Raw genomic sequence first — 136,465 nt, 5'->3', positions numbered from 1 at the left:
ATGCGGCAATGACATGTGAGCATGGTAGGTGTAACGCTCTAAATCGTCCACAGTCACACCATTTATTTTGCAGGTCCACCTTGCAAGGTATTTAAAAAAAAAAACCAGCACCAAAACCTAAAACGCAAAAATTTAAAAAACCAAAACCATTACATAATAATTTTAATTATTAAAAAAAAAAACCAAATAAAAAAAAAACGCAAGTTGTATTAAAAAGGAGAAAAAAAAATTAAAAAAAAAAAAAAGAAAAGGTAAACCGCAAGTCCCACTTGCGGGGTAGTTTAAAAAATAGAAAAAAAAATATAGGAAAGTACCCCGCAAGTGCAAGTAGCGGGGTACTGATTTTTAAGGGTACCCCGCAACTCCAAATGGAGTGGTACCAGAAATTCTGAAAAAGTAGGGCATTTTTGCAATTTTTCGAAAAAGTGGAGCATTTTTGTATTTTTTTGCACAAACTAGGGCAGAAAAAAAAAATTCAAGATATATAAGTTCTGCTATACTTTTTATCCCTTTAACATTACTTTCTAAATCGAACAACTTTTGTACATGTAAGGGTTACGAAGGGGAAAGACAAAAGCAAGAAAAGATGTCATGAAGGACCAATTTAGTGTCCCTGTGTTGTTGCAAAGGGCTGTCCAATGTAATTTTAAATACCAATGACATATTTAGTCCACATTTTTTGGATTATTTGACATTGTTTTTTCTATGTGAATTGTGAACTGATGTTGAATAACTTTCGGCATTGCTAATTTATTTTTCTTGAATGTTTACTCATTTTCTTCAATAGTCACAATTTGCTATCAATTCTATTTTGACCATTTCCTCCTCTACTATTTTGTGTTTGGTATCTTCTTGCTGGTTTGTATTCCATCCTGCATGCTCCTAGGAATATTGATGACAAACATTTGTAAAACCAACCAAGAATGACCTTAAATGGTAAGTACTAGCCACATATTTTGAATTGTCGAAAGGGTGATAACACCGTGTCTCTTTTAGCTTCAAGAAGAATGGATGTAAGTTGGCATAAAAAAAGAAAATGAAGAATAGGTGTAAGTTGTTGTGTTTCATTGAGACATAAAGGCTAGCAATATGCAAATAAATATTTGATGTTTTGGAAGGCAAACCATTTATTTGAAATGGGCAATATGCAAAGAAATTTTTAGAAGTTGTAGCTGAGCTATTAAACTTTTGCTTTGGCCTACTACATTTATAATGTATATGACCTCGGGTGGAAATAGAGATGGTTTTCATAATTTCTAATAAACAACGTTGAAAGTACCTTTACAAAATATTGACTATTTGAACAAAAAAATGATGACATTAAAATTATAAGTTGTAATTGAGCTATTAAACTTTTGCTTTGGCCTACTACATCTACAATGTATATGACCTGTGTAGCAGTACAGGTGAAAAGTCTAGTATATATATGAGGTTGAGGTCTCAAAAAACCTAATTTAGTCCATTGCACGACAACTTTTCTCTTATATCACAACTTTCTCTCCCTCTTCCCTTTTGGTGCACCCAATTTTCATTTCTCATTCTTTTTTTCTTCTTTTTCTTAGCATGATTATTTGTTTTTTATTTTAGGTGTTAGAGCTTTCTAATTTTAGATGAATACATGAATATTTCAATTTGTTTTTAATTTCTATGTGGGAATTGATTTAATCTTTTTGTGTGAAACTGAGAATTTTTCTTGAAAAATTCATCACTTCTCTATTCAGTAATTTCTTAATACGTGTCTTGTTAACTTTTCTTTTATGTCATGTATTTCGTTCCTTCGTAAATTGAAACGCACGATATAAGAATCATGAAATTTGTATGAATTATATATGATTTATGAAATTTGAATGAATTATGTATGAATGTTTAAAAGTTGAAGATTTTGGGTAAGTTAAAAAAGTTATTTTATCTACCAAAAAATATATAAATTCAAAATTCATGGGTATCCAGGATACCTCAATACCCACATGTTACCTGTATAGCAAGTACCTACGCGGGTACGTGACAGGCACGAATATTATTTTTATTGAATAGGACGGGGACGTGTATCATACTATCTGTACGCATGGATATCCATTAACATCCCTAACCTCCTTCAATATTGGATCAATATGGTATGTTGAAAAGGATACTGGTGGACACACAAATGTAAATTTAGTCGAGGTTAGAATTTTTTCTTTTATTAAGGAATTAAAGTTGTTCTTGTTTCATAATTTGTTATTTCTTTGATCTTTATGTGTGTTCTCCCTCCATTCTAAATTATAAGCAAAAAAAACTCATTTTCTTTGTCTTAAATTATAAGCAAAAAAGACCAACTTTTATCATATTTAATTATGTTATTTCAAAAAATCATCTTTCCCAAAGAGAAATTAAATGCAAATTGCATTCATTATGTTCTCCCTTTCATTTTCTCTCTAACTAATAACCAATAAAAATTATTTTTTCATCTTTCTATAAAACTTATTTCAAGAATAACACGAGAAACTATATCACAAACTACAATATTTTAATTTTCTTAATAAATATGAAAATATTTGTTTTCTTATAATTTAGGACGGAGGGAGTATGTGTGAATATGTCCCTTTGATTTGTTGAGCATGTAAACATATAGCAAAACATGCTAGTGATACAAGAGAGTACTATGTACTAATCATATCTATCTTGTTAGTCTCGACATATCAATTTTAGAGTATCTGGTTGAGGAAAAATGGAGGGAGGGGGACTCGGTAGAAAAACTCTTCCTGATTCAATGGGACAAAAGTGAGATATAAATTGGTCCATTTTAAAATCATGAATGTATCATGTATGTTATTTCAATGAAATTGAAACTGCCTTTTGTTATGAAATTTGAATGTAATTAGAGTTTTTTTTTGGTAAGGTAATGTTATTAGAGTTGATGTAACATTGAAACTATGTATTGTTATTTGATTTTTACCTTTCCCTATATTTGATTTTTGTTGATTTTGAAACTGTTTCAACAGAAAAAGTTACGATGAAAAGTTAAGAAATCGATTATTATTTTTTTTGATTTTTTTAATGAAAATATTATTTAAATATAAAATTATTAATAATAATCTTGCAAGATACATCGGCGTTTTTTAATAAAAAAATACTAACATGTATATATTTTAAAAAGATAAAGAATTTGAACGGAAGGAAAAAAAGAATTTAAATGTTACAAATAAATTTATTTAACTTATATTTTTAAAATAATTTTTTTTTATCAGTTTCTTAAACGATATATTTAAAACACTTATTAGAAAGAAAAAAAAATGTACTCCCTCCGTTTCAAATTGAGTGTCGTTTTAGCTAAAAAAATTGTTTCAAAATGAATGTCACTTTCAGTTTCCAACAATAATAACTTTTTCTTTTCCTTAATCTGTGTGTAATTAGCTAAACCGACACTCACTTTGAAACGCAAGAATACTAATAATAACGATGGATTGGTTTGTACTTTGTGTATAAGTTAGATAGAGGAGAATGTTAACCGGTGCCCCCGGGACATTGGTTAAATACCAAATAAAATACGTTTTTATTAAAAAGTAATGTAATTACTTAATAAAAAGTGACAGTTTATATTTTCAAGACAGAAAATTCTATTTATAGATTTCTTAACCGGTTAACAAGACCCTTGGATAAATTAAATTGATCCGAGAGTCTAGTAAGTGTCTGTTTGGTTCCGCGTTGGGAACCCATAAACGTACCTTTGAGAGTGTTCACCGTGGCTTTTCCATTTTGAAGTGTGTTTGGTTGTCTCTTTTCAAAAGCGATTCGGCCTTGCAAACGACATTCTGGGAGAAGCCGCAAACCCTAGCTTTTACGGTGAGCCCCAAAATCAATTCACCATTTATTGCAGCTGTCAATGAGATAACCATGTTTCTTCCTTTATTACCCTTTTTGTTATTACTTTTAACTTTCATGATTTTGTGCTCAAGAGAAGAAGACAGAAATATATGATTTTAGGATATTCAACATTCATTCAGTCTCCTTGGTTTTTATTTTTCCTGGTTATTTTTTTCCTCAGCCGCCATGCCTATCATCAGTTGGAGAATTGCAGTCACTAGGTTAGGGAAGGAGTAATTGGGCTCCAAAGCCCATTTATTTTCTTTTCTTAATAAACCCATTAATTTAAATAAACTAAAAAGCTAAAGAAGTCTGTTTCGACAAAAAAATAATATCAACATAATATATATTTGAAATTAAATTCTCTATATTTGTAAAAAAAAATCTATATATATTTTTTGACAGGTATATTTAAAAGTTTTAAAAATCTATAATTAAGGCTTAAAAAACATCTATAATTATGTATTAAGAAACTATATATATTTTTCTTTACAATGGATTAATTTATAATTTTTTTTACATATTTTGATAATTATATTCTCTTAAAAATGACCCAGTTGATAAAAGAATTATTAAAAATAACTATTATAAATTAATATTATTTTAAAATGAATTTTTGAAGCAATAAAAATCCATTTATATGTTGAAATAATTATCTAATGAGAATAAGATATTTACTTTTAAATACAATTAAAAGGATGGTTTGGTCATTACAAGTTCAAAATTAATTTTGATTCAAACTATCAAACAACATCAACTCATAAAATCACTTGTAAAAAAGTGTATCCAAACATAAATCAATTCACATCAAACTCATTTTTAACCAAAATCAATTATAACAAAATCAATTATATCAAAATCAATTTTCGCCACCGCTAGGGCTGAAAATGAGTCGAGTCGAACCGAACCTGTCTGAGCTCGGCTCTAGTTCGACACGAACTATTATTTGAGCTCGAGTTCGGCTCGTTTAAAGTTCACGAACAGTTCGGTTCGACTCGTTAGGTTCAGTTCGGTTGCTCAACTCGTCCAAAAAAAATTATAAAAAAAAGAGTTAATTTATAGATCTTTGATATTATATATATATATATATATATATATATATATATATATATATATATATATATATATTTTAAAAATAAATATTGAATTAAAATAAAAGTTCCCACAAGTATGCATATAATAGACATAAATTATATAAAGTTAAAGGTTGCATAAATACGAAGAAAAATATCTGATACAAGTAACAGAGACAAAAAAATCCAACAAAATTTAATTAGCTGTGAACAAAATTCATAATATTCTTTTACTTTTAAACTCCAACTGTTTTTTCCTTCAAGACAAAATTGTATTAAGCGACATTTGCCACATTTGAATTAATTTTTTTTAAAAACTAACTCAAATTGATTTATATATATAATCGATAATTGAGTCATCTCATGAACCTAATAAGTCGAACTATATGTAGCTTAAGTTCAGCTCATTTAATTAAGAACTTAATTTTCAGCTCAAGTCCAGCTCGTTAGGTTCATGAACAAAGTTCAACAGATTAAATATCAAGTCGAATGTCGAACTATAATCGAGTTGGTTCGGTTCATTGCCAGCCCCAACCACCGCCATACCATATGCACAGTAAGTCAAAAAGATAGAGACCTGTTGGGTTGACGGGGTTGCCGTAAATGTTTCATGTTTTGATTCTGCGGTGTTTAATTTGAGTGGGAGGAGAGACATTGAGAGTCTCGCTAGCATGCATGCCTGTTACGTGGCATTGAAAAGTTAACTCAAATCACACCAAAACCCCTCTCTCTCTCTCTTTAAAGACAGAACCACTCTCACTCTTTCTTGCATGTGCTTTATCAATGGAGTCACACCACCAAAACCAGAGGAAGAAAATGAATCAACAGCACCCTTCAGCTACTCCATTGATGGCACCAGACTGGTCTAAACTTCCAAAGGATCTCTTACAACTCATTTCCGAAAAGCTCGACAGCGAATTATACCAACTCCGCTTTCGTTCCGTTTGTTCATCATGGCACTCTTCCATTCCCAAAAAACCTCTCCTTGATTTACCTTCCAATTTCCCATTTCCTTCCAACAACACTTCCAACACTAACACCTTCCCTCTCTCCAAACGATCTATCTTACTAATCACACCACCCAATCAAACCCTACACCCCCCTTGGTTAATCAAAATCGGACCAGACTCACGTGATAAAACTCGTCTCTGGTACCCTCTCTCACTTGACTACCAACTCTATCTTCAACTCCCTCAACTCATCGATTTCAAAGAATATCACATCATTCATCTCGGCGATGAGTTCGTCATTGGTAACTTCCCTTCCGACTACTTTTCTGTCGACTTCATGAAGAAGGTTCTTGTTTACCGCACTTTACATAGTTATGCTCTTCTCACTATTAATGTTTCCGGGAAACTCGCCATTTTCCGATCCGGGGATGAGCACTGGACGATAATAATGCCTGAGGAGCTGTCGTCGCCTTACAGCGACGTCTGTCTTTTCAAAGGACGGCCTATTGCGGTTGATTTCAGCGGTCGGACTGTTGCGGTAGGACCGGATTTAGGTTTGGATTTGGTTGCAGAGTCTGTGGGTGTGTTTGGGGGAGATAAGAAATTATTAGTAGATAGTAATGGGGAGTTGTTGCTAGTTCATAAATATGTGAATAGTGTTGAAAATTGTTTTTTTAATGTTTTTGCCTTTTATGAGATTGGAGATGTGAGATTTCAAGTGTTTAACCTTGATGAGAAAGAGAAGAAGTGGGTTGAGGTGAGAAATTTGGGGGATAGGGTTTTGTTTTGGGGGGAAGATGGTGTTTTTTCTGCTTCCGCTTCGGAGTTGGGTGTGGGAAATGGGAATTGTGTGATATTTAGGGATGATCCTTGTCCTTATTCTAATAACAGGCTTGCGGATTCTGTTTATTGCTTGCAGACAGATAAGATTTCGCCTTTGTCTGATTTTCCTGGTTATTCCAAGTTGTTCTGGCCACTTCCAGAATGGGTCGGGTTGCATTGATTCATAACAACAAAGTATGTGTTTTGGATTGAAAGGTTTGTAATTTAAAACTGTTTAACTGGGCTGGAAATAATCAACTTTGTTTCTGTTGCTCGATTGAATAAGTTTTTCAACATTGAAATGTTCTTGCAATGTTTCTTGGTCTTTTGATTGATTACTTTTTGTATACATTGAAATTGTCTTATACCTAACTTGTACGTAACCATCTTTAACTTATGAGTTTTTTCATTAGGAACTAAATGCTTAACTCACTTGAGAAGTTCCTATAATATAGAAACTAACCCAATATGAGTCATGCTACCTAAAAGTAAAGAATATTTTTGTATGGAAAGACAATGTTAGTTAATTACTTGGATTTTGTAATATGTTAGTGGAGAGTAGGATTTAAACACTAGCTCATTTATTCTACTTAAATTGTATCCACTATGATTTTGTACCAAAATGTGATGTTTTGGTATCCATACATGATATGTCTGTATACTGGGTTGAATCCCCTCCTTCAAGTTTGCCCTTAAAAAATATAAAAGATATTTCCTTGTGTTGAATCATGCCATGATATCTCACAAGTACTTAAGTGTAAGGAAAATAGGTTAAGGTGATTTTTTTTTGAAGAAGAATAGGTTAAGATGATTAGTAGTGGTCAAAAGGCAATGATTGATTTGCCTCAGCCCTCAGCTATATACATTTTGTTGAGATTGATCACGCTGCTACTACATATTTACTGCTAAGTTTAAGCTCATGATTAGAGTGGGTTCTTTGTCTCTTGAAGGGGATGTGTTGCCCTTCATCAATGGTGGGAGGCCTGTGTTTTGAATTCTGGTTGAGTTACCATAAAGAACACCCTTCTGAAGTGTTTTCAGCCCACTATAATGTAGAATCTGTATAAATTTGTTCTAAATTTGAGTCAATAACGTAGCTTAAATACAAAAAGTAGTTCGAGGTATTGGATGGAACATTGAATATCATGGATCAAAAGCACCTTACTAGAATCATTCTGAATGGGTTTAAGGTTGAAGGATGAGGTAAAGGTTGAACTTAAGAATTGGGCCACTTTCCATTCTTCTCGATGCTTGTTGAAACAATTAGAGCCCGAGATTTTTATGCTCTAAACCTGATTTAGGTATCAGCTGACACTGATAATATTGCATTTTTTGTGCCTATAGTGTAGCCTATGTAGGCAAATGCCTAGGGTTTTGTTTTGTTATGGCTCACTTCCAAATCCGTTTATAGTTGAATATGCTGAAATTTGGTTGTCAGTGGCCTAATTTTCTTGACATTCACAGGCAGTTCCGTAGTTTTCTATGATTGTATAGATAATAATATGATAACGTTCAGGTTAGATATAAAATAGTAACATATTGATATGTATAAGATGTTTAATTTGAGGGCTGATGCACTTAAATCTGAATTGTTTAAGAGGGAGTCTATGTTTCTTCTTTTCTTATAGTTCAATATTTATTTGATAATTTCTAGAGTTCATAAAAATTCTGCTGATGGGATATTGGCTTTTAACTTTTATCCTTATCACAAGATATTGGAGTTTAGCTTTTATGCTTATCACAAGGTAGTATGATTGTGTCTCAGGCAGATAAAAGTTTTGCTAATAATCTCCTTCATTTAACTTTTTCATATTAGTAAAGGATTGACAAGTGCAACATAGGCTTTAATGTACGGAATATAGGTTTTTGGAGATAGTTCATTCATTAGAATTTATTAGGATATAGATTCTGCTATCCAAAGTTGAAGTTTTATAATCTCCACATATTGTAGTCCGTTCTCCAAGTATTCATTGAGTTACCTCAAGTATATTTCTATCTATGCAACCCTAAGTATTCCCACATTCATCTACCTCACATGTCTTGTTTTGTTATGCCACCAGGCTTCTTCTTTCTCTCTGATATTTAACCATTGTACGTGTTTCTACATTACCCGTCATCATAGGTTATATATATTGAGAGTCCATGTTTATTCCTTTTATTAAAATAATTTCTTCTAGTTCATAAAAGATCTGTTTATCTTCTATGCTTATCACAACAATTTATTAATATTGCATTTGAATTTATTTTAATTGTAGGTTGTGAACGAGCCCTTTGGTGCAACTTTTGGCAATACTGAAGATGATTGTGCCCATAGACATTGAAAAATGCTTCTTTTATTGTTTTCTAGGAACATTATTAACCAAGTAAGGATATTGTGTCCATCGTACTTGTTAGTTTATCTGGTGCCATCACTGTAATTCCTACAAAGGAAGTTATCTTGCTATTCTTACCTGAAGCATAAATTGTGAGTTTATAAACTGTTTTTCAAAACGGGTTTTTGTAGCTCAGGATTAATTTCTGTAGTTTAGGTTCAGTTTTTTTTATTTTTAAACTATTTAGGAAAGTAGCAGTTTATGAAGCTGGTTTTGAAAAATCAGTTCAAAACTAGGAGTTTGCATAATTGGAGCTTCCCCGCTACCTCATTTCTTTTGAGCCTCACTTCCCAAAATGACAAGCGAGTGAATGGGGAAGTGTAAAACATAGAAGATGGAAGATGTGATGAGAATGAAGAAGGAAACAAAGGTTTATTAAACAATCCATTTGCAACTTTCCGTGTTAGTCACTTTCTTGACCTTTGTTTAAAAATCGCTAAAACAGATCAAAGTCATCAAATATAAAAGACAACTAAAACAACTTAAACTCTTGAACAATCGTTAGACTTTACTTAACTCATGATTGAACTTTTGGTTATTAGAGCTCTTTCCTTGAAACCGAAGAGTTGAGATTTTACTTAAGTCTTGACTGAACTTTCGATTATTAGAGCTCTTTCCTTAAAACCAAAGAGTTAAGACTTTACTTAACTCTTGATTGAACTTTCGATTATTAGAGCACTTTCCTTAAAACCAAAGAGTTAAGATAGAAAAAAAAAAAAAAAAAAAAAACTTAAAAAGTATTAGACTCTAACTTCATGGTCCAGCAAAAACTAGATAGACAACAAAATTTAGCAGTTTACATTACAGGGATTTTTTGTTAAGTTTCCTCCGCCTAGCTCTTTATGACTACTGGATTTTTAGATTCAATTGCTGAAAAATGTGACATTAACATGTGGTGATTATAGGATCTTCTATTTCAGTTTATAACCAATGATTTATGTAAGATAATTGCAGTTGATCTCAAAAAATAAGACAACATTGATGCTTAATAAGACAACATTTAACTGAACTAGAAAAAACAGAATGTGGTAAAAAAATCCTGACACAAAAAATAATAATTATAGCGAGTAATATGAAGCAAAGATGCTTAATTTTGTTCTTGTTTAAGAACATAGGAAGTAGGCAAATTATATTGCAATTGATTAAATTTCAATAAACAAAAAAATTCCAAGCTCACAAATTGAAGTCGGTGGCTTATACTGTACTAATTATATATCCCCAGCCCACAAACAGTAGATGTATATATCAATGAAACAACATTCCAATCATCCATCGTTAACATTCTTGTCCCCTGAAACAATGAGGACCAAGTTGTCACACAAATGAATCACTATGTGCTCTCACATCCTAGAGAGCAATCCATTTGCAACTTTCCATGTCATTTTAGTCACTATTTACTCTATTTAAAAATCGCACAAATAGATCGAAGATATAAGACAACTAAAACAACTTAAACTCTCAAACAATCGTTAAGTATTTACCTCTTGACTAAACTTTGGATTACCGAGATCCTTTCCTTGGAACTGAAGAGTTAAAGACAAAAATAAACCATAAATACATTAAAAAAAAAGTAATAGACTCTAACTTCATAAACATTGGATAGACAACATAATGTAGCAGTTTACATTACAGGGACGAAGCTTGTCTTTTAAAATGAAAATACAAGAACCCTGTGAACTACTCTTACAACAAATTTTTGTTAAATTTACAGTCATTTACACCTATTGAATACAAATATTATGTTGACTAATTTAGGAAACAATTCAATCCTTGAGAAAGGCAACAAAGAGTAGGGGTAAATCATTACAAGATCTTCTATTTCAGCTTAAAATACATAAGTGAATAGGATGAAATGGAGAGAGAAAAAAAGATCATATAAAATGTTGAGAAACTAAAGGGGAGGTAGCAATTAAAATAGCAAAAAAGCAAGACTCAAACTCAAGTGGTTCGTTAGAGACTTCAATAAATGTTGAGATTTGGCTTCAAATTTGTGGTCTGGAAGAACAGAGAAATCGTGACACGAATTTGGCATCGTGACACGATTTTGTGATGCTGTGAGCTGGTTTGCAGGGTGCCAAATCGTGACACGATTTGGAGGAATCGTGACACGATTTGCAAACTTGCTCGTTAAGTTTCCAGGATAAGGACTGGTCGTACCTTGTGACATACGTACCAATCGTGACACGATTTGGAAATCGTGACACGATTTTATCAGTGGAAGACTGGTATTTAAGTGTTTTTGTGCAGATTTTGAAGAGAGTTGGAAGAGAGAGAAACTTGGGAAATCAAAGGGAGCAACTCTAGGGTTTAGGGTCTTTGATTAGAGTTTCTCTTGGGTTGGGAAACATTGTAAACACCTTGGTGAGTGAAAATCATTGAGTGTCTTGTTCTTGGTGAGATTGGGAAAAATGGTAGAAATTAGAGTTGTTCTTTGTGAACTTGTCAAAGCTAATTTCTTGTAACCCTTTTGTATCTTTTTGTAAGAACTCATTGATAGTGAATTGGAGAGTTCAATCTCTCCTCCAGAGTAGGTCAAGTTTGGACCGAACTGGGTGAACAATCTTTGGTGTCTTTGTTTTCTTCTTCCCTCTCCTTTTATCTTATGCTTGTGGTTTGTGTTTTTCATTTTGTTTCCTAGATTAGATCTAGGTGTTTTATTGTTGATTATTGCTTGCACTCACTTTGTTATTGGTTACTACTTTCCTTTGCTCCACATATCATACTTTGTATTGGTGTGGTTTTGTACGGAATTCACAACAATTGGCGCCCACCGTGGGGAATAGGAGTGATTTGGTTTAGTGAGTACCATGGGTTCAAAGTGAGATATCGAGAAGTTCACCGGGATTAACGATTTTGGGTTATGGAAGGTGAAGATGCAAGCGGTGTTGATACAACAAAAGTGTGAGAAAGCTTTGAAGGGTGAAGGTGCGTTACCGGTCACCATGTCACAAGAGGAGAAGACCAAGATGGTGGACAAGGCTAGGAGTGCCATTGTCTTGTGCCTCGGGGACAAAGTTTTGAGGGATGTTGCGAAGGAACCAACCGCGACATCGATATGGTCAAAGTTGGAATCGTTGTATATGACCAAGTCTTTGGCTCATAGGCAATTCCTTAAGCAACAACTCTAATCATTCAAGATGGTGGAGTCAAAGACCATGATGGAGCAATTGGCGGAGTTCAACAAAATCCTTGATGATTTAGAGAACATTGAGGTGCAACTTGAGGACGAAGACAAAGTTATACTCTTGTTGTGTGTGCTACCGAGATCATTTGAATCCTTTAAAGATACCATGCTCTATGGCAAAGAAGGCACTGTCACCTTGGAAGAAGTTCAAGCGGCTTTAAGAACCAAGGAGTTGACCAAGTCCAAGGACTTGAGAGCGGATGAAAACAGTGAAGGCCTTAGTGTTTCAAAAGGAAATGGTGGAGGTAGAGGTAACTGAGGAAGCTCAAAGAGCGGAAACAAGGATAAGTATAAGTGCTTTAAGTGTCACAAGTTGGGTCACTTCAAGAGGGATTGTCCGGAGGACAATGAGAGCTCCGCGCAAGTTGTGTCCGAGGAGTATGGAGATGCGGGTGCTTTGGTGGTGAGTTGTTGGGAGGAAGATGAAGGTGAGGGTTCTCACCTTGGTATTGATGCCTTGTAGAGTGGTGATCGTCTGGAGAGACGTTAAACACTCAACATCAGCCTGGAGAGGCGGTGGTGAGAATACTCATGGTTAGTCTGGAGAGGTGGTGGTAACAATACTCATGATCAACCTTTGAGGTGGAGTGGTAAGGTGGAAGCATAGTGGAAGTACTCATTTGGAAGTTGAGGTAGAGAAAGCTCAACTTAAGGTGGAGTTGATGACATCGGGAATGGTATGACTATGGAGGCTTTGGGTGTTTATGCTCTAGTTGTGAGCATGTGAATTCTTCATGAGGACGGAAGGCATTCCGGGGTTTGAAGAATGTATGGTGTGGCTTGTGTGATTACCTAAAAGACCAAGGGTGATCGGATACAAGGTGATCTTCGAGGAAGCAGAAGACGTTCCGTGGTTGAAGATGGTTTGGTGTAGACTTGTGGAACAACTTGGTATAGTTGAATGCAAGGGAAAAGCAAAGGGAGATTGGTGGTTGATGGTTAAATTGACATCACCAACAAATTAGAAGTCAAGGTGGAGAAATGTTGAGATTTGGCTTCAAATTTGTGGTCTGGAAGAACAGAGAAATCGTGACACGAATTTGACATCGTGACACGATTTTGTGATGCCGTGAGCTGGTTTGCAGGGTGCCAAATCGTGACACGATTTGGAGGAATCGTGACACGATTTGCAAACTTGCTCGTTAAGTTTCCAGGATAAGGACTGGTCGTACCTTGTGACGTACGTACCAATCGTGACACGATTTGGAAATCGTGACACGATTTTATCAGTGGAAGACTAGTATTTAAGTGTTCTTGTGCAGATTTTGAAGAGAGTTGGAAGAGAGAGAAACTTGGAAAATCAAAGGGAGCAACTCTAGGGTTTAGGGTCTTTGATTAGAGTTTCTCTTGGGTTGGGAAACATTGTAAACACCTTGGTGAGTGAAAATCATTGAGTGTCTTGTTCTTGGTGAGATTGGGAAAAATGGTAGAAATTAGAGTTGTTTTTTGTGAACTTGTCAAAGCTAATTTCTTGTAACCCTTTTGTATCTTTTTGTAAGAACTCATTGATAGTGAATTGGAGAGTTCAATCTCTCCTCCAGAGTAGGTCAAGTTTGGACCGAACTGGGTGAACAATCTTTGGTGTCTTTGTTTTCCTCTTCTCTCTCCTTTTATCTTGTGCTTGTGGTTTGTGTTTTTCATTTTGTTTCCTAGATTAGATCTATGTGTTTTATTGTTGATTATTGCTTGCTTTATTATTGGTTACTACTTTCCTTTGCTCCACATATCATACTTTGTATTGGTGTGGTTTTGTACGGAATTCACAACAATAAGTTTAGAAATTTTTATACACTATTCGTGACCACCGATAGCTATCATAATTTTCCTAACCATTCGCCAATAACCAAGTTCATAATGAATGGGACAAAATTTGAAGAAAACATTGTGAAATTTGTACATCAGTTAGCAGACACTTTAACAAACATGCTAGTTCTTTGGTTTACTACCTAAATTTTAATTCTAATTTTAGAAAATCAAATCATAAACCATCCAAAGCAACTCATAGTTGTCAACTATATATAAACGGTAATGCATGAATGGAGAGTCAAGGAATCTAACATTGCGATTTCTCAAAGCTACATATTCAATACAACATTAATTAACAATGATAAATAAAGTCACTCGTAATTAGAATAAGTATAAAATAAATAACATCAAAGGAAATTAGCATATAAGTTGCAATTGAGTCTAAAGTACAGGCGATATAGCACCACATTGGTATCACATTAGAAACAAGGTGATATCAAACTCTCAACACAAACTTCAGAGGTAATCCAACACTTGATGTCTTGCATCAAGAGTTTTTTAAAAGTACCGTTTTTGAAATCATAAACGGCCAAATTTATTCTCTCGAATGATGTATAATCGATTAGCACTTGGTCATCCTCAGAAATCCATAGTGGCTTGGTATATGGATTATGGAAAGGACCTTTTATGTAAGGAATACGAAACAATTTAGTCCAAGATTCTTCATTTCCATATTCCTTCATCAGCCAAACACTAGAAAACGTGGGACTACGCGCAAAGATACACAAACAATCCCTCGAGCACCTAAGATAACATTATGCACATCTTCCCCTCCATAATTAGGAGGCAAAAATTTTCCGTAAGACTCAATCCCCAAATTAAAAGAAACAACACTGTGGTTATTATCCCTATATGCAATCCAATGAAGAGCACCACTCACAAATTTCAGTGATTCATAACGATTATCTGGAAGAGGTAACTCCCCGTTAATCATTCTCCAAGAATTAGTACCTAAAGTATGAACCATTCCTTGAGCTTTGAAAACCATATTACCAAAATCACAGGAAAAAACGGCAAGGACTTTGTAAACATTAGTTACATGATCATAGCCAAAACCATATAAAGTAGGACGAGAGTTTGGTGGACTTTTGAAAGAAGGCAATATTTTGAATTTTCTAATCGAAAGGTTCCACAAAAGAACATTATTTCGTTTATCATGCATGCTTTGTTTCCTAGTCAAACAAAGGATACCATGGCAAGAGCCAACGATATTATTGTATTGTTTGTTAAAAGGATAGCGTATTTGGGTAGGTTTAACGGTTACAGAGTTAAAAATGGAATCACATTGGTGAAAAGTGGAGTGAAGTGGGTAAGAGATTAACCTCGAATGATCATGAATATCGGCGTAGGATAAGATCAAGTGGCGCGTGGTTGATAAGCGAAGGTGTTTCTTAGCGAACTTTGGATCAGAAATAAGGGTATTGAAGAACTTACTGAGGCATCGTAGTTGTAGGAGGAACATGACAGGGAGCCTGCATAGAATCTCTGCCACTAGTTCGAACGGGAGTTCAGACAACAACGGTGGGTCGGAAGACATGAAAAGTGAACATAAGAGTGATAGTGTGGTTCCGATCAATTTGGTGGTGGTGGTGGTTGTTGTTTTCTCCATTAGACAATGACAAGAAACAGTATCTGTTAGGTCACTACGATATGATGATGATCAAATAGAACGAACACAAGAAAAGAGGGAATGAGTGAAAATGAAGGACAATAGATAACCAATAGTGCTGAGCTGAATTATTGGAAGAGGACGATTAGATTGATAAAGCTAGGTGATAAAGTACACATTGGATTCAATTATTTTCAATATCATGTCTGTACTTCACCAAACCAAATATAGGACCACCATCAACAAAGAAGATACCACTGTTTCTTTGTCTTAGGTAACAGTGACTTTAATCTATGTAACGAGTAGCTACAATAGTCTTTCAATGTATTAAAATTTTAAAATAATTTCTGATTGTGCATTTCATTAGTTCAAATAGTCTATGACATTAAAGTATTTCGTTAATATTGTCATATTAGTCTTTCAATATACTTAATTATTGTCATATCAGTCCTTTTAAATATTTACTTATTGTCACCCTATATGAAAATGTTATTGTGAGTATTGAGAGATTATTTTAGCGCTAAAGACTATTTTGACTAAGTGAACAATTAGTGAGTATTTTAAATTTTAAGACTATTGTGACTACTTATTACACGTTGAGGGATCAAAATAACTGTTACCCTTCTTTATTTTTGTTTTTGTTGGCGAGATGCGATATTTGAAGACATAACTTTTAGAACAAGAGGAAAAAATATTATTACTACCGTGAGGAAATGTTAATATTCTTCTATCTTTTTTTTTTACTGTGTTAATTATTTATAATATCATTTAAGGCAATGAATATCCAAATTTTGTTTGGTGGTGTTGTTAATATTTTATTGAGATTTAACTTTTTTTTTTAATAAATAACTTTTTTTTTCTCAAGTTTTAAAATAAGTTATATAGCTATATATTAAATTGTAAATATAATTTTAATCACTACTTTCTATGATTTATTAGTTACAAACCCATGTTTCGCACGGGTTTAATAGCGTATTCGATAAAAAAATTCTTCGAAAGAAGAGATTTTAAAACGACAGAACATTGTGATTCATCATAAAATATGTATGGACTGATTAAGAGAGCATATAATCAGTTTATGAGATTAGAAATTGACATAATATTTAGGATGAAAACAATTGGAGCTAATAAAGAAATCAATGATGTGTGAATTATGATTACATATTATCCAAAATTACAAATAAAAAAAAGTGTTTTTGTTATAGAGTTACCAAAAAAGGATTGATACCCATATTTACATCAAATGAAATTAAGCAAAGAAGTAACATCGATGAGTGAAGATAATCTAATCTAGGATTAGAGATAAGGTGATCTGTTGAAAGTGCGGATCATGAACACCAAATATTTATTTGGGAACGACTTGATCGTACATATTTTTAGGTGGCTGATGTAGTATTTTTCTATCAATCAAAAGTAAGTATTTTTGTGTATATCGTCTCCACAGGGACTAGCGCGATATTCAAGTCATTCGACAATCAATATTGTTCTAAGTGTATAGATTTAAAATGTGTGTTTGTGTAAACCTATAAACTATTTGACATAAAATAAAGTAGAGAAGAGATATGACCATTTCGCTTGGGGTCAGAGATATCAACCAAGCGTAACAGCTGCAATCTCTCGATCAAATAACGGATTCTAGCTTTTTAAACGATATTATCACAATCACTCGACAACATCATTCGTGTCCAAATGATGTCGTGATTTCTAATGGACTATTCAAAAGTTGATTTCCCAAACTATTAAACAATTGCAAAGTCGATCGGATCGTTTAATCGACGATTTCCTAACCGATTAAATTACCCAAAAGCATTAAGTCCTAGATTAAAAGTGTTTATCAAATATTAACATCCATGTCTAGAGTGATAACTTAAGATAGATTGTTATTCTATTTCTAGATTCAAAAGTATGTGTCCATATTATTTTGAATCTCAATAAAACATTAAATGCAAGAATAACAATATTGAATAAATAGATAGAACCATATATTAAATGATCAAAAGATTACGTAATGGCTTGTTTGAATACCTCAAAACCCACAAGGGTAGATGTAGCTACATATGTCTCTGATAGTTTGCAAAGGATGAAGAAAAGATGAAGATTCCATGACAAGATTCATGATGTCTCAATGAATCTTGGGTTGAATCTACTCTTAACTACCTTGCCTTGTGTTTCTCTCTAAAAATGCCATCTCTCCAAAAATATGATGTTGCTTCTCTCCCAAAGGTGCTCCTGTTATTCCAAAACGTGAAATCCCACCCTTTGTGATGTGGCTGCCTTCTAGTTATATAGCATGAGTTCATGTAACCTAAGTTCCCTTTCTTGCTCCAAATGCCGTTCCTTTTCCAATACGGGCCAGCCCAATTATTTTCTCATTTTTTTTTATATTCACACCTCCTAAGACATGCACACTTGCTCTTCATTCGTGTGACCTCTTATATATTTATGTGATAGTTCACACTCATAATAATAATAATTGAAACCAATGAAAGAACCAACAATGTGCAGATTAACGTTACATAATAGTTAGGTTTATAAAAGAGACTCCAAGTGTCATAGACTAACCAAAAAGGGATTTTTGCCAATATTTACATCAGACAAAATGAAAAGAAAAAAAACAAATGGCATCCCAAAGTCAAGATAGTTTACGACTACAGTCTAAAGCGATACGTCAAAATAGTAGAAGGTCAAATTGTTCAACATCAAAGATCTACTTTGGAACAACTCGAACGTGCAAGTTCTTCTGTGACTTTTCGAGATCAAAGATGAGCTTACCACCTTCTTCCATCGCTCGTTCTCTATAGAAATTGAACCACTGCCCACCCAAGTATTTTTCATAACTTGCTCGATCGGCTGTAATGAGGCGACATTTATACTGTCTTTGTGTCTAGTCATCAATGAGAGTGATTGTTTTGCGCTTTTCTTTCAGAATTGTTCTTGACACCTCGATTGGGAAATGCTAAACAGGGAAATAACTGCAATATTAGTCTAATGCATATTAACATGGATAAGATGTATGCGAATATAGTTACATATAATTTATATAATAAAGGTAGCATAACTGATTTTAAGTTAAAGAAAATGTACCATGACTTCTAATTTATCTTCCTATTATCTTCATATAAAGTCTAGATAAATGCATGCATGTACATTATATGTATCCCGTTGACCAATTAACATTGTTGAAACAAATGGAAATTAAGCATCACTTTCGCATGGGCATATATAGCTAGCACAATTTGACATTGATGTCTTCGAACATTTGGTGCAACTCTCAAAATACAATCCAAACTGGTTAGGATTGAATTTAGTTGTTTTCCAAATAGTGATGCAGTATGTATCCTAACACAAATTATGCTCATGAAATAAAGAATAATGCAATATGTATTATTGCATTATTAGCCTAACCTGAGACAGTTTGGAAAAATAGTTGTACGAAATACGTTGAGAAGAAGTCGAACTCTGACTTAAGTTCTAACTGAAGCTTTGACTCTGAGCTTGAGAAGTGTTAAGGTCACGACAACAATTAAATAAACATGGTCTAAAAACAATCAAATCGGATTGTGAAATAATAGGTTACTCTAATACTGTACTATGAAATCATAATGCAAACTTACTAAGTCTTAAACTTCTCAACAACCGGATGATGTAGGTTGATGAGCAGCCTCGAACTTGATCAATTGTTACATATATTTGGGTTTCCATTGACTACAAAATGGAAGCAAAGAACTCAAGGTAAATAGATGGTAAATGATAAAGCTACGGAGTACTTTTCCCATAATGTTACATCAACTATATTCCCACTACATAAGGAAAAACATATTTCGGGTCATTACTAAACTTATATAAAATCATATCATCTGATGCTGACAAAATAGAAAATAATACATTTTCTATTTAGCAATGTTTAGTTTTTTTGAATAAGAAAAAGATATGCATAATTTGTTAGAATATAAAGGTGCAATATATATATAAGATAAGCATAATTTTTTTAGGCATCTGTACCTTTTTTTGAAGAAAATACATCTACAATTTTACTTTTAATTAAAATCAAAATTTTGCCAAAAAATTTATACGCATTAGCGTAACAAAAAACAGACACACATAAAATATTACTCTAAATGCTAATATGTGTGTGTGTGTATTTGCGAGGTTGAAGAAAGAAAATAAAAATATTTGGTATCATTAAATGATAACGTGAATAAAAATATTTGTGAGGTTGTTATGATTAAACGATATTTAAATTAAATATATAAGTGATAAAAAGATAATAAAATTCCTTTGAAAAAAAGGTAATAAAATTAAATAGAACCTCCTTAAAAAAAATTAAATGGAACGGTTAAAAAAAAATTAAATGGAAGAAAAAAATATATTGAAATATAATATTAGAAAATAAAATAAAAGATTCCCAACGTGAATTGAAGAGAGATGCTTGTCAAATAAATTGTCGAGAAGTAGTTTTTTGAAGGAGCATTCAACAACTTTTGGCAAAAGCTCATTCCATTCAATTTTATGCATTAAAAAAATTACTTTTTTTAGTAAGTTCTTAATTGATATTGTATTTGACCTAACTTCTCCTTAAAAACGTAGAGAAGTTGAAAAAAACAGGGTCAAACAGTATCTTAATCTTCCACAACGGCAGTGTAGAACCAACTGAATTTGGGAGAAAAAAAGTTAGAAAATAGTTAAAAATAAAAAAATTTGAAAATAGTCAAAACTTTTTAAAAATATAAAAATTGACAAATAGTTAAAAAAAATCGGTGAGGTAGCACTCAACCAAGCAATACTAAAAAAAATTATATGTATTAGCGTAACAAAAAACAGACAGACAGACATAAAATATTACTTTAAACGTTAATATGTGTGTATATATTCGCGAGGTTGAAGAAAGGAAATAAAAATATTTGGTATCATTAAATGACAGCGTGAATAAAAATATTACTGAGGTTGTAATGATTAACAATATTGAAATTAAATATATAAGTGATAAAATGATAATACAATTCCTTTGAAAAAAGATAATAAAATTAAATGGAACCTCCTTAAAAAATTAAATATAACGGTTCAAAAAAAAAAAAGTTAAATGGAAAAAAAAACATATTGAAATATAATATTAAAAAATAAAAGAAAAGGTTCCCAGCGTGAGTTCAAAAGAGGTGCTTGTGAAATATATTGTCCAGAAGTAGTTTTTTAAAGTAGCATTCAACAACTTTTGCCCAAAGCTCATTCCATTCAATTTTATGCATTAAAAAAAGTTCCCTTTCTAGTAAGTACTTAATTGATATTTTGTTTGACCTAACTTCTCCTGAAAAATGTAGAGAAGTAGGAAAAAAAAAATCCGGGTCAAACGGTATCTTAATCTCCCACAAATGGCAGTGTAGAAACAACTGAATTTGGGAGAAAAAATTGGAAAATAGTTAAAAAAAACATCATTGAGGTAGCACTCAACCAAGCAACACTAAAAAATTATATGCATCAGCGTAACAAAAACACAGACAGACGGACATAAAATATTACTCTAAACATTAATGTGTGTGTAAATATTTGCGAGGTTGAAGAAAGGAAATAAAAATATTTGGTATCATTAAATGACAGTGTGAACAAAAATATTAATGAGGTTATGATGATTAAACAATATTGAAATTAAAATAATTGATACTGTGTTTGACCTAACTTCTCCTTAAAAATGTAGAGAAGTTGGAAAAAGTCGGGTCAAACGATATATTAATCTCTCACAACGGCAATGTAGAAACAACTGAATTTGGGTGAAAAAATTGAAAAATAGTTAAAAAAATAAAAATTGGAAAATAGTTAAAAGTTATTAAAAATTAAAAAAAAAATTGATGGGGAAAAATGGGAAATATGCCATAAAAATGATGAGGTGGCACCAACAAAATCCCACCAATTAGTAAATTACAAAAATGCCCTTCATTGGAGCAAAATGGTAAAATCATAGGGATTAATATTTAATATATATAGTAAATAGATGAACTTTAGTTTTCATTATGCTTTTTTTATTTATAAGTTAAAAATAAAATAAAATAAAATAAATAGAAGTGCTAAATATATGGTTTAAGGTAGGCTTGTTTTGATGTTCTCCTTGGAATTACGTTCACACGATTGGTGTAGTCTCATGAGCTATTTTTAGATAGGTTTGTTTTCTTGTTCTCCTTGTTACATTTAGTTATTTATTTAAGTTATAAATGGTAAACGTTTTCATCTCATGTTTTTTTTTACTCCTTTACCATACAAAGTATTTCTAACTGTAGTCGTAGAAGTTTAGAAATATTGACATTTTGTTTCTTTAATTTATAAATATTAGACATGAAAGGATCAAATGTCTACTATTGCAAATTAAGGACGCAAAATAAAACCAAAAACAATAAAAATAAATTAAGAGATCAAGGTGTTTAACATTTGCAATTTAAAAGATAAAAAAAATTAATTACGATTGTAATTTAAAAGATTAGAGAGAGAGAGAGTCTTGAGCATGTAGCAGAGTTTAAACTTTTAGGGTGAGTTTGCCGCTCATTTGAGTCTCACAAGGTTCGAGAGATTAGTCTCTATAGTTGTGCGCGAAGGATACTTAGTTAACACCCAAAAAAAGAAGGAGAGAGATAATATGTTTGAATGTGAAATACTCACAGTGTGATGGTATTCCATTATCAAATCTCACTTTGTACCGTACTTTGGTTGACAGTCTGGTGTATCTTACGATTACTAGACCTAATATTGCTTATGTTATTCATGTTGTCGATTAATTTGTTGTCTCTTCCACTACAATTTATTGAGTAGTAGTTCTCTGTTTTCGTCGTTATCTCTAAGGATCTCAATTTTAGAGTCTTCTCTTTCCCTCATTGTCTTTCATTGGAGTTATGTGCTTATTATGCAGACTAGGCTAGTGATCCTACAGATTGTAAGTCCACTACATTGTTTTGCATCTTTCTTAAAGGTTCTCTTATCTCTTGGGAAAGTAAGAAATAATACATTGTCTCTCGCTGTTCTATAGAAGTTGAGTATCGTGATATGCCAAATGTCATCCACTACTAAGGAAATTATTTGGATGTGTTGACTCTTGTCTAATATGGGTATCTCTCTTTCTAAACCAACTCCAATGTATTGTGATAACAATAGTGTTATTCAAATTGCTCATAACTCGGTCTTCCATGAACGCACCAAGCATATTAAGATTGATTGTCATCTTACTCGTCACCATCTTCATCATGGAACAATCACTCTATCATTTACCTCCTCATCTTTGAATATTGTTGATTTGTTCACAAAGATGCACTCCTTAAAATGTTTCCTTTTTTAGTTGACAAACTATTGATGCTCTAACTAATGCATCGTGAGTTTGAGGGGAGATGTTCGATAATAGTTATTATTTATTAGTAAGAGTATTTTAGACTTTTATATTAGCTAGTATATATTCCAATTGTAAGACTATGCATTCAATCTTTGCTCATTATGTTTATGAAACTCTAGCCTCCATAAGTTTTTCTTTTCTACCTATTCAAATATTAATGTCAGATAATCTATGTTAACGTATAGTTCAGTGAAAGCAAATAATTAGTATATAGTTTTGCTTCTTCTAGACAAATTTTATAAGTCCATCACTAATCTCACTTGTGCACCGTAAAATTGATTTCAAATAGATTGTTGGAGTGTGTGTACTAAACCGAGGGGTGGAGGTAGCATTTCCAAAATGCCTTGAGGTTCAAAGCCTATAAACAAAATAAAATAGTAACAACCAAAAAAATAAAATAGAAAAAGGAAAATAAAACAACGGATAATTCTTAATCTTCTTATTCACAACACAATCTTTCTTTCTTTCTTTCGCTTCAGAGAGTTTGTTTCAATGGCAGTTTCTTCTCTCTCAGCAACATTCATTCCTTCTCTTTCTCTCTCCTCAAATTCTTCACCATTGTTATCTTCAAAGCTAAAGCTTCAATCTCTATGCTTTGTTTCTGGTAATACGTTGAGGATTACAAATGCAAAACCTCTTCAATTGTCTACTGTTGTTCATGCTGCTCCTGAAGTTTTGAATTCTGAGGTAACCCTTTTCTTCATGTTTGTATTGTGTTTGGTTTTGTAGTGATGAATATTGATTTTGTTTAATTGGTTGGTTCTGTAGTAACGAAAATTGATTATGAATAATTTGATTCATATGCTTGAATGCATTATGAACAACAAATTTGAGTGTAAAATTCAATTCTAGAATTAAAAGCTCCAATTTTTAGTTTGCAAAATCAATTTCATCTAGAATCAATTTTGGCTTATTTAAAAGTGGAATGAAACATAAATTAAAAGTGATTTGAATGCAATCTGATTTATGTTTGGATAGATTCAAATAAATGCGATGAATTTGAGGCTAAAAATCAATTGTAGAGGTAAAACCTTAAAATTCTAGGTTCTAGTTAGTATAATTATTTTTGGAGGCAAAATCAATTTAACTTTCTTGTAACAACAATTATAATTGAAAACTTTCAAACTTGTAAAAATCAATTTTACACCTTTAGAATCAGTTTTAGCTCATGTAAAAGTGGAACCAAACATTTACTCAGAACACGAAGAAAATTTAGTTGATTGACATTTTCAATCTATTGTTAAATAGGTAATGAGTATCTAGGAATTTTCTCAATGCTTGGTTAATTAGTTTTATAAAACGTATTAGTTGAACATGTGAAAAACAATGGGGGTTTAATTTGCAAAATTTAAGGTTTTTGGAGACAGTGAAAAGGGGGAGTGAAAATTATTTATGGCAATGTTATGTCAATTATATGTAGTTTAATGTGTTGGTTAGTGAATATGAATTTCACTGGCTTCAGCAATGTTACGGTTTAGATTGGCCTACATTTTTCTGAATGTTTTAACTCAATTCAGTTGGTCTCTTTGTGATGATTATGTCTTGGTGTTTTTAGGTTGATGACTTAGAGACTCCGAGCACGTCAGAAATTAGCATTGGGGATAATGCAGACATGGTACGTTGATTGACTTGCTATTTTCAATAGTTGGCTTATATTTGTTTGCTTTTGGAGGCTTCTTATATGTGGTGCTCAAATTCCATTTTCAGTCATTTAATATGTAATAGCAATGAAATTATGAGACATTTTAGTGCATCTTTGGATTAGTGGTGAATTTAGCAAAATCACAGTGGCTCATTGCAATTTTGCCAAAAGTTACACTTTAGAGCTTCAACAAAATCACGGTGCCAGTGTGATTTTGCCTAACTCACTACCAATCCAAAATATACACTCAATTTGTAAATTGTTTTTGATAAGTCAAGTAATAGGTTATTGATGTTAGCCAGTTACTCAGCAGTGAAACATATGCTCCCTTGTCAAAAGTATGGCATAGTTTCAGAACAAGGTTACATTGGTCTCAGTATTATTAATGACATATGATGCATGTATGTGATAATTTTGCTGTAGTTTTGAATCATGCAACACATGCCCGAATTAATGTGATATATTTTTTGTTCACTTTTATGCATGACATGATTTAGTGTTTGTTGTTTATTTTTTCTGGTCGCTTATGTTTTCCATCACTTTTCATCCAAGAAACTGAAGCAGAAGCTTACATTGTTAATGAAAAGGAACTGAAGGAGTTATACTTAATGCACCTTATTTTATTATTTCACTGTTTGGTTATCAGTATTCTAAAACAAGAGCTTCCCAAACTCTTTCACTTACCCTTTAGGCCTTTTCATTTACACCCTATTTAGCTGTTCCATTGTTTTGTTTTCATTCTTCTGAGGGTTCACACAGTCCTTACTCACTCTATAAGCACCTTATTTGGTTTGCCCTTATCAGCACTCCGATTCATTCTTCTGAAACATGGATTTGGATTTGGTGCATTCAGCAATCCACACACAATCACACAGTCCAGGTCCAGGATATCGGTGAGCATTGGATCGAGATTGGACGGTCCAGATTTTAATGCATTTTTTTTTTTATTTTTCAAAAAATCTGAAAGACTGAGCTTAAAGTGTACTGTCTGATTTCAATACAATGGTTACCTACGTCCCTGACTGCATGAATGTGTGGGTGCTGACAGCATCAAATCCAAATCCCTGAAACACAGGCCTCGTGCAATCACACTATGTGATTCCTGAGGGTAATAAAAAAGGGGGAAAAGGATGTTACATGAAAATATTTCATTGTTCTTGACAATAGATTACACAAATCAAATATAGCAATCCACCAATTTCCATTGAAAAGTGAGGAGGAGAAGACGAGTTAATTGATGATATTTATGTAGAATTTACTGTTTTGACCTATAACTTATCATATTCCATGGCCTCTAATAAAATCATATCACCTGATAATTTTGTTTTTTCCCAATTTTAGTTGGCACCAAAGCACAAAATCAGAATCAAGCTTAGATCTTACTTGGTCCCCTTGATAGAGGATTCCTGCAAGCAGATATTGGATGCAGCGAGAACCACCAATGCAAAAACAATGGGTCCTGTTCCTTTACCAACCAAGAAGCGAATTCACTGTGTCCTTAAATCTCCCCACGTACACAAGGATGCTCGGTTCCATTTCGAGGTCAGAACTCATCAGCGTGTCATTGATATTCTCTTTCCTACAGCACAAACAATAGATTCTCTCATGCTGCTTCAGCTTCCTGCTGGCGTTGATGTCGAAGTCAAGCTCTAAATTTATTTGCTTCAGGTTTATAAGAATCTTGAGTATGAGTGAACTTCAACTTCCTACTAAAAGCAAATGAGTCGAAACTCAGCATGTCATATATTCCTCTCTCTGAATGTATTTCTTTGAACAATCCAAATGATCCTTTTGTTAACTTTGTCATTATGTTGTCATCTAGGCTCTTAGAATGTTTATTCCTATTGTTACGTAGATATTTGCATATCCTATTCAATGTAATGTAAGTCTGATATTATGAACACAATTATGTTATTCTTCCAAATTATGCACATGGATTTATTTTTACTGATTTGAAAAGTTACTCATCCACAACATATTTTCTGTCTCAACCTTTTTTCCCTTATGATTCATTAATTAGTATTTCTATTTAGCTACTAAGATAATAAGTCTATATTAGTTCAATGACAGAGATGTTATATGAGATGGTGGGAGTATGTATACTGGAATTCTTTAAATACAATTTATTCAAATCCACAGTCCAACCTAATTGGTGATATGATTTCCAGTTTCTGGCATTTTTTATGTTCCTTTAGTTTCAAACTGGAATTGTTATATTTTTTAAAAGATAAAAAAAAAAACCTTTTCCAACAGTGTTGATTCACCATTTTGTTCAATCTAACCAAATTAAGTGTTAAATATGTTCATGTCACTACAAAATGGAAACCTTTTAAGTGTAATCTTTACTTAATTTTAATTATTTTATTAGTTCTTAATAAATTTTCATGCATGCAGCTATAGTCCCTATGAAAATCAGATTTGGTTAAAGTCTCAGTTTTTGTCTTTGAACTGTGATCTTGGGTCAACTACGTCCTTGAATTTTTTGAAATAGCAAAAGGGTCTCTCAATATACTTCATCTCTATCAAATGAGTCTCTCATCTCAAGTCGCCAGATAGTGATGTGGTCCCAAACACTATTTATTTATGCTCGTGATCATCGTAGTATTTCTCCCGATAGTGATGTGGTAACAATGTTATTATCTTTCTTTCATTTATAACTTCTCTTTAGTTATGTAAAATGACATAATTTGACAATTTTTGCGAGATGGAGAATATTACCATAGAAATTAACTTCAGTTTAAATACAAGTTTCTTAATTTCTTCAAGAAAACGATTGAGAGCATCTTGAACAGAACCAACCCCTGCGTCCCGTGAGTTTAATTTCTTAAAGTTGTATTTGTCAAGTTTTGCAGTATAGTTGTATTTCTCCAACGTTAAAAGCCGCATGAATACTGCACATGACACGTCCTATGAAGTACGGATACACACTGTCATTGGACACGATACAAACACTGACACGTCAATATTGATAATAATTTGACAAAATCATATAATTCTATGTAATTATATGTGTTGGTATTGTGTCGGTGTCAGACACCAATGTATATCCGAGACCGAGACATGCCTAATACGAATAGTATCCGTGCTTCATAGCGTGTACCACGTGTTGTTTATAGTGCTTATTTTATGGCATGTAAGTAATAATAAGAAGTGTTAGAGAATCTCTGCATTTGAGCATCATCACAAAAGATTCTTTGCTTGAAATTAACTCCATAGCATGCGTGAGAATCTATGTGAAAGTTTCACGGAGCAATAGTGGGCATATACAAGTCATGCCTTTAATTATGCGTGAGAAATTTAGTTGCGGTGTCTCCTTCTAAAGTAGAGGAGACTTGGGGTTCAAAAAACACTAACAAATGTATTTACAATTACTTTCTAGCGTGATTTAAATCCGAGACCTCTTCAATATTTTTGACCAATAAAACTAGAGAAATTTAAAATTGTCACCAAAGTTATCATTAAATGGATGTACAAATATCATTTCTCTAAAACATAAGAGGAGTGTTATTTGAACAACCATTTGATTGACAACTTATTATACAACCATAATTTGTAAAGAAAAAGTTGGTATTTAAACGAAAACCAAAGCAATGTGAGTATTAAAGTGAAAGTTGTCATAAAATGGATGTTTAAATATTCTCAAAACATAATAGTTGAACTTCATGATAACTTTATGAAAAATGTTCAGAAATGTTTTAGGACATTGTTTAAACAATTAAAATGAGTAAATTTCATAAAGAAAACCGTGTAATTATTATTTTTTCATATGCTTGACTTTTCAAAGACAAAATTTCTTATTATGAGATCCTTGAACAATATTTTCGGTACAATTGTTAACATGACCCTAACTTTATTTATTTAGCTTTTAAAAATTTAAGTTTGTTTTTCTTCAAAAAAAATAAAAATATATAAGTTTGTTTATTCAACATATAGAATCATATCATATCACTATTTGGTAATTGCAATAAATGTGAGCCTCCTAAACAAATCTATTCAGAATTTGTAGCAAAAACACAGTTATGTGTAATATGTTCAGATTTTACAAAAAAAAAAATCACAACTCTAACAACTACCTTTCATAAATCCTAACTATTGATTCTTTCTTCACTTCACCATTCAACCAATTACTAGTTTTACAAACAAATTCTCCAAACAATGGATCCGTACCACATGTTTGGGAAGAAAGACATTCCTACAAGAAAAGAGTGCAAAGAAACTACTGCATTCCTGCAACAAAGAAGTCCAAAGAAACAAAAGACAGTGCATCAAAAAAGCAGTCAAAATCAAAAGGAGACTCAGCCAAAGTTATTTCACACTCAAAAGACTTCACGGTTTGAAAAATATTTTCAAATGCTGAATCAGAAGATTCATCTCAATCAGAATTCTTACTGGAACACCAACTCTAATTCTCAAATGTATACTCCACCATATACTAGCCAACAACCATATCAGAGGATAAAAACTGTGGCTGGTATTAATACTGTAAGTGTAAATCTAATGAGCAAGTTTGGAGATATGAATACAAATGTTGCATCATCTTCATCAAACCTTAATCTGCCAACTGCTACAAGTTTGAATACTTCAAGTATAGATACACATGTCAACTATGATTCATCTGAAGGTAATAATAACAATAGCATGTAACATTATTAATAAAATAGGTGCATGATCTAATCTAAAAATATAATAATACCTTCAGGTTCAAGTGATGATAGTTACTCAAGTCTTGATGAAGAAGAAACACATACAAATAACAAAGTTATGGGTTATGACATTCTTACTGAAGGTAGTTTAATTTAAAACCATTAATATAAAGTGCACAACAATACAATTGTATAGTTGATATTATTTTGGTGTTATTCGTTATAGGTTATTATGATCATGGTGATCCACTCATTGAATGTCAGTATTGTGGAGCAAAAATGTGGTACCAAGAGAGAATGAAAAAAAATACACATTCTGCAAATCCTAAGTACCAACTATGTTGTGGAAATGGAAAGGTTCAACTTCCACTCTTGAAGTCACCACCTCCATTGCTTCAGCATCTGTTATTTGATCGTGATTCATCAGATAGCAAGAACTTTCAGCAACAGATCAGAGTTTATAATATGATGTTCGCATTCACTTCACCAGGAGCAAAGTTGGATAACAAAATCAATAATGGCAGAGGGCCACCAATAATCAAAATACAAGGTCAACCATGTCATAGAATAGGAAGTTTATTGCCTATGCCAGGACAATCACCAAAATTTGCACAACTATACATTTATGATACAGAAAATGAAATACAAAACAGACTTCAAGGGTTTAGGTATGTACATTCATGTTTATGAAAGTTTTTATTTCATATAACTAGACAGATAAGTTTATTCATAAGCTTTATATTTTAATCATTCTTTACAGTTAATCTCTTTTCCTGATTTGATCTACAGGAACAATAACAACATTGATCCAGATATTGTTTACAAGTTGTCCGAAATGCTTTATCAGCATAATACACATACAAAGTCTTTTCGGATGGTCAGAGAAAGATTGAATCAAGGTAATGCGAACAACTTGAAGCTAAGGTTGATTTCTGAGAGGTTTACGGATGGTAGAATTAACAATCAACCCACTGTGTCTGAGGTAGCTGCTCTTATTGTTGGTGATGTTGACACTGCTTCAAAAAGAGATATAATAATAGAGACTCAACGTGGCAAACTTCAAAGAATAGATGAATTTCATGCAAGCTACCTGGCTTACCAATATCCCTTAATATTTCCTTATGGCGAGGATGGCTATCGACGTGGTGTGGCTCATAGAGATAGAGAAAGTTCTAAGAGCAATAAAAGAAATTGGCTGACTATAAGAGAATGGTTAGCTTTTAGAATTCAATCCAGAACAGAGGAAGGCCAAACTTTATTATGTTCAAGAAAACTATACCAACAGTTTTTAGTTGATGGATTCGCCATGTTGGAGTCTGAAAGACTCGAATGGCTGAGGAAAAATCAATCAAAACTACGAGTCTCTAAGTATCGTAGTCTGAATGAAACTGATCACCAAATTCAAACTCAAGGGTCAAACAAAGGAAAAAGAGTAATATTACCTGCAACACATGTGGGAAGTCGTAGATACATGGATCAATTATATTTTGACGGAATGGCAATTTGTAGCTATGTTGGTTTTCCGGACCTTTTCATTACATTTACTTGCAATCCCAACTGGCCAGAAATACAAAGAGTGCTAGGATCAATGAATTTGAAAGCACATGATCGTCCTGATATAATATCAAGGGTATTTAAAATGAAGTTGGATGAGCTCCTTTCAGATTTGACCAAGAAAAACATGCTTGGGAAAGTTCTTGCATGTAAGTTTATTATTAATGCACGCAACATACATATATTACTTTATCTACAAGCATTGCAAATTTATATAAATTAACAAACTTTACTTTCAGATATATACACCATTGAGTTTCAAAAGAGGGGATTGCCACATGCACACATACTTATATTTCTACATCCATCTAATAAGCTCCCCACTCCTGGTGTTATTGACAAGATCATTTCAGCAGAGATACCCAATCAGGAACATGAGAAAGAGTTGTATAATTTGGTTAAAAATCATATGATCCATGGTCCATGTGGTTTATCTCATAAATCATCACCTTGCATGAAAGATGGAAAATGCACAAAGTACTACCCTAAGAAGTATCAGAACTCAACAATTGTTGACAAAGAAGGTTATCCGGTGTACAGACGAAGAGACAATGGTAACACAATTGTCAAGAACGGTGTTTCACTCAATAACAAACATATTGTACCATATAACCCTACGTTGCTAATGAAGTACCAAGCACATATCAATGTGGAATGGTGTAGCAAAAGTGCATCGATTAAGTACTTATTCAAGCACATAAATAAAGGTTATGGTAGGATAACAGCCGTTGTTGATCCAACACAAGACAGAGATTCAACTCAAAGTGGTAACATTGATGAGATCAAACAATACTTTGATTGTAGGTATGTATCACCAGGTGAAGCATGTTGGAGAATTTTTTCATTTCCAATACATGGTCGGAAGCCAGCAGTTGAAAGGTTGTTCTTTCATATTCCAGGCGAACAACCGGTTTACTTTAACGATTATGAGCATATTGATGATGTCCTGTTGAAGCCAAGTGTCACTGAATCAATGTTTACATCTTGGATGCAAGCAAACAAGATTTATCCTCAAGCCAAGAATTTGACGTATGCTCAGTTTGTTTCTAAATTTGCATATGATAAGAGGAAAAGGTCATGGAAACCGCGTATGAAAGGTTATACTATTGGGAGGCTAATTTGGGTTCCTCCAAGTACTGGAGAACTTTTTTACTTAAGAATGATGCTTACTGCTGTAAAAGGACCTGTCAGCTATGAAGATATTAAAACTGTTGCCCATATCCAATATAAAACTTTCAGAGAAGCATGTTTTGCAATGGGTTTCCTTGAAGATGATAGAAAACATATAGAGACCATAAAAGAGGCAAATGTGTGGGGTTCTGGAAAGTACTTAAGGAAGTTATTTAGCACGATGCTCCTATCGTGTACCATTAATAGACCAGACCATGTGTGGAATCAAACTTGGAAATTGTTGTCTGATGGGATACTTTATGATCAGAGAAAATTGACAGCTAATCAAGGTATGGTTCGGTAACCTTATTTCATAGATCAAACAATTTATGTACTTCATAACCAATACTTATTGAATAAGGGTTTATCTTATATTTAGACTTGCAACTTACTTCTGAAGAGATACAAAGTTTATCTTTGCTTGAGATTGAGAAACATTTGCAAACAAATAGAAGAAGTTTGAAGGAATATCCATCAATGCCATATCCAAAAGGATATGTTGCAAGTCAATTAGGGAATAGACTAATATATGAAGAATGTGGTTATGATCAATCTATTCAACAACAACAATTCCAACAATTATTCAGTTCTCTTACAGGTTATCAAATTTACGTTTACTGTACAAACAAACATTCACTATACGAATTGTCTAATCTTGATGTGCCAAGTTTTAAAAATTGAATCTAATTTCTTTATAGATGAGCAAAGAGGAATATTTGAAACAATTATGCAAGCAGTCAACAACCAAAAGGGAAGAGTATTTTTCCTACATGGTCATGGTGGAACTGGAAAAACTTTCATGTGGAGAACTTTAGCATCAGCCATACGTTCTCAACGTCATATTGTGTTGACTGTGGCATCAAGTGGAATAGCATCACTTTTATTACCAGGAGGAAGAACAGCACATTCAGAGTTTAAAATTCCTGTTCCTGCATTTGATTGCTCGACATGCAATATAGAAAAAGGAAGTGAAATCGCGGAGCTACTGAAACTAACAAAACTCATAATATGGGATGAAGCTCCAATGACCCATAAATTTTGCTTTGAGGCACTAGACAAAACTCTTAAAGACATAATGAGTTCAAGCACTTCAATATTTGGAGGAAAAATAGTAGTTTTTGGGGGAGACTTTAGACAAATTCTACCTGTCATTCCAAGAGGAAGTCGTTCTGACGTCGTCCATGCAACAATTAATGCATCATATATTTGGGATCATTGTCATGTGCTAACTCTAACAAAAAATATGCGTTTGCAATCTTGCGCACAAAGTTCTGATGCAGCGGAACTCAACCAGTTCTCACAATGGATATTAAACATTGGCGATGGCAAGATTTCTGAGCCAAATGATGGTAATGCTGAGATAGAGATTCCAAGTGAATTATTGATTACCAATTTTGACGATCCTATTCATGCAATTGTGAGAAGTACATATCCAAATTTAATGGAAAATTATAAGAATGAAGATTTTTGGCAATCTAGGGCAATTTTAGCATCAACAATTGAAGTTATCGATCAAATAAATGAATATGTCCTAGGATTGATTCCAGGTACTACTTGATTCACAAAGTTTACTTATTTTCCATCCTTCTTTTGTTCAATATTTATTATGTTCTTTGAAATATACCATGCTACAATATAGGTGAGGAAATGGTGTATTTGAGTTCAGATTCTATAGATCAGTTAGAAGCCAATGCCAATGAAGCATTTGAAGAATTTACCCCAGAGTTTTTGAGCTCACTAACAGCATCGGGTCTTCCTAATCACAAAATCAAACTCAAGGTTGGTACTCCAATAATGCTCTTGAGAAATTTAGACCAATTAGAAGGATTGTGTAATGGAACCAGATTAATTGTTACGAGGCTAGCAAATCATGTGCTAGAAGCAAAGGTCGTCTATGGGAAGAATATTGGAAGCATTATCTACATTCCACAAATTTCTATCTCTCTGTCTCAATCACCATGGCCGTTCAAGCTTATTAGGAGACAATATCCTATAATTGTCTCATATGCTATGACAATTAATAAATCACAAGGCCAATCTCTCGACTATGTTGGGCTATACTTGCCTAGACCAGTGTTTAGCCATGGCCAGCTATACGTGGCAGTTTCCAGAGTTAAGAGCAAGCAGGGTCTCAAGATCTTAATACATGATGATGAAAGACAGCCACTAAACACTACCACTAATGTTGTCTTCAAAGAGGTCTTTCAAAATCTTTAATTAGTAAGTTATTCAACATTCATATTCAATTTATATATAGTACCATCATATGCAATCATAACTACATACAATAAATTTTCTGTGTTAGAATAGACATGCTATCAGGTTGATTGTATCAAAGTGCATTTTCTTAACAGTATGACATATGGTTCAAGGTTTTATTAGAAAACCAGCTATCTGTTTGTTTTGTATCCTGCAATTTTCAGATTAATACAATCTATCTGTTAAACTATTATCTGTGGCATGAAAACCATAAATGTTAGTTATGGTCCACATTGCAGTTACATTTTCTAACTTTCCATCTTCAGTTTAACTCTTTCTTTCATGTTACGACTTAACTATTGGTTTACTCTATTATATTGATAGTAGATTACATTAAAACAAGCTAATGTTTCTCTTATACACAATTTATTTTATTGCATGTTTGGTGGGTTATACTTTAATTACTTACTAAACAGTACACATACAATTAACTTAGTCGGTACAATGTTAGTTTATTTTTACATGATTCACCAATAGGGGAAATCCCACACTAACATAATATACGGTTGATAGCATTATTATTTTGTTTTTTCATGACTCATGTTCTAAAATCAACTATGCTCATAATGTAAGACTAAATAACAGCATAGAATTGATTTGAATTTTCCGTCAACGAAAGTGAGTTTAATTTCTGTTCTAGCTTCAAGGTGTGGAAGGAGGTGCAGAGGAGACGAAGAGACACAACAGAAGGATATCAAGCACGGAAGCAAGGGCGTATGGTCGTTGCAAGAGGGTTGTTATATCATGGGAGAACAACAGAAGTACATTAAGCAATGAGCAAAACATGAGGTGGCACCTTAATCCATTGCTCCTAGAAACACTACAGGAATTTTGTGTGCTTCGAAGCCAGAAGCAAATTAGAATCATCTACGAAGCTGTTGCAACATTTTTCGTGCGCCAAATCAAAACCGGGGCAATTTAGTGTCAGCCAAGCCTATGCTATGTAGAGTTGATGTAACCTATGTTTCTTTAAATTATGAATCTGAATATATATTTTAGTATCCACTTGAAGTGTTGATGTAACTATGTTTCTTTAAATTCTGAATCTGAAATCTGAATATATATATATATATATATATATATATATATATATATATATATATATGTTATAATTTGTTTTTTTAAAAAGAATATACGTTCTGATTTTCTTTTTCATCCTAAGTTCCAAATGAAAGATGTTCACAATCAAAACATCAACCGATTGATGAAAAATATATATCAAAATAATAAATGGAAAGTGTCATACTATTAAAAAGATGAAATTTTAATGTAAGTAATAACTGTCTATACCAAGTGAACACATAACAAAAAAGAGACGTCGAAGTAAGTAAGTAAGAAACTAAGCTAAGCAAACACAATCAGTGATGTTCTAGAGATTCTTCATCCTCATCCAGTGAAGAGTCTTTCAATCTTTTCACACATTGCATACAAATAAAAATCTCTTTTAAAGAATAAAATTAAGCAATGAATACCTATTTCCATACACTTGAGGATCCACTCATGATGAGTTGAAGCTGTCTTATGCATATTTCTTTTTTCAACTTAACGATTTTTCACTTAAGCAATGAGCCATACATGAGACACCTTTTGTCAAAACAAGAAAAAATATATGAGACACTCAGAAGTCACAATAAAAGGTCAGATCGCTTTATTTACAAAGACAAGGAAACTACATGAAAGCTAGAATGTAGAATCTATTGAAATGAAACCGAGAGGAGACGAGGGACTATTACCAGGAAAGTGAAGTGATTGTTGACCATCTTGATCCTGATACCAATCTTATTAGAAGTTTCCTCCAAAGTAACATGTTGTCCCTCAACTTATCAATCTTACTCTGAACAAAATATCTCATAATCCAACATGAATTTATCAGCATACAATCTCTACTACTTTTTTAATAACAACATTCTAACTACATATTATGAATGCCATGGAAATGCAGTTTCAGAAGCATAATGCACTTCTTAGTACAATTTGATACAAATATTAGTAATAAGAGAATAAAAAGGGGTTCATGAAGAAAACACATATATGTATGTATCATTCTGCTAAGCCTCACATGAAAAACACATATAGCCTTTTGGTTTAGAAGCAAGATGCATATAAGCCATTGCTTGAAACCCTTGTCATGCATAGGAAGAATATGGCTTATTTCTGAAAACTACACAATTATTACAAGATTTCCCCTAAAAAATAATAGCTGGTAGTGCAAAAGAGTGCAAAACTAAAAGAATAATCACCTGATTTTTGTGAAGGCATCAAGGCAAACCACTAGCAAAGTAATGCAAACTCTAATTGGATGTACATGAGTCAGGGATACGTCACACCTCTCTGAACCTGTCAAAAAAAGAGGCCATAAGCAACAATTAGACTATAAAAAAGAGACGAGAGACATAAATCAAGTACAAAAACACAGGGAAATGTTTTGATATTTGATCTTACTAGTAAATCAAATACCGATAGGAAGTGAACTAAGCAGTACACAGAGAGGCAAAGACTCGAGGGTCCAAATCCATAACAAGAACGGGTGTGTTTAACTGTTTATCACATTGTAGAAAGAAAAAATCAGTAACTGGATTACCCAATTAAAATTGTACTGATTGGTTTCCTAGAGTTTTATTTGATTTTGGTTTTGAAAATGAAAGATTCTTGTAAAATGTTAAAAGAGACGAACATTGATGAAAATATCCTTTTAAGTCAATCACCTTGTAAATCCTTCATATTTAGTTTTAAATGACTATATGGAAGTATTTAATTGATAGATGAGTGTTGAATGTGATGTTTATCTTAAGGTGATGTATTTTCCTCTTGATTTGGAAAGTGGGCAAAATCATATATCTGATGTGAAATTATGTAAAGGTGATGATATTGGTGAATCCATATACGTTGTTTATTATGATATGGTGGGTGAATATATATGTTGTTGTGAATGTGTTGATGAATCTTGCTATTAAGAGTCGTTGTGTCATAGTTGACTAAGAGGTGGAGTATGTCGTAATTAATTATGTACATTTGTTGTTGTTGTTGTCGTCGTTGTTGTTGAGTTGTATGTAGATATACACAGGTGGAGTCATAAGTCATATATACATATATGCATTGTCGAGTTGTATGTAGATATACACAAGTGGGTCAGTTGCAAAAGCATAAAAGTGGGAGAGCTTCGGCTCTTGAACGCCTTGTCGTTCAAAGCGGTGGAACACTAGTTGTTCAAAGCGGTGTTAGCGGTGAGGACTTATGTCCTGAAAAAATGCTTTAACCATTCGACAGCGGTGTGGGCTACGGTCTTGAACATGGTACCACATGCATAGTTGCATTTGTCGAGGAGTCTTAGAGGTGTTGTCATGTCATTACATGAGTTGCTGTTGTTGATTGAACTGCTATATCTGGATTGATTATGATGATTTGTTGTTGACTGTGATGTATGCTTAGTTAATTAAATCATACATGTTGTTTGGATGGCGGAGTTGTAAGTCATATATACATATATGCATTAGTTAAGTTGTATGTAGATATACACAAGTGGGTCAGTTGCATAAGCATAAAAGTGAGAGAGCTTCGGCTCTGGAACGCCTTGTCGTTCAAAGCGGTGTTTAGCGGTGAGGACTTATGTCCTGAAAAAGAATGCTTTAACCATTCGACAGAGGTGAGGGTTACACCCTGAATATGGTACCACATGCATGCGCATTGTTGAGGAGTCTTAGTGGAGTCGTTGAGTAGTTGCATGAGTAGATGTTGTTGGTTTTAATTACCATTTGTTGTTGATGTTGTTAATGATGATATACTTATATATTGATGAATTATTACTATGATGATTTGTTGTTGTTTACATTATTATAAGATGAGGATTATGTTGTGTCGACTATGTTATTATGAGGTGATGATTATGTTGTGTTGTCTATATTATTATGAGGAGTTGTTTACGATATGATGAATTATGTTGTTATACAATGAGATTTATGATATGATGAATTATGTTGTTATGATGTTGTTTACGATATTTATTATAATGTTATGATGATTGTTTATGGTGTTAAATATGAGGTTATTATGATGTTACATGATGATGATTATGAATGTTGTGATGATGATTACATGATGTTAAGCTATGAGTTGTTAAATATACTTGATGATAGTTATGTTAAGTTGATAAGTTGTCTTCTATTCATGAGTTGTTAATGAGATGCTTGGTGGAGAATGTTAATACGAATTAATGATGTTGTTATGTTGTATATGATTATGATTAAGATGTTGATTATGATGTTAAATGATGTTGTTTATGATATCGAGTTATGACTGTTGATATGATGAGTACATGATATGGTTTAGGAGTCGTTAAAAGAATTATTATTTCTAATTGATGGAGTTTAAGTTGTTAGATGCATTTAATGAATTATATGCTTATCATTATTGTTTGTGAAATCTCACCCCTTCTGTTTGAAAATGTTGCCCTTCGTATGAGTAATTTGCAGGTATTAAAGATTAGTAGGAGTGGTGGCTCAAGTGTCTTAGGACTCTGATACGTAACGGGATGGGAAATTGTTGCTAAGTTTATCATTCATTTATGTATCAACTTTGGAACATGTTGTTGAAGCTTTTATTGTCGTTGAATTAATTCCGCTGCAAAGTTTTAATTATTACGTTGTTGAAATTTGAAGGATAATTATTTAATTATTCCATTTGTGATTTTTAAGAAAAGAAGTGTAACGTTCCGTTTAAGGTGTTTTACTCGGATTAATTTATGAAATTTTTATGTTGGGAAAACGGGGTGTTAAAATTTCCGATGCTTTGTTTTGTGTATCAGTGTTTTTAGATGTTTAAGATAATGAGAATTATGAAATTAGGTTATTATATGAGTATTAAAACAATGTTTGTAAATCACGGTGTTATTATAAATAGTTTGAATGTTGTCGAAATCGCTAAGGGTATATTCCTCAAATAGTTTAATTAAAATTAGGTTAGATTCATTAATTAATTGACTTGTTAGTGTTTAATTGAAATTATGTTAGTAATTTGGGAATTTCTGATGCTTTGTTTTGTGTATCAGTGTTTTTAATGTTTAAGATAATGAGAATTATGAAATTAGGTTATTATATGAGTATTAAAACAATGTTTGTAAATCACGGTGTTATTATAAATAGTTTGAATGTTGTCGAAATCGCTAAGGGTATATTCCTCAAATAGTTTAATTAAAATTAGGTTAGATTCATTCATTATTTGACTTGTTAGTGTTTAATTGAAATTATGTTAGGAATTTGAGAATTTATAATGCTTTGTTTTGTGTATCAGTGTTTTTAGATGTTTAAGATAATGAGAAATATGAATTTAGGTTATTGTATGAGTATTAAAACAAAGTTTGTAAATCACGGTGTTATTATAAATAGTTTGAATGTTGTAGAAATTGCTAAGGGTATATTCTTTAAATGGTTTAATTAAAATTAGGTTAGATTCATTAATTAATTGACTTGTTAGTGTTTAATTGAAATTAGGTTAGTAATTTGGGAATTTTTTATGCTTTGTTTTGTGTATCAGTGTTTTTAGATGTTTAAGATAATGAGAATTATGAAATTAGATTATTGTATGAGTATTAAAACAATGTTTGTAAATCACGGTGTTATTATAAATAGTTTGAATGTTGTCGAAATCGCTAAGGGTATATTCCTCAAAGAGTTTAATTAAAATTAGGTTAGATTCATTAATTAATTGACTTGTTAGTGTTTAATTGAAATTATGTTAGTAATTTGGGAATTTTTGATGTTTTGTTTTGTGTATCAGTGTTTTTAGATGTTTAAGATAATGAGAATTATGAAATTAGGTTATTGTATGAGTATTAAAACAAGGTTTGAAAATCACGGTGTTATTATAAATAGTTTGAATGTTGTCGTAATCGCTAAGGGTATATTCCTCAAATAGTTTAATTAAAATTAGGTTAGATTCATTAATTAATTGACTTGTTAGTGTTTAATTGAAATTATGTTAGTAATTTGGGAATTTCTGATGCTTTGTTTTGTGTATCAGTGTTTTTAATGTTTAAGATAATGAGAATTATGAAATTAGGTTATTATATGAGTATTAAAACAATGTTTGTAAATCACGGTGTTATTATAAATAGTTTGAATGTTGTCGAAATCGCTAAGGGTATATTCCTCAAATAGTTTAATTAAAATTAGGTTAGATTCATTCATTATTTGACTTGTTAGTGTTTAATTGAAATTATGTTAGGAATTTGAGAATTTATAATGCTTTGTTTTGTGTATCAGTGTTTTTAGATGTTTAAGATAATGAGAAATATGAATTTAGGTTATTGTATGAGTATTAAAACAAAGTTTGTAAATCACGGTGTTATTATAAATAGTTTGAATGTTGTAGAAATTGCTAAGGGTATATTCTTTAAATGGTTTAATTAAAATTAGGTTAGATTCATTAATTAATTGACTTGTTAGTGTTTAATTGAAATTAGGTTAGTAATTTGGGAATTTTTTATGCTTTGTTTTGTGTATCAGTGTTTTTAGATGTTTAAGATAATGAGAATTATGAAATTAGATTATTGTATGAGTATTAAAACAATGTTTGTAAATCACGGTGTTATTATAAATAGTTTGAATGTTGTCGAAATCGCTAAGGGTATATTCCTCAAATAGTTTAATTAAAATTAGGTTAGATTCATTAATTAATTGACTTGTTAGTGTTTAATTGAAATTATGTTAGTAATTTGGGAATTTTTGATGTTTTGTTTTGTGTATCAGTGTTTTTAGATGTTTAAGATAATGAGAATTATGAAATTAGGTTATTGTATGAGTATTAAAACAAGGTTTGAAAATCACGGTGTTATTATAAATAGTTTGAATGTTGTCGTAATCGCTAAGGGTATATTCCTCAAATAGTTTAATTAAAATTAGGTTAGATTCATTAATTAATTGACTTGTTAGTGTTTAATTGAAATTATGTTAGTAATTTGGGAATTTCTGATGCTTTGTTTTGTGTATCAGTGTTTTTAATGTTTAAGATAATGAGAATTATGAAATTAGGTTATTATATGAGTATTAAAACAATGTTTGTAAATCACGGTGTTATTATAAATAGTTTGAATGTTGTCGAAATCGCTAAGGGTATATTCCTCAAATAGTTTAATTAAAATTAGGTTAGATTCATTCATTATTTGACTTGTTAGTGTTTAATTGAAATTATGTTAGGAATTTGAGAATTTATAATGCTTTGTTTTGTGTATCAGTGTTTTTAGATGTTTAAGATAATGAGAAATATGAATTTAGGTTATTGTATGAGTATTAAAACAAAGTTTGTAAATCACGGTGTTATTATAAATAGTTTGAATGTTGTAGAAATTGCTAAGGGTATATTCTTTAAATGGTTTAATTAAAATTAGGTTAGATTCATTAATTAATTGACTTGTTAGTGTTTAATTGAAATTAGGTTAGTAATTTGGGAATTTTTTATGCTTTGTTTTGTGTATCAGTGTTTTTAGATGTTTAAGATAATGAGAATTATGAAATTAGATTATTGTATGAGTATTAAAACAATGTTTGTAAATCACGGTGTTATTATAAATAGTTTGAATGTTGTCGAAATCGCTAAGGGTATATTCCTCAAATAGTTTAATTAAAATTAGGTTAGATTCATTAATTAATTGACTTGTTAGTGTTTAATTGAAATTATGTTAGTAATTTGGGAATTTTTGATGTTTTGTTTTGTGTATCAGTGTTTTTAGATGTTTAAGATAATGAGAATTATGAAATTAGGTTATTGTATGAGTATTAAAACAAGGTTTGAAAATCACGGTGTTATTATAAATAGTTTGAATGTTGTCGTAATCGCTAAGGGTATATTCCTCAAATAGTTTAATTAAAATTAGGTTAGATTCATTAATTAATTGACTTGTTAGTGTTTAATTGAAATTATGTTAGTAATTTGGGAATTTTTGATGTTTTGTTTTGTGTATCAGTGTTTTTAGATGTTTAAGATAATGAGAATTATGAAATTAGGTTATTGTATGAGTATTAAAACAAGGTTTGAAAATCACGGTGTTATTATAAATAGTTTGAATGTTGTCGTAATCGCTAAGGGTATATTCCTCAAATAGTTTAATTAAAATTAGGTTAGATTCATTCATTATTTGACTTGTTAGTGTTTAATTGAAATTATGTTAGGAATTTGAGAATTTCTAATGCTTTGTTTTGTGTATCAGTGTTTTTAGATGTTTAAGATAATGAGAAATATGAATTTAGGTTATTGTATCAGTATTAAAACAAAGTTTGTAAATCACGGTGTTATTATAAATAGTTTGAATGTTGTAGAAATTGCTAAGGGTATATTCTTTAAATAGTTTAATTAAAATTAGGTTAGATTCATTAATTAATTGACTTGTTAGTGTTTAATTGAAATTAGGTTAGTAATTTGGGAATTTTTTATGCTTTGTTTTGTGTATCAGTGTTTTTAGATGTTTAAGATAATGAGAATTATGAAATTAGATTATTGTATGAGTATTAAAACAATGTTTGTAAATCACGGTGTTATTATAAATAGTTTGAATGTTGTCGAAATCGCTAAGGGTATATTCCTCAAATAGTTTAATTAAAATTAGGTTAGATTCATTAATTAATTGACTTGTTAGTGTTTAATTGAAATTATGTTAGTAATTTGGGAATTTTTGATGTTTTGTTTTGTGTATCAGTGTTTTTAGATGTTTAAGATAATGAGAATTATGAAATTAGGTTATTGTATGAGTATTAAAACAAGGTTTGAAAATCACGGTGTTATTATAAATAGTTTGAATGTTGTCGTAATCGCTAAGGGTATATTCCTCAAATAGTTTAATTAAAATTAGGTTAGACTCATTAATTAATTGACTTGTTAGTGTTTAATTGAAATTAGGTTAGTAATTTGGGAATTTCTGATGCTTTGTTTTGTGTATCAGTGTTTTTAGATGTTTAAGATAATGAGAATTATGAAATTAGGTTATTGTATGAGTATTAAAACAAAGTTTGTAAATCACAATGTAATTATAAATAGTTTGAATGTTGTCGAAACCGCTAAGGGTATATTTCTCAAATAGTTTAATTAAAATTAGGTTAGATTCATTCATTAATTGACTTGTTAGTGTTTAATTGAAATTAGGTTAGTAACTTGGGAATTTCTGATGCTTTGTTTTGTGTATCAGTGTTTTAGATGTTTAAGATAATGAGAATTATGAAATTAGGTTAGTTTTGGATCAAAACTAAATAAAAATGACTGAAAAATATGCGAAGAGTAACGTAAGATGATCTGTCATCAATGACCAACTCTTTGGATGTGTGTTTGACCTTGTTGAATTGATTCTTTGTCCTAGACATCTAGATATAGAGGTCATGATTACTGGTTAGCTCTCGTATAAGATCAATACACATAATGCGATGAGCCTCAAAAGACTAACCATCCAGGCTTGAAATAACACAAAATCAACAATGACCTTCACATTCGATATCCACCACCTTTTTAATAAATTGATGCATGAATGACGAGATTTGATTCTCGTGTCGAAAATTGGGTTGAACTGGAGAAGGATTAAGAGACATATTACTCACACATGCGCTATTTTTACTTGTGCATGATGACTTCGACTGTGAAATCTATGTATCTGGGTGGCGAGAGTCGACACACTCAAAGAATGAATGTGATTGCTAGTAGGCTGTATTAAATGATCCAATTTTCTTGGTGCACCTTTTGTATTAACCTTTTCTAAATGTGGACACATAGAGGTTGTTTGTAAAACAAATTGCTAAATAACAAATAAATTTTCAAAAGAGAAGAACATAATATGCGATCAACATTATATCAATCTTTTATGTAAAAAAAATCCGCTGCCACTATATACGGAGCTGTTTTAAAGAGCTTTTTCAAAAAAAGTATTCTCCTCCATCGGTCTAAATCTCTCACTTTTTGTTGAAATATCCCAAAGAATATGCCATTGTAGTACCCACTTAAAACAAAATCAAATTAACCTTTTTGACAAAATTGATCTCTTGGTTATTATGTTGAAAAACTACAGGCTCAAGAACAAATACAAGGGGTAAGATTGAACTACAACCAACCAAACAAGATGAAGCTATCATTAGCTTATGCATTATTCGTTTGTATATTTTCAAAGACAGTTCGATTTAGAAACAAGACATGACAATTTGACAAAGACAAGACAATGATGCTCTCTAGGAGAATAGCTTAATCCAAAATTAGCTTGTGTAGACACTTTATCTTATTATTATTAGTGTAACTTTCATGAAAAACATTCTTTAATATAAAATTCAAGATTCTTGTAAAAAAATATAGAATTCAAGATTCAAGAATAAGAGATAGCAACCATCAAACAAAATCAAATATAGAATATTTTCCTTGCTTGATATTTATTTATACAGAATTATTCTAAACCATGATAGTCGATGATTTTTTTTTATTAAGGGATGAGGTTCGATGATATTAAGATGAATTTTAAACCAAACAAGGATAAATCGTACATGTATTTTCAGTCTAGTGTAAAGTGCAAAATATTTTTCTATTAGAACAGTTAGAAATGATCATGGTAGAATTCGTATGGGGTATCACACTTTTAGATTAGTGAAGGTTTTGGCCTTTCCCGCATACAACACCGATGATCTGACCTGATTAGGAGGACGACGTCTGATTTGTTGTTACGATGTTGAAGCAATTATGGGGGTACGTGCAAAGACTCAAACACTCAAGTAGTAAGAGGGTATAGAATGAGTGGTTTTCTACATAAATAATGTCCTTTGTGAGGGATGATTTAGAGTCCCTTTCTTTTTATACAATCGTCGAACTTAACCACTTAAGGCAAATGTTGAGAAGTTGTTACGATCATCAGATTTATAACTGTCAAACGTTGGTAGACATAGATGGTCGAAATCATTACATATTATGGGGAATCCTAAGCTTTTGACCATCAAGGAGCAGGACAAAAGAGTCCTTTGATGAAGATGCGTGTGTGCTATTTTTTGGCCTTCCTAGAATTAGGCTTATGTTTAGTATAAAGTTTATTGAGCCAAAGAAATGTTTGACCCTCTTTAAGATTGAGCTTATGCTCAATGTAGGACCGTCGAACATAATCTTTTGGATAGTCCAGAACAAATATTAAAAAAAATACAGTGCAAATATTTGTAACTAATACATAAAAATATGTAATAAATTTTTATCTTCGATTCATTAAATAAAAACATTATTATTGTTTGTGAATACCGGTCAAAACATTGTTATTATATTTTTTTAACATAAACTTTTTCAATAGTTTATAGTTTAATTGTAATCAAAATGTAGGTCTTGCATTGCAGCACGACCTGTGATGTATTTAAGGTATTTTGCTAGTTTTATGATTAAATCTGATGTAATATAACATGACTTACTCAATACCATTCGTGTACATTAGAAGAAAACATTTTTAACGATGATAATTAACAAGTTGTCCTTTTTAAATCCTTTCAATGAAAGCAATCGCATCAGAGAGCTCTAAATCCCTTTTTTTTTTTTTTTTTTTTTTGGCTAAATAGGTTATTTGGAAAGAGGTTAAAAGTGAGACGAGGAAGGTTGTTCTTTTTCACCACCTTTCATGTACAAAATTAAATAAATTAATTGTCTCTTCCAAATATAAAATATGTTTAAATGCAGTTTGAACTCCAATATTTAACTTAATTGAAATTTTAGTCCCATTATTTTTAAAGGAAATTGTTAACTTAGACGGACAAAAAATATAAAGGACTAAGTTAGTAAAAGTGCACCTTTTTATTTGGACAAAAATATCTTTCATCTTATATGAATTAGTTGCAGTGATATACTTAATTTAGGACTTGAGAAATTTAATAGGATGACAATTAATAGGATTGTTAAGAGGGAAATTCTATGGTGAAGTCATGATAATGATTTTTTTAGTGAAGTTAAGTTTACTATATCATATATATAATGCAGCAATACTGTATTGTGAAAAAAAAAATACTAATATACAAAATTTTGTAGCAATTAACCACCAAACCAACGCTATAAGTACCTTAGTTTTCTTAAGTAACTCATAGCCTGTCATCCCTGGCATGCAATGGTCTCTGATGACTAAATTTACTTTGGAACCCTACAAAAACCACAAATAGTCACTTGTTAGCAAGTGAGAAATGACTTGTACGAAAAGAAGGAAAAAATAAAGTAAGGAAAAGGAAATCAGGTGCATTAAAAAAACAGCCAGAAGATGATGTTGAGGCTATTCTGCCACTGCTTCTCCTACTATGCCAGTAATTTACTCTAAACTCTAAATTATTTTCTTAATCTTAGATGAATTGAATTTAATTGAGACTTTATGATAAAATTTAGTCTTAGATTAGTCCTCAAACAGAACACTAGCTGAAATGACATCAAACCGTTATATTATTGACTAAATAAAATAGTTAAATAAAATAACTTTTTCAAAAAAGTCAATTTCATGACTGCACCGTAGAAGTGCCCTTGTTAAGAGTGTGTTGTATTTATAGGAGGTATTGTGGTTAATGTTGTTGCTGCTCTACCTGTTCGCCATTGAGGGAACATGTAATGATAAAAATTGTCATTTATAGATAAATTTGCATGGTTGGAATATGAGAGTGGTCTCAAGAATTTTTGGTGGAAAATTCGTTGGTATTTTTGTTCACCTATTGTCTTCGCGTCGTGTGCACGTCATGTATGAGTTGCCTGTTGGACAAAATGAACATATTGTTAATCAGTGATCATGTGTAATGTACATCGTAGATGAGTCATGCGTTATACGAACATTGAATTTTGATTGTCCTTTATCGATACACACGTTATCGTGGAGCAAGAAATGATTGTCAGTTGTTGTGACATGCGTTGTCCAAAGATAAATTTACCCAGCATCCGTGGACGGGTCACACACTAGTTTGTGTACATTCACGTCTGGCCTTGGGGGAGTGCAAGGTGTTCAACCAGGTCGGGCCTCCAAATGCCATGGGCCTCAAACAAAAAATTATGTCTAATACCCACCCCTCACTTAAATAAAAAAATATATGTTATATCCTTTTCTTTTTTCAGTACACGTTTGAGTTTTTTCTAGACTCTAGTTCTCCTTTTTGTACATAAATCTGATCCTATCAAACCACCCCTAATTTGTATAATCACTTAATCAATCAATTTGGAAGTCTATTTCATTGAAAGAATCACAACAATAATTTTTTTCTTCGCATAAACCATTCGTTTTACCTTTTTCCACAACAGAGGAGTGACAAATCCAAACGACACCGTTGGATAAATTTCACCTCTTTCACTTAATTTTTTTTAATTCTTTTCATATTTAGAAGTTCTTCTGATTCTAATTTTTTTTTAATGAAATTTAGCTACACAAAAAAATTATGTTTTATTTTACTAGAGGCCTATTTTAAAAAGAGAGCTGTGCCTCCTATTTCACAGGACGGCTCTCTGTACATTAGAAGAAAGCACTTTTAACAAGTTGTCTTTTCTATTTTCTATCAATGAAAGCAATCGCATCAAATAGCTCTAAATCCATTTGTTTGGCTAAATAGATATTAGCTCTAAATCCATTTGTCTCCTGCATATTATATGCAGGAGTTGGGATTTGAACCCCGACACTCCACTTCTCCACAATTAAATTGTGTGAGCTCTAGCCACTAAACTACTTGACAAAAAAAAAAAAAAAGATAGTAGCACCACTTTATTTGGAAACGAGGTTAAAAGTGAGACGAGGTGGGTTGTTATTTTTCACCACCCTTTCATGTACAAAATTAAATAAATTAATCATCCCTTCTAAATATAAAATATGCTTAAATGCAATTTTCATCATATATTTAACATAATTGAATTTTTTTTTTTTTTTTTGGTCAAAACATAATTGAAATTTTAATCTCTTTATTTACACCCATTTATACCACTTTGAAAAATTTCAGTTAACTAAGTGAAGAAATAGTGGTCACGTACATTTTAGTTGCGTGACCACTATTTAACTAAGGCTTTGTTTGAAAGTTTGGAGGGGAGAGTTTTGGGAGGTTGGAAATATATAGATAAATAGACAAAAAATTCATATTTTTTGAAAGAACAATTTTTTAGAGAATGATAAACTAATACTTATGATTAATATACTTTTAATTTTAAGAATATTATAACAACATAGATTGAATTAAAAAAATTTATATAAACCCTCCATAACCCCCCAAGACCCTCCCCCAATACAATTTTTGAGTTCCCTCAAATGAGGGCATTTTTTATTATGAGTAAAAAATTAACCTCCAAAGCCCTCTCCTCCTGATGTCTTCTATTTCTTCCACTTGCTCCTTCCTTTTTCCAAAACCCTCAAAAAAAAAAAACACTCAAACAAAGCATAAGTGAAAAAATAATGATCACGTGCATTTTAGTTGTGTGACCATATTTTTCAGCTCTACATAGTGGTCATGCAACTGATAAAAAATGTAGTCACATAGACCATATATTAGATTAACTGATATTTTCGAGAGTGGTACAAAGGGTATACACATCAAGGATGTCCGCTTTTTATTATGAGAAATCATATTTGTACAACCAATTTGTGACAACTTTTGTCTTATTCTCTCTCTTCTTTTTTCTCTCATACTTACATGATGGTCTTATCCTCTCTCTTCCTTTTTCTCTCTTCATTCTTTTTGACCAATAAGAAAAGAGAAAAACAAAATTGTCACTAAAATTGTCATGGAATTGATGTCTAAATATCATTGCTCTTTTATTATACATTCTTTTGGAATTTTTTACTGCCATCAGTTTTGATAATTTGTTAAGGAGTCATATCATGAAGAAAAAACGGTACTGTTAAAATGGATAAGGGGTGACATATTGTATGACGCTTATTAATAACAATATAATAATCACAATAATAAAGAGTATCAGCTTTTTTGTCAAAAGAAAAAAGAGTATTTAGAATAAGAATAAATGTAAAAATGAAAGAAAGAATAAAAAATAGCCGCCGTTGGTATTCAATTATTCTGTTTTGCCAAAAATAATTGTTTGATTCTTTTGACTTTGAGTGTAATGCATTACGTCACATACAGATTCCAAGTCACACTCAACTTCACTCAAGTTGCGAACCACGGATTCTCTTCTTTCATTTTACCTTTGTTATTTTCTTTCGCAAAATGCTAACTAAAATGAATCATTTGAGGTAATTGTTAAAGGAATCAAATATACCAAAATTATCTTAGAAATTGTATAGCAAACAAACATACCTTCTATTTTTTATTTTTTTTAAATCAAGTGTGAGTGATTATGTCCCATATCGATTATGAATGGATGAAACGTTAGACATATAAGAGAGGGGACACATATTGATGCCTTAAGGTTTTAGTTGTAGTTTTGGAGATGTGGTGTTTAAATCCTATCGTGAACCTTGACGTTTAGTCCATTGCCGCTCCCGGAGCTCCCCGGACTCCCCAACAACTGGTATCAGAGCTAAGAGACTTAGACACACATCTCCACCTAAAATCTTAAGAATCAGATGTATGAGTCCCCTCTCTTATATGTCCAACGTTTCCTCCATTCCTAATCGATGTGGGACATAATCACTCACACTTTATTTCTCACCAATCCCCCCTCAAGTGTGAGTCACCCACATTACTAGCCTGATCCACACTAGAATCTCGCTCCCGCTCCCAACCGAGCCTAACCAGGGCTCTAATACCAGATTATTGGGGAGTCCGGGGAGCGACAATGGGCCAAACGTCCAGGACCATAAGAAAATTAAACACCACATCTCCACCCAAAATCTTAAGGCATCGGGTATATGAGTCACCTCTCTTATATATCTAATGTTTCCTCCATTCTTAGTCGATGCAGGACATAATCACTATGAGTCACCTCTCTTATATATCTAATATTTCCTCTATTCTTAGTCGATGTGGACATAATCACTCACACTTGATTTCCCAATATTTTTAACATACGTGAAGTTTCAATTCATTTGAGTTAATTGAGTGATGTTAGATTTAATCATCCTAATCCATAAAAAAAAAAAAATAACCATCTTATGCTAATTTGAATGAACTAAATCCATAAAAGAATTATGTTCAGACTTTAACTGATGATCTATAAATGGAAGGTGAAATCTAACATCTCAAATTAGTCTATCCTAAGATTGATTGTCAAATTTTGTTTAAAAATGGATAAAAACTCAAATGGAAGTTTATTTTTTTGGTATCATCATGATATCCGACCCCTTTTTAGCTTATTTCTCATATTCGTTTCCATCAGAATCCATCTAATTTCTACTCTAGTATCCTTCTTTTCCCTTTTCACCTAGGAATTCTACTCCCTTTTTCCTCATGTTGGTCAACTTGCGTGTAACATTGACACAACTTGTGTGAGTGTCCCAAAACAATTATAGAAAAGCTAAATTGAGAAGAAATAAAAAAGAGATAAATTACATACTCAACGTCTTACAGACTTATCAAGAAATAATTGCAAGACGAAGCAATTTCTCTTTAATATAAAAATTCATATAGATATCTTTAAATTAGGTATACCTCATATGAATTTGATAGATTATACAAATTTTAATCAATAAAAAAATGTGTTAAAAAACTTGTGTTGTTAACATTATCCATAATTGCAAACTTGTGTTGTTAACATTATCCATAATTGCAATAAAAGGATACTTATGATGAAACATAACTTAGCAATAAAAAAAAGTGTTAAAAATATTACCATTATTTTAGGCCTTGTTTAGGTGATTTTCTGTTTATGTTTTAAAAATTTAAAAACTAAACTCAGTCTCTGTTATGATTTATACAAATTTCAAAAACCAAAATCAATTTCAATAAGTAAAGAAATATTAAAAACTAAAATCAATTTCAATCATAAAATTAAATGTACATTGTAAACATATCTTAACTAAACAGTTCATGCTATTAGATCAGTAAAATATCTTTCAAACAAAAAAGATTAGTAAATTAATTAAAATATCATAAATATATATAATGTATTTATTTAATAATAATTTTATGGGAAATGTTAACCAGTGATGGGGGCATTGATTAAGGAATTATAAAAGAAAATATGTTCTCGGAAATTGTATATTTTACTTTTTGAAACTTGAAAAAGTGTTGTTTTTAATTTGATTTTGTTTTTTCTTTTCATTTTTAGTTGCTTAACCGGTGCCCCGGGGCACCGGTTAACATGACCCTAATTTTAATAGTAGTAGTAGTTGAAAGAGGTAGTTTATAGTCGTCAGAGTGGTAGTCGGTGGTGGTCAGATCGACTATCAAAGCTGGATGAAATGGTGATCTACGATGGTCAAACTGATTGGTGTGGTTGAACTGGTGGTTGACGGTGGTTGAAGTGGTGACCATGTTGGTTAGATTGGTAGTTAGTGGTGGTCAAATTAGTGATCAAAGGTGGATGAAGTGGTGACCAATAGTGGTTGGTGTGGTGAGAGTAATAGTTGGTGGTGGTCGAATTGGTTGAAGGAGGTGGATATAGTGGTGATCGACGGTGGTTAGATTGATGATTGTCGGTGGTTGGAGTGATGATCGTTGGTCGTCAAAATGGTGGTCGAAGTAGTTGTCAGCGATCAATAATGATGATATATATATATTATCGTTAAAACAAAAAGAAATTATAAAATATCATTTCAACCCCATTTTACCCAAACATGTTTTTGTGTTGAAATTGGCTTTTAAAACAAAAAGCTCATGGCCACCTTTAAGGAACCCTTAGTTTAAAAAAATAATAGAAATACTAACTAGTGTCTCCAGGTACTTTAAGGACTTAAAATCATTCCCTAAAAAAAAGACTTAAAATGGTAAACTTTTAATAAAAATATATGTATTCAATGCATTACAAATTGAAGAATTTAATATTTTTAAGAAATAATTTCATAATTTAGAATATTTTTCTTCTTAGAAAGAATATTATATTGATTTTTTCTTCTTAATTTAGCAAGATCCATAAAGATAAATATTAAAAATTATCAAATAATACCAAATTAACTGTTTTTTCTTCGTAGAAGGAATCGATTTCATTGATTATTTTTATGCATTTTATTGAATTCTATTTAAAAAAAAAAAAGTTCCAAAAGTATCACCATACCATAGTTGTTTTATAAACCATTATTTCAAAGTATATATTCTCAAAATAATTGAACTTTACCTAAAAACAAAACACAAAGAAACAAACACAATCTAGTTTTTACACACCATATGAAATGTAAAGTACTAAGATGTCCTTCTCCTATTGTTGTTTGTTTGTTTGTTGTGTGTCATGTGTGGTCTCCTTAAGACCAGGACACTATCCCTTCCTTTCGGTACACGAATCCCATTCATTCATCAATCATACTCAAACACATCACAAACAAAATTCATCTTCCTTTCTTCCTTCATTTTTTCCCCTTTTAATTTATTCATTTTATTTTTTTAATTCTCAAACTCTATCCTAAATCCTACTAACTAATATTAATTAATTTTCTCTATTTTTTTTTTCTTACAAATTTCCATGATTGTTCTTGTTCTAGGTCGCTCCTTCACTTCCTCATTATATAAGAAGACTTCCCCTTTCACACAAAATCCATTCAAACCCATTTTTCTTCTTCCCCCAAAGTTTCAATCTTTATTCCCATTTTACCCTTTTCCTTCTTCTATCATGGCTACTTGTATTGACTCTTCTACCCCTCCTCCTTCTCGCAAACCAAACATTCCTCATCAACATGATGACCCTTCATTCAATTTTGTCAAATTTTACCGACCCTTTTCACATAATCATGAAAAAAACTTGCATACACAAAGGATTGTTGAAGATTTTGAACATGTTCATCTTCATGATAAGGTTGAAAATGGTGTTGAGGTTGATTTGTGGTTGAAGATTCAAGAAGAAGCAAGGTTAGATTTAGAACAAGAACCAATTTTATCTAGCTATTATTTCAGCTCAATATTATCACACAAATCATTAGAAAGTGCTTTATCAAATCAACTCTCAATTCATTTGAGTAATTTGAGTCTTTCTAGCACAACCCTTTTTGATCTTTTCATGAATATTTTAGTTGATGATCAAGATATTATAGATGCTATGAAAGATGATATGAAAGCAGTGAAAGAAAGAGACCCTGCTTGTATAAGCTATGTTCATTGTTTGTTGAATTTCAAAGGCTTTTTAGCTTGTCAAGCTCATAGGGTAGCACACAAATTATGGTTACAAGGAAGAAAAGTGTTAGCACTTTTGATTCAAAATAGGGTTTCTGAGGTTTTTGCAGTTGATATTCATCCTGGTGCTAAGATTGGTAGAGGGATTTTGTTGGATCATGCAACAGGTCTTGTTGTTGGTGAAACTGCTGTGGTTGGAAATAATGTTGCAATTTTGCATAATGTTACATTAGGTGGAACTGGTAAAGTTTGTGGTGATAGACATCCTAAGATTGGTGATGGTGTTTTGATTGGTGCTGGAACATGTATTTTAGGGAATATTAAGATTGGTGATGGTGCTAAGATTGGTGCTGGTTCTGTTGTGTTGAAGGATGTTCCACCAAGAACTACTGCTGTTGGAAATCCAGCTAAGTTGATTGGTGGAAAAGATAATCCTATCATGTTGGATAAGATTCCTAGCTCTACTATGGACCATACTTCATATATTTCTGAGTGGTCTGATTATGTTATTTAGAGTCTAATCTTTTTTTTTATCAGAAATGTTGGATGACGTGCAATACAAGGAGTTTGCAGGAAGCCAACTATTTTAGTACTATGTTAAGTGGGGTTCTGATGGAATCTGATGTAGTCCAAACACGCTTAATTGCGATGTTCTGATGTATTAATGTTGTTATGATCACACCTGATGAATTCTGATGTAGTCCAAACACGTTTTAACCACAGGGTTCTGATGGAATCTAATGTATTAGTGTTGTTATGATCGCACTAGAGATTAATCTTGTTTTTTTTAAATGTTTTGATTAAGTTAATTTTGGTTGGGATATTTTTTGTTTGTTAATCAAGAGAGAATCTAAGTTCTCCTGTTAACTGCAAAATCAAAATAACTCTTAAACCAAGAAATAGTATTTATTTAAGCAGAGGAGGTGTATGTAGAAGTTTATGTAATCTGCAAAATCTTAACACCTCTTAAACCATGAAATAGTATTATTTAAGCATAGGTGTATGTAGATGTTTATGTAATATGTTGTTGTATGGTGCTAGAACCACTATTTATATTTTGGTATATATAAGAAAATGAATTTTGCTTTCTTTTCATTTTGTCTTTTTGTTTTCTTATGCTTATCCTTGTTGAAGATTCAATTAAGTAGTAATCTCAATTAGTTGCATGCTTCAATTTAGTACTTGAGAAATTTAATAGGATGGTAACTAATCTTTGCCTAATGCAAAGGAATTGCTGAATAATCTTTTATGCTGAACCATACATAGTTTTTCATTTTTTTGATTTTTTTTGTTAGTTAAATTGTTTCTGTTGCTGAGGCTAAGCTCTTAATGCATTATTATCACACATGTCATCATCATGCAACTTTCCAATTTAACTTTTGAAATAGATACCACTTGGGTTGGGTTGGTCCGGTGGTATTGACTTGAGATCTCGGAGCTGCTCTTTCTTGAAGTCTCGGGTTCGATTATTTTGTATATTAACTCACAAAACAGACACATTAATTACACTGACAATTTTTCTTAAGAAATGTGAACAAAACAAAGGGGGTTAACACAAGGGGACGGAGGGAGTATATCAAGAATTTTTTTTTTCAAACCCTCTTTGCAAAAAAAAAAACCATGTCTGACACCCTATGAAAATTATAAAATTTCAATTTGGCTTCCAAGGGGAGTCGAACCAGGCACATATGGAACATTGCCATTCTATGTTGCCACTAAACCAATGTACATTTGATGTTAATTTTCGCATCTAATAATATATATACCCTTTTTAAAACCAGTTTCACACACCGCAAACCATCCACTTTTTCATTTTTGTTTTTTTTATTGGATAATTTAGGATCTCCGACGAATATATATATATATATATATATATATATATTATTATTATTATCCGACGAAATGATATATATATATATATATATATATATATATATATATATATATATATATATATATATATTATTTCAAGATATATATATTCAAAATAAAATCTAGATTTTGTTCATATTCGAGTAATTTTTCAAAATAAAATATAGAATCCAATTAAAATTATAAAATCTCCTATATTTTTTTTTTGTCAAATAGCCTGGTGGCTAGAGAAATTCACCTTAAAATCTAAACTCATGGGGACCCTATATATTTTTTTTTATAAGACTTATATTAAAAAAACAAAAATGAATTTATTTTTTTGAGGGAACAAAAATGAAAAATTGGATGGTTGATGCCTCATGGTGTGTGAAACTGATTTTAAAAAATGGTATATATATTTTTGGATGCGAAAATTAACATCAAATGTACATTGGCTTAGTGGTAACACAGAATGGCAATGACCCATATGCGCCTGGTTCGACTCCCCGGGGAGAAAAATATAGGAGATTCCTCGGTGAGTCGAACCAGGCGCATATGGGTCATTGTCATTCTGTGTTACCACTAAGCCAATATGTACATTTGATGTTAATTTTCGCATCCAATAATATATATACCATTTTTTAAATCAGTTTCACACACCATGAGGCATCAACCATCCAATTTTTCATTTTTGTTCCCTAAAAAAGAAAAAAATCATTTTTGTTTTTTTAATATAAGTCTTATAAAAAAAATAAATATAGGGTCCCCATGAGCTTAGATTTTAAGGTGATTTCTCTAGCCACCAGGCTATTTGACAAAAAAAATATATAGGAGATTTTATAATTTTAATTGGATTCTATATTTTATTTTGAAAAATTACTCGAATATGAACAAAATCTAGATTTTATTTTGAATATATATATCTTGAAATAATATATATATCATTTCGTCGGATAATTTATTGGTGAAAAATATATATTTCGTCGGATAATAATAATATATATATATAATTTATCGGTGAAAAAAATTATTTCATCGGATAATTTTTCACCGATAAATTATATATATTCGTCGGAGATCCTAAATTATCCAATAAAAAAAATAAAAATGAAAAACTGGATGGTTTGTGGTGTGTGAAACTGGTTTTAAAAAGGGTATATATTATTAGATGCGAAAATTAACATTAAATGTACATTAGCTTAGTGACAACACATAGTGGCAATGTTCCATACGTGCCTAGTTCGACTCCCCCTGGGAGCAAAATTGAAATTAGGAAAAGGACAAACAAAATGGGTCATTTTGGTGAATAATTTTAATAGGGGGTCAGATGTGGTATTTTTTTTTTTCAAAGAGGGTAAAAAAAAGAATTTCGTATATCAATACTTTTTTTTTTCTTTGTAAAATTATGATTATCTTAAAAGTTATCAATTAAATAGTTGTTCAAATAACACAATTCTTTTTCAAGTGGATATCGAGTTTATCACTCCACTCCAAGCATCAAGTGATCTTCATATCAATGAATACCAATTTAACTCTTTATTTTTCATTTATAAACAAAGCGGATATTAAATTTTTCTATCGAAAATTCTTTAAAGTTTTCTCAAGGGAAATATCAAAAATATCAAACATAAGAGAATAAATGATAATTAAATAATAAAAAAAGTGGTTGCTGTATTTTAACGATGAAGTGTTACCAATTATAGCCGCAATTAATTTTACAACGTTAGCCGCAATTAATTTTACAACGTTAGCCGCAAATTTTCTGATGTTATAACTTATAACAAGCCAAAAGCCAATAAAATCAATAAAGTAAAGAAAAATAATATTCTTAACTATTAACTTATTAATTAACTAACAGAACATTCAACTTTAGCCTATTCAAAGGATAATTAATTTTGGCCTTTCCAACTGCTTGTAGTTAAATGAATCAAACCAGTTTAAACACCATATTGAACAGAATAAATTGATTGATGTTAGAAAAAACCATCAATTTTCATGTCTAGAATATATAAAAAATGATAAGTAATCCTTAAAGTATATGAATTAACCATTTTAGTCTCTAAAATTCAACATGTTAGTCCTTTGCATCTTAAAACAATGAGTAACGTGACAAATATCATATACTTTAGAGTTTTTTTTTTCATATACAAGGACTAAATCGGAGAGAGTGATATGTTCGGTACATAGTGATTAGCGATGATTTTGTTCCGACATATTAAAAAGTCTTCAATTTTTTAAGACATCTTTAGAGAAGAAAATAAATGATTAATTTTAGAAAAGTCGTGCAAGCAACCTAATGTTAAAATAGGCATGGCAATAGGGTGGGGTGGGGACGGGTTTTACCTTCCCCGTTCTTATACCCGATTCTCATATACTTATCCGTTACCCTACCCATATTCAACGGGGATGAGAAATTAAATCTCATCCTCGTCCCCGACGGGTTCGGGTATCCCCTCCCCATCCCCGTATCGAATAATTTTTTTAATAAAAAATAGAAGTTTTTTTGCATCCCCAAGAGCAACGTTGTAATGCATTATCCTTTAAATATCAACGGTAGTTTTTATTAACATGACAATTATCAAACAAAATAACATACATATCAACATAAAGTAATTTTTTACATTTGGGATAGGTATGAGTATGGGTTCGGAGTGGGTACCTATATACTCGTTACCCGTTCCATACCCGTGTTTGAAATCGGGGAAAACCCATACCCATACCCAAACTCAGTTAAAACGGGAAAAACCCGTCAAATTGGGGTTGGTTCCGGCGGGTAACCGCGGATATGGATTTTGTTGCCATGCTTAGTTAAAATATTGACACAAAAAGGAAGTTATAAACCATGCACAAGGGCTAACAAACCGGTAAACTCTTAGCCTACGTGTTGGTTAAAAGTTCTTACATCCTTTGAGAAGCAAGGTTAACAATACACTCATTTAATCGATTGAGATATTTTCTTGTTTAAAGAAAAAATCGTGAAGACTCTCATAACGCTAAGTGGAATATACCTACGAAAGAGGAAGTAGCAGATATGAGGTTAGAACAATGAAGCGAGAAGAAGGGCCTAAGAGACGCATACATGCTAAGAGACTCTTTTTAACCACGATTAAAGACTACTATACCAAAAAGCTTCATGTTGCTTGAAAATCGAGGCCAACTGTAATTTTTAAATACTTATTCTTTTCAATCAGCTAAAACACATTTTAACTAACGATGAAATGGTGAGAGCATACACAAGAATGTAAGTAGGCAATATCTTAGAATAGCGGCATAAGGACCTGTGATAGATTTTTCTAATAATTCTTAATCATAAAACATCATTGTTTTTATCAATATGAAACAAATATAATATTTTAATATTTTCAATGGATAGATATCCATAAAATCCATCCAATTCATCCATTATCATGTTTTTAATGGATGGATATCCATCCAATCCATCTATAATTTTTATTATGAAATTCTTTTTTGACATATTATTATTTATTAGTTTATATAATATTTAAAATAAGAATTTTGAACATTTTCTCTAACCAATGTAATTTTTTATGTCCTATTTTTCATTTTTTAGGCTGAAGAATGATTTAATGGCCTGGAATTTATTTTGAAAATTGCTTTTCTCATATTCAATTTTTCTTAAAAACATACGAAAATGACAATTTTTTCCCAATAATAGTTAAGTATGGTTCGGTTTGTCAAACGATAGTTAACTACCGTTTCATATGTACAACTAAAAAAAAATTCCAACGGTAGTTAACTACCATGGTGCAAGAAAATTCACATGTATTGAAAGGTGGTTGCTGCTACTTGGTCATGAAAAGTGCTGCTACTGTACAAGTGTTATGTTATCTATGCTATTTTGCATTATTTTTTTGGTGCAGTTGAATTGTATATAATTGATGCACGCACCCTTTTTTTTTTTTTTTAATTTTTTTTTTAAGGAAACTATAATAATTTGATCTAGTTTTTATTTTGTGAATTGTTTCTTGTTTAGAATAATTTTTTTACTCAGATTGGCTTTATTGTTAAAAACGGGGAGCTTGTTATATTTGTCTTTTGCAAGCTTATATGTAATGGATTGGTGAAGCTTACCGACATGTAATTGTTCACAAAAATGTTTTTTCTTGTTCCATGATAAATAACTATTGTTGGAGCCTTTTCATTTAGTTAATACATGTGGAATGTAGTTAACTATCCTTGGAGAAAATCGAACGGTAGTTAATTACCTTTAAAAATATAATCGTCATCTCCATATATTTTTAAGAAAAATTAAATGTGAGAAAAGCAATTTTCATTTATTCTTCCAGAAAGATGGGCCTCAAAATTAAGCCCATAATAACAAGACTCTTTTTTCAATTATTTTTTTAATTAATAGTTTAATAAATAAACATGGAGTAATAATCATTTTAGTCCGTAAATGTGTAACAAATAGGCATAATAGTCTCTCAAGTATCAAAATTTCAAAATACTTTTTGATTTTGCAATTTATTAGTCAAAATAATCTATGACTGTACTTATACAGACAATATGTAAGTACTTATTTTGACAATTATGACAATAAATATATATTAAGGGACTAATATGTCAATTTTAACGAAACATTTTAACGTAAAAGACTATGTTGGCTAACATAATGCATAATCAGATAATATTTTAAAATTTCATGAAAGACTATTGTGGTTACTAGTTACACATTCATGGACCAAAATAACTATTAGAGTATTTTAATTATTTAAAAGGTGGTGGTTGCCACCGCGGTCAACGACGGAGCTCCAACGTCCTCCACGGAGGCACGTGACAGAGACCCGACAAAAATTGGTGGTTTTTGGTGAGTCAAGGTGGAGCTCAGAGAGGTATACTGAGAAAAAAAGCAAGGCTCCGCACGACGGTGGTGACAACCTTTAATTTTATTTTTTTAATTGATAAAAAATATTTAAAATAATTATTATAATTTTTTTCTATTTTATATTTTCAAAAAATAATTTTATTTTTTCTATTTTGAACAAATAATTTTGTTATTTTTTTGGGTATACTAATTCTGTCATTTTATAACAAATATGGTTTTCGCATAAAAAAAACAATTTTTTTTTTATCATAGAAAAATATGAAAAAGAATAGAAATATTTATGACTGGTGCTAGTCACACAAAAAAAAAAACAAGTTACACCCCAGAATGACTAATATACCCTTTAATTAAAATAAAAATTTCAAATTAACTAAATTTACATTAACGTAAATTGAACATAAGTAAACTTAATTTACATTAACCTAAATTGAACATAAGTAAACTTAATTTACATTAACCTGGATTGAACGTAAGTAAACTGAATTTACATTAACCTAGATTGAACGTAAGTAAACTGAATTTACATTAACCTAGATTGAACATAAGTAAACTTAATTTACAGTAACCTAGATTGAACGTAAGTAAACTTAATTTACAAACTTAATTTACATTAACCTAGATTGAACGTAAGTAAACTGAATTTAAATTAACCTAGATTGAACATAAGTAAACTTAATTTACATTAAGCTAGATTGAACGTAAGTAAACTTAATTTACATTAACCTAGATTGAACGTAAGTAAACTGAATTTACACTAACCTCTTATATACATACGTAAACTAAATTTACATAAACTTGAATTTACATTAACCTACATACGTAAACTACACTAACCCCTTTTATATACATACACGTAAACTTAATTTACACTAACCTCTCACTTAAAATCAAATTGACAGGCATATCTCATATCAAAACAAACAATAAACAAATAGAAACTCATCGAAAATGAAATTCATGAAATTCACTAACCTTTATGAATATAGTACAGATCAATAACAAAGATGTTGATTCAGATATTGGTTGCACATCTATGGTGATTTGTGGATGAAAGGGGATAAGGGTTTAGAATGATCATAAAAGATGGATTTTTAAAAATTTACATGAAGAGGGCAATTTTGGTATTATTATAAAATTTTAAATAAATATGGGTGTAATTTGTTTTTTTTGGGGTGTGACTAGCACCAGTCTTACATTATTCTATGTTTTATCATTAAAAAAAATTATATCTATTTTAATTTCAAAAAAAGTTTTTGAAAAAAATTAAAGTGATTCATTGGATTCCATCTATAAAAGAAGAAAAAAAAAATCCACTAGATTTTAAAAAATGATTGAATGGATTGGATTCAATCATGTTTAGTAAATGGATGGATTGAATTGGATTGATTTTTAAATGGGTGGATTCAATTACCTCCACAAATAATGTTTGAGTTTTGATGGTATGTAAACAGAAACTGGTTGGACATGACTCATAATATTGCTATACTGGTTTTCTATGGCTCTAGAAGTCATCTACCTGTCTTATCTTTTCTCCTTTGTTCTCTTAGCCCTTGTTTTACAAAAAGTAGGAAAGAAGCTCAAGAAAACAGATTCAACTTATAACCTCCCTAAAGGGCCTATAAAGCTACCAATTATTGGAAATTTACACAATCTGTTAAGTTCTCAACCACATCAAAAACTAAGAGATTTGGCTAGAAAATATGGACCCTTGATGCATCTTCAACTTGGACAGATTTCCATGGTTGTAATTTCATCATCTGACTGTGCTAGGGAGGTGATGAAAACTCATGACATTAACTTTGCAATAAGGCCTCCATCGCTAGCTTCGGTGATAATTTCTTATAATTCTACAGGTATAGCTTCTGCTTCTTGTGGTAATTATTGGAGACAGCTAAGAAAAATTTGCACATTGGAGCTTTTGAGCCTAAAACGCGTCAACTCTTACCAGCCAATTAGAGAAGAAGAGCTCTCTAATCTTGTCAAATGGATTGCTTCGAAGGAAGGATCACCCATCAACCTCACTCAAGCTGTAATTTCTATAATATACACCATTGTTTCAAAAGCTGCCTTTGGCAAGAAGTTCAAAGACCAAGACAAATTTATATCAGCAGTAAAAGAGTTAGTAAAGGTGGCAGCAGGTTTTAACTTAGCAGATTTCTTTCCTTCTATTACATGGCTGCAATATTTCACTGGTTTAAGGCGTAACCTTGAGAGGGAGCATCTACAAATTGATCAGATAATGGAAAACATCATCACCGAGCACAAAGAGGCCAAGTCAAAAGGCAGTTATGACCAAGCTGAAACAGATCAAGATCTGGTAGATGTTCTCATAAAATATGAAGATGGCAGCAACAAGGAATTTTTCTTGACCAAAGACAATATCAAGGCCATAATCTTGGTAAGAACAATAACCTAACCTCTTCTAAATAACTTTAAGAAAAACTTGATTAATACAGTAGAATTTAAATGGTTATTTAGAAGATGCCCTTGAATTAATTTATCTCACATATGAGATCTTTAAACTGTGAAATACTTCCAATGTGTCATATTAAGTTTCCTCAAGGAAATATATTTCTTTCTCAAATTATTTGTCAGTCTAGAATAGTGAACAAGTTTTTATTACTTTTATTCATTTAAATTCTACGTAGTTCTTGTAGCATTGAATGGTGTCTCTGCAGGTTCTCTTTTAACTATCTCTGTATGCATCCTTATTGTTCAGGACATTTTTGGTGCTGGAGGCGAGACATCAGCAAGCACCATAGATTGGGCAATGGTAGAGATGGTAAAGGATCCAAGAATAATGAAGAAAGCACAAGATGAGGTGAGAGAGGTTTTCAAAATGAAAGGAAAGGTTGATGAAAATTGCATCAATGAACTCAATTATTTGAAATTAGTTGTCAAAGAAACCTTAAGGCTACACCCTCCGGCACCTCTTTTGTTACCGAGAGAATGTAGTCAAGCGTGTGATATAAATGGTTATCACATTCCGATTAAGACTAAAGTGATAATCAATGCTTGGGCAATTGCAAGAGATTCAAACTACTGGACTGAACCAGAGAGGTTTTATCCAGAGAGATTCATTGAAAGCGATATTGACTATAAAGGGAGTAACTTCGAGTACATTCCTTTTGGTGCCGGAAGAAGAATATGCCCAGGGAGCATATTTGGTTTGAGAAATATTGAGCTGGCCCTAGCAATGTTGTTGTATCATTTTGACTGGAAGCTTCCCAGTGGAATAACAGGTGAAGAAATGGATATGACTGAGGAATTTGGACTCACGGTGAGGAGAAAAGATGATCTTTTATTGTGCCCTTTTGTTTATCATCCTTTGCAAGTTACATGAGCTTCACTAGAAGAAACTGAAAACTTTGCAAGTGTACCAATAATGTTTTTAGCAGAGTGCCGAAAACATACCTTCTTCCGGTCGAAATAAGTGGGCTATGCTTGGCAATAAGAGTTAAAATAAATGAAGATTGTTCAACTTAACCATGTTTACTAGATTGCATTTAGTCAATAGTTTTCGTTTAATCTTAATTTAATCACTAATTTAAAATATTCAAATCAGTTCCCAAATTTTAAATAACTAGCGAAGAAATCTACATCCTTAAACCCTATTATAAGGGATTGAAATTTACCTTTCCCTCTCCTTTCAATGAAAACCAGATGCTAGCCCTTGCATTATTCTCTTAACAGGCTCTTGGTTATTCTTTATCCAACCATGATTGAAGTTATATCAGATATAAGAAATTATTCGTTATCATTCTGAGTCCAAAAACTTAAAACACAACAAGATATTTACTTCCTGAAAGAGTTATATTTTTAAATAAAAAATCGTTTCAGATAAGTTAAATAAGTCCCTGTGAGCTTAGCTCAGTTGGTAAGGACAATACATAATATATGCGAGGTCCGGGGTTCGAACCCCGAACACCACCTAAAAAAGATAAGCTATACAAATCACATGATTAACAGCTTGCTTTTGCAATAATGACAAAGAGAAACTATTGAAAAATGACGAAAGGAAACTGAAAGTCTTCCACGTACCGTGAGCAATGCTATTCAGAATCATCATACTACAACAACTTTACATTTCCATTGTTAATTCAAAAGCATCTTTCACACTTGTTTCTTTGGCCGGCTGTATAGTGATGATGTCAAAATAGCCATTTTGAAAACTATCTTGTCCCTTTCAATTTTGTCAAATTCTTATTGATAAGAAAATGATTTCGTTGGACACAACGGAACCTTTGCATCTGTACTAATAAATCAAGTTTAACCGTTTAAATAGCAGATATAGATCCATTTTGGAGAAGAAACCAAACAGGAAAAGAAATCTTATCAAACATAGGACAAACTAAAGATAATAACAGATCATAAAACAAACTGAAAATGTACTCAATAGTGTAGATGCTGTATATATAAAGATACTGGCTAGTAGGATATAGTTCAAACTATCCTATCCATGGCTCTACTAGTCCTCTACTTGCCATATATTTTCTTCTTTATCCTCTTAACCCTTATAGTACAAAAGATAAGAAAGAAGAAAAGTTACTCGGCTTATAACATACCGCCTGGGCCTAGAAAGTTACCAATTATAGGAAATATACACAATCTGTTAAGCTCTCAACCCCATCAAAAATTAAGAGACTTGGCGAAAAAATATGGACCAGTGATGCATCTTCAACTTGGAGAGGTTTCTGCTATGGTCATTTCATCCCCCGAGTGTGCTAGTGAGGTGATGAAAACCCATGATATTCACTTTTCATCAAGGCCTCAAATCCTGGCTACAGAAATAATGTCTTACAATTCCACAAGTATAGCTTTTGCTCCTTATGGTAATTATTGGAGACAGCTACGGAAAATCTGCACACTGGAGCTTTTAAGCCTAAAAAGGGTCAACTCATACCAACCAATTAGAGAAGAAGTGTTTTTCAATCTTGCCAAATGGATTGCCTCACAGGTCGGAATTCCAATCAACATTACTGAAGCTGTACGTTCGTCAATATACACAATTGTTTCGAGGGCTGCTTTTGGCAATGAATGCAAAGACCAAGATAAATTTATATCAGTGGTAAAACAATCAATAAAGGTTGCAGGGGGTTTTGACTTGGGAGATTTGTTTCCCTCAGCTAAATGGTTACAGCTTGTTACTGGTATGAGGCCTAAGCTTGAGAGGTTTCATCGACAAACTGATCAGATATTTGAAAACATCATCAATGAGCATAAAGAGGAAAAGTACACAAAAGCCAAAGATGATCAAGGTAAAGTAGAAGAAGATCTGATAGACGTTCTCTTAAAATATGAGGACGGTAGCAACCAGGAGTTTACCTTAACAAAAAACAATATCAAGGCCATAATCCTGGTAAGCAAATTAATCTCTTCCAAATACATTCAAAGAGAAAAACTTGTTTACTCCAGTAAAATTTAAATTTTAATTGAAAACCTTCCCACATCTTATATGTCATATCTGTAGCGTTGGATGCTATATGCATGTTGACTTTTTATATATCACTTAAGACATTCTTGGATTAGCTTAACCTTATTGATAGCTACTTTACAGGACATTTTTGCTGCTGGAGGTGAGACATCAGCAAGCACCATAGATTGGGCAATGGTAGAATTGGTAAAGGATCCAAGAATCATGAAGAAAGCACAAGATGAGGTGAGAGAGGTTTTCAAAATGAAAGGAAGGGTTGATGAAAATTGCATCAATGAACTCAATTATTTGAAATTAGTTGTCAAAGAAACCTTAAGGCTACACCCTCCAGCACCTCTTTTGTTACCGAGAGAATGTAGTCAAGAATGTGATATAAATGGTTATCACATACCGATTAAGACTAAGGTGTTAGTCAATGCTTGGGCAGTTGCAAGAGATCCAAACTACTGGACTGAACCAGAGAGGTTTTATCCAGAGAGATTCATCGACAGCGATATTGACTATAAAGGGAGTAACTTTGAGTACATTCCTTTTGGTGCTGGAAGAAGAATATGTCCAGGGAGCACATTTGGTTTGACAAATATTGAGCTGGTCCTTGCAATGTTATTGTATCATTTTGACTGGAAGCTTCCTAGTGGAATAACAGGTGAAGAAATGGATATGACTGAGGAATTTGGACTCACGGTGAGAAGAAAAGATGATCTTTTATTGTGCCCTTTTGTTTATAATCCTTTGCAAGGTACATGAGCTTCACGAGAAGAAACTGAAAACTTTGCCAGTGTACCGATAATTATTTTAGCAGAGTGCCGAAAACATACCTTCTTCCAGTCGAAATAAGTTGGCTATGCTTGGCTATAAGAGTTAAAATAAATAAAGATTGTTCAACTTAACCATGTTTACTAGATTGCATATAGTAAATAGTTTTCATTCAATCTTAATTTAATCTCTAATTTATAATATTCAAATCAGTTCCCGAATTTAAATAACTAGCGAATAAATCTACATCCTTAAGCCCTATTATAAGGGATTGAAATTTACCTTTCCCTCTCCTTTCAATACAAACCAGATGCTAACCCTTTCATTGAGCTTTTTAATACCTACCAGCCTTCTATCTTTTTGCATAATGCTTTCTAATAAGATTTTCAACACAAGGCTTCGGACTAAATCTATCTTTAAATCGTACCTTATTTTCTGATCACATTCGAAAGGTTTTGATTATATCAATTTTGTACTGGTTTCGAAACATTATTCATATGTTTAGATACCATATTTACATCAAAAGATGTAATTGAGTCGAGATATAATCCTATTGTGACCACTATAAACAGAAACTTTTATGTACCTTTTTATCATTTTCTTTTTACCACTTAAATTTATTTTTCACCATTTGAAAAATTTCAAATAAGAAAATAAATTATGACTTACAAAAGTGCATATATACGGCTGAAATCTTAAAATGAAAACTTCTATCTCAGACAACATCGGATGCAATGTAATAGGAAGAAAACCTATGATCAAATATATACATTTTCTGTATGATTCATTACATTATTGTAAGCAGTGTTGTTAATTGCAGTTGGCAGAAAATAGAAGTCTATTCAAACTCCTCTACATACAACCTATAGTACCGCTTTAGCTGCAATTTAACAACAGATTGCACTAATTCGTGTATTGCAAAACAATAGCAATTTACCTGAATTCCTTTATGACGCTATAGTGCCGCTATTGCCGCTATTTAACAACACTAGTTGAAAGAAATCAGGACTCACCAAGTAACCAGTGGTCAGAGCATCTCTTGCATAATTTGATTCCCCGCTTTTTTTCCAAACCATTTCAATGCGTACTCTGTTGAATGTTGCAATCTTGCTTCTCAATGTATGAAAAAAAAGTTATGGAACATGTGTATCAAATTATAATGAGTAATTTTTAATAATCCTCAGGCAAAAATACACAATAGGTATAAAATCTAAATTAGCAGCATTTCAAATACTCTTTAAATTGATTTCTGTTTCATAGGCCATAAATGTGATTTCATGATGTCATGAAATTAACATATCTTACTTGGTAGCAGTTATAAACATGATCATTTGTAATTACAATGAACATGAACACAAAATCACAACGAGCAGAACAAAAAAAAGTAACAAAGAGTCCTTACAAAATACATGATCGTTCATTCAACTGGTGTATTTCATCGAACACCTCAAAAGCAAATTTGTGAACCAAAAATCAGAGGAATATTGGATTATCGTTGCATCATGCACGATATCAGAGGAAGTATCGTTGCAACATGATACTTATACATTGACGTTGATAATAATTTAAAGAGTTGACATAATTCAATGTAATCATATGTGTTAGTGTTGTAACTGCAATGAATATCGAACAACGAACACACCTTCAATAAGAAGTATAGGTGCTGCAGAGATTTTGACTATAGATGTGATTTCACAAAGTCATGTGACTAAACTATTTTACTTAATTACTTAATAATAGCAAAATACATGATCATTCATTCAACCGGTGCATTTCATTCAACACCTTCAAAGAAAATACATCGAAAGATATGGAATATCGTTGCATTTGGTCTTAAAGAAAATATAGACAAAGACGAAAAATACATTTTAAAAATTAACATTTTATATTAAAAAAAAAGTAATTACACTCCCCTCTTTAAAATAAGCTTGAATTACACTACTTTTCTATCTTAATTTAAAATATACACTTTTCTTCTTTGAAATTCTCCTTTGAAAAGTAAACTTGTAGAGAAAATTATACTTCCCACCCTCCTGAGATGCTTGGGCTACAATCTAGTTTCTTAAGAATTAAATATGTATTACACTTTAACTATTTTCATGTAATAATTTTTTTATAATAAAAACTAGGCTTAAATATGATTTTAGTCCCTGTAATTTGGGTCGGTTTTGAATTTCGTCCCTGTAAAAAAAAATCTTTGAATTACATCCCTATAAATTTTTTTTTGTTTGAAAAAGGTCCCTGGTCCCACTAAAACGTTGAAGTGGCGTGGTTTTTGCCACGTTGCTGACTGTGCAACTTATGCCACGTGGCATGCCACATAATATTAAATTTTTAAAAATAATTTTTAAATTCTAAAAATTGTTTTTAAAATATTAAAAAATCTGAAAATATTAAAATAATTTTCTGAAATTATTTTTATCATATAATTTTCAAAAAAAAAAAATTATTTTTTTTAAAAATTATAAAATCTGAAATTTCTGAAAAAACAATTTCGAAAAAAATGAAATGATTTTTTTAATTCTTTTTTAAAATATGAAGAAAAAAATATAATTTTCAAATTAAAAAAAATTAATGGTCGAAAATTTAATTTTAACAGTTTTTTTTTTCGATTTTTTTAAATGATTTTTGAATTTATTTTCATATTTTTTTAATTTAAAAAAATAATTTTCAAAAGTTTAAAAATAATTTTAATTTTTTAATTACGTGGACTACCATGTGGCAGAAGTTGCACAATCAGCAACTGCCACGTGGCAAAACCCATGCCATATCATAAAAAATATGGGGCCAGGTACTTTTTTTAAACAAAAAAACTTTTACAGGGATGTTTTTCAAACTTTTTTTTTACAGGGACGAAAATCAAAACGGACCCAAATTACAGGAACGAAAAATCATATTTAAACCTAAAAACTAACTTTTAATTATCATTTTGTTGAAAAAAATTCAACTCATCAATAATAAATAAATTTTTTATTTTTAGGTAATTTTTTTAACATCTTTATAACTCCAAATGTCAACGACAATTAAATTTAAATATTTTATAATTAATTTTATGATTTTAGAATATAAAATTAATCGTAATTTGCTCGTTTTTATCAATTTTAATCATTTGTTCAATATATTTTTTTAATGAAATTCAATATTTATATTCTATCGTATTTTACTTCAACATTAAAGGGATGGTTTTGTATCACTTTCTACACAAAATCACACCTCTTCATCTCATTTTCATCTTTTAATCTATACAATTAATTTAACATATAACAAGATTTTTCCGATTAAATTGTCTCAGTGTAATGTTTTGTTCGCCATCTTGATGCGGTGTTGGTTGATTTTCTATCTTGATGCAATTCTCGATTGATTTAGATTGATAAATCAACTTTAACCAATTACATGCTCAATAAAATGACCATATATATTCAACATTAAAGATCCGGAGGCATAAACATTTGGATTATATAGTTTTTCTAACATTATTTATAAACATTTTGCCGTTTTACTATGTTACTAACCTGAATGAATGAATATCATTCTCCTTAATAATTCTAAAAAGAAATCCAATTAATATCCTTAGTACTTACAACATCAGAAAACCTTATATTTTTAAATGCTCATCTCTTTTCCTTTTCATGGAAAACGACATATTTTTGCTTATACTTGGAAACAATGGCATTCATATAGACAAGTCAGATTCAACCTTTTATTTAAACTATATCAATAATGTGTTGATATTTTTCACCATCAGATAGCAAAGTCACATTATATTCGATTTAATTTAATGGTCAAATTTATTGATCCAATAGTGAAAACTATCTTGTACATGCAAGTACTTGACTCGTGCGCATCGAATTCACCTATGTGTATAAACAGAAAGTGGTAGCACATGACACATAATACAACTTTCTTTCTTTTCCATGGCTCTACTAGTCATCTACTTGTCATATATTTTCTCCTTTGTCCTCTTAGCCCTTATTCTACAAAAAGTAGAAAAGAAGTTCAAGAACACAGACTCAACTTTTAACCTCCCTAAAGGGCCTATAAAGCTACCTATTATAGGAAATTTACACAATCTGTTAAGTTCTCAACCACATAAAAAACTAAGAGATTTGGCTAGAAAATATGGACCCTTGATGCATCTTCAACTTGGAGAGATTTCCATGATTGTAATTTCATCACCTGATTGTGCTAGGGAGGTGATGAAAACTCATGATATTAACTTTGCAATAAGGCCTAAAGTCCTAGCTTCAGATTTAATTTCTTATAATTCCACAGGCATAATTTCATCTCCTTATGGTAATTATTGGAGACAGCTAAGAAAAATTTGTGCCTCGGAGCTTTTGAGCCTAAAACGCGTCAACTCATACCAGCCAATTAGAGAAGAAGAGTTCTCCAATCTTGTCAAATGGATAACTTCAAAGAAAGGATCATCCATCAACCTCACTCAAGCTGTACTTTCTTCAATATACACTATTCTTTCAAAATCTGCATTTGGCAAGAAGTGCAACGACCAAGACAAATTTATATCAGCAGTAAAAGAGTTAATAAAGATTGCAGCAGGTTTTGACTTAGAAGACTTGTTTCCTTCGATTACTTGGCTGCATTATTTCACTGGTTTAAGGCCTACCCTTGAGAGGGTGCATCGACAGGTTGATCAGATAATGGAAAACATCATCAGTGAGCACAAGGAGGCCAAGTCAAAAGCCAACTATGACCAAGGTGAATCAGATGAAGATATAGTAGATGTTCTCATAAAATACGAAGACGGAAACAACAAAGAATTTTTTTTAACTAAAGACAATATCAAGGCCATAATCCTGGTAAGAATATCTTTTAACTGGAAGCTGCGAAATACTTCCTCTGTCTCATATTAAAGTTCCTCTTGGAAATAATATCGAAAAGATGTTATTTATTTTTATCCAATTATATTCTCATTAGTTTGTAAGTGAACTATACTATGTTAGCTAGTTTTCTTTTCCATTGATATATGCCATTCTATACTAAGAACATTTTAGTCAACAAATATTATTGGCAATATTACACTTTTGGTCTCTTAAATTTTAAGGTTTGTTCCGTTTTGGTCCCTTAAGTTACAATATAAGCACTTTAGTCCCTTAAGTTTTTCGGTTCTATTTTCCTCCCTTAAGTTAAAAATACTACACAAATTGATTTTTTATGTCGGTCGTTTAACTATGTCTAAACATGTATTATTTACCTGGACCTTAGTGATAGTTATTGTTCAGGACATTTTTGGTGCTGGAGGTGAGACATCAGCAAGCACCATAGATTGGGCAATGGTAGAAATGATAAGGGATCCAAGAATAATGAAGAAAGTGCAAGATGAGGTGAGAGAGGTTTTCAAAATGAAAGGAAGGGTTGATGAAAATTGCATCAACGAGCTCCATTATTTGAAATCAATCGTCAAAGAAACCTTGAGGTTACACACTCCGGTGCCTCTTTTGCTACCAAGAGAGTGTGGTCAAGCATGTGAGATACATGGTTATCACATACCATTTAAGACTAAGGTGGTCGTCAATGCATGGGCAATCGCGAGAGATCCAAACTACTGGACTGAACCAGAGAAATTTTATCCAGAGAGATTCATGGGAAACACTATTGACTATAAAGGGAGTGATTTTGAGTACATTCCTTTTGGTGCGGGACGAAGAATATGCCCAGGAAGCATATTTGGTTTGAGAAATGTTGAGTTGACCCTTGCAACATTGTTGTTTTATTTTGATTGGAAGCTTCCGAGTGGAATTAGAAGTGAAGAATTGGATATGACCGAGGAATTTGGAGTCGCAGTGAGAAGAAAAGATGATCTTTTATTGTTGCCTTTTGTTTGTCATCCTTTGCCTGTCATGTGAGCTTAACTAGAAGATACTGTTAGTAGACCTCCTATTGATAATGTGTATGTTAAACGCATGCCCGAGTTCATGTAATTGTGTGTTTAAATCGAATAAGGATGGCATAACACAGTTTCCATTTCCTACTTTTTATGTTGGTTTGGTTGAGAGAACTGAGGTAACCATAGAAAATGTCCAGCTTAACGATCTCAGTATTGTCAGTTGAGTTAGACCTCAAAACTATTCATTTTATTCCCGAAACAACTGATAAGCCAACACTTACAAGCATTTTTAAATATTTTAACAGATAAGCTAAATAATCTCACATGATTAACAACTTGCTCTTGTAAGAATGACGAAAGAACTGAAAGTCTTCCTCGTACATTTTTGTTCCAATAATTATATTACATAAGAGACACACTGCCAATTGAAATAACTAGGCTATGTTTGACTGTTAGAAAATGAACAATTTCTTACAACGTATTACGAAATTGATTTAATCATAATAAGATTAATTAAGACCAATGAATGAGCCAGCTAAATTATGTATTTTTGATTTTTCTTGGAGTGTTAAGAGTCCCACATCAAATAGGAGATGGCTTGACAATGACCCAACCACTCTTTCTAAGAGAGAGTATTATGAATTATGTATTTGTTTGCTTAGATGTGCACGATACTAGCTATTGTCGCATTTGAAATCTCAAACAACCTATTTTTTAATCTAAGCAAGACCAATGCTATTTATATTCATACAACAACAATAACAAAATTTCCATTTATTTAAAAGCATCTTTCCAAATATCACGACGAGGAACTCTTGTAAATTAATTTGTAGAGCCACCAAAAACTGAATAGGGAAGTAGTGTTGGAATATTTTATTATTTATTATATTCCAATATCATTATGTGGGCAAATATCGTAACAATAATTATATTAGCTATTTATCAATTGTGAGTCTTAGTTGATTAGTGATCAAATTAAGTAATAAGACTATTAGATTTCTAATTGGATAATTAATTAAATATTTAATTAGTTGATATGGACTTAATGAGTGGATGTCCGGATGACCCATTAACGGAATAATGGGAAACCCTAATGGTCATCCAATATAAAAGAGGCTATGGTGCCCAATATACCGTACACGGCAATACTCTCTCTTCTCCCCATCTGAAGAGAACTTAAGGCATAATGGTACCGGTTGAGGAAGAACCAAATCAGCCGCCGCTAACTCTATTGTGTGTTTCAGATCATCTCCTCTCTTTGGTTATCGTTGTTGATGAGAGGGCTGCCTTGAAAGCTTTATCCAGGTATTCCTAATACCCTAATTCTTAATATCCTTGATAAATCAAACATGTCGTAGATCCGATCATGATCATGTTCAATGTTTTGTTTGCTTCCGCTATTGATTTATAATTGTTGAACATGTATTATGAAATCTGTTTATATTAAGACCTAAATTTCTAACAAGTGGTATCAGAGCCACTTCATGTTTGATTTATTGAATTTTATACAAATTCTGTGTTTCGATTAATATGTATATATCATCGATGAATGATTGTTGCCTTATTTCTTCAATCGATGACTTTGTGTGGTTGTTTATTGAAGCATAGTTTGTTTTCTTTTAAATCGATGCATTTTTTGTGACCTTGTTCATCGATTCTTGATATATAAATATCTATATATATATATATATATATATATATATATATATATATATATATGTGATACTGTTGATTCAATCCGTTTATGCAAGCCATGTATTTGAGACCTGTTGCTTTTATTATGTCATGGCCTTGGTTTTGTCTTTTAATTTTGCATCGATACAAATTCATATATATTTTTTTGGATTCGATGACTTCATTTTTTCTTGGCATATTCATGTTTCATTATAATTTGTCATGCATACTTTATATGAATTTTAGTTGTTCATATGATCCATGTCTATTTGAGTTTAATTGAAACTTATTTTTGTTTCACTTTGTCAATCGGCATCAATTTTTAATTTTGTTTAAATCAACTTTGCTGATACATGATTGTCAATTTTGGTTTAAATGATAACTTAAGTTTGACCTGTTTCTTTATTTTTTGAAACAAACTCTTTATGTTTATTTTATTTTATTCAATTTGGCACATCTAGATCGGTGCATCTAGTCTTTGTTAAACAATGGTTTTGTATGCAATACCTTGTTTTTGGTTTATTTTAATTGACTAAATATTGACTATATCTGTACATGAAAATTTGTCATTATTATTATACCTTTGATGAATTTGTTTTAGGCTTTCTATGGTTATTGCCTTCATATTTTGGCACTTTAATATTCAACCATTCTTAAAATTCATATGCTTACATGAATATTTTTGTGTTTCTGGAATTTGAAGATTTACAGGGAAATTATATTTGTGATGTTATATACTTGTTATCTTCTTTTATGGTCAAGTTGCGTTTCTAAAACACTTGATTTTTAGTGAATATTGTTTGCTGTGATTTTGTTTTTTGGGTTAGCCATGCTATATTTGGCACCTTTAGGCTCAATCATACTAATAATCATTACGTGTATTCTTGTTAAAGTGCAACAAACCTACTATAGCCTATATGTGTATGTTAAGCATATTTGGATATTGATCAAAATAATTTTTTTTCTTTTGATTTTAGTGATTTGATCTTATATTAAATCATTTTTGATTAATATATTTTCAAATATTGTTATTATATCTAGCTTAATTTCTATTTGAAATTATAAATTGATTCACAGAATTTGTACATAAAGTTTATTTTGAAAAGTAGGCACATAAAGATTAAATATATTTGTGATATATTTGTTGCAATCTCAAAATATTATGAACATTTTTTTTACATAAGGTAAGAATTTGATTCTTTAAAGTTTGAGAAATAATAATTCTAGTTTTGTTTGTTTATTTATAAATGTAAAGTATATTTCCTTATTTAGGAAATAATTGAGTTTAGAGTTATTCACTATTTTATTTAAAGAATCATTGATATATGTGAATCAATTGTGGCATGAATATTTTTGGTGTATATAAGATTTAATTTTCTTTTGATTTTAAAATTGAATATTTTGCTTATAGCATGATTATGATGTTAGAGTTTATTGTTATTAAGTTTCTACAATAATATTTTGTCTTATCATGCATTTTGAATATATTTAATGCTATGTTTGTTGTTGCCTTAATGCGATATATGTAAATGTATTGTCATACACACATTGATGTGATTTGTGACTTGCATCTTCTTTCAAATTCGTGAATTTGTCTTCACACTTAAGGGTTGTCGAGTGACCTTATGGTTACTTAGCAACATAATGGACTAATTCGGCCTACATTATGTCGGTAGTGCCTTGTAAATTTAAGGCATTTCCCATTTGCCTTGTAAAATTAAGACCATTCCTATTGAAATTCATTTATTGAATTGTCTAGTAATTTTGGTTGAGTTGGTTGAAACAACAAGTTACAAAAGTAACCTCTGTTGCGTAGATTTGATTCAGTTGAAATTACAAAAGATGTAGTATGTAATTGTTCATGCGAGCTGTTTTAGTCGGTCAAAAGGAAGGCACAGTTTGGCCGGATAATTACATACCTGCTGTTGTACCCTGATTTTGGACCTAAAAAAATACTTGTTCAAATTTCTTTTCTAACACTGATATTTGTCAATTCTCTGTTATTTTACTCTGAATCTTTACTCTCTTTTTAAACGTATTTTACTGTCTCTGTCTTTTCTGACATTACAAGTCATTTAAGAACTCTCTGAACCATGGCATTACTTTTCTTGCATTTTATTTCAAAAATCATACAAAAGGGTATTTTGGTCATTTCCTGCAATGGAACCCATTTTAGTCCCTGTGTTCGCCTCTGAGTCTTTTCAACTTGTCTGTACAAATTATTGTCGAGCCTTTGTTTAAAAATCATTTCAAAAATTGCATCTGAGTCAGTTTGAGTCAGTTTAGTCCCTAGGGGCATTTTGGTCTTTTCCTGTCAAAATTTCGGCAGAGAGGTATTTTAAAATACCTCATTTTTGTAACTGGTTCATTTTAGTCCGTTTGTTGATTTTATTTTTCGTTTCACTTTACTTTTTTACCAATTACCAATTTTAATTCAATTTTATTTTTAATTACATTTTAGTCCATCAAACAATTTCCAGAATTGCATTTCAGTCCACTACTCTTTAAAAATTGCATTCTTAGTCCTTTTTTTTCTTATTTGCTGTCCAGTCCTTTAATTTCATTTTTTTTGCAGAAAGGTCCCAAAACAGATGTCCTTTTCTCATTGGTCCAGAATCACACATGGCAGTCTATAAATAGACTTTTTCTGCACAGATCCATTCATTGCAATACACATCACCAAAAAAGAAAAAACAGATTCTCACTTTCTCTCTCTTTTCTGTTAGATCAAAACAAAAAATTTCTCAAGAACACAAAGAACCCTAACCGAAATTCATCATCAATTCTCAGAGATTCGTGTACGAATCTTCATCATTGAATCAATTCCACCGCAATACAAGGTGCGAATTCCTCACCGGAAGTGAAGAACTCAAGCACCGATCACGGTGGGAGAAGAGGAAGGGAAAATCGAATCTGTACAGAGGAAGGAGAAGAGGACAGAATTGAAAAAACGCAAGCAATCGAAGCCAGCAACAGAAACGCAAGCACACGAAGCTGAAGCAACAGCAATCGAAGCCGAAGCAACAGCAATCGAAGCCGAAGCAACAGCAACGAAGCGCACACGCGAAGAACACGAAGCAACAACGCCAAGCCAAGAGCCGCTGCAATCATGAGTTCGAAGTGCCAAAGAGGTAACCGCCGTCGTTCTCCCTCTCTTCTTTTCCGTTTTCTTAAATCTTTTTTTTTTTTTTTTCATCAAGGTTCAAGTTTAGATCTACTCCGATTCAAAACTCTTTTGAAAAATCTAAGCTCGGATTCGAGTAGTATACAAAAAAGGATGTTCAAAAACGTAAAAAGTTTTTGAATCGGAGAAGTTTCGAACTCCGGCGCGGAGGCGCCACCGCCGTCCGCCGCGCCGGAAAAGCCATGTGAATCGGAGAAGGTGACCGGAAATCCTAGAGAGAAGTGAGAGCTTCTCTCACTAGATTGAGGGAAGAAAGAGAAAGAGGAGAAGAAAAATGAGAAAAACCGATTTTCACACCTATATATAGGCTGCCGAACCGAACCGGTTTATTCTTGGTTCTTTCCTTTCTTTCTCATCCGTTGGATCTAGATTTTAATTCCTGGATCGATCCAACGGTCCCTGTGCTCTCCACCTGATCCGTCTCCAGCAGCATGGGTTTGGGCCTAGTTTTTTTTCGTTTTTTTTTATTTTTTTTATTTTTTGCTATCTGCACCCTGTTTCTTTACTAATTGAACCTCTGCATGTTTGAAAAATACTCTAAAAATTGCACAAAAAAATATCACATGATTCTTGGTGGATTCTCATATTTTTGTGATGCTTTTCAACTAAAAAAATGATAAAGATCACATGTGATGTTTTTGTTCAATTAGTGTATTTTTGGTCCATGTATGTGCATTTTTTTAGTGCAATATTCCTCATGAAGCGTTGACATGTGATATGACTTCTTGGAGTGCAATTTTGTGATGATTTTGCTGCTGATTATATGTGCAATTTGCTGCTTTTGTATATCAATTTTAATTCCCTCTTCACCTTGCAATTTGTATGCATTTTCATTAGTGAATAAAGTGTCAAAATGTTTTGAAAGTGCGCCATAAATTCTAGCATAAATTATGTCCCATCTTTTTTTCATTTTTTTTACACAAAGCAAGATCTCTAAAAACGCCAAAATAAAGGGATTATGTGGGTCATACATGTGCTAGAGTTTTATGTCCATCTTCACACACATTTTGCCACTTTATTTGCTTCTTTTATGTCTTTCCTTTCAATATTATTTTTTGTGCACTTCTATTATTCTATGCTTTGTTTTACTAATCATCTCACCCTTTGTTTCCTTCATCTCATGAGCATTTCACCATTCCATTTCTATTTCCACTAGTTTAGCCATTTTTTTTTACTTTTATTCATATGATAAATGGTGTAATATTTTAGATAGTTTAGTTTCCATTTTAATTTTCGCAAGACCATAGAATGTATACTAGGACAAAATGTAACGGACTATGGACTATCTCTAATAATGTACACCGACACAAGCACCGACACTCGCACACACGTTGCGTGATTATCGATTTAGGTGTATGTTTAGGAATTCGACGCCTAGTGAAATTTCTTCTTCGAAATAGGCTAAATTTTTTCAAACAAACTTTGGAGTCAAAACTCCAATGCCTTTTTGTGAAATAAAAATAAAGATCAAATTCGACATTTTTCTTCTATGCCTTACGGCTTCTCTCCTCCTCTTCAAAAATCATTTTTCAAATAAAATCAAACTCAACTACCTCTCCCTCCATTCTTGATAAACAACATTCCTTTCATAAATATAAAAATAAAGCGTAGAAATAAACTTAGGAGAACGGTTCTTATGGAATACCATAATCGTTCCGGGTGCCTAACACCTTCCCGTAGCGAAAGCGACCCCCGAACTTAGAATCTAAGGGTTTTTTCTCAATTTTGCCCTTCCCAAGAAAAATAGAGAATATCAAAGATTGAAAGGTTCAAGCCTAATTAATGACTTGACACCCAAAAATCGCGATAACACCTGCGATGGTAAATATGCGGTAATTATTAAGTTTTTCCATGTGGATAATGAGGATGTTAAAAGACACTCATTATCTGACCGGACTTCTTAAAATTTTATCCATGTGGATAATGATCATGTCAAAAGGCACCCATTATCTGACAGGACTTATTACCATATTTGATCATTGCATTGAGATTACCGTTTGCAGTTAATTCTTAGCAGTCAAAAGATTGTGTTTTAATGGTGCTTTGGTATCTTGTTTTTGGTCTTTTAATTTACAACTTGTGATGATAAATATGTGGTAATTTTTAAATTTTTCATGTGGGTAATGAGGATGTCAAAAGACACCTTTTATCTGACAAGACTTATTAAGTTTTTCCATGTGGGTGATGAGGATGTCAAAAGGCACCCATTATCTGACAGGACTTATTACCAATATTTGATCATTGCACTGAGAGTACCGCTTGCAATTAATTCTTAGCAGTCAAAAGATTGTGTTTTAATGGTGCGCTTGGTATCTTGTTTTTGTCTTTTAATTTACAAATAAAGATAAATTGTGCATGTCTTATAATTAATTAATTTTGACATGTTGACTAATGTTGTGTTAGTGTAAACTTATTTGATTATTTAAGAGTTTACATTCACATATATTACGATTAACATATGACAATTATAAGAATTTATTCTTTGTCAAAGTAAATTGTCAATGTTTGATCATTGTTGTAAACTACCACTAGCAATTGATATTAATGTTCGAAGACTTGATATCGATGGTGCACTAGGTATTTTGGTGAGTACTTTTGCTTCTCTTATTCTCTTTAAACTAATATAGTTTATGTATCTGCTAATCTGAGTTGAATTTTTAAACTCTTAAAAGTTCTAACTTTTAGGAATTGAAGAATAATATTAACATTATTCTTGGATCTAGACCTTAGATAAGGGTGGTGAAACTCACATTCTCTCACATATTCAGCATCTAATTTGAGAATCAAGTTTGACAAGTGAGTATACACCAAATCTCATAGGTCATATGTGATCAAAAAAGTTAAAATCTCATATGTATTAGAGGTATTGTTTAAGATGACAATTTTTGTCATATTTTCTTTGCTTAAACTAAGGTGCTTTTAAAGCAATATAGAGAAAGAAAAACTCTCATTGGAGAGGGAGTATTTCATTAAGATTGTTTGGCAAAGAAAATGTAAGAAGCACATCATGTAAATATTTAATCTTGCTAAGACACTATAATTTCGACTATCTATGACTGGTTCGAAAATTTAGTAATTTCGACAATCATATGACTTGTTCGACAATTCAGTATTTAGTATTCTCTTTGCACAATTAAGTTTATAACTATTTCAGTTAGAAATGATCATTTAAATGATCAATTCATAAAGTGTGCAAATAAGGAAAAGTTGAACCAAGAGAAAATAAAATAGTGCTCATTCGGAAAATACCTCAAAAGATAAGGGCAAATGAAGAATGGTAATCTTGACTGACTTATGTCCAATGATGTTGAAAGATATGTCAATTAAGAATGGACAAAGTCGATAAAGATTTATTTATTCATTTTAAACCAATTTTAGATTGTCGTTACTAGCATTTTTTTTTTTTTTTTTGTATTTAAAAGACAATTTAGTGAATCATTATTTGAATTAATTTTTTGTTTTAATTTCTCTTTGATGAAATCAAGATATTTTGAGTTTTATTTTCAAACGATGATTTCAATGTGTCTTTTAAGTTCAATTATTAGAGTCAATTTAGTTATGACTTGTGACATTCTATATTGTTTAAGGTTTTGAAAACTATAAGATTTTCGTCCCACAAAATTAAGGAAATTTTGAAACATAAATTGTTAAGTTTTCTTGAGGATATTGAGTTAGGGGGAGAGATATGGTAATAGAACAAAATTGAATGAGGAAGAATTAGTTCTAAACTAATTCATATAGTTACTTTTATTATAGTATATTTGGATCTTCATGAGGACATTATTGTTCTACCTCTCAATCAAGTTAAGAAACTATTTCATCTAGATCAAACTCAACACCTTCAAGAATTAGGGATTCTAGTGTCATTAAGAATTGACTGAAAAGAGAAATTCTATTTAGTTTGATTGAAAGACTCTATTAGGACAGTCATGATACTAGTTTGCTTATTATAATTTTGGAGCTGCATAAGATGGATTTCAATATAGTGTTTCTTAATGGTGACATTAACGATACAATATGGTGCATTTGAATAAAACTTTTGTGTCAATTGATACAAAGTAAATGGTTTGCAAAGTCATGAAATCCACTTATAAGTTAAGAAATTTGTCTCTTTGTGTTACCAAAAATTCTCATTAAGTAATTATTTTATTTGGTTTTGAGATAATATTATGGAGAATTGTGGATTTAGCAAGTTCAGTGGGAGTAATTTTATATTTCTAGTTTAATATGTTAATTTTATTTTATTCAGTCAACGATGATATATGTTTGTTATGTGAAACCAAGGAAATCTCTAACAAAAGTTAGTGATGAAAGATCCTGGGGACACCTCTTTTGTATTAGACATTTCAATACTTAGAGATTCTTCTCAAGGTATTATTCGGATATCACAAAAGAGTTATATCAATAAAGTTGTAAATGAAATGACATAATTTTTGGATGACCTCAATCACCGAGAGAGACTTTCCAGTCTCGAATATTGCCTATTAGAAAATTTATGAATTCAGAAATTTAAGTATTTTCCTACACTTTGCCTATAGGATTTTTATATATAATATTATTATACGCATTTTGAAATAGTGTATATAATAAAATTGTTTATATTTGAGCAATTCAAAGTTTGAATTGTTTAAAAAGCAACCATAAGGATTATTAAAGAGAACAAGAGAGCTTATGCTCACATCAGAAATCTGACAGTTTGGAGATCATTTATGTGTCAGACTTTGGCTTTTGGATGTAAGTAGATAATACACATCCTAACTCAAGAAATGACTGTAAGTATTAATGTCACTTGGTTGCATATTGTTAAAGGTATTGAAAGACCTCTCAAGTTATATATAGTGACATAATTCAATCGTATAGTTGTTTAACAACAAATTTCTAAAAATTCATTACCTTATAGATTATTGTTGTTAAATGATAGAACATGCAGAGACAAACTTTATGCTAGCTGATCCACTAATCAAAGACATGACACATAAGGTCTTTCATATGGTTGTTGTCATTAAGGATGTCTTGGATTAGTGGGAGTCTCTTAGTTTATGTTCTATACTTTTAATTTTTTTGGAATTGATACAGACTTTATGTTATGATTTTCTGCAGAAATAAAGTTCATGAGGTTATTTTTTGTTATAACCATTTCTGTATTATTTTGTGCAAATATTGAATTTGCAAACTTCAGTTCGATCTCACTAAAGTTTTAAGTTGGATCAGTTGGAAATAGACATGATATAGAGATCACATTGCATGAAATTTCCATGCCACTCATCCATATCGATCTATGTCATCAAGTGCATTGATATGGTGGTCATCGAGGTACCGTCACGTTATACGTCAGTGACGACAGCCGCGGTGGTCCCATTATTAATGTATGAGGTTGACCAGATTGTAAAGTTGAAATCTAAAGATAAATAGCATTCAGTTGTGCGCCTAAAGAATTCTGATATAATTATTAAGATATGTAGCCCAAGTGGGAGATTGTTGGAATATTTTATTATTTATTATATTCCAATATCATTATGTGGGCAAATATCGTAACAATAATTATATTAGCTATTTATCAATTGTGAGTCTTAGTTGATTAGTGATCAAATTAAGTAATAAGACTATTAGATTTCTAATTGGATAATTAATTAAATATTTAATTAGTTGATATGGACTTAATGAGTGGATGTCCGGATGGCCCATTAACGGAATAATGGAAACCCTAATGGTCATCCAATATAAAAGAGGCTATGGTCCCCAATATACCGTACACGGCAATACTCTCTCTTCTCCCCATCTGAAGAGAACTTAAGGCATAAAGGTACCGGTTGAGGAAGAACCAAATCAGCCGCCGCTAACTCTATTGTGTGTTTCAGATCATCTCCTCTCTTTGGTTATCGTTGTTGATGAGAGGGCTGCCTTGAAAGCTTTATCCAGCTATTCCTAATACCCTAATTCTTAATATCCTTGATAAATCAAACATGTCGTAGATCCGATCATAATCATGTTCAATGTTTTGTTTGCTTCCGCTATTGATTTATAATTGTTGAACATGTATTATGAAATCTGTTTATATTAAGACCTAAATTTCTAACAAGTAGAAAATAAAAATCCAAATGCCAAATAGGAAGAGGAGAGACCGGTGATCACAACATAGCAAGCTACGTAAAAAATGGAGGGATAAGAGGCTGTTTGCACCGGAATGAAGTGTCTGTTGCCCAAAACCAATAAATGCGACCAGATTGGGTACCAGCAGTGAAAGGTGAAGAGCCATGTGAGCGCATGTGGTGGCTATTGGAGGCAGGCAGAGCTGGGTCGGTTGCCAAAAATTTGCCAGAAACGGTAGAAGCAGACGACAAGAGAGTTGAACAAAGGAAACAATTATTATATTCCCAACCTTTTGAAACTCAAAAAGTAGAATAGTGGCGAGAGAATTCAAGGAAAATCAAACATGGCTCTGATACCATGTTGAAATTGTGGGATTTTAGATAAAACAATGAGAAATAATTAGAGATGTTATGTTATTATTGGGAAATATGCTTGATATTGACTTAGATACAATAGATTAAGCATTAATCCATATTTAAAAGGAAACATAGATTCAAGCATAAATCAAGAACAGCTAATAATAACAATAATAAGTAATATAAAATCTAATCCTATGAAATACTCTACAATAATATAAAATATAGGTAAATGTTTTTTCATGTTTGCCTCACACTCAATCATTTACAAAAGGAGGCCAGTTTAGTAGAACATCAATTTCTAGGTGTACAAGGTCTGCCGGATTAGAGGGGCATTTGAATCACAAGAATAGACGTGAACAAATATATAATTGTTCATGAACATTATTTAATTTAATTAGTTCTTCATTACTCAAACCAAATACAAAAGGTTAAGGAGGAATAATTCTTTAATTTTCATGCCAAAGACAAGTTGTTTGTATATGTTAAATTCAAGTATATTAATATATACATGTCATGCAGTTGTTTCATTGGCCGGTTGTACGATAACAATGCTTCAACTACAGCGTACGATGATGTCAGAACAATAATATTGTAGAAACGAAGGAATCAACAAACAATGTCAACAACCTTTTAAAAGTTATCTTGTTCATCGCAATTTTGTCAATCTTATTGACAAGGACTGAAATTTCAAACTCTTCTTTTCAGATAAGACAATGATTTCATTGAACACAAGGGAACTTTACATATGTACTAATAAGTCAGGTTCAACCGTTTATAGATCCATTTTGCGGAAGAAACCAAACATAGGACAAGTTGAAGACAATGACAGATAATAAAACAAACAGAATAATGTATATACTGTATATATATAAACACTAGCTATTAGGATATGGATCATACTATGTTTTCCATGGCTCTTCTAGTTCTCTACTTGCCATATATTTTCTCCTCTCTTCTCTTAATCCTTATAGTACAAAAGATACGAAAGAAAAAAAGTTACTCGACTTATAACATACCGCCAGGGCCTAGAAAGTTACCTATTATAGGAAATATACACAATCTGTTAAGCTCTCAACCCAATCGAAGATTAAGAGACTTGGCCAAAAAATATGGACCAGTGATGCATCTTCAACTTGGAGAGGTTTCTACTATTGTCATTACATCTCCGGAGTGTGCTAAGGAGGTGATGAAAACCAATGATATTAACTTTGGTTCAAGGCCTCACCTCTTATCTTCAGAAATAATGACTTATAATGGCACAAATATAGCCTGGTCTCCTTATGGCAACTACTGGAAACAGCTACGAAAAATCTGCACATTAGAGCTTTTAAGCCTTAAAAGAGTCAACTCACACCAACCGATTAGAGAAGAGGTGCTCTCCAATCTTGTCAGATGGATTGTTTCACAGAATGGATCGCCAATCAACCTCACTCAAGCTGTAACTTCTTCAGTATACACTATTGTTTCGAGGTCCGCCTTTGGAAATAAATGCAAAGACCAAGAAAAATTTATATCAGTTATAAAACAATCGATAAAAGTTTCAGCAGGTTTTAATTTGGGAGATTTGTTTCCTTCTACTAAATGGATTGAACATGTTACTGGATTGAGGCCTAAGCTTGAGAGTTTTCAACGACAAACTGATCAGATATTTGAAAACATCATCAAGGACCATAAAGAGGCAAAGCACACAAAACCGAAAGAAGATGAAGGTGAAGTAGAAGAAGATCTCGTAGACGTTCTCTTAAAATATGAGGATGGTAGCAACCTGGATTTTTCCTTAACAAAAGACAATATCAAGGCCATAATAATGGTAAGCCAATTAATCTCTTCCAAATACTTCGAAGAAGAAAACATTTTTTACTGTAGTAAAATTTAACTGAATATCTAAAACTGTTCGACCTATATCTCCATATGAAATCTTTAAAGCTGTGAAATATTTCGCACACGACTTTTGTACTTCGTAGTATTCGATGCTATCTGATATCTACAACTTGGCTATTAAGGGCCTGCTTACTTTTCATGTTTCTGATTATTATTTTCGCTTCAGCTAATAAACATGATAGAATATAGATGCAGTACTATATCTCATATCATTTCCTTTAAATTCTATCTTTCTCTGCTACTTTTCAGGACATGTTTGGTGCTGGAGGTGAGACATCAGCAAGCACCATAGATTGGGCAATGGTAGAAATGGTAAGGGATCCAAGAATAATGAAGAAAGCACAAGATGAAGTGAGAGAAGTTTTCAAAATGAAAGGAAGGGTTGATGAAAATTGCATCAATGAACTCAATTATTTGAAATCAGTTGTCAAAGAAACCTTAAGGCTACACCCTCCAGCACCTCTTTTGTTACCGAGAGAATGTAGTCAAGCATGTGATATAAATGGTTACCACATTCCGATTAAGACTAAGGTGATAATCAATGCTTGGGCAATTGCAAGAGATCCAAACTACTGGACTGAACCAGAGATGTTTTATCCAGAGAGATTCATCGATAGCGATATTGACTTTAAAGGGAGTAATTTTGAGTACATTCCATTTGGTGCCGGAAGAAGAATATGCCCAGGGAGCACATTTGGTTTGAGAAATATTGAGACGACCCTTGCGATGTTGTTGTATCATTTTGACTGGAAGCTTCCAAGTGGGATCAAAAGTGAAGAATTGGACATGACTGAGGAATTCGGAGTCACAATGAAAAGAAAAAACGATCTTTTAGTGTTACCTTTATCTTATCATCCTTTCCCCGTCATACGAGCTTAGCTAGAAGATACCTGCTCACAGCAGAAAGAAAAATTGTGTAAAACGAACTTCAATGTTTAAGCCATGACGCATCTTTGGACATAATCCGTCGAAGTATGAACCTGAAACTATATGATCAACAACTCTCTTGTAAGATAATTTAATGACAAAAAGACAAATCTCAACTTGCTCAAAAAGTTTGAACTAATGATTTGTTGCCATCAGTCCATAAGTTGGTCCTCTAACTATAAATATCGGATTCAAACACCGAAATCCTGTGTGTTGACTTTAAGATCAACATAGTATGTCTGGTAAATTTCTATATAGCATTGTCGTAATTGAGTCAAGATGTGATCCAAGCATTCTGACCGTTAAACTATAATTTTCTACTACTTTTGTACCTCTTTTATCGTTTTCTTTTTACCACTTTCATTTATTTTTAACCTTTGCATAAGTCACAAGATAAGTAAATGAATCACGACTTAAATTTGCAGATGGAAGGTTTAAGTCTGAAAATGAAAACTTCTAGCTTAAACAACAATGGATGCAATGTAATAGGAAGAATAACCATTCAAAAACAAAAATGTAATATGAAGAAAACCCGCGATTAAAATATATACATTTTTGTATGATTCATTCCTTTATTGAAAACAGTGTTTGTCAATTGCAAATCGCGGAAAATAGCAGTCCATTCAATTTCCGCTACACTATGACACTATGCATTACTTTAGCTGCAATTTCACAACTGTGTAGTAAATCGTGTATTGCAAAACAATAGAAATTTGTTCTGCTACGACGCTATAGTGCCGCTATTTAAAAACACTAATTGAAAGAAAGAAGGACTCACTAAGGCAGAGGCCAAAGCATCGTGAGCTTAGCTCAGCTGGTATGGACAATGCAAAGGTCCGGGGTTCAAACCCCGGCCACCACAAAAAAAAAAAAAACATCTCTCGCATAATTTGATTCCCACTTTTCCCGAAACTATCTTAAAGTTCTGTTCAATCTTGCTTCTAAATGCATGAAAAAAGTGTTCTGGAACATGTGCATCAAATATAAACGAGTAATTTTCAATCAACCTCATACAAAAATACACAATAGGTAATAATTCAAATCTTAATTAGCAGCATTTCATCTACCCTTTAATAAAATATCACTCTTAAATTGATTTATGTCCTGAATCACAGAGACACATACACAGGAAATGACTTGGACATGTTAGTAAAATTTCATTTAAGATCTTGATATCATGATTCTCACTATGCCATGAATTTCTATAGAAGAGTTTGAAAACATACTAGAACCCATTTTGCGGTTTTCTTTAACATTCTTGATACTTTTATGTAATTGTTTTCGCCTCTTTATCTTTTCTTTTCTTGTATCCTTTGATGGTGAGAATATTTTTCTACCATGAGAAAGTTCAATATCCCTTTTCTCTTAGGCTGTGTTTGGTAACACAAAAAAGCTAGTTTATAGCCTGTTGGATTAACTTATAAGCTCGTTAGATGAAAATCTGGTGTGTTTGGTAACAAGCTTTTTTCACGAGCTTATAGCGTTTTTCGAAAAGCTATTTCAAGTAGCTTTTTAGCTTATAACTGGTAGCTTTTTATATTTTCTTCCAACTTTAACCCTATTAATTTAAATTAATTAATCAACTACCCATGTTCATCTTTATAACCGCCCCATTTTGTCCACCACGTTGTTTTTTTTAAGGAGCACTTTATATATGAAGGATATTTTGACTCCAAGAGTAACTCTAAAGAGTTACTCCACATCCCCACCATTAGTTCTATCTTAATTCAATGGACTGCATTTATGTCTTATTAATAATCATGTGCATCATCATACTTATCATTCTAACATTATTTAATTTTCCTTTTTCATACTCAATCAACATTTATGTTTTATTAACACAAGTTTTTTTGGTCAAGATATTGGGACAATCAGTTATTAGTGAAAAGATAAAAAAGAATATTCTTACATTATATCTAATATTTATTTAGAACATGGCTTCGGTCCACTCTTATATATTAAATAAATTATTTTGAAATATATATATATGAGTTTACATTTTGGTCCCATAAGTTGTAAAACTCACAGTTGAGTCCTCTTGGTTTTGGTCCGTCAGTCAAAAGTATCCTTTCTGTCAAATAAGTGAGTTTGCCGTTAGTGAGTGCACACGTGGAGGATCCGACGTGGCACGTATATAAGTTGTAAGCTTGGATTTAGAGAGAGAATCGCAAGCTGTTTTAGAAACTGAAAGGGTTTTAGAGAGAGAGAGAGCACTTGAACGATTGAAGCACTTGAAGGATTGAAGGGTTTTTGCGAAAGTTGAAGACGAAAATGGCTGCAGAGGACGACGATTTTGATGGTCCGATCGACGAGGTAAGTTTTCGCCGTCGTTTATAATGCATAGTTAGGGTTTTTCATATTTCCGGTTTAGGGTTTCGATTTCTGGGATTTGATGGTGGTTTATGGGTTTGTTTTCTGGTTTAGGGTTTGGTTTTGAATAAAAATCATGTATTTAATCAAATATTTATATGGTTTTAGGGTTTTTGTTAAACATGTTTGAATGTCGTTTTAATGTTTAGATTTTGTAAAGTTGATATTTTGCTATTTCTAACAGATGGAAGGTAGATTTGCGCTGGGTATACACCATGGGGGGGGGGGGGGGGTTTAATGAATTTCACCATGCTGGCTATGAAGGCACCCATACTGTGTTAGAATGTGAACCAGACTATTGGAGCTACTTTTCTTTGATAGCAACAATTAAGAGACTAGGTTACCCCATGATTAGTCAACTTTGGTACTATGACCCTTATATGTTATATGAGTTGATTAGGCTGAAGAGTGACAAGTGTTGTAGAAGGATGCAAGCTATAGCAGAAATGAATGGTAGGGTTCACCTTTATGTAATACACAGTGTAGGTGCCCCAGAAATTCATAATCTGAATCCTTTAGATGAAGCAAATGACTTCCTTGTACCAAATGTTGGTGTTGTGTTGGAGGAAATAGTGGAGGAAGGGCAAAATGTGGGAGGTGCAGGGCTGAATTTACCTATGATTGAATACCCAGTAGGTATTAATGGTGAGATGGCAATGGGAGAGGCTATGGTGGAAGATCAGGGAAGTGTTGAGTATATGGTGGAGAAAGAGGGAAGTGCTGAGATTATGGTGGAGAAAGAGGGAAGTTCTGAGGTTTTTTGTGATAAAGAGAGATGTGATGATGTTATGGTGGAAAATGAAGAAAATAAGGGAGATGAGGGTAATGTGGTAACTATGGAGAGTGAAGTAGGAGGTGACATGGATGGTGGGGCTGCTGGTGGGACCAATGGTGTGGTAATTGAGGAGAATAATATAATTCATAAGGGTACTACAAAAGTGAATGAAACAAATGAGGTGGGCCCCACTGAGGTTGGTGGGGGAATAAATAATGCCATAAATTGTGAAGGGCCATCTGCTGTTGAGAGTATTGGTGAGGAGGGAGCCAACACAGGTATAGAGGAAGATTTGTGGGATGGTCTCGAGCAAATTAACTTAGGGGATGAAGTTGGGGAGATCTGGGAAGGAGAGGAAAGGGAGGACAGTGCTTTGGACATTTCTTTTGATGACCCAGATGAAGAGATTGGGGATGCAGACAACTTAGGTGAAGCAGAAGAACTTGTTCATGATGAAGTTGAAGATGCAGTGACTCAGGCCACACAAACTGAAGGTGAAGTGACTCAAGTAGCAGCAAGTGGTAGTCAAGCAAAGATTAAAAGGGGAAGACCAAAGAAACAGAGAAAAAGGGCAACTGAACCTGTGTTTGAGGATGAGATCTTGGCTGGGGAAGTTAACAGAAATGAAATTGGTGGGGAAGAAATTGGTCAGTCTAGCATTGTGAGGGATAGGGGATTGAGTGATGAGGAGGAGTATAATAGTGATGTGTTAGATAGTCAGTCTGAAGATGAAGAAGAAAATGCAGGTAATAGAGTTAAGTTTCCCACTTTCAAGCTTCCTGAGAACATGAGAGACTATGTGTGGGAGGTAGGTACATACTTTGTTTCTAAGAAGGATTTTCAGGAAGGTGTTAGAACTTATTCAGTACATGATGGCAGGCCTATAAAGTTTAGGAAGAGTGATAAGACAAGGGTGAGGGTTATATGTAAATTACCTTGTAATTGGGAGCTATATTGTGTAAAGATACCAAATGAAGAAACATGGCAATTGAGGAGGATAAAGGGAAAACATAGCTGCACTAGAGCATTTAAGGTCAGGATGATGAATTCAGCATGGTTGGGTGGTAAGCTACATTCAAGGGTGAAGGACAATCCTGCTTTGAAGTTGAAGACTATTGTGGAAAGAGCACAAGAAAAGTGGAATCTTGGGGTGAGCTTCACAAAGGCATATAGAGCTAGATGTAAAGCACTTGACATGGTTAATGGATCATTTAGGGAGCAATACACTAGGCTCTATGACTATGCACATGAGCTTTTGAGATCTAACAGAGGATCTAGTGTCTTTATCAACACTATGCCATTCCAAGGGTCAGAAGAAGACCTTGAGGCACCTGGTGCTGTCTTGTGTCCCCATTTTCAGAGAATGTATGTATGTTTCAAAGGATGCAAAGAGAGCTTTTTCAAGTGTAGGAGTATAATTGGACTTGATGGTTGTTTTTTAAAGGGTTACTATGGTGGACAGCTCTTGGCTGCAATTGGAAGGGACCCCAATGATCAAATGCTTCCAATAGCATTTGCTGTGGTTGAAGGGGAAACAAAAGAATCATGAAAATGGTTTTTGGAACTACTCATTGCTGATCTAGGTGGTCCTAGATTGTGCTTGACTTACACTTTTATAAGTGATCAACAAAAGGTAAATTCAAGTTATAATTTATGTTGAATCAAATTTCTTTTATTTATTTTACATTGTATTTAACTTGAGGATATATACATTGTAGGGACTTTTACCAGCTATGGATGAACTACTTCCTGGAGTTGACCAAAGATTATGTGTGAGGCATCTTTACAACAACTTTAGGAAGAAATATCCTGGAAAGAAGTTGAAGGAATTGATGTGGAAGGCAGCAAAAGCCAGTTATGATAATGCATTCAATGATGCAATGGCAGAGATAAAAGAGATAAGTGAAGGAGCTTATGAATATCTTATGAAAATCCCTGCAAGACATTGGAGCAAGTCTAAGTTCACTAGTGGACCACTATGTGACACTCTGGTGAATAACATGTCAGAAGCCTTCAATTCTACCATTGTTATAGCTAGGGGAAAACCAGTGGTGACAATGTTTGAGGAAATTAGAGTATACTTGATGGAGAGGTGGGAAACAAATAGACAAAAGATTACTAGGTATGAGGGTGTGGTGCTTCCCAACATTAAGAAAAGAATTGAAAGAGAATCTGCATACACCAATAACTAGCTGGTTAGGTATGTCATCATTTTACAAATTTGTATATTATTTTCACATTATGCTGAAATTATGGAATATGGTATGATATTTTCTTTTGCATTATCTAGGAGATCAACTGAGCATGATTATGAAGTCAGACACATATCTTGTCAATCAAAAGAGACGTATCATGTCAATCTGCTTATGAGGGAATGTGTTTGTAGGAGATGGCTATTGACAGGATTGCCATGTTGTCATGCCATCTCCTGCATGAAGTCCCAAGACATGAACATAGATGACTATGTTCCTGATTGTTACAAGAAGGAAATGTATGCAGCTTGCTACAACAGTGTGATCTACTGAGCAAATGGACAATGTTTATGGGAAAGAACTGAATATGCAGATCTTCAGCCACCACCAATTAAAAGACAACCTGGCAGGCCAAAGAAGAAAAGGACCAGGGATCCAAATGAATTACTTGATCATAATCAAATGAAGAGGGCTAGATGGGGTATGAAATGCAGCAGATGCAAACAAAGTGGACATAACAAGTCCACTTGCAAGCTTCCACCACTACCAGCATCATATGCTCCTGCAACATCAACTGTGCAGCCTCCTCCAATAGCATCTGAAGGCTCATCAAACCTAGCTGCTCATGCAGCAGCATCTGTGCAGCCTCCTCCACCACCACCAGCATCTGTTCCATCATCAACTGTACCTGCAAGAACTTCAAGAGGCTCAGGAACAACAAACCAGACAAAGGCCAGGAGAAGGAAGGGTAAGGAACCTGTTTCATCAACACAACCAGATGCAAGTATCAAAAAGAAGAAAGTCTCAGCTAGAGCAATGGGTTCTGCTTCAAGCCAAAAATAGTCTGTTTTATTGTTGTTGTGCAATTAAGTGACTGTTATGATGTTATGTTGTTAACCTATTATGCCTAAGTGCATATTTTGTGTTGTATTGCCTAAGTGCAAGAAACAATTTAGGTTTTATTTTGGTGTTATGTTGTGTTGCCTATTAACCTTATTTTGATGTAATGATAAACACAAGTGTGTGATATGGTATTAACCTTATTTTGATGTAATGACAAACAAAAGTGTTCGATATGGTATTATGGAATGAAACCTTGGTTTGTGATATATTATACAAGTCCTTCATTCTCCAATTGTTTAATTTCAAGTCTCTTTACTTTATATCAGACAGCAACATTTCAACACAAAGCATACATTTCAACATATGAAAATACACAACAACCATGTAAAGGCAAATCAACTTCTTTCATTCATTTCATGTAGTTCATATTACAACATCAAAATACATAAGTGATCATAACTTTCAATCTCAAACTACATGCCTAACAATCTTCCTATTTCAAATAAACATGACTCCAGTTGCCACCATTTCTGCATAACAATATTGTTCCTAACACTAAGCAAACACCAAACCAAAATAAACCAACAATCAGAGACGTCTTCAACCAAAATCTTGTCTTCCCCAATTCATTCTTCAACTTTGTATTCTTTTTCTCCAACTTTGCAATTTTCAAATCCCTATCATCAGTGAACTCTTCATCAACTAACTTGAAGAAACTACAACCCTTGTCAAATTGATTTTTGTAGTTTTTGCAACCCCATAACTTTTTTCCACAATTTGGATTGTAGCCATCTGTGACAGTTCGAACAACTGATTCTTCTCCACACCTGCATTCCGTGATTGCTCTCTTTCTGAGACTAGAACCAACAGACCCAGCTGATTGACCCATTTCTTTGGACATTTTTTCAGATTCGAAATTGACTAGATGTCAAAGAATGATGGACAAAACTGGCGAGAGAAGAAGATTGAAGGAGGATGTCGAAGGATGATGATGATTTCGAAGAGAGAGAGAGAGAGAGGAGAGGAAGAACAAAGAGTGGATGAACCCTAATTTTGGGATCTCTGAAAAATTTTGAGCCATATATACTTGCCACGATGGAGCCACGTCGGATCCTCCACGTGTGCACTCACTAACGGCAAACTCACTTATTTGACAGAAAGGGTACTTTTGACTGACGGACCAAAACCAAGAGGACTCAACTGTGAGTTTTACAACTTATGGGACCAAAATGTAAACTCATAATTATTTAGAGGACCAAATGTCCAATTAAGCCTATATATATATATATATATATATATATATATATATATTTCAAAACCATTGGACATATGATTAGTTATCCCATCTTCTAGGTTTGTAATAGTACAACTTTCTATGCACTCTGTATCCATGTAAAATTCTACAAAAAAGAAAGAAGTGGTAGATTTAACCCTAACTTTATTTAAATCCCAACCAGAATATTGTGGAAGAAAGAAAAAGAAATAAAATACATACCAAAGCAGGAAGAACGACAAAGAGAAAAAACAATGTCTTGAGGTATTACGTAACAACAACAACGATGATCAAGGAAAAACCACACGGTGTGGGAAGCATACCGATAAAGAAAAGAAAAGAACAGCAGATTCAGGCAACGACACCGCAAAAACAATAACAGAGAATTGAGTTGTGAGGTGTAAACAGAAACAACATGCAAAAAACCACACTAATGGAGAAGGTAAGAGAAGAAAAGTAGACAACAATCACTATAAACGCAGACAAACCACGAGGTGTGGGAAGGACACAATGAAGAAGAAAATAGAAGAAACCTAGATTCGCATTCACAGAAAGAAATCATCTTACATGTGAGATTTAAAGAATTCAAGAGTGATGTGTGGAGCCATGGCAGATGTGTGATTTTGCGGCAAATGGAAAGAGGAAGCAGTAAGATCGTAAGATGATTTCTAATTGTTAAGATCGTAAGATCATAAGCAGGGGAAAAAGTGTCACGTGAGTTTCTAATTGTTATATTTAGCAAGACATGTGAGCCGTAGGATTTGTTTAATTAAGCGGTTGAGATTTGGTGTAAGTCTTTGGACTTACACCTGGTGTCAACGGATCCTGTCTCTCTATATATATATATACTAGACTTTCCACCCGTGCTGCCGCACGGGTCATATACATTGTAGATATAGTAGACAAAAACAAATCTTAATGCATATCAAAGAGAATGAAATATGTGGTCCCAAATATATGCAGATGTTGGAATTCGAACCTCAGACACCACGCTTATTCACCAAAAAAATATTAATGTTTATCAATCGTGTGTTTCTTCATTCTTTTGTTAAAACTATATGTCAATATTATATTATTGGTATGTTACTTCATATTTTTCTATTTTTTTTTTGAAAAAATGTTACTTCATTCTTTTGTAAAAATTATATGTTAATGTTATATTATGTACCTAAAAATAGTTCATTCTTAACCTCAACATGTAAAATGTTTTATTTAAATAATTTTCCTTTTATCGAATATTTGGCCTTTACCGTAAATGATACCCTTTAACTGTTTGTTGAAATGTTTCTTCCACCTGTTTATATAGATTGCAAAATTCAGGTGCATTTTGTGGTAAATATTTAACAAAGAGAGTTCAGTTCTAATTTGGATGAAAAGTGTAATATTAACAAAAAAAATGTTGCTATAATCTTTCAAAACCCTTTTATTCCAATAGGGCGAATTGTTTTGTTGAAGAAATAGGGCGATTTGTTTTGAAGAAATAGGGGAAATAAAGCGATGCCGATTTGCTTTGTTCATGAAAATAGGAGATTAGGTGTGAGCATTAGCGTTGTTCATGAAAATAGAAGATTAGGTGTGAGCATTAGGGTTAAAACGGTAAAATTATGCAACAGGGTTTAGGTTAAAATTAGGGCTCATGAAAATATGAGATTAGGTGTGAGCATTAGGGTTGTTCATGAAAATATAAGATTAGGTGTGAGCATTAGGGTTAAAACGGTAAAATTATGCAATAGGATTTAGGTAAAAATTAGGGCTTACGGGTTACCTTTAATATATAAGAAGATTAGGTGAGAGCAATAGGATTGTTCATGAAAATAAGAGATTAGGTGTGAACATTAGGGTTAAAACAGTAAAATTATGCAATAGGGTTTAGGTTAAAATTAGGGCTTACTTGTTAACTTTAATATATAAGAAGATTAGGAGAGAGCATTAGGATTGTTCATGAAAATAGGAGATTAGGTGTGAACATTAGGGTTAAAACAGTAAAATTATGCAATAGGGTTTAGGTTAAAATTAGGGCTTACATGTTAACTTTAATATATAAGAAGATTGTTCATGAAAATATGAGATTAGGTGTGAACATTAGGGTTAAAACAGTAAAATTATGCAATAGGATTTAGGTTAAAATTAGGGCTTACTTGTTAACTTTAATATATAAGAAGATTAGGAGAGAGCATTAGGATTGTTCATGAAAATAGGAGATTAGGTGTGAACATTAGGGTTAAAACAGTAAAATTATGCAATAGGATTTAGGTTAAAATTAGGGCTTACTTGTTAACTTTAATATATAAGAAGATTAGGAGAGAGCATTAGGATTGTTCATAAAAATAGGAGATTAGGTGTGAACATTAGGGTTAAAACAGTAAAATTATGCAATAGGGTTTAGGTTAAAATTAGGGCTTACCTGTTAACTTTAATATATAAGAAGATTAGGAGAGAGCATTAGGATTGTTCATGAAAATAGGAGATTAGGTGTGAACATTAGGGTTAAAACAGTAAAATTATGCAATAGGGTTTAGGTTAAAATTAGGGCTTACATGTTAACTTTAATATATAAGAAGATTGTTTATGAAAATAGGAGATTAGGTGTGAACATTAGGGTTAAAACAGTAAAATTATGCAATAGGATTTAGGTTAAAATTAGGGCTTACTTGTTAACTTTAATATATAAGAAGATAAGAAGATTAGGAGAGAGCATTAGGATTGTTCATGAAAATAGGAGATTAGGTGTGAACATTAGGGTTAAAACAGTAAAATTATGCAATAGGGTTTAGGTTAAAATTAGGGCTTACATGTTAACTTTAATATATAAGAAGATTGTTCATGAAAATATGAGATTAGGTGTGAACATTAGGGTTAAAACAGTAAAATTATGCAATAGGGTTTAGGTTAAAATTAGGGCTTACCTGTTAACTTTAATATATAAGAAGATAAGAAGATTAGGAGAGAGCATTAGGATTGTTCATGAAAATAGGAGATTAGGTGTGAACATTAGGGTTAAAACAGTAAAATTATGCAATAGGGTTTAGGTTAAAATTAGGGCTTACATGTTAACTTTAATATATAAGAAGATTGTTCATGAAAATAGGAGATTAGGTGTGAACATTAGGGTTAAAACAGTAAAATTATGCAATAGGATTTAGGTCAAAATTAGGGCTTACTTGTTAACTTTAATATATAAGAAGATAAGAAGATTAGGAGAGAGCATTAGGATTGTTCATGAAAATAGGAGATTAGGTGTGAACTTTAGGGTTAAAACAGTAAAATTATGCAATAGGGTTTAGGTTAAAATTAGGGCTTACTTGTTAACTTTAATATATAAGAATATATATATATATATATATATATATATATATATATATATATATATTTGTAAAGATATAAATTGATAAAAAAATAATTAATACAAATGTATCTATACTTTTTTCTTTAAAAAAAGTATATATATTTTTTTAATTTTTATTTTATCGGTGTATTAAAAAAAGTTGTATTTAAATATAAGTGTAATGTTTTGTCAAAAAAAAAAAAGTGTGATGTTTTTTACCAGCATGAGTTTTTTTTTTAGGAACGTTAATCATATTTTAATATTTTTTTTTGACAAATCATAGTTTAATATTTGAAATTTGTTAAAAAAAACATTTGATGAAACGTAAAAATAATTTCTTGTTACCAATTATTAATTGTGTTAATGAAACATAAATGTTGATTGAAAGCAAAAAAAGGAAACCTATTATTGTTAAAATGATCAAGAATGGTGAGGCACATGATTATTGATAAGACTTAAATGTAATCCATTAGATTAAAATAAAACTAGATCGCTGACCCGTGCGACGCACGGGTCTAATGTAGCATTTTTATATTTAAGTAAATTGGAATATGTAAATCGACCAATATTGATTAAAAACATAGACACAAAAATTATACAAACCATATAGAGATAAAACTAATTAATGATTTATAATAGTATAAAAATTCTTCCAAATACTCATTATCAATATTATCTATTATAAATTGTCCCTTTTTAAATTAACCCGTTCACAATCGTGCCTATGCCAAAAGAATAAAATGTGTGTAAACAAAAAAGATAAGGACAACAGAAGTTACTACGCAAGAAGTTTTGGAGATTTTGTGGTATCCTCGTATGCAACAGAGAAGAATAACTATGATTCTAAGCACACAATGATGTAAGGTTAGCTTAGCACGTTATTCATAAATCGACATGCTAGAAAATGTTTGGAAGTTCCAATAGTTTGCTTGCACGCCGATGTGCTTAGATAACACATTATAATAAACTTATTCCTTGCAGGCTCACATCATACAAAGTGCATATGAATAATTTGTTAAAATGCTTTACTGATGATTTATAAATTAGAAAACTTTCAGATTATAAATTATAAAAACTCAGATTCTTATTTTGAGAAGAATGATGAACTGTGTGAATATTAGTTTATAGGCCCAACTTATATGAATTTTAAATTTCAAACTTTTTTGGTACACTTTTATAAGATTGATTTAGTGTATTGATTATTGAATATATTGTTGGATCCTTTCCACGGATGTTAATCACATTCGAGATTTGTTGGAGGCTACTACCTTTATACAAAAAGTTAATTTTTTTTGAAGTTGTGTGGTTGCGAGAGCTTAACGTCTATAACCCAAACAAACTGAAATAAACAAATCAATTACAATCGAATTTGCATACTTCATTGTTCAAAAAATCATTATACTTTATGTATGTTTACATGATTTTGTCTCTTCAAAAGAAAGATAGTCCAAGAAAAAGATGAATTCACTATAGTCCTTTCTTGTCAGAATGGGAGGAGATGAAAAAAGTCCACCTAAAAGTTCTGCAATTTTGGCATGCATCACTTTCAAAATTTATTAATGGTCTAAACTTTATTTATACTAAACCAGAAGTGAACCAAATTAAGTTAACGAATTGGAGATGTAATGAGCAGATTCCAACTTGAACTGTCAAAGCATGATCAAAATACAAACTATGCTCCTAATACGTCAAAAAAAAAGTATCAAACCATGTAAATTACGAATTTAGCAAAATTAATCTAAGAGGTAACTCTCATTGTATTGTTGTTCACATACTATAGAGAATGCTTTTTTAATCATATGGTTAGAGCAATTCGTACTTTACAAAATAGTGAAATGAAGTTAGAGTAACGATATTCGAACATCAAAATTTGCACATTATATGACAACCTACAAAATCAAGTATTAATTTGGCTAAGAGAGAGAAAGAAAAAATTATTATAAAAATCTTATGAGTTGTTTATGGAGTAGTTTTATAAGTTGTCACATAAGTCATTCAAATTTTGATGTCCAAATATCATTACTCATGAAGTAAGTTATGAATGATTTAAAAAAAAGGCACATAAAGAACGACAATCATTCAGAGAAAGTCCATATAAGATGTTTAAAAACCTTGTTTATTTCCTTTACATCTTCCTCCGTGTGAAATACGATATTCATCTCAAAAGAAGTAGTCATAGCTTCCTTTCTCTAATTTTTAACCTTAAACATCAACTCTATAACTCATAACAGAAGGTGTAATAATATTTCCATAGCAGTGATTCTACTTTCAAATCAATCAACTTATCACTTTGTATTGCTTGAATATTTGAAAGTCGTAGAAGGTTTCACACTCATAAAAATTACCCTAATATGAAAATCCCTAAATTGATAAACAAACTAAACCCAAGGGGTTAATACTTTTATTTTGGCTCTCAGCTCTGCTCCTGTTATGTAGAATAGCAGCGCTGGAACAATAAATAAGAGGAGGCAAAATTAAAACCAGGTTAAATATTTTCCAGTCTTTGTATTATTGCTATTTGAAAGATAAAGGAAAATACATGAGAATGTGTAATTTAAAATAATTGATCAAAAAACAATTACAATGTTCTTCTTAGGAATAAAAAGATTCATGTTAAAATGAATAATTAATGTTGAAACAGAAACTACAAAACATAAAACAATGTAGAACTGAACTTTTTTTTTACAAGAAGCTCTCATTTGCAATTGGATTTGGAAGTATTCTACAAAGAATCGGCTTCAGCTCCTCAATATATGTCCAATACTTCAATCAAAATGAACTGATAATTTTGCCAATTTCCATGACTGGATTCCGAATCAACGGTGCTAGCAAAAATAAACATAAAAACAATTGGGATTGAGAAAATTATCAGTTAAGCAATGATAAGAGAGCAGCGCTTCAGCTGCACAATCAGCCATGATTGTAATAGATATGTGACAGATGTGAAGTGTGAAGGGTAAATGCAAATGAAGTTCTTAGCACAACACACGTATATATAGAGAACATGTAGTGCAATGCATATATGCCTGGGAAATAAGGTGGATACTAATTTACATGGAAGATATAAGAGATATGTTGGGAATAGATAGTGGAGTAAGAATGGTAGTAAATGTCATACCTGTACATGCATCGGCCTTAATTAATAAAGTTTGTAGTGTAAATTTAACAATATGTAACCAGAACACACATATATAAATGACACATGTATATATGGGCATGGGAAAGAGAGTAGAATAATATGTGCATCAGAACAATAACAGTCACGTTGGAAATATAGAAATGAGGATAGGGTATATTAAATGTCATCATTCACATTCCTTAGGTGCATGCATCGGCAGAATGCAAATGTTGTGGGAGGGAAATTTAAAAATTGAACTTAGCTTGATGAGTAGGAAAAGCACTAACGAAAATTAAATAATTGGGTGATGGAGGGAAAATAGTAGGTTAAAATTAGGGTGAGCAATAGCTTGATCAGACAAGTTTTAGTAAGAAAGATTAAAGGTGGAGATGTGGAGTAACTCCTTAGAGTTACTCTTGGAGTCAATATATTCCTCCCCATATTATATATATTTTTAAGGAAATGTTTTATATTTTGCTATAACTAACTTGCCGTACACCATACAAAAAAAAAACTAGCCTATTTTTTTTTTAAGGAAAAATAACTAGTCTATTTTACGTTGTAAAATTTTATATATTCTAGCTCACATTTTGTTTCCACCTTTATCTTATTTTTGAGATTCATAAAGCAGAGATCAAAATTGTCGGTGAATATTATTTTAGGATTAAAGGTCGAAGAATTTTTTTATGGAGACTAAGACCAAAAGTTTGAATATTTATAGAGACAAAAAACATATTTAACTATAATTAAAAATATTAAAAAATAAATACATTAAAAAAAAAATGTGTGTCTTCCGAGTGGAAGAATGAAGATAAATAAATTAGTAAGGTATGGTGGTTGAGGCATTCGACGGTGCCTTTGGTGAGCTTGTCCTGAATCTCTTGCAGAAGTTGAGGTAATAACTGGTTGGTAGTTGAGGATGGTCTAGAGTCCATTGCTGACGACGATGAGGAACTTTAATACCCCTCGGTTGGAAGCTCATGAGGGGAGAGATTTTTACGGAGGGGAGTGGAGGGGAGATATTTTTAATTAAAAGTGTGTTTGGTTCACAAGGGGAGGGGAGGGATTTTAACAGTATTTTACCGTTTTATCCTTAAACTTAATTAAATAAAAGAAACTGTTTGTTTTTACGATTTCAGAAACTGACAAAGACAAGCACACATCTAAGCCACTATTTTATCTTAAACTGGCTCATGTATTTTGCTCCAAGCATCATATTGCTTTTTTTTTTTTTTTTGGCTTTTTTTATCGGAGCAATTCCTTGTAATATTTTTTTTATAAGAGCAATTCTTTGTAATCCTTGCATTTTTTTCCAATTACTTTCGTAAAAAATAGCATAGCTCTTAAATATATGACATAAGAATTTTCAAAATCATGGATAGTGCTTATTAATTAACAATTGTAAGATAAATGAAATTTGTTGCATATGAACAAATAAGACACATGAAAGTGACTATGACTACTGTTAACTATTTCTCCTTAAAAAAAATAATGATAAACATCATAACAGTCTCCCTAAAAAAACTCATAAACATCATAACACTATCATAGTATGATTAATCAGAAGAACCAAAGATAGTTTCCATTATGACTGCTTTGCGTGCTTTGGGTGGACACTGAAGAATCATTCTAAGTATGTCTACATCTTTCATGACAACACGATATATCTTAGGCAATGAAGTTGGGTCACATCCACACTCCTCTAATAAATTCCAAGTCTCTTCTCCTGAAATTGGAGGCAACTCGTGTTTATGACGTTCTCTCGTTATTTCATTTCCTTCCCGTATTGCAGCATTTCCTTCTCTGAGTGCCTCTGCAACCACTTTCATTGACTCTTTAAGTTCAATAATATCATTGTATGTCTCTTTATTCTTAGCCACTTTCAATCTCTTCCTTTTTCCACCACTTGCCATGGTTGAAGGATCATATGATTGTGTTTCAGGTAAAGTAAAGTCATAATCAGGAGCATCAAAGCTCTCCAAAGTTACCTCATTCCGAGCAACACGGTCATCAATATCTTGAATAGTTTCAACAAAATCTTCCTCAGTGATCGATGCCCCTCGTTTTCTGGTCTCTTTAAAAGTTCCAGATTCATCTCCATCAGCTCGGTTAGGCCCATGAAGTATTGATATCTTTTTATAGTTTGGAAATGAATCAACTCTCCAACGTGCTGCTTTTGGTTTCGACTGAAAAGTAAGTTTGACACAAGTTGTAAAATTTTTGATCAATCAAAAAATATTTCAAAATACAAGATTTACAAAATTTACCTCAATTAGAGCAGCCCAAACTGGTTCTTCCGCATCACATAACTGTGTAGTTGAATTCCAAGAAAACCCACTCATACCACCTTTAAAAATTTCGTGATACTCACTAGTTTCTTTTCAAATTTTTCCAACGATTTTGTATCTTCACCTTATCAATTTGGTCACCAAACAATCTCACGAGTTCATCTGTAACATTGTTATATGCTATTGACGTAAAGGTACCGTTAACTTTGTTACCGTTTTCAAATTCTTGCATGAGAGCATCAACAAGAGCATCATCCATGGCTTTATTCCAGGTCAAAGACCCAGAATTACCATTGTTGGTTGACAACTGCTTTTTCGATGTCATAATCTATAAAAATGATCAATTATAACATAACTACATTAATAAATATAATTAACATGAAGTTCCAATATCATTCACTTGACATCAATTTCAAATATACATTTAGTCCAAACACACACATATATAAAAAACACCATAATTTAATAAATTCAGTACTACTTCATCAAAGAAAAACCAAAATCAAAATAATAATATAAATTGCAATGTAATCCATTTAGGTTTGACCATTATTTTCATAATTTGACCACATTTGATGTGCTGCACCATTTTTTATAATTCCACCTTGAGCAAATTCATCCATATCACTTCTTGATGCCTCATGATTGTCATGGGATACATTTTGATTTGCAAGTTCGGCATCTACTTCAGCTATAAGGTCTTCATTTGGTTCTGCGCTCATTAGATAATTGTGAAGAATGCAACATGCAAAAATGATTAATTTCTGAGCTTTGACTCCATAAGCGGGTTCTGTTGAATTTGATAAAATCTCAAATCTTTTTTTTAATATACCAAAGGCTCTTTCAATTGCATTTCGTAAAGACGCATGCCGAAGATTAAACAATTCTTTATAATTTAGGGGTGGATTTCTTGCCGAAAATTCTTTCAAGTGATACCGAACTCCTCTATAAGGCGTAATAAGTCCACTTGTCAACATGAAACCAGCATCACCTAGATAATATTTTCCTATAGTAAAGGTAAATAATAAATGTGATAGTTTGAAGTATATAATATAAGTAGTTATAACTTTATGTTGATTCTTAAATTACCTTGAGGAATTTTAAGTTTATCTTCTCGTGTTAATGCATTCTTTATTATTCTTGAGTCAGAGGCGGAGCCTTCCCATCCCGCAAGCACATACGTGAACTTTAAATCAAAAGTGCACGCTGCTAAAACATTTTGTGTTGGATACTCTTTCCTACCACGATAACGAGGGGCGTCTTTTGCAGATACCTTGACTCGTATATGTGTTCCATCTATAGCACCAACACAATCCTGACACAATATAGTATTTTTCTATCAATATATATATATATATATATATATATAATTTATTCAAGTCTTGCTAATATTTTATTAAGAGCGGTTTGTACATCTAACAAATAAGAGTGGTAGATTATATAATAATAAAAATTGTTACAAGGAAAATATAACAAAATAATAATAATAATTGTTACAAGAATAAGATAACCTAATAATAATAATAATAAGATTGTTACAAAAATAATATAATCTAATAATAATAAAAGTTGTTACAAGGTTAATATTGAGATTTGAAATTAATTTAAGGATAATTATGGCAATGCAATAAAATTTTAAAGAGATTTGCTCCCCTCCCCTCCCCTTCCCTTCCCTTCTAAAAATTGAACCAAACACTTCAAATTAAAAATCTCCCCTCCCCTTCCCTCCCCTCCCCTCCAAAACTCTCGAACCAAACGGACCCTAAGTGGGAGTGATTTTAGCATTTCATTCTCAATAGATTAGAGAGCTAAAGGATTAATTAATTCAAATTAATACTGTTTCGTTGTTGATCTCATGCGATTGAAGCAATTTTTTTTTTTTTAAAACATATTACAACCACAAAACTTATTACAATTATCTTCAATAATGTTCTATAGGAAAAACAATATGTACATACAATTGGAAAAGAATTAAATGTTTGATGATCGTATCGTTAAAAATTTATCTTCTTTATCGTACTGTTAAATATGGTGGTGGTGAGGAGATTTGGTGATGGTGTAGTGATTGGAGGTTGTTAAATATCGTACTATTAAATTTATAAAGGATGAATGTGGATGAAGATGAGAGAAGAAGAAGGAGAAGGTTAATAAATTAGGTGTTGGTGATACACTGTAAAATTTGATAGACCTCCGTAATCTAACGGTCTTTTTTTTTAAGGGATTAAAATCAAGGTAATCAAAACCGGACCGGACGTTAAACCGGTGTAGGCATGGGTTTAAGGTTTTGGGGTTCAACCGGAATTAATTAAATAATAATTTTTTTATTATTTTATTATAACATTCTAGTAAAAATATAATTTTTTCTGACCAAAAAAAAATAAAAATATAATTTTTTTTATTACATATATCAAAACTCAAAAAATATATATATATATGAATACTCACCTATCGATAGGAGAAAGATGATAATTGCACTTAATAGGAAAAATAATACGCCGTTATCAGATGTTACAAATGGCTAGTGTTTTCAGTATGTTTCTGCTTTGATGCATAATATATTTTTTTGAGCGATGCTATATCTCGCGACGAGTTTCGTTCGCAAACATCACGAATATCGCCTATAGTTATATTTCTTTCCTGCATTCCAAGTGATGATGTAGAGGTAATGTGTTGTGAATTTTATCGCAGTGAAATTTGTTGTGTTAATACATGTCTGAAAATGAAATCATAGTAAACACATGATTAAAAGTGAGCCCAGTTCATTTTTTTTTTATAACCTGTTGTTAGCATGAGTGTGATCTGCAGCAATGGTTCTGATTACCAAGATTAAATGCGACTAACATCCTCACTTCCATATATACATTGTGTGTTGAATTTTTTAAACTACAGTTACAGGGTCCTCTAACACAAACATGAATGTGTGATTGTACCAAAAAATACGAATAATCTCTAACAAATAATACTTGAATGTGTAACTGACTATGTGCCCCCGGCATCGTATTATTTTACTATTCAGTTGCAGGATCCTCTCTTGATCAGAATGGAATTCTTGATCTAACAACTTTGGGAAAGAGAAAACACATAGCCGCACAGTCTACTTTCAACAAACGAAAGGTTCCGACAGGTATGCAACGAATACTATTTTTTTTATACAATGGTATCATCAAAACCTTATAAATGTACATTTGGGTCTACATGTCGACTAGCCACATTGGTTATTTTATCATTATATACATGTCCGTATTATGTAAATTGCGGTGTGACTGCTGATATTATAAATTTTAATTGACATATATATTACCTAGAGCTAATTTTATTTTATTTTACTAGGAACATCTAAGAAGAATTTTTTTCATGGTGAAACTTCCGGCACAGCTAATACACGCAGTACAGGTAATATACAAGACATATATGGTTATGGTTATATTGTTGCAATTAAGAATTGCTAACATGGTCAATTTTTTTGATCAAATGTATTTCTTATTATTTTTTATTGAATATTTATGTAGCCCGTTACATGAAGGGAGGTGCTGGTCCTGACATGGGTGATAGTTTAAACAATGCTTCTATCAATGCTTACCGGTTTGAGTATGATGATGACTTTGCGGTCGAAACAGATCCGACTGGATGCCCTCTTCCAGGTAATACGAATAAAGGTGCCAATTAGTGATATGAAATTGAGAGCATTATTTGAGAAAAGGTTCGATTGAATTTTCTATTATGTAATGAACAGAACTGACATTTATAAGTGGTTCAGGGTCGCCTGGCGAGGAATTTAGTTCAGTGCATCACTCTGCTATATACGAGAAAGCCGAATGCGAATGTAATCCCGAACATATTTTTCTGTCCTCAACATTCTAAGATATACGTCTTTGTTGCTTTCAAATTTTTATGTCGTATGATTCTCTTTGCAGTGTCTCTGGATGTCGGTGATCCAGTGGTAATATGCAGGGATTGTAAGTCACGTGTTTGGTTTGAAGAACGCGCGGAACAGGATATGATGGCTAGAAATGCAAAATTCTCTTTGTGCTGCATGAAGGGCAAGGTCCTTTTGCCGATACTTGAAAAACCACCTGAATTGCTATACAATTTAATGAATGGGAACCATGCAAAAAGTACAAATTATCTTCAAAATAATAGATCTTACAACAGCATGTTTTCTTTTACTTCTCTTGGTGGAAAGATACAGCGTGACAGAAACGACGGAGGTGGTCCACCGCAGTTCATACTGCGTGGCCAAAATTATCATCGGATGGGCGGTTTGTTGCCTGATCAGGGTTCAACTCCTAAGTTTGCCCAGCTGTATATATATGATACAAGTAACGAGACCGCCAACAGAGTCAAACATTTCAGGTTTTTTTTTTATTTTTATTCTTCTTAATTTTTTACCAATAACTATCTATAATAGACTAATAAAATTAAGTTATACTTAACTGTTGCAGTTCTGGTGATTCTGTTAATAAAGTCGACACAGGTTTGGTGGAGGAACTTAAGGAAATGGTTGACGCGTTTAATAAATATGCAAAAAAATTCCGTCAGGTGCGGGATCATGTGGAACAGGGTGGAACGCCAAACTTTTCGGTTAGATTGCTTGGAAGACGTACACGGGACGCGAGGATGCACAATCTGCCGAAATGTGACGAAGTTGCTGCTCTAATTATTGGTGACTCTAATGATATGGAAAATGGCAGAGATATTGTTGCTAGAAATGCGGTCGGGGAGTATAAGAGGTTGTATGAAACTGAGCCTTATTTCATACCTTTACAGTATCCTCTGTTGTTTCCTCGTGGGGAGGATGGATTTAGCACAAATATTCCAATTAGAGCTGTTGACCATGGAAATCAAAAGCGGACACGGATAACGGTAACCATGCGCGAATGGATTGCATATAGAATGCAAGACAGGGTCGTTGAGTATGGCAACATTGTTAACTCGAGGAGATTGCTGCAACAATTTTCTGTTGATTGCTATACTATACATGATTGAATCGCAACGGTTGAGGTACATTAGAAACAATCAAAAGACCATAAGGTGCGGCATTCTGAATGGTTTGCATGAGGCAATGGATAGGGGTGAAACTGATGCGTTTAACGTTGGAGTAAAGATAGTGTTACCGCCGTCCTTTACGGGTGGCAGACGTTACATGTTTAATAATTGTCAGGATGCAATGGCAATTTGTAAGAAATATGGATATCCCGATATGTTCGTAATAATCACGTGCAATTCAAACTGGCGAGAAATTTAAGATTTTCTTAAAGAACGAAACTTAAAGGCGTCTGATAGACCTGATATTGTTTGTCGAGTGTTCAAAATGAAGTTGGATAAATTGATGGACGATTTTAAGAAGAAAGAATTGTTTGGCAAAGTTGACGCAGGTATACACGGTAACATTAGTAGTATTTTATTTAAGTATTTTATTTATTTTTCAAGTAGTATTTTATTTATTTTTCAAGTATTATTATGGCACCGTCTTTGTCTGCATAATAAATTGAAGAAGGTATACATTGTAATACTATGCGGTATACATTCTTGATGGTTATTTATTTTTTAAATAAATTATTGCACCATTTTCGTCTTGAAATAAATTATGACATCATTTTTGTCTTCGTAATAAATAGGTCATAGTCACGTTATTTTCGAGTGCGAACTATTGTGTTGTTATTGCCAACTGTATTAATGGTTAATGTTTTGTTGGTAGGCATGTACACAGTCGAGTTTCAAAAAAGAGGTCTTCCGCATGCTCATATCTTGGTGTGGTTGAGTTCAGAGAACAAACTGAAGACGGGTGCTGACATTGATAAGATCATATCAGCCGAGCTGCCCGACAGTACACTTTATCCAAGACTTTATGATGATGTTTCTTCTTATATGATGCACGGGCCATGTGGTGGTGCCCGTCCTTTCCCGCCTTGCATGGATAGGGGAAGATGTACGAAATATTATCCGAAGGATTTTAAAGGAACTACGACGATAGACGACGAGGGTTATCCAAGGTACAAACGTCGCGATTTTGGGATACATGTTGACAAGCAGGGGGTCCAATTGGATAATCGCTATGTCGTCCCATACAATCCACATCTTCTCATTAGATACGGAGGTCATGTAAATGTGGAATATTGTAACAAATCCAACTCCATCAAGTACCTTTTCAAATACGTGAACAAAGGCCCTGATAAGGCATTGATGCAGTTGTCTGTTGACAGTGAGAAGCGTGATAAGTCCAAGCCGGTTGATGAAATAAAAGAGTATTATGATTGTCGTTATGTTTCACCTTGCGAGGCTGTTTGGAGGATATTTGCTTTTGATATACACCATAAATGGCCTCCTGTTTTGAAACTAACGTTTCATTTGCATAATGAACAATCAGTACTATATGATGATTATCGTGACATCGAGGACGTGGTGATGTATAACGAGGAAGCGTCGAAAATGTTTCTCGCATGGTTTGAAGCAAATCGTCAGTATGTAGGCGGTCGCGATCTAACATATGCTGAATTTCCAACAAGGTTTACTTATGAGAAGCAAGACAAAAGGTGGCAGCCACGTAAAGCAGGATATCAAATTGGAAGGCTTCATTACACGCCGCCTGGTATAGGGGAGTTGTACTACATGAGGATAATGTTGACCGTTCAGAAGGGTTGCATGGGATATAGTTGCATAAAAACGATTAATGGACATACCTATGACACGTTCCAGGAAGCATGCTCAGCTTTGGGATTACTTGATGACGACAAAGAGTTTATAGATGGTATCATGGAAAATGCTGAGTTAGGTTCGGGCCATCAATTGCGTTGGTTTTTTGTGCATCTCTTAACCACTAGCACAATGACGAGCCCTGATGTAGTTTGGGATGCGACATGGCAGTTACTATCCGATGGTATCTTATTTGAGCGTAGGAAGCGTTTGAATATTCCAGGTATAGTTTATTGTACTTATTACGAAATCTATGCACCATTATTTGTAATAAGTAAGAATTCATGACATCAATTTGTAGTAGTTCCTCCATCTATTTATTTTTGCGTTAAAAAAATAGTGGCTTGGGAAAACCTTAACAAACAAGCTTATTTCTTTAGTTTGAGTTAAGCTGAAAGAAGCTTTTTCGATTAAGAATTAAGTCGTAACTTTAATATCATTTCTTCCGTTGCATTGCATATATTCTCTTACTATCATTTTTCTACAGGTGTTAATAATAATTTCGTGACTTTACATTTAATATGCAGATCTGCGTATCGGTGATGATGACTTGAAGAACCTGTGTTTGATTGAAATTGAAATGTTGCTTCAGGTAAACGGACAGTCGCTTACTGGCTTCAAATCTATGCCCAGGCCAAACGCAGCAGACATGCCAACTTTCACAAACAAGCTTATCGTTGATGAGCTGAGTTACAACAAAGATGAACTGAAAAAGACACACGCTGATATGTTACTGATGCTGACTGATGAACAAAGATGTGTGCATGACAAGATAATGGAGTCAGTTGGTTCTGACCACGGTGGTTTTTTTTTCTTATATGGTTACGGTGGTACGGGAAAAACCTTTATATGGAAAACATTGTCGGCTGCTGTTAGATCGAAGGGGTTAATTGTATTGAATGATGCATCCGGCGGTATAGCGGCTCTTCTATTACCAGGTGGAAGAACCGCACACTCGGCGCTGACAGTCCCTGTTGAGATTAACGAGGCATCATCGCTTAAGATGCTAAAGGATAGTCCTAGGGCAGACCTGGTGCGTGCTGCAAAGTTGATAATTTGGGATGAGGCTCCAATGATGCACATATGGTGTTTTGAGGCAGTTGACCGATCATTACGTGATATCATGTCCAAGAATGATTCCCTAAACGCACTTAAACCTTTTGGTGGAATGACCGTAGTTTTAGGTGGTGATTTTAGGCGGATATTGCATGTTGTCCGAGGACGAACGAGGCCGGATATTGTTGATGCCTCCATCAATTCGTCAAAGATATGGGCTTATTGTAATGTGTTGAGGCTTACTGTTAATATGAGATTGGGTGCATCTTCGGTACCTGCAGATCAGGAAGAAATTGCTAATTTCGGCAAGTGGATACTCTCAATTGGAGACGGCAACGATGCTTCGGATGAGAATGGTGAAATGAAGGTAGAAATTCTTGAAGATTTGCTGATATCGGACACAACAAATCCGTTGATGTCGCTTATAGACTTTGTATATCCCGATCTGAATGATAACCTTGGTGACCAACTATTTTTCCAAGAAAGGGGAATACTCGCACCAACGCTTGATTCAGTTGAGCATGTTAACGAATTTATGATGTCGCTGATTCCAGGTGAAGAGAAAGAGTATTTAAGCTCTGATTCTGTTTGTAGATCGGGTGAAAATTCTGATGTCCAAAGCGAGTGGTTCACGCCGGAATTTCTTAATGGTATTAAGAGCTCTGGAATTCCAAATCACAGGTTGAAGCTAAAGGTGGGATGTCCAGTTATGTTGATGAGAAACATAGATCAGGACAATGGACTGTGTAATGGTACTAGGCTGACAGTTACACATCTAGGGAAGAGCACGATAGCTGCTACCGTAATTACAGGAAAAAGGGCAGGTACCAGCGTATTCATTCCCAGGATGAATCTTATTCCGAGTGATCCAGGACTACCCTTCAAATTCAGGCGCAGACAATTTCCATTGACGCTTTGTTTTGCAATGACAATAAATAAAAGTCAGGGTCAATCTTTATCTCGAGTGGGGGTTTATCTTCCTAAGCCTGTGTTCACGCATGGACAACTCTATGTCGCTGTCTCTCGAGTAACTTCAAGAAAAGGTCTGAAGCTGCTCATCCTGTATGAAGATAATAATGTTTGCAAGGAGACCACAAATGTTGTGTATCGTGAAGTTTTTCAAAAAGTATGATCATTGGTTATGTTTTAGAATTGTTGTTGCTATAATTTATAAAACCAAAGTTGCCTATTGTTTGCAAGTCGTTTTATTTTTAATTTCTTTGTAAGGCGTACCGGTCATTATAGACATGCAATTTCTATATAAGCAGATCCTCCTGCCATTTACTATTAATTAATGCACTTTTCAGGTTTAACTATCTGCGGAACCTTTTTTTTTTACATCGTTGTTACCTTAAAATACAATATTTACATTAGACCATTTGTTTTGTAAAAATTAACAACAAATAACAATCGGCGTTTCTGTAGCCCAAACTATATTTATACACACCCGTAGAAAATTAAAGGTTTGCATTTGCCGACTACGTGTATGCATGTGACAATGACTATTATATAAAAAAAAAATACATATTTTTTAGTTTTTATGATTAAGAAAATAGGTTTTGTCAACAAATATTATTACACAGTACGTCGGCGTATTTTTGCAAGAAAATTACATATGCTAAGATTAACAATGAGTGCATCTTATACTACAAATAATTAGTACAAGTATAATAATCCAAATATTTTTATCGTTATATGCAGTGTTTAGATATTTCAAAATATATACAAAAATAAGATTATATATTTTTCATATCGAATTTAAATTATAACCACAATTATAACTTTAAGATAACAAAAATATAAAATCTATACATATGATAAAAAAAAGTTTTTTATTTCCCCGTGCTGGCACGGGTCATTATACTAGTTAATTCAAATTAATACTGTTTCGTTGTTGATCTCATGCGATTGAAGCAATTTTTTTTTTTAAACATATTACAACCACAAAACTCATTACAATTATCTTCAATAATGTTCTATAGGAAAAACAATATGTACATACAATTGGAAAAGAATTAAATGTTTGACGATCGTATCGTTAAAAATTTATCTTCTTTATCGTACTGTTAAATATGGTGGTGGTGAGGAGATTTGGTGATGGTGTAGTGATTGGAGGTTGTTAAATATCGTACTATTAAATTTATAAAGGATGAATGTGGATGAAGATGAGAGAAGAAGAAGGAGAAGGTTAATAAATTAGGTGTTGGTGATACACTGTCTGTAATCTAACGGTCTTTTTTTTTTTAAGGGATTAAAATCAAGGTAATCAAAACCGGACCGGACATTAAACCGGTGTAGGCATGGGTTTAAGGTTTTGGGGTTCAACCGGAATTAATTAAATAATAATTTTTTTATTATTTTATTATAACATTCTAGTAAAAATATAATTTTTTTATTACATATATCAAAACTCAAAAAAAAAATATATATATATGAATACTCACCTATCGAGCCCAAAGTCATTATTATTTTTTAACATATAATATATATTTCTTTTTAAATGACATTTTTCATGGGCTTCATTTATAAGCCCAACCCATCACTAACCCTAAATTATCACATTCAATATTAATTTCTTGATGAGGACAAACAGCCGCCCCTTTCCCTTTTCCAATCTCTCACTCTCAGATTCCAATTGATTCACTATTCTTCTCCAATTTTCTTTTTTAGCCGGTTTATTCCGGTTTTTGGCCGGTTTTTCGGTTGTTTGCCCGGTTCTATGAACCAGCGGTTTTTAGGGTCACTCGGACCGGTCAGTGTTCCAGTTCCCGGTTCAACCGATTGAACCGGCCGGTCCGGTCCGGTTTTCACTACCATGATTAAAATTATCAAAGTTGGACCAAATTGAATAAAAGAATTAAGTTAAGAGACGTGTTTGAGAAAGTTAAGACTTATGTGACCAAATTGAATAAAAGAAATAAGTTAAAAGACCGGCAGATCAATTAAGCCTAAAAAAAAAAAAAAAAAGTCCTTTTATGTCATTTTATACTTATCAGCCCCTTCAACAGTTAATTTTACCAAACACATTAAATGATGTGTCCTATTTTTATTGATTGAGACTAAATATGAGGTGTTAGGTGAGAGACTATGCAAGAATTCCTCACCTTTCACTCCCTTAATATTTTACTACTTTCATACATATTAAGGAAAGTAGTTAATTTTCCTCATAAAAAAAAAAAGTATGAGAAAAAAAAATATTACTAGTTTTACAGAATATCATAACATGAAAAAGATAATTAAAAGAACTGGCGGTAAAAATAATAAATGGTATGATAAAAATATCATTGATGATAATAAAATACAGAGAGTCAAATAATATAATTAAAAATAGGGTCTTGTTAACAAGTGTTTTAAGAGTACTTGTTAAGGATATAAAAATAAAAGTAATTGAAAAATTTAAGTATAAAAAGTTATTTTCTAAAGTTTCAATGCATTGAATACACTAATTTCAAGACAAATTTTTTTCTTTAAACTTTTGTTTAATTACTCTTTTGGTCCCTTAACTTATTTTTTGGTTCCTTAACTATTAAAAGTTTCGTTTTGGTCCCATAACTTATTTTTGGGTTTTCTTTTGGTCCCTTAACTATTAAAAGTTTTGTTTTGGTCCTTTAACTTATTTTTTGGTTTCATTTTGATTCCTTAACTCTAATACATTCATCCTAACATAAAAGACCAAAGTGGTTGATGGAGGAAGATATGAAAAAAAAAAGACTATTCTTCCATTATTATTATTTGGGTCATGCTAACTTGTGCCTTTTTTTTTTGTCAGTAATCAAGTGGCTGGAGCTCACACATTTTTTATGTGGAGAAGTGGGGTGTCTGGGATTCGAACCCCGACCATTGCATATATTATGCATTTATCTCTACCAACTGAGTTAAGCTCAGGGGAACGCTAAGTTGTGCCTTTAAAGCACATCTTAATTATCAACCTAAAAGTATTAATATTTCTTAAATTTTGTGCTTTCAATTAATGAAAAGTAAAAAATAAATTAAATTTAAATACATTAATTATAATAAAATATTTCTATTTTAACTCAATAACTTACACCATTCAATCACTATTATAAACAAAAATATACATGTTAGATTCATTCAATTAATGATGTAATTAAATTAATTTTAAATGTAAAATTTTGTTTATAATAGTAAACGGAGTACGTATGTCTTTAAGAACATGTTAACAAAAAGCAAATAGTTAAGCCACTTTTCTTCATGGATGATTGTACTGAATTACTGAAATTAAATGTCGTATAGTACATGGATATGGATGCATGGTTGTACGAAATGACTTAACACCACTAGTGAGTATGGTCTTGGTCAATGGACTTATATTATTTTGATTAACACATCCGTCTATAATTAACGTCAATTGAATACTTTCTCCGTTTATATATATAAACACATATTTGATTAAAAATTTGTCTTTAAAGATAAACATGTCTTCAAATTATTATATTTATTTCTTATTTTTTTCTTAAACATACTGCGCTTACCACTAACTTATTTTAAAATATGAAAAATAAAATTTAATATACAAATAAACAAACTACATTTAGAATATTATATACAAAATAGTCACATTGATTATAATAACAATTTTTCGTATAAATTTTGAAGAAAAACAAACGGAACTTATATATGAGACCGAGAGGGTATTTAAAAAGAAAATAATAAAATAAAATAGGTCCATTGACTTGATATTGTCATGGGCAGATAAATGACAGTAAATCAAATCTTTTTTTTTAAGGGAAAGGTTAACCGGAGCCTCCGAGCACTGATTAAAGAATTATAAAAGAAAATTTTGTTTTAGAAATTGTGTATTATACTTTTTAAAAGTTAAAAATAGTATTTTTTTAATGTAAAATTTGACTTTTTATGCAATTTGTATTATAAAAAAAAAAGAGATGACGTCGCTAAACTATAGTTATGGTGGCTAGCTTCGTGCAACTTTCCTTTAAAATATTATGTCACCCTTTAAAGTCACCCTTTTAAGTCAACTTATAATAATAATAATAATAATAATAATAATAATAACACTCAGTGCTTGGTTCAATGCAATGGTTCACGGTGGTGAAAGTGTTCCGGTGAGCGTTGGACCGAATAGGGTATGTGTACATGCAAACACTCCGATGCTCAAGTCAGTAGAGGTTTAGAATATGGGGTTTGAGAGTGAAAGAGATTCTACCTTGTAGGCTACCAGGAGCCTCCTATTTATAGAGGTAGGTGAATGTTGAGTCGTTCTAATGGCACACGTGTGTCCGACGGTTACGAAATCAGCAGAAGTGTAACCGCCGGTGAGATATCACGGGAACGTGGAAAAAGAGACGTTAATGTTCGTTTGAACAGGTCTCAGTAGGTCCAAAAAACACTTTCCGTGAGTATAATTAATATTAAAAACCCTAGTAATATGAATAAACTTTTTACAAGCAATAAAATAAGAGAAAAATAGTCTACATAACTTGGGACAGGAGTCAAAGTTGAGTTCGTTCCATAAATGACTCTAACGATGGACCGTGACCCTTTTATTAATTTTATTATTTTTTATTTGTGTGTAAAAATAGAGTTGTGCTTGTGCACCACAATATCAAATTATAATATAATTTTATAAGTGAATTATAATCCCATGCTTGGTAGTAAGTTTAGTTGATCTATAAAATAAAACTAATGATTTAATTATTAAACACCAATACTAAAAAATCTTTTAAACACATATCCGATCAAATTATATCATGATACCTCTTTTAAGTTAATTAGTTTCTAAAATATCGCAAAAAATAAAAAATAAATTTTTTGACGTGATTAGTTAGATGTAAATGAATTTACACTATCAATACATAAAAATTAATCTCAAAAATTAAATTATTCTCTAAATAGTGATTTATGGGCTCCATACTAGTTTTGATATAATCATTTATTGTCTCGCTTAATAGTTACTCCCTCTGTTTCAAAATATATGTCTATTTTGAAGAAATTGCACTAACCAAGAAACCAAATAAATTTTGTTATTTTTGATGAAAATATGTGTGTGTTTTCTATAATACCCTTAATCATTTATTATTTCATTTTATTTTTTTCTCTCTCTACAATAAATATGCAAGGGTATTATTGACAAGACAATAATTAATGTTGCATTGAAACTTGAAAGTGACAAGTATTGTGAAACAAAATTATTCTTTAAAATCGACAAGTATTATGAAACGGAGGAAGTATGTATGAACATTTAATGTGTTGGTTCAAAATGATTAATAGTAGTAATCATTGATATAATCATTGTTTGTCTCGCTTAACAATTGTTCATGAACATTTATTCTTACAAAAGGATTAATTCCCAAATATTACATCAAAAAGAGAAAATAAAACACCAAAAACCCTCAAAAGAGTCAAAGAAAAACCACCAGCACCCTTAAAATGCCGAATCCCCATAACAACAGCTCATCAAAGAACCATCACCGCCAACAATGATCAATTAGGCATCCGATAGTGATTTTACTTCAAACGTTCAGCTTCGACTATCACTCAAGTTCCGATCTATCGAAGGAGACATCACAAAGTCGACATATAAGAAATTAATTTAGTGCATGCGTTTTTTTCAAGGGCTTATGAAAGCTATACTAAAATGGTACAAAGTACATATACACTCCATTACAAAGACATATTCGATTTTCGAATGGCAAAGGAACATATAGAAAACAAATACAAGTGGGAACTCAAACAAACAACAATACTAAAATAGACCACAAAAAAAAGAGAAAAGAAAAGGTAACAAACAGAAAAAACGACAAATGCTAACAAAATGAATCTCTCACACACTCTTATTTAAAACTACATTCTTCTGGTGGTTGAAATGGAAAAAAGATCTTCAACAAGAAGCGATATCAACCAACGGAAAAGAGTTTTAAAAAAAAGTAAATCAGAAATTATATTGCTAGTATTTATAAATCACTCGAAAAAACCTGAAGACTCGACGATATCCACAATGGTAGCAGCGGTATCGAAAACACTTGAAGGATCAAAAGTAACGCTGATTAGTAAGTTCGCAGATAATCTAAATATATCACGCTTTCGTATTCTCCTAGCTGGCCTATGTTGAACACCTTCATCAATACGTTGAACACCTTCATCAATACGTTGACGTTCAACACATTCCGTAGTTGGCCTATGTTCAACAAGTTCAACAATACGTCCAACACATTGTGTATGGAGGATGTAAGTGCAATTGCTGTTTAAACACTGGTAACTAGATTCAAAACCTAGCTGGTTACAATAATTGCATATGTATATTGGACATCCAGATTCTTTTCTTTGTAATGTGTGTTGATGATTCATGGATGTATTTGTGACTTTCGCTAAATATTTTAATGAGCGTTTATGATTTAGGTAGTAAAATAATATTGTTTTAAAAAGCTTCTCAAAACATGTATATTTATAATATTTCAAAACATATAAGATTATTATTATTATTATTATTATAAGTTGACTTAAAAGGGTGACTTTAAAGGGTGACATAATATTTTAAAGGAAAGTTGCACGAAGCTAGCTAGCCACCATAACTATAGTTTAGCGACGTCATCTCTTTTTTTTTTATAATACAAATTGCATAAAAAGTCAAATTTTATATTGAAAAAATATTATTTTTAACTTTTAAAAAGTATAATACACAATTTCTAAAACAATATTTTTTTTTATAATTCCTTAATTAGTGCTCTGAGGCACCGGTTAACCTTTCCCTTAAAAAAAGACTTGATTTACCATTAATCTGACCATGACAATCTCAAGTCAATGGACCTATTTTATTTTATTATTTTATTTTTAAATACCCTCTCGGTCTCATATATAAGTTCCATTTGTTTTTCTTCAAAATTTATACGAAAAATTGTTATTATAATTAATGTGACTATTTTGTATATAATATTCTAAATGTAGTTTGTTTATTTGTATATTAAATTTTATTTTTCATTAGTTAGCGGTCTATAACTGCAACTTTTGGAAAGATAGGAGTCCAAAAATGCAATTAAGTCATTTTTTTTTTAGTGACCGGGGTTCCCCCGGACCTTACATATACTATATATTGTCCAAACCAACTGAGCTAAGCTCACGAGGACATATTCTTTCTTTTTTGACAAAAGAATAGTCTTTTCTTAAAAAAAAAAATAATAATAATAATATGAAGAATAGTCTGATATGTCGGCTAAAGTATTTCCTAGCTAGTCAACCATAAGTCTTCTAATATTATTACATTTTGGAATATAAATAGTAATGTAAAAGCATTTTACTACCTAAATAAATCTTGAAACCTCATTAAAATATTTAGCAAAAGTCACAATATAGATATACACATACATCATGAAATTTACCGGTAAATTAGTGGTCAAGTTACTAATCGACGTTGTTTTAATGGATCCTACTAGTTTTATGGCTACCATTGTCGAAGCCGCAACTTCAGGTTTTTTCGAGTGATTAATTAATTAGTACTAGCAATATAATTTCAGTATCAACTAGTTTATGAGTTATAAGTTAATTTATTTGGCTTACTTTTATCAAACACACCCTTTGTGTTCCTTTTATGATTGTATTCAAATATTATAATGGAGTGTTTCTTGTACCTTTTAATATAATTTTTATAAGCCATTAAAGAAATACACATGCACTAAATTAATTTCTTATATTTTAGTTTACATATGAATTTTTTTCATTTGAAAATGTTCAACACTAGATCAAGAACCCGGACAATTTATAGATCCACCCCTTTGTAAGAAATAATGGAAATCAACAAAAAGAGTCAGCCATTGTTGTGTTGGTGACAAAGATTTAAACTTTTAATTTCCAATACTTCATTACATATAAGTCTATGATTATCGTAAACCCGAAAGGGTTCGTTGGATTCAAAATCCGAAAGGGTCTGATTCGTTTAATACGAAAGGATCTGGTTACTGACGTATTGAACTTATTCCTCGATTTGAGTTCTTACGAATTGTTTTGCTCGAAAGGGCATTTTATGCTTGCTGTTTCGGGCGGCTGTGACACTTGGATTTGTTATCGTGTTGACGGTTGATCCATTTTTTTATTCTCTAACTATTCTTTGCAGACTTACACTTTTCATGCTTTTTTTTGTGTAACCTGGTTTCGCGTCCGTTAGCGGGTTCGCTGGATTTCGCCTTTAATTAGTGTTTTTTGGTTAGAATAGATTAGAGTTGATTCATTTAGACTTTTTATCACGATGTATCCCCGTCTGGGTTATTCCTAGGTCAGGTCTAATATCTCCAGTCTTTGTAACCCTTCCTTTTTATTTTATATATTTACTATGTTGCCGAAAAAAAAAAAGTCTTTGATTATCGTCAATCCAATATTTAAAAAGAAAAAAAAAAACTAGGCTCATTGACTTGAGATAGTCACGGGTCATGGTGAGATTAATGGCCGTAAACCATTTTTTTTCTTCGTCTTATGAAATGAACTTTGACAACGATGCATCCATGGACTCTACGACATTTAATTCCAGCTGTTTTGATGGCAATATATAAGGCCTCCTCGACACTCAATAGTAGCAATGATAGAAAAAGTTGAAACCGTTAAATTGATCGATTTAATTTGTCCTTTTGTTTGGTGTAATTTTCGAATCTGCTCGTTCCTTCTAGCTGGCAGATTAAGACTTTAAATATATATGGAGCTAAAATTTTAAATAAATAATAATACAAACTATTTTTTTTTCTTCATAGATTATTTAAAAAATATAATGCATCTCCATAGGCTCAATTTCAGTAGGTATTTAATTACCACATCTTACAATGCTGGTTCCACCTAGAAAATAATTCAAAGGATGCAATAATCAAGTTCCATAAAGCATTTCAACATCACTTTTCATGCTAAGTGATAAATTATGTAAGCAATTGACAATAGTTAACCCATTAAATTATGAAAATTGTTGTTCACGCACATGAAAAGGCTGAAACATACATTTAAATGACTGAAATGTTCCGGCGGCAATTAAGTGCCGAGGAAAGGAATCGGCTACAGTTAACTGCCGAAGTAACTTTGGCAGTTAACTGTCGATGATCCGTTATAAGAACATAACAACACCTAGTGTAACATCCCGTTTTTCCAACTTAAAAATTTCAAACATAATATCAGAGTAAAACATCACAAAAACGGGATATCACACTTCTTAAAAAAAAACTTAAATAGATAAATAATAATTTATCATTCAACATAAATCATCAACATAATAGCAGCGGATTAAATTCAACTTCATAAATAGTCTTGGCACGCAGGCCTCATAAAAACATCTCATAAGTTCAGTTAAACAACAAATCATCTTATTATTCATCATACATAATAATGTATCATAAATCACTTCGTTAACAATTCATATAAGTAATCACAACTTCACAACTTATCATCTTCGACTCGACAAATGCAACTATGCAACTTAGACCTCTTATATGCATGTGGTACCAATACAGGGCATCAAGCCCCCATCGCTAATTGAGCTAAAGCTCCAACGTGTTGAGTACAAAACTCCAAGGCATCAAACCCCCAACAATGAAATGCTAATGCATGGACTCGACCTCTTAAACATCTTAAATCGACAACCTCTTATATAATCCAATAATTTGGAACATCATCATCTTCATCAACTTAGACCGACTCATGCAGCTTAGTTAAATAACAATAGCAACATAGGCAGTATACAAAAACAGAATGACATAATAATATCAATTGCAAGTCAACAACATCTTAAACATTCAAGTGTACTTCAAGTAATGCACATAACATTATATCACATCATAATCAATATCAACACATCTTAAACAGCTTCACAGATTGTAATTAACATCATCACTAAGTCTTAATACTACCTCAAGGTTCAACTCTGAACAACTCGTGCAACAAAGGTCGCAAAACCTAACAAGACACTATGTTTCTGGGTCATTCGCGAGGCGAGAGCCTCTACTCGCCATGGCGAGTTAAGGGTCAGAATCCAAAAAGTTTCATTCTAAATCTTTCCAGGTCCAATCTCATCCTACATTTTGTCCTAATCACTATTAGACATATCCAGGCACTCAAAAGCATCTAAGGATCAACTCAAAAGTCAAAATCACAAAATCTGACATGCTCTCTGGTCAAGCTCGCTGGGCGAGTTCATCTACTCGCTATGGCGAGCTGCGACGTGCAACTCGCAAGGCGGGAAAGGTTGCTCGCGTGGCGAGCAATGAAGTTCATCACTCGCCGTGGCGAGGATCATGGCTCGGGAGGCGAGCGATGAATGTCACTACGGGCAGAAGTGCAGTTTTTCATAAATTTCATCAATTCTCATGGTTTAAAGCCTAACATTGATTCCAGAATTCATCCTACACATTATCTAAGGTCTAGGGACATTTTCTACATCATTCTAACGACTTTTCACCGTTTAATCATCAATTCTACCAATATGACCTAGTTTCCAATTCCTCTTAAACTCATTATAATTCATGTTAAATGTAACCGTTGATTCACAAACTTAATAGAATTGCAAAGTTAGTCTCACCCTTACCTTATAAGATGAAATCGCAGCCCCTCTAGGTCTTCTCCCTTCTCTTGGCTTTTTCTCCCTTTTTCTCCAAAACTGATCATACGTACAAATGTTTTCTCTAAACTAGGTTTCCCTATTTATATCTTCTCCAACTAACTTATCTTATTTCTCTTTCTCCCCCAAAACTCTCTAAAATCTCAAAACAACCCCTAAACTCAATATTTATTTTATTTTTAAATCTTATTTTATTAAACAATAAAATAAGTCACAACTCCTCATAAATCACATAACATCACCTCAATCATATAAACCTCTTAAATCACACATATATCATATAAATATAATATAAAATCATCTAAATAACTTCTAGATCAGAGCCGACACGACACCGATATCGGAGAAAGCTCCCGATATCCCAAGCAAAGACTCACCGAGCACTACTCCTGCACAACGTCTACTCACCCATACAGGCAAGTATGCGGTTAAAACCACTGAGGGTAAGTATTACATTATCATAATCCAGATAACAATCAAATCAATAATATCATGTATTTGAATAATATTAGTCATGCATAGATACTTACATTGCAACTTGATAACTCATATCAACATATATCAATCACATGAAAAATTATCCAATCATAAATATTCATTCACAAACATCAATTATTGAACTATTATCCACTCATAGTTATTCATTCACAAGCATCGATCACAACATCATCAATAATCATTCATCTCATTTCATCACCAATCACGAATTTCACATAAGACTCATGTTATGATATGCACTTATTGACACATAAATGCATGTGGTACCAAATCTCCAAAAGGTCGTCACCTCCGATGGACAAGTCAACATCGCATGTAAGGGGTCACTCCTTACATAATCTCCGAAGTAAAAGAGCCGGACTCTTTTACAACAACTCGACTATGATGCATGAACATGTATAAGAACTCGATAATACGACAACAATCACAATTTCAACTCAATATATAGGACAACACCCAATTATATTGATTATCTCCACAACATTGCATTATCAAGGAAACATGCCCACACACAAATAAATCATAGTATTCATCATCACATATCAACATGATTATCAATAATCATCAATGTCATTCAACATCAACTATCACATTTAGTTTCACCACTTCAAACATTCCTTACATTCTAGTAAGATAGCATACACATCTCATGATAAACATCATATCCAATACAATCATCCATTCATACAACTTCACTTAGTCATACAAGAATGGTCACAATAACTCACAAGACATTTGGCTCAAGAAACATTTCCGACAAAAATCCAAATCATGTGGCAAACGGCCAACATTGATAATTTTCAAAGCTAGTCAACTTATTCAGGTTTAAAATCCTACAATTCAATCTTAATCAATCATATAAGTATGAGCATAGGCCACTTACGAACTATCGATCATTAGTTCAAAGGTTAGGCTAAGTTCGTATGAGAAAATCCCAAGTTTATACATTCCACATTCCCACCCGAAAATCAAGTTTGACATGATTAAGACATTGTACTAACCTTACAAGCATTGCCTAAGCCCATAAGAACTGTAGACTAAGCTTGCAACCCCTTTTTGTTCACAAAGACCAAGTTTCGACAACTTTTGAAAAACCGAAACGACACAAACTCAAATTTCAAACCATTTAGAAAATTTAAGTTTTGACAAAACCAAATGTGTTCCAGTAGAAAAGTAGGTGAAAACAGCAAAAGAACACCTCAAAACGATCGCCTAGGACCCCTGCACGACCACCCCCAAGCACCCGGACACGGAGCAACAAGCATGTTGCCCTGTCCAGGGCGCCTACCCCTAGCAGTGGGGCGCCCAGCGCTGGCTTACTGACTTGTGGGCGCCTAGCGCCCTTGCTCAGGTGCAGCGCTCCGTAAACGCGCATTTTCGCGTGTTTCGGCCGCGGGTTTTCGCCAATTTTGACCAAAAATCGAATGTTTAAAGTCCTCAATCATCAAAAGTGATCTGAGGCATAACCCAAGGCTCTAACACATCGAACTCGCTCGTTTCGTGGCATTTGTACAAGTTATGAAATTATTAAAATGATTTTCTCAAAACAATAAGTCTTCAACAACAACAACAATTCATTTCTTCCAATTCAACACAATTCAAATTCTCATCATTAATCCATGAATATGCAAACCCAAGCAATTATTCATCAATCATAATATCAAATAACATTCATAACATCAATTGAACATAAATCACATCTCAAATCAACAACAACTTTAGGAGAAATTCACCAATTGAGCATAATATTCATAACTTATCATTTTTGCATATATGAACATGTAATTTCACCAACAATCATACAACTAACATCAATTCATGCATACAAACATAACATCACAACAAGAGCACGAATTTAGCATGAATTGTTCATCAACTCATTTTCATACAACATGAGAATATGCAAAATTACACATGATTATGATAATCACTAACCCCCTTACCTTTGAAGTTGATTATCTCTAACCCTTGCTTCAATTCAGCTCCTAGGTCACCCACTTGATTCCTAAAGCCTTCCTTCAACCCTCTTGCTCTTCTCTTAACCTCTTCTCTCTCTACCTCTCCTTCTCTCTATGAAAATTGTTTTGTGAAATGAATAACCATTCTAAGACAACCTTAGTGTTATCCCCCTCAATGGGCTTAACTCAAAATTCTAATGGGCCTAACCCATCCTAACACAATTCAAAAGTTTCTATACACTCCACGGTAATTACTAACAACGGTAAAATATAACCAACGGTCACTAATGGTAAAAACTAATCACTACACTAGTACCTTAGTAAAATAAGGGTTCTCACTAATTATTAAAATAATTCTCACCAAAATTACCATTTTATCCTTACCCGCCAAATGACCAAAATACCCTCCTAATACGGTAAACCACGTAAATGCACCCGATGACAATAAAATACATACAATTACAATTAATCACACACAAACACACAATAAAGGTAATTAAAATAAATCTAGCTAAAAATCGGGCTGTTACACAAAGCAGAAGCACAATCGAAAGCAATAAAACAATGTGTTGCACAAGTATCAATAATAGCAACTAAAGGAGTATTATTAATATAGCAAGTACCTCTGATCAAGCGATCCTCATTTTCGGTCTGAGTACCAGTCAAAGCGAAAACTCTACCAGTAGTCGGCGCCTTCTTAGGCTTTGTACACTGTGAACCAATATGACCTTGTTCTTTAGAACTAAAACACACAATGTCCTTATGCTTACACTCAGCTAGTGCATGAACCTTCTTACCATAGCGAAAACATCTCTTTACCTCCCCCGGACAAACATTGCTCTTGTGGCCTTTCTCACCACAATTAAAACAAACAATCACAGCAGGAGCATCCTTCTTCCTTGGCCGTCTATCCTCGACCATCCTCTGTTTTCCCTTATCAGCAGGGGCACTATAAGGCTTAGGGCGACTCTGCTGGCCCTTAGTCTTCCGCTCATTCACAATCTTGTAATGAGCCTTGGTATCCTCTTCATAAATCCTGCAACTGTTCACCAACTCGGAGAAAACTCGAATCTGTTGGTACCTAATTGCCCTCTTAATCTCAGCACGTAACCCGTTCTCAAACTTGATGCACTTTGAAAACTCAGCAGTCTCAGCAACATAATGCGGATAAAACTTTGCCAACTCCACAAACTTGGCAGCGTACTCGGTTACGGTTTACGGACATGGTTCCTTGCTTCAGCTCAAGGAACTTAATTTCTTTCTTCCCGCGAACATTTTCCAGAAAGTATCTTCTTAGGAACTCTCTCCTAAACACAGTCCAAGTCACAGCAGCACCATCTTGCTCTAGGGTAGGTAGGAGGCTAACCCACTTATCATCAATTTCCTCAGCCAGCGAATGTGTACCAAATCGCACCTTATGAACTTCGGTGCATTGCATAACCCGGATAACTCTCTCGATCTTCTTAAGCCACGTCTGGGCTCCATCGGGGTCATATCTTCCCTTGAAAGTAGGAGGATGATTCCTCATAAAAGTCTCAAGCATCCTCGTCTCAGCATTCACACCAGCATTTGCATTAGGCTGTTGTCCCACGACTTGTGCTACGGCTTATAGTGCAGCAGCTAACGCAACATCATTTCTTCCACCCATTTTTGAGATTCTACACAACAGTCAACAACAACATAAGATAGTAATACAAATATTACTAAGACTCGACACGACTCTTCTAATTGGCCGGACGGACCGACCTGCTCTGATACCAATTGTAACACCTCATTTTCCCAACATAAAAATTTCAACAAATATCAGAGTAAAACATCATGAAACGGGATATCACACTTCTTAAAATCTCAAATATGGATAAATAATAATTTACCCTTCATCAACAAAATAGCAACGGAATTTAATTCGACATCATAAGTGTCTTGGCACGCAGGCCTTATCAAAACATATCATAAATTTAGTTCAATAACATTAACCATAAATTCAAAAGTCCCCATCCCGTTACGTATCAGAGCAACCTAAGACTCGGTGAGGCAAGGCCACTCACGACAGCACAACAGCAACCTAAGCTCGATCACCTGCAAGTTACTCATACGAAGAGCAACGTTTCCAAGCAGAAGGGGTGAGATTTCACAAAACAATAATATTAATCAATATAATTTAACAATCGTAAATAACATCATAAATCTTCAACATAAGCATCATAAACATCTTTCATCATTGACTCAACTATGCGACAATGCAACTTAGACCTCTCATATGCATGTGGTACCAATTCGTTTGAGTATTAATATACTTCCAGGGCATAAGCCCCCATCGCTAGTTTGAGATAATGCTCCATCGTGTTGAGTACTAAGCTCCAGGGCATGAGCCCCCAACATATGTATGCTAATGAATGGACTCGATCTCTTAAAAACATCTCAATCATCATCTCTTATATATCCACTAATTTGGAGTTCAACATCATCTTAATCATCTTATATAGACTCATGCAACTTGGTTAAATAACAACAGCAACATAGGCAGATCACAACAACATTATGACATCATATAAGGATATCAAATAAAGCAAACATCATCTCAATCATTCATTCATTAACATTTCAAGTAATGCAATTAAACATCATAACCAACATAAACATTTCATAACAGCTTCACAAATTACAGTAAACTTCTCATATAGGTCTCATTACTACCTAAGGGTCCATCTCTAATCAAATTATGCGACACAGATCGCAAAATCCTCAATTGAAATCGGTTCTGGAAGTGCTCGCGAGGCGAGAGCATCTGCTCGCCATGGCGAGTACAAGCTAGAATTCCAACCTAAGTTGTTCTAAGCTAAACTAGGTTCAATCTCACTCTGTGTCATCATCTAATCTTTAATAAACATCTTAAGGCACTCAAAAGCATCCAAGGTTCAACTCAAAAGTCAAAAATACAGAATTCAACATGCTCTCTGGTCATGCTCGCTATGGCGAGTAAAGGTGTTCGATGTGGCGAGCTACGACGCACAACTCGCGAGGCGAGGGAAATTGGTCGCGAGGCGAGCAATGAAGTTCATCACTCGCGAGGTGAGAATCATCGTTCTCTATGGCGAGTGATGAATGTCGCTTCTGGCAGAATGCAGTTTTTCTCAAAAATCCGACATCTCACATGGTTTAAAGCCTAATTTCGATTCCATAATTCATCCTATTCATAATCTAAGGTAAAAGGACGTTTTAAGCATCAATCTAACAACCCAACATCATTGGATCATCAAAATCACCTATTAACCCTAATTTCATAAACTTTCTAATTCAGTCCTAACTTGTTAATTTGATCATCAGAATTACATCAATTAATACTACTGAATCATTAGTCTCACCGTTACCTTAATTGAAGAAAATCGCAGCCTCTATGGTGGTTCTCCCTTCCCTTGGCTTTTTCTCCTTTTTCTCCAAAAACAGTCGTACGTGCAATTGTTTTCTAAAAACTAGATTTTCTCTTTTTTATATCTCTTCCCAATAACTTATCTTATTTCTCTTTCTCCCCCAAAACTCTCTAAAATATTAAAACAGCCCCTAACTAAAATTTTATTATATTTTCAAATCTTATTTTATTAAACAACAAAATAAGTCCCATAACCTCATAAAAATCATCACATCACATAACTCATCTAAAATCATCCAAATCATCTAAATCGTCATAAATCATCACATATATTATATAATTATAATGTAACTCATCTAGACTCGATTAAATAATTAGCCAATAATTAATTAATAAAAGTGGGCTTGAGTTTCTATTTCTTTAACAAATATTTTAAACATATAAGCACATCACTTATATATTTCATTAGATACACATAAGTGTAGTCATAGCACCCGTCAATAAAGGTGATAAAATATCTTTGTCCGTTTCTAGTCAAGTTACCATCAAGTTGACATATATCAGAGTGTATTAAATTAAAAGGTCCAGTTTCTCTAGTTACTGATTTATGCGAGTCATTTGTTATTTTAGCCTGACTACAAAATTGATATTTTTCAAAATCATTAGAAGTTGGTTAAGAATTAGTCCTAAAACACTCATATTAGAAATAATTCGCTGTTTACGTGATAGAGTCGTGCATGCCAAATATTAAAATCACACAACATATAAGCAGAAGAAGAAATTTTATTCATATCATTGTTTAACTTAAACATGTCATCAGTGGCATATCCTTTCCCAAATCAACCCTATAATTTGTTCAAACCCAGCCTTATTTAAAAGAAATCCAATAACAACATTCACCTATCTGATTCCAGCTACTTCAGTGGTGTGAGAATCTTCTAGGAGCACCTTCTGATCTTCAGCAGTAGTGTATGTCTTGAACATAGCACGGTCAAAGCATACATGACGAGAGGCGTCGGTGTCTATCCACCATCCTTCAGTTCCGCCAACCATATTGATTTCATTTATCATGGCGGAGTACGGCTGCTCCTCATTTGTCAAGTGAGCCCGAGCCGGTCTGTTAGATATGTTCATGCACTTGCGTGCCATATGACCTAGTTGTCCACAGTTTTAGCAATTGAACGGTTGAACCGATCCATTCTTTGGTGGTAGGTGATTTTGGGCCTTTTGGAGGTTTCCATTCTTATTTCGATTGGAATTGTTGTTATTCATAGGGAGGTTCTGATTCTAAAACTGTTTGCCATTAGGCTTTAAAGCAACACCTACAAAAAAAATTATTGTCGTTTTTCGAAACAACAAACACCTCTTCTTTAAGGTCTTGTTTCCTCGCTTCTTCTTCAATTGGAAGGCTGAGTAATCAAACTTTCAAAGTTAGAACTCCTTAGTCTTATGCATAATAGTATTCTTGAAGTTCTTTCAGGAAGGAGGTAGTTTATCAATAACAACAACAATTTGAAATTGTTCGGGTAACTACTTAACTTTAGTGTAGATTTCGGGAGTTATCTTCTAAATTTCATGAGATTGTGCTTCAACAAATTTGTCATCAGTCATCTTGTAGTTCAAGTATCGGCTGACAACATACTTTTTGGATCTAGCTTCTTCAATATCATACTTTTTATGCAACGCATCCCAAACATGTTTAGCTGTATCGTAGAGCCTATAAAGTCGTACAGATCATCTCCAAATCCATTCAAAATATAATTTTTGCATAGATAATTATTATCTTTCTAGAGAGAGATATCTATTTTGGCGTGTGTCACCTTCTCAGTATGTTCAACATCATCCTTCTCCTTCTCAATAGGATCAACCGTATATGTATCCATAAGAGTCTTACCGTTATTATTTGATCCGGAAGAAATCTAACTCTCCGGTATCACAGGTATCTCCTCATTCAAGACGTTGGCAACTTTTTTTGTGGTTAAGAAAAATAGCATCTTTTGTTGCCATCGTTTGAAGTGACTGCTATGAAACCAAAACGGCTTATTGAAGTCAACAATTGTTCCAAACGCGATAATTTCTTCGGTAGTCATAGTGTTTTTAGAAACGTCTTAAAATTGTTGTTTTCAGAATTAGTATAGTACCTTTTTGAAAAAGAAATCACCACCGAAGATATTATCAGGCTGTGTCATGACCAAGTCGCTTTCTTTAAGACGTTTTGCAGCAATACCCAAGTTTGTGTAAGGTATACTAACAAACGCGCTGCATCCAAGATAAAATAGCCATTTCACCTGTTCGATTACGTACTGCACCGTAAATACTTGTTCGAGAAATAACAAAGTAGACACATTAATTACAATAACAACTTTTCTTAAAAAATATGAAGAAAAACAAAGAAAACTTTATATAGAGACCATAAGAGGATTTAAAAAGAAAAAAATAAAATAAAATAGGTCCATTGACTTGAGATAGTCACGGGTCATGGTCAGCTTAATTGCAGTAAACCAAGTCCTTTTTTTTTTTGAAAGGATCATTGAACCAAGACCATATTCACAAGTGGTTTTAAGTCATTTCTTACAACCATGCATCCATGTATTCTACGATAATTCCAGTAAATTCATTACAATCATCCATGACTAAGTCCTTATTCACTAGTGGTGTTAATGGTAATATTATGTGGCAAGTCACGTCATCGCTACGTGATAAAAGTTATACAATCAATAACTATCACATGGCAAAAATCATGGCAAATCCGATTGGAAGTGGGGTAAAGGATTTTTTTTTAAAACAAATTTTTTTTGTAAGATTGTTTTAAAAAAAAATTCTTTTGCAGGGACGAAAACCAAAACTGTCTCATTTACTGCGACGAAAAACATAATTAAGCCTAATTGAAAATAGGGTCTTGTTAGCAAATGTCTAAGAGCACTTGTCCAGGATACAAAAATGAAAATAATTAAAAAAATTTAATTATAAAAAGTTATGTTTTAAAGTTTCAATTCATTGAATACACCAATTACAAGATAAAATTTCTTTTTTAGACTTTTTAAAAATATGAAGAATTTAAAAAAAAAAATAATAATAATAATATAAAGAATAGTTTTTCTTAAAAAAAATAATAATAATATGAAGAAAAGTCTTATATGACGGCTTAACTATTTGCTATGAAGAATTGTCCTTTCTTAAATACAAAAAGAAAGGCTTAATTGATCTGCCGGTCCTTTAACTTATTTCTTTTATTCAATTTGGTCCCATAAATCTTAACTTTCTCAAAGATGTCCCTTAACTTATTTCTTTTATTCAAACTGGTTCAATTTTGATAATTTTAATCCCCTAAAAAAAGAGACCGTTGAATTACGGAGGTGTATCAAATTTTACGGTGTATCACCAACACCTAATTTATTTACTTTCTTCTTCTTCATCACTAAACCCAACAAATTTCATCATCTTCATCATAAAAATAAAATAAATAAAATCTCGAAAAATAAAAAAATTAGACATTAAATTTCAATCACTTCTTCTTCCTTCGAAACCCATTCCCTTTGAATCCCCTCCCAACATATTCCCCTTCGTCAAAGGCGCAACCTCATAGGAGTGCTTCTTCGAATTTTGAATCACAACAACAACCGACCAACCGCCGCCGGAAAACCACAACAACAACGCACCGACGAATTTCGAATCGCAACCGAATGTTTCTTCAAATGGAAATATGTTTATATCTGAATCCATTCATATAACCAATTTCCATAAAAGAATTTGTAAATCCATCTTACTGACATACAAAAATTCGGATTTGATTTTTTTTTCTTCCTGATTTTTTTTTTCTTTAGAAAATGAGTTTTTTTTTTAGAGAGAAAAAAAAAAACTGGATTTGAATATGTTGATGAAGATATTGAATGAGAGAGGGATAACAATTGTTGAGGGTGAAGAAGTTGTTTAATGGATTAAATTATTCCCTGTTTTTTTTATCTCTTTCACTTCACCACAGTTTAGAGGGAGAGCTCTCAAACCCATCTATTTCTAATTTTGATCTTTAACTCAATGTAGGAACAACTTTTTCGATTTGTAATTATTCCCTGTTTTCAATTAATTTCTAAATCCACTCCATTGTAAAAAAAAAACCAAAAACATTTGATTAAAGTTTTTCTGGATTCGGTTTGTTGTTGTTTTTGTTATTGTTGTTGTTTTTGTTGTTGTTATAGTTGATTTTTGGTTTTATTTTTGTGTATTATTTTTATGGGTTTTTTTTTGTTGATGATGAAGATGATTGAGTTTTTGTATGAAGATTGATAAAAATGATATGGAGAAAATGAGGAGCATAGAATTTGGTGTAATGATTTATTTTTGAAAGAAAAAAAAATTGGGATTTTATTTTATTTTATGAAGATGATGAAGATTGATGAAGCTTGAATGAAGATGAAGATGAGGGAAGAAGAAGAAGAAAGTAAATAAATCTGGTGTTGGCGGTACACTATAAAATCTGATAGATCTCACTTATCCGACGATCTCCTTCTTGAGGGGACCAAATTGAATAAAAGAAATAAGTTAAGGACGTCTTTGAGAAAGTTAAGACTTATGGGACCAAATTGAATAAATGAAATGAATTAAGGGACCAGCAGATCAATTAAACCAAAAGGAAATGTTAACTTGTACCCTTAAAGGCATAAGTTAATGAGCCAAAAGTGAAAATATTTTATTGTAATTAATGCATTTGAATTTAATTGTTTGACTTTTGATTAATTAAATGTACAAAATACAAAAGAATGTTTCTACTTTTGGGTTGCTTAACATGTGCCTTTAGGGCATAAGTTAACATTAACCATACAAGACATTGGCAACTTTTTTTGTGGTTAAGAAAAATAACATCTTTTGTTGCCATCGTTTGAAGTGACTGCTATGAAACCAAACCGGCTTATTGAAGTCAACAGTTGTTCCAAACACGATAATTTCTTCGATAATCATAGTGTTTTTAGAAACGTCTTAAAATTGTTGTTTTCAGAATTAGTATAGTACCTTTTTGAAAAAGAAATCACCACCGAAGATATTATCAGGTTGAGTCATGACCAAATCGTTTTCTTTAAGACGTTTTGCGGCAATACCCAAGTTTGTGTAAGGTATACTAACAAACGTGCTGCCTCCAAGATAAAATAGTCATTTTACCTGTTCGATTACGTACTGCACCTTAAATAATCGTTCGAGAAATTACAAAGTAGACACATTAATTACAATAACAATTTTTCTTGAAAAATGTGAAGAAAAACAAACAGAACTTATATATAGAGACCATAAGAGGATTTAAAAAGAAAAAAATGAAATAAAATAGGTCCATTGACTTGAGATAGTCACGGGCATGGCAGCTTAATGGCAGTAAACCAAGTCCTTTTTTTAAGTCATTTCTTACAACCATGCATCCATGTATTCTACGATAATTCCAGTTACAATCATCCATGACTAAGTCCTTATTCACTAGTGGTATTAATGACAATATTATGTGGCAAGCCAGTCATCACAACATGGCAAAAGTTTTACAATCAACAACTGTCACGTGGCAAAAAACATGGCAAATCAGATTGGAAGTGGGGTAAATGATTTTTTTAAAAACAAAATATTTTTGTAAGATTGTTTTGAAAAAAAATTCTTTTGCAGGGACGAAAATCAAAACTGTCCCATTTTACAGCGACGAAAAACATATTTAAGCCTAATTAAAAATAGGATCTTGTTAGCAAATATCCTAAAAGCACTTGTCTAGGATACAAAAATGAAAATAATTGAAAAAATTTAATTATAAAAAGTTGTTTTTTAAAATTTCAATTCATTGAATACATCAATTACAAGATAAAATTTCTTCTTTAGACTTCTTAAAAATATGAAGAATTTAAAAAAAAAAATTAATATACAGAATAGATTTTCTTAAAAAAAAAAAAAAGAAATATGAAGAAAAGTCTTATATGACAGCTTAACTATTTGCTAGCTATCCCTAAAAAAAAAAAAAAACTATTTGCTACGAAGAATTTACTAGCTAGTCAACCATATGTCTTGTAATATTGTCACATTTTGGAATATAAATAGTAATGTTTTGAAAAGCATTTTAACAGAATATTATTCTACTACCTAAATAAATCTTGAAACCTCATTAAAATAAAGATATACACATACATCCATGGATCATCAACATACATTACAACTGAACGTTGTGGAATCTGATTCATACATGTGCAGTTTTTGTAAAGAGCTAGGTTATGGATCTAGTATCCACTGTGAAAACAGCAATTGCAATTACATACTCCATAAAGAATGTGCAATTGCAATTGCTGAACGTGATGCATACGCCGTTCATCCATTTTTCAATAAAGGCTCGGCTCCGCTATCCCTAACCATGACCGAATTTGCCCCACAAGTCTGAACATTTAATGTGTTGTGTTGGTGACAAAGATTTAAACTTTTAATTTCGACTAAGATTTTTGCTTTTGGACCTTCATGAATTTTGACTGTATAAAATCGACGATGTGGAAAGGGGTAAATCGAAATTCTCTCAAATTAGAAGGGGCGAAAGTACCTTAAATTTTATAATTTGATGTCACGAAGGTTCAAAATCAAAAAATCTTTAAATTACTAGGTTGAAATCTAAACAATTTTTTCTACAGAAGAGTAAACTAGAAACAACTAATATTACAGGGGTAAACATATATATATATATATATTAACCCTTTTAATTACCACATCTTATTCTTTCAAAAAAAAAATTACCACAGCTTACAATGCTGGTTCCACCTAGAAAATAATTCAGAGGGTTCAATAATCAAGTTCCACAAACCATTTCAACATCACTTTTCAAGCTAAGTGATAAATTAAGTAAGCAATTGACAATAGTTAACCCATTAAATTATGAAAATTGTTGTTCACATATGCAAAAGTTGAAACATACATTTAAATGACCGTTAAATGTAATTTAAGTGATATATTTTAGGCACTTTTGTTACTTGTTTTGCAAGTTATTAAGGGAAAAGTCGAGAAATAAGTGATTATTTCCCTTTTACGCTTTATCTATCTTACTTCACCCAATTGTGCAGGATTCGAACTCAAGACATCAAGCAAAGAGAAGAAAATGGAGAAAAGTACAAAAAAGGCAGAAAAATGAGATCACTCGCCTCCAACTCGCCATGGCCAGTAAAAGGCGAGCAATTCTAGTGGCCAACAGAGATTACACGCCACCAACTCGCAATGGCGAGTAGAAGGCGAGTTTGGTTGCCATGGCGAGGGAAAGTACTCGCGAGGCGAGTTAGGGCGGTTTAAGCTTCTCACTGCTGACATGGTACAAACCCAATGGGGAAGAAACTTCAACTCGCCATGGCGAATGAAGTAGCTCGCAAGGCGAGTGAATGCAGACTCAGAATTCTATAAATAGCCCACTCAACCATTTCAGAAAATACTTAGTTTAGACTTAGTTTTTCAATTAGTTTTCTCTTAGTTTTTCATAGTTTTTCACTTGTAATATTTCTAGAGAGAGAGAGAGATAGGGCTTGTTCTTCATAGAGTGAGAGTGATAGAAAGTGGATTCTTCATCTTTTGTTGAGAAATCACAAGTTGTAATGAATCTTTCTCTTTCAATTCATTCTTGCAAGGCTTCCATGACAATGAGTAGATAAATCTCCTTTGTTGGGATTAGAGGTACTTGATCATAGCTTAACATGTAATCTTTTGATCTATAAATATATGGTTCTAGCATTTGAATTGATATTGATGTTATTCTTGCACTTTAATGCTTATCTTTGATTTAATTGTGATTGAGAAATACTTTTGAATCTAGGTTTAGAATAACCATCTATCAAAACATAGGTTCTAGACATGGAATCGATGTTTTGATAATCACCTTGAGTATCCAAACCTAAAGCTTACTTATCATTCAATAGATTGAGAAATCATCGATTGAACGATAAGATCGACTCTTGAATCATTCAATAGTTTGAGACATCGACCATTGAATGATACAATTGATTTCACAATATTGTTTGGACACGAATGGTGTTGTCGAGGGATACGTGATAATATCAAAGAAAAGTAGAATCCATGTATGATCATTAGGTTACGTGCGATGCTCGATCAAAGAACTCTAATCCTAACAAGTTTCCGCCCTATTAATTTCAACTTTTACTTTTGCAATTTAGTTACTAAAACAAACAAACAGATTATCTTTTTAACTTAGAATGATATTTGGTGACGAACGGTCTGCGATATCGCACTAGTCCCTGAGGAGACGATACAAATACTTACTATTGTTTGATGCAAAAATACTACATCACTTACCATTATCTTACAATTTAAAATATTACTCCATCCGTCTCATAATATTAGTCATTTAAAGTTTGTGCATGATTATCAAGAAAATAATTAATTATGTTGATTTTAGTGGTAAGAATAATAGTAGCATTCACTGAAACACCTTATTAATTGTAGTTTGTGAAATATTTAAGTTAGATGAAATTCAATAAATAAAAGTATAATAATGACAAAAATAATAAATGTTGTATTGATATTGTAAAGTAACAATTATTTGGAGCAAAAGAAAAAATGTTAAAAAGAGGATAATTATGAGACGGAAGGAGTAACACACAAAATAGACACATTAATTACAATAACAATTTTTCTTAAAAATGTGAAGAAAAACAAACAGAACTTATATATAGAGACCAGGCCCGGCCTTGAGGGTGTGCAAGGTGCTCAACCAGGCCGGGCCTCCAATTGCTACGGACCTCTAACGAAAAATTAAATTTAATACCCACCCCCATTTAAATAAAATATATATATGTTATATCATTTTCTTTCTTTAGTACACGTTTGAGTTTTTTTTCTAGACTTTAGTTCTCCTTTTTGTA

The 136,465-nt window shown here is 32.4% G+C and overlaps 11 protein-coding genes and 1 long non-coding RNA gene across 14 annotated transcripts; 9 read left to right on the top strand and 3 right to left on the bottom strand.

The window, feature by feature from the left end:
• The first annotated feature begins 5,519 nt into the window (after positions 1-5,519).
• LOC25489105 (F-box protein SKIP23) lies at positions 5,520-9,178 on the top strand. 2 transcript variants are annotated; one of them, XM_024778507.2, is made up of 2 exons: positions 5,520-6,883; positions 8,944-9,178. In XM_024778507.2, exon 1 carries the CDS (start codon positions 5,700-5,702, stop codon positions 6,867-6,869), a length of 1,170 nt encoding a protein of 389 aa, XP_024634275.1. In that variant the 5' UTR covers positions 5,520-5,699; the 3' UTR covers positions 6,870-6,883; positions 8,944-9,178. The 2 variants fall into 2 exon arrangements, with proteins under 2 accessions (XP_024634275.1, XP_013459998.2); XM_013604544.3 differs by having other exon boundaries at positions 5,521-6,904.
• Positions 9,179-14,281: 5,103 nt separating this feature from the next.
• LOC25489104 (F-box/kelch-repeat protein At3g06240) lies at positions 14,282-15,840 on the bottom strand. Its single transcript, XM_013604543.3, has one exon. The coding sequence runs from the start codon at positions 15,657-15,659 to the stop codon at positions 14,733-14,735; it is 927 nt and encodes a 308-aa protein (XP_013459997.1). The 5' UTR covers positions 15,660-15,840; the 3' UTR covers positions 14,282-14,732.
• A 7,609-nt stretch (positions 15,841-23,449) lies between these two features.
• LOC25489103 (cyanelle 30S ribosomal protein S10) lies at positions 23,450-26,627 on the top strand. Its single transcript, XM_013604542.3, has 3 exons — positions 23,450-23,709; positions 24,578-24,637; positions 26,006-26,627. The coding sequence occupies exons 1-3, from the start codon at positions 23,515-23,517 to the stop codon at positions 26,315-26,317; spliced, it is 567 nt and encodes a 188-aa protein (XP_013459996.1). The 5' UTR covers positions 23,450-23,514; the 3' UTR covers positions 26,318-26,627.
• A 2,135-nt stretch (positions 26,628-28,762) lies between these two features.
• LOC120579306 (uncharacterized) lies at positions 28,763-36,952 on the bottom strand. 2 transcript variants are annotated; one of them, XR_005645106.1, is made up of 5 exons: positions 36,733-36,952; positions 36,531-36,627; positions 36,024-36,124; positions 35,763-35,874; positions 28,763-28,891 (listed from the first exon to the last, which is right to left on the bottom strand). It is a non-coding gene; the product is annotated as an uncharacterized lncRNA (long non-coding RNA). The 2 variants fall into 2 exon arrangements; XR_005645107.1 differs by lacking the exon at positions 28,763-28,891 and adding an exon at positions 30,733-30,864.
• LOC112420178 (uncharacterized) lies at positions 28,798-35,339 on the top strand. The gene is made up of 9 exons (XM_039831219.1): positions 28,798-29,285; positions 29,364-29,450; positions 29,534-29,975; positions 30,097-31,010; positions 31,101-32,321; positions 32,411-32,629; positions 32,730-33,578; positions 33,671-34,251; positions 34,931-35,339. The coding sequence occupies exons 1-8, from the start codon at positions 28,820-28,822 to the stop codon at positions 34,246-34,248; spliced, it is 4,776 nt and encodes a 1,591-aa protein (XP_039687153.1). The 5' UTR covers positions 28,798-28,819; the 3' UTR covers positions 34,249-34,251; positions 34,931-35,339.
• A 15,654-nt stretch (positions 36,953-52,606) lies between the features above and the next one.
• On the top strand, positions 52,607-54,241 carry LOC25489102 (serine acetyltransferase 1, chloroplastic). Its single transcript, XM_013604541.3, has one exon. The coding sequence runs from the start codon at positions 52,789-52,791 to the stop codon at positions 53,944-53,946; it is 1,158 nt and encodes a 385-aa protein (XP_013459995.2). The 5' UTR covers positions 52,607-52,788; the 3' UTR covers positions 53,947-54,241.
• Positions 54,242-61,549: 7,308 nt separating this feature from the next.
• Positions 61,550-63,624, top strand: LOC25489101 (cytochrome P450 71D11). Its single transcript, XM_013604540.3, has 2 exons — positions 61,550-62,527; positions 62,849-63,624. Exons 1-2 carry the CDS (start codon positions 61,625-61,627, stop codon positions 63,470-63,472), a joined length of 1,527 nt encoding a protein of 508 aa, XP_013459994.1. The 5' UTR covers positions 61,550-61,624; the 3' UTR covers positions 63,473-63,624.
• Positions 63,625-64,246: 622 nt separating this feature from the next.
• LOC25489100 (cytochrome P450 71D11) lies at positions 64,247-66,709 on the top strand. Its single transcript, XM_013604539.3, has 2 exons — positions 64,247-65,488; positions 65,687-66,709. Exons 1-2 carry the CDS (start codon positions 64,589-64,591, stop codon positions 66,308-66,310), a joined length of 1,524 nt encoding a protein of 507 aa, XP_013459993.1. The 5' UTR covers positions 64,247-64,588; the 3' UTR covers positions 66,311-66,709.
• A 3,471-nt stretch (positions 66,710-70,180) lies between these two features.
• On the top strand, positions 70,181-72,280 carry LOC25489099 (cytochrome P450 71D11). Its single transcript, XM_013604538.3, has 2 exons — positions 70,181-71,136; positions 71,560-72,280. Exons 1-2 carry the CDS (start codon positions 70,234-70,236, stop codon positions 72,181-72,183), a joined length of 1,527 nt encoding a protein of 508 aa, XP_013459992.2. The 5' UTR covers positions 70,181-70,233; the 3' UTR covers positions 72,184-72,280.
• Positions 72,281-84,371: 12,091 nt separating this feature from the next.
• Positions 84,372-86,595, top strand: LOC25497148 (cytochrome P450 71D11). Its single transcript, XM_013597011.3, has 2 exons — positions 84,372-85,281; positions 85,602-86,595. The coding sequence occupies exons 1-2, from the start codon at positions 84,373-84,375 to the stop codon at positions 86,229-86,231; spliced, it is 1,539 nt and encodes a 512-aa protein (XP_013452465.3). The 5' UTR covers position 84,372; the 3' UTR covers positions 86,232-86,595.
• Positions 86,596-107,525: 20,930 nt separating this feature from the next.
• LOC120579571 (uncharacterized) lies at positions 107,526-111,280 on the top strand. Its single transcript, XM_039832006.1, has 5 exons — positions 107,526-107,669; positions 107,781-107,838; positions 108,162-109,379; positions 109,684-111,036; positions 111,198-111,280. The coding sequence occupies exons 1-5, from the start codon at positions 107,526-107,528 to the stop codon at positions 111,278-111,280; spliced, it is 2,856 nt and encodes a 951-aa protein (XP_039687940.1).
• A 5,156-nt stretch (positions 111,281-116,436) lies between these two features.
• Positions 116,437-117,620, bottom strand: LOC25489098 (uncharacterized). Its single transcript, XM_013604537.3, has one exon. It carries the CDS (start codon positions 117,536-117,538, stop codon positions 117,152-117,154), a length of 387 nt encoding a protein of 128 aa, XP_013459991.1. The 5' UTR covers positions 117,539-117,620; the 3' UTR covers positions 116,437-117,151.
• Between the last annotated feature and the right edge of the window lie 18,845 nt (positions 117,621-136,465).

The sequence above is a fragment of the Medicago truncatula genome, chromosome 3 (genome assembly GCF_003473485.1).
Source record: "Medicago truncatula cultivar Jemalong A17 chromosome 3, MtrunA17r5.0-ANR, whole genome shotgun sequence".
In the NCBI taxonomy this organism is placed as follows: domain Eukaryota; kingdom Viridiplantae; phylum Streptophyta; class Magnoliopsida; order Fabales; family Fabaceae; genus Medicago; species Medicago truncatula.
This window is presented reverse-complemented; position numbering and strand designations above follow the sequence as displayed.

Coding starts and splice junctions, on each gene's coding strand:
- LOC25489105 (XM_024778507.2), top strand. CDS start 5,700: ATGGAGTCACACCACCAAAACCAGAGGAAGAAAATGAATCAACAGCAC.
- LOC25489104 (XM_013604543.3), bottom strand. CDS start 15,659: ATGGAGAAAACAACAACCACCACCACCACCAAATTGATCGGAACCACA.
- LOC25489103 (XM_013604542.3), top strand. CDS start 23,515: ATGGCAGTTTCTTCTCTCTCAGCAACATTCATTCCTTCTCTTTCTCTC. Junction 23,710..24,577: donor CTGAAGTTTTGAATTCTGAG/GTAACCCTTTTC, acceptor TGGTGTTTTTAG/GTTGATGACTTAGAGACTCC. Junction 24,638..26,005: donor TTGGGGATAATGCAGACATG/GTACGTTGATTG, acceptor TCCCAATTTTAG/TTGGCACCAAAGCACAAAAT.
- LOC112420178 (XM_039831219.1), top strand. CDS start 28,820: ATGGATCCGTACCACATGTTTGGGAAGAAAGACATTCCTACAAGAAAA. Junction 29,451..29,533: donor TTATGACATTCTTACTGAAG/GTAGTTTAATTT, acceptor TATTCGTTATAG/GTTATTATGATCATGGTGAT. Junction 32,630..32,729: donor ATTATTCAGTTCTCTTACAG/GTTATCAAATTT, acceptor ATTTCTTTATAG/ATGAGCAAAGAGGAATATTT.
- LOC25489102 (XM_013604541.3), top strand. CDS start 52,789: ATGATTGTTCTTGTTCTAGGTCGCTCCTTCACTTCCTCATTATATAAG.
- LOC25489101 (XM_013604540.3), top strand. CDS start 61,625: ATGGCTCTAGAAGTCATCTACCTGTCTTATCTTTTCTCCTTTGTTCTC. Junction 62,528..62,848: donor ATATCAAGGCCATAATCTTG/GTAAGAACAATA, acceptor CTTATTGTTCAG/GACATTTTTGGTGCTGGAGG.
- LOC25489100 (XM_013604539.3), top strand. CDS start 64,589: ATGGCTCTACTAGTCCTCTACTTGCCATATATTTTCTTCTTTATCCTC. Junction 65,489..65,686: donor ATATCAAGGCCATAATCCTG/GTAAGCAAATTA, acceptor GCTACTTTACAG/GACATTTTTGCTGCTGGAGG.
- LOC25489099 (XM_013604538.3), top strand. CDS start 70,234: ATGGCTCTACTAGTCATCTACTTGTCATATATTTTCTCCTTTGTCCTC. Junction 71,137..71,559: donor ATATCAAGGCCATAATCCTG/GTAAGAATATCT, acceptor GTTATTGTTCAG/GACATTTTTGGTGCTGGAGG.
- LOC25497148 (XM_013597011.3), top strand. CDS start 84,373: ATGTTTTCCATGGCTCTTCTAGTTCTCTACTTGCCATATATTTTCTCC. Junction 85,282..85,601: donor ATATCAAGGCCATAATAATG/GTAAGCCAATTA, acceptor GCTACTTTTCAG/GACATGTTTGGTGCTGGAGG.
- LOC120579571 (XM_039832006.1), top strand. CDS start 107,526: ATGGATAGGGGTGAAACTGATGCGTTTAACGTTGGAGTAAAGATAGTG. Junction 109,380..109,683: donor GAAGCGTTTGAATATTCCAG/GTATAGTTTATT, acceptor TTTAATATGCAG/ATCTGCGTATCGGTGATGAT. Junction 111,037..111,197: donor AATTACAGGAAAAAGGGCAG/GTACCAGCGTAT, acceptor TATCTTCCTAAG/CCTGTGTTCACGCATGGACA.
- LOC25489098 (XM_013604537.3), bottom strand. CDS start 117,538: ATGAATCATCAACACACATTACAAAGAAAAGAATCTGGATGTCCAATA.